The 144,179-nt window shown below is 38.0% G+C and overlaps 2 protein-coding genes across 3 annotated transcripts; both read left to right on the top strand.

Moving 5' to 3' along the window:
- The first annotated feature begins 5,776 nt into the window (after positions 1-5,776).
- Positions 5,777-44,995, top strand: cpeb4b (cytoplasmic polyadenylation element binding protein 4b). 2 transcript variants are annotated; one of them, XM_073824093.1, is made up of 11 exons: positions 5,777-6,178; positions 6,811-7,977; positions 21,776-21,866; positions 32,050-32,100; positions 33,202-33,225; positions 34,714-34,884; positions 35,018-35,107; positions 36,121-36,239; positions 36,401-36,515; positions 36,860-37,041; positions 41,075-44,995. In XM_073824093.1, exons 2-11 carry the CDS (start codon positions 6,865-6,867, stop codon positions 41,300-41,302), a joined length of 2,184 nt encoding a protein of 727 aa, XP_073680194.1. In that variant the 5' UTR covers positions 5,777-6,178; positions 6,811-6,864; the 3' UTR covers positions 41,303-44,995. The 2 variants fall into 2 exon arrangements, with proteins under 2 accessions (XP_073680194.1, XP_073680195.1); XM_073824094.1 differs by lacking the exon at positions 33,202-33,225.
- Positions 44,996-49,261: 4,266 nt separating this feature from the next.
- On the top strand, positions 49,262-101,882 carry nsg2 (neuronal vesicle trafficking associated 2). Its single transcript, XM_073824931.1, has 5 exons — positions 49,262-49,454; positions 49,917-50,075; positions 54,219-54,338; positions 96,343-96,453; positions 100,735-101,882. The coding sequence occupies exons 2-5, from the start codon at positions 49,947-49,949 to the stop codon at positions 100,921-100,923; spliced, it is 549 nt and encodes a 182-aa protein (XP_073681032.1). The 5' UTR covers positions 49,262-49,454; positions 49,917-49,946; the 3' UTR covers positions 100,924-101,882.
- The last annotated feature ends 42,297 nt before the right edge of the window (positions 101,883-144,179 follow it).

Raw genomic sequence — 144,179 nt, forward strand, 5'->3', positions numbered from 1 at the left:
GGCATCTTCATTCCACATTAAAAGAGAAGTGTAGATGTCAAACAGACTGCCCGCTTCCACTCTGAGTCGTCAGAATGAACAGCAGAACACCTGAGACTGTGCTGGAGAGGAAATCGGAGATTGAGGGGTTATACAGCGACAGCATGAATAGGCAATTTCACTGGGACTGCTATTAAACTTTCCTAATTAATGTTAGATGAGTGGATAACGAAGTTTAACGAAGAGAATCGTCTACTGGTATTTAATTAGATGCCAAACAAAATATTTCGGTTGATGTTTGACCCAAGTGAAAATTAGGTCTCTGGAAAGAAATTATACAGAGGTTTGTCTTTTATTTATAAAATCAGACTGTTAGAAAAAAGCAAATGCTATAAATAGATTTAGAGTCTACAGTGATGCAGAGATTTTGTGGGCCAATTCTAAAGTTAGCATCACCCTGGTTCCCTAGACCAAAACCCAATAGGACTTTTACATTGGCATTTGGATTATAGCAGAAAATAAGATTCAGGTTTTGTTTATCACGATAATCTTTGCAGATGAACACAACTTGAATGAATTCTGACACTTAAACACAATTAACCTTTCTCAAAAACCCACCCTCTTTAGTTACTGTTGCTATGTCTGACAAACAATGCCGCTCTCGCACTACAAATCATGTTCTCACACAGTGAAAAATTCATTGCGGAGCAAAGAGAAAACTGACAACATGCCGACAGACAAGACAGAGCAGGTTACTTCTGTTATAAAACAAGGTCTCAGCTTTAAAATGTTGTAATTTTTTAAGAAACTCAAGCAATAAATACCATTTTACCACAGATCACTGTATTGCCTTATTAGAGCAATCAACATGTGAATCAATTGTCTATTCTTCTTTACTGAAAGGGGTCATCGGATGCCCATTTTCCACAAGTTCAAATAATTCTTTAGGGTCTTAATGAAAAGGCTTTAATATACTTTGGTTAAAAATTATTAGTATTATTTTTTTTTTTAAATAGTGTAAAAAAACACCCTTTTACCTTGTCAAAATCAGCTCTGCAAAAAATCTACTCATTTTATTGCATGGTCCTTTAAATGCAAATGAGCTCTGCTCGTCCCGCCCCTCTCTGCTGTGGGATTATGAGCCGTAATGTTTACTTTAGCCGCATTTAACCGCGTTTAGTGGCGAAACTTGCCAACAAGCACATTATTAAGAAAGGCTGTTTGCAAAGATGCATAAAAAACCCTTATACTCACTTCTGCTGTGGGTGAAGCTGCATCACGAATGATTTGCATGAACATAGATTCATATGTAGATCGGGATCAGTGCTTTCCTTTTAAAAACGAAAGTAACGTTATCCTCTGCATCTTCAGCGGCTCAGATGTCGGGAGTAAATGACGACTGGATTACATCCAACAACAGATCACCTCAATCGCTCAATCTGAGACATTCTTGTCTTCTGACTAGTCAGCAGATGAGTACATGTTTAGCATGATGACATTCATTGTTCCTGACAACCTCTGTGTCAGGATTCTTGTCTGTTCTGTCATGTTTTTCCTAGTGTTCCTCCCCCCCCCCCCCCCATGTTTCCCATGAAATGGTTTAGTCCTTGTTTTCCCCTCTAGTTTTGTTTCCATTTGGTTCAGTAATGCCCATATTTGTATTTCCCCCTTGTTATCTCGTTTGTAACCACGCCCTGTCTTCAATGTATTTAAGTCTGTGTCTGCTCACTCCCCATTGTCCGTCGATATACGTTACTTCTGGTTTGTTTGCTCCCTGTTCTACGTTTCTTTTATTTAATAAATATCAGTGTTATTTTACTCCAGGTCCTGCCTCATCATCTACACTCCTCATCCTGCAATATTGTGACACTCTGTTGGTTTAGCTACATTTAGCCACATATTAATGATTGCTGTTTAATAAGTAAACGTTTTTAAAAGAGCACAGTGAGATATTACTGTTGTATTTTATGTTGTATAAAACGTGAAAATACAGTTGAGGTCAAAAGTTTATACACCTTGCAGAATCTGCAAAATGTTAAATGTTAAATGTTAAGATACAATTTTTTATTTAGTACTGACCTGAATAAGATATTTTATATAAAAGATGAAGAACAGCAGGCAGTTTAACTGTTCAGGACAAACAAAGGACTCATGAACAACTATCAGTAAAAAAATAAAATAAATAAAAACAAAGCTGTGGATCATTCAGGTAACAACACAGTATTAAGAATCAAGTGTATGTAAACTTTGGAACAGTGTCAATTTTATATATTCAGCTTTTATTTTCTCTTGTGAACTATATGTACTGTAAACATCTTTTATGTGAAATATCAGGTCAATACTAAATAAAAAATAACATGCATTTTCTATGATCCCTGCTATTTTGGTAATATAATTAACATTTTGCAGATTCTGCAAGGTGTATGTGACCTCAACTGTATATATAGGCATTTAACTGAAAACCCATTTAACACTGACCTTATAGGATAAAGTGCTAAAACTTGTTTTGGTCTACATAAAGCTCTTTATTCTTCCATCATTTTTAATTTGATTATGTCATTTGCAGTGTTTCATGGGGTTGTAGTTTTTCCCCCTTTTTAAAGCTCTCAAGTAGTGTTGTACTTTTTGTCTGTAATGTTGTGATTCACCTCTGGTTGGTGTATAGGCTGCGTCCGAAATCGCATATTCTCTTAAGTACTTTTTTTAACATGCAAAAGAGTATGTACTATATAGTATGAATGTAATCTGGACATACTATTTATGCCATATTGTCATTATCATGTGACCTACCAGCGTCAGTTGCCGCATGCCACTACCATTTAGGCCCCGTTTACACGAAGGGAAGACGCAGATATTTCCCTGTGGTTTGGCCTCTCATTTACACGAAAACCCCGTTTTTTTTAATCACAGAAAACTATTATTTCTAAAAACTCCGGCCAAAGTGAATAAATTTGAAAACGCCGTTTTCACGTTGTAGTGTGGACTGTGAAAACGGAGGCTTTTGAAAACGATGACGCATATTTATAGTCATGTGATGCATATTGTACCAATATATATCTACCAGTAATTGTGCCTGTGCAGCCTGTGCTATTCACTGTCACACTGCTGCTAAAGAGATTTACCTTGTACACTCTTCAAATTACAGTCCTAAAATGATGACAGAAAATTTACTCACAGTTGCTGTCCTGCAAAACATGACGACAACTGCTTTTCAGATAAAATATGAATGAGCGCGATATTGACGCAGCAGTGGATGATGAGATATTTCCGCAAATTATCCCGCCAGAAGAATTGTGTGAAAACTTATTACGTCTGTATAATTTTGGAGGCTTTACGCATGCGCAGTAAGGCGAATTTGATGTTTTCCTACGTTTCAGTGTGGGTGAGAAACTTTTGGAAAACGCTTGGAAATGCTAGTGTGGACGGAGAGCGTTTTAAAATGAAAACTCTTTTTTCAAATGTATCCGGATTAATGTAAACGTAGCCTTATAAATCCTCTCCCGTGGCCTCATGGAATAGTAAAGTGTGTGTTGTATACACACTTCAGAATCACACCAGAAATAGAAGGTCATCTGGGTACTTTTTGCCTACTTTTTTATAAATTGTGAATTCAGACATACTTCTTTTGTCACATACTGTTTTTCACCTACTTAATAGTGGGAAAGTATGCAATTTCGGATGCAGCCATATCCATCTTTTCCTTCAAAGTGGAAGTAAGCCAATGGGTGAGACTTCCGGTGCATTAGCTGCTATAGGGAAATAATGAGAAGAATGTGCGGTAAATAGTAACTAGGGGACGCGGATAAGACTGGAAGCCAGACCCATACAATTTGCAAACGGCTGTGCCTGTTCTTACGGGAAGAAAAAGGTGGATACTCTTGCCCAGCTGGATTTTGAACCAGTTAGATTTGAGTGTGGGTGGGGCTAGTGTGGCTCAACAGATATAAAACATTTGCTAATTTCCTGTGACAGCTGGGCAAAAACTTGTTGCTTTGTTGTGATGTGAATAGTCAAATAGTGTTCAAGTATTTACGCTACTTTTGTTATTTATTGGCAATCGCCACTATTGCTACTGTATATTCTCTGGACCGTTCTCATTGGTCAAATATTTTAGTATAATAACTGATTTCTTTTCTTGTCTATCCTATCCTATCAATCCATTGGATTTTTCTTCGAACATAATAAAATAATTTCAGTTCATACATCAATATTTTATGCCTATTTTATTATGTATTTATAGTCGTGTTATAATAATATATAATGTATAAACATTTTGTCTCGTACCTCATGTCTTCCACAGAAGCTGGTTTTTACAATCTGGCTTCATTGTTGGAAGACCTAGTGTTAAGAGAGGTCCTAGAGACCAAATGATGATGGTGAAGGAGCTCCGTTATGGAGTGAAAACAGTAGCAATGTCAGCAGCAGGCCTTAATGAGACCTCTGTCTAAGGGCATAGCTGTCATATTCAGAGCCAGTCTTTTCCCCGCTCTCTGACCCATTCATTTGCAGGAACACTGGTAATGAGATTGATCTCGGTTGCTTAAAACAGGGAAGAAGGGCACAAGCAGGTGTCATCACAACTGAGAAGAGCCAACCCCTGCTGATTCCAATTCCTTCCAGCGTCTTAAGAAAGGACACACATTTGCACATGCCACAGAAGTCTGTCACCAGGGGACAGGAGAAATCTCAGGAAAATTGCATGAGTGTATATACATTTAAACATGTTGCATAGCATTTTGTGGTGCTGCATATAGCCTATATCCCATTGAGACTCCTACTTTGAACATTAATCGCGCTTACACTATTTTGTGTGACTATAAAAGTAAGATATACTTTAACTATAAAAGTAAGAAAAAATAATATAGTGATCATATGTGACCCTGGACCACAAAACCAGTCTTAAGGGTATTTTTTTTTAAAATTGAGATTTATATATCATTTAAAAACAACTATACAACTATTTAAAAATCTGGAATCATCAATGATTTTGGGCGTAAAAAAAACAGATTATTTTGACCCGTACAATGTATTTTTGCCTATTGCTACAAATATACCTGTGCTACTTAAGACTGGTTTTGTGGTCCAGGGTCACACGGACCACATCCTACCATACATATATCTAAACTTAATTTTTAATTAGTAATATGCATTGCTAAGAACTTCATTTAGACAACTTTAAATAAGATTTTCTCAATATTTAGATTTTTTCACCCTCATATCCTAGATTTTCAAATATTGTCCTATCCTAACAAACAATACATCAATGGGAAGCTTTTTTATTTGGCTTTCAGATAAAAAAGGAGTAAAAAAAATCGACCCTTATGACTGGTTTTGTGGTCAAGGGTCACATATATAAAACATGCAAAAAATGCAATAATTCAAATAAATGTGACACAATTTACAGTATAGATAAGATTTGCTTAAATAAATGATTGTGCTGATTCACATGGCTACACTTGTTGTTACATATTAACAAATGCTAAATATTTTAAAGCCTTGTTGACCTTACAGGGAGGAGATTTGAAGACGTAAAGGGTAAAGGCGGAACTTTGTTACTCAAATGACCTTAAAGGGCAGACACATATTTATGAATCACATCCAAATTAGGAAAAAGTGGGCGGGGATACCTTGCGCTCTGACCAATTAAAGCCTATATCCTCAACCAGCGTGGGAGGAACAGCCGCCTAGTGAGGTTCCCATGGGCGTGGTCTGACGCGGCAGGGGCGGAGCTTTAGCCGGAAGTGTGTGTGGACTGGGTCTCCTTGTCATTTGGCTTCAGTAGATTGTGCCGTGGAGAGGAGAAGGACAGAAGCGGCAGCGCAGCGAAGGGAGCAGCAGTGCGCTGGTGAAAAAAAAAGACAAGAGAAGCGAAAATCTAACAATGAAAAGGACGCATGAACGCATTGCAGTTCATCAGTAACTAAAGTAGTATTTTTATATTGAAGTCAATGACGTAGAATCGTCTAAGCAAGTGATTTAAAGGTTAGCAGCTGGCTAAAGCGAGACAGGGCTGTGTCATTGAGAAGGCAGGACACGTCAAGACGAGGAAGGAAGAAAAAATAGACACTCCTGTCGGATTAAAGATCCCCACTTTGTAATATCAGATCACCAGTTTATTCGATCTTCTGTGTTAGTTTGCGTTGTGATAATATCTGGAACGAGTGTCTGCCCTCAGTCATCGCTTGGATCAGCCACTAAGGTGAAAAGTAAAATTATTTATTCATTTTTCTCTCGTATTTATGCTAAATCCCTTATATTAGATGTGTATTATGCTTTAATGTGTGTTAAATCGTGCAGTATTGCGAGTATTGTAGAGCGAGAGCAGAAGACGTCATCATTTTTCAGATCAAGAATTCGTTCGTTGAAAAGGAAAGGCAATACTAAGGATAATTTTCCCTTAGATGGTATTTAAATTACAACAACAGCGGTACTTTATCGTGTAAGATATCGAACTGTATTATTTCTGCGTCAGAAAAACACGGCCTTTCGCTTGATATGAAGCCTTTTAGCAGTTCCTGTTGAATAAGCCGGTAGCCTGTTAGCTGTTAGCTGAAGAGACGTCACGAATCTATAATTAGAGCCTGAAAGACCTTTTTAACTTGTGTTATAGCCAATATGGTATACGACATGACAACATAAACATGTCCTATCATACATTTTCTGGCGATGTTGAACACATTTATCTGTCCTGTCAGTATTTGTGACGTCTGGTGGCATAGTGCCACATAGTCTCTCACCAAAGGGTGTCCTCAGTGTTTCCAGTATGTCATGAATTATGTTGTGCAACTGCGTCATGGAGTATTTTAACCATGGATATGCGTTCTTTTTCAGGGCTTAGGAAGCAAGAATAACTGTGTTGGAGCCAGGTTGAACTGGAGAACATAAATGGGGGATTACGGGTTTGGAGTCTTAGTGCAGAACAACACTGGCAACAAGTCTGCTTTCCCAGTACGAATCCACCCTCACCTGCAACCGCCACACCACCACCAGAATGCGACCGCCAGCCCCGCCGCTTTCATAAACAGCAGCCCGGCTGGAAATGGCAGCAGCAGCGGTTCGACCTGGCTGTTCCCGGCGGCCGGCGCTCACAGCAACATGCAAGATGAAATTCTGGGCTCTGAGAAGCCCAAAGCCCAGCAGCAGGAGCTGCAGGACAACCAAGACAAGCAACAGCAGCAGCAGCTCTCCCCGGGACACCAGGAGAGCGGCATCATCTCCGAGCTGGAGAAGGCTCGTGCCGAAGAGAGTAAAGTGGAGAGCGGGTCATCCGACGGGACCAACGGCAAGGAGAAGCTGCGTTTGGAGTCCCCCGTGCTGACGCCCTTTGACTATCAGGAGCCTTCGGGACTGGGTACGGCTGCCCAATCCAGCACCTCCTCCTCCCTGACCAGCTTCAACAACTGGTCGGCTGCTATCCCCGCCACCCCCTCCACCATAATCAACGAGGACATCAGCTTCTTCAACCCGGCCGCCTCGGCTAACAACGGCCCTCTGCTGTTCCAGAATTTCTCCCACCACGTCAGCCCAGGCTTCGGGGCCAACTTCTCGCCTCAGATTGGTCCCATTTCCCAGCACCACCCACCTCACCCCCACTTCCAGCACCCTCACAGTCAGCACCAGCAGCATCGTCGCTCTCCGGCCAGTCCCCATCCGCCGCCGTTCCCCCACCGCAGCGCCCCCTTCGGCCAGCTGCCGCATCTCTCCAACAACCTGAGCAAGCCTCCCTCACCCTGGGGCAGCTACCAGAGCCCCTCTCCCTCTCCTTCTTCCACTTCGTGGAGCCCAGGTGGGGGTTACGGCAGTTGGGGTGGCTCTCAGGGCCGCGAATACCGCCGTGGTTTGAATGGTGGCATGACGCCTCTCAACTCCATCTCCCCGCTGAAGAAGACCTTCCCCAACAACCACATGCCCCAGCAGAAGTACTCCCGCGCTAGCCCCGGCTTCAACCCCAAGTCCTGGATGGATGACAGCAGGAGCGAGAACATCTTCCCTTTCCAGGTGTGTATATTATGACACAACCAGTGACTGACCAAAGTTGGCCAGGCCAATAGAGGCCCGATCACACCAAGGATGATAATTAAATATATAATGTCTTAAAGAAGTTATTAAAAAAAGGGCTTTTATTAAAACTTGGCTGTCTATGCAGTAGAAAGGTGTTTTTTTCCCACCATATGTCTGGACAAAAAGGGCTGTGGTGTTGTTCTCTTTTGCCAAAAATGCAGGAAAACCTGAACACCTATAATGCACGGTGCTCGATCTGACTTTTTTTGTGAGCAAGGTTATAAAAATGCATGAGTTTAATATGAGATTTTCACAAAATGCCTGAAGCTGTCTAATAAACGGGAAAATCTTGGTGAATGCAACATCCCGCTACCAGTTTAGTTAATTTTAAACAAATTTCACCTAAATTGTGTGTGTGAAAACATCCCATGAGCAAAATCTGTGTGGGGAAATATTTTATCACGTTTCTGCAGATTACTATTGGAATGACTAGGTTTCGCACTCAAAAGTTTGCAGAGCAATTGTGAATGTGACCACACCTTTACGAGAATACAGAAATCCACATCAAAACTGTAACTATAATGAGAAATCACTTTCAGAACCTTTTTTGTCCAACTAATGAATGAAAAAATCATTGGCAGCCAATCAGAATCCACCTGACTTTAAAGAGCTTTAAGCATTTAAAGCTGCAGGCAACATAACAGTGCTTATAATAAACAGAGTGTTATTGACTTGGTGTGGATGCTAATATTGTTATCACTGTGGTTTTGATTATAGCTATCATTCTTGGTGTGAACAGGCTTAAGGTGTTTCAAAATCTATGCTATTTTAAATCTTGGTTAGTAAGACTATTAATAATACGGTAGATAAAATTGTGAGAATAAGAGTTTAATCTAATTTAATGAAAACTTGAGTCTCGGCAGTGTAATTCTTTTTGCTGGTTTGAAATATATCAATTTAATTACAGCTATATAACACATGTAACTAGATAATGCACTGCCCCCCTTGCTCTTTATATAAAGGTGTCGTATGTCTCTGTGCATTTCCATTGGTAGTCACCTCAACGTGTCACTGCTCATTTGCTTTTAACTGAATTTTCTCACATCGTCAACGGTATCTTTTGGCTTTTGTCATCAGAAACCCCCAATTTACATTGAAAATGATTGAATCCCGGCGGCTTTGATGCTGCAGTCGTTGTCAGTGTGAACCTTGTAACATGTGGATCATTGTTCTGTGCATTTGCACAGCTCTAATTTGCCTGTTTCAGCTGTCTCATGGCACATTCTGACAAATTCTGTTTGAGTTGGGCCCAAAGCAACATGTGCCAGAGGCTTGGATGACTAACTTTGCCCTGCCTGTTTTGTTTTCCAAACAGCTCTGTGAGATTTTAGGAGCTGACAGTTGCCTACCGTCTGGGATGGTTTGATGGTAATCTTACGAAGCGAATAATTGTAATGTAGACATTGTCTTTTTGACCCATTTGATTACATTTACATAAGCAATTACATTAATCATAGGAGCACAGGTTTTAAAATGTCGGCCAACCTGTTTTATTTCTGGTAGTATATTTTTGGCCTTGTCATACTTAACCGGAGCTAGACAGATTAATGGGATCTTTAGGTCTGTTAAGGTGGTATACAGTACATAAATATCAAATTAATTTACACTAGCAGCAGTAGTATGACACAGTCGTAAGTGTTTATAAGCGGTACTAGAAGCGGTCTTGTTTGTTTAGAGCGTGTGTCTGTGTACATGTGATGGAGGGGTGGAGTAATGATAGTGAAAAGATATTTGGTAGTATGTTAGTGTTTCTTTCTAGATTAATTTTTTTTTGTATTTAGCAATAAGGTAAAGGGTGTTGCTAGGCATGACACAGTGCAGTGCCTTATTTTCTTTTATAAAAAGGTAACCACATAATTAAAATGTTAAGGTCGCAATTTAGCTATAATATTTCTTTCCTTTCTTTTCAAAAACATTATTTTATCAAGCAAATTGAGATTAATATAAAATCTAGACCCTGTCACAGGTCCTGTTCACCTCTCTTCTTGTCACTCTGTCTTTATTAGACTCTCCTGTCTAATAAAGCCACATTTATTAATAAAAGAAGAGATCAAGTGCTATGGGTACTCCAGTCAGTGTAAAAATATGTGTATTTTTAATACTATAATACTTTAATACTATAATAATACTATAATTTGCTACCGTAGAAACTGTTAATTGCTTAATGACAAATTCCCTTGCCATATATGGTAAAAACTGTAATCAAAACATTTTTGCTCGACATTTTTACAGAATAATTTAACAGTAACATACTGTTGATGTACATACTTTGGAAATAAAAACGATCAGTCATTTTATGATTATCTTATAATCTTATCATTTACAGTAAATGTAAACTGATATTCTCATAATTTCCTGTGTGGTATTTAGTTTGAACAGTTCTTATTAGTTTATCTTATCAGTTAAATACATTTGGGTTTATGTTACAGCTTATGTTCTTTAATTAACATTTATTGCACTATTTACATGTCTTGCGTTACCATGATGGTGTTTTGGATTTGGTGTATTTTGTCCCCAATTTAATATTAACATTATTAGATATGCACCGAATGTTTGGCAGTCGAAATTGTATTATAATAAATAATAAATTATACCGAACAATGAGTGACACTATCAAATAGAGGTGCGCACTAATGCAGCAAACATGTCGGCAGTGTGGAAGCATACAAAACTGTCTGAGAAAGACGCAAAAATCATTACAAGCACCGACAGTGAGAGACTGAGACTGAGGAAAAAGGGGTGGTTGTTGCTGGTTACTTTAAGATGACTGAAATCGTGAAATGGCCTTAAAACATTAGTAAATAAATTACAGAATGTCTGTTGTCTAAATAAGACAGAAATAATGATAACAATCATTACAACAGCTCTATTAATACATTTATTATAACATTCTCCTTTGCTCAGCAAGGCTGCATTTATTTGTATATAAAAAAACGCATGCCTGAGTCAAGAAGGGGGTCTTAAAAATGCCCAAAGAATATTATTTTACTAACTTATTCATTTTAAGTTAAATTGTGCTTTGTTGGTAGGCTATAATGTCTACTTGAATGTTAAAAATGTTCAGTGTTAAATAATTGTGTTGTCAGAGCTGTTACTATATTGTGAATTTTAGCACTGGTGCACGATCTATGGTTTTTATATTTTAGGAATGAAGAAGACCAAAGACCATTCTCTACATAAAGAATGAGCATCAGCTGTGCTTTTGCATTTTTATGGTTTTATTTAATTTATGAAGGTGCTATAAATGCAATTGTTTTGTTATGGTGGTTTATCAGTATATTATACAGGTACAAAACAGTATTTTGGTGTATTTTGTCCCCAATTTAATATTAACATTATTAGATATGCACCGAAATGAAAATTCTTGGCCGAAGCCAAACAAAATTAAACACTGGGCCGAAGGCCGATTACCGAACATGGTTTTTCGTGTTCCACCCCCCCCCCCACATGTATTTTGTCAATTTTTTTCAACATTGCATAGATTAAATAGCCAAAATGTTATAATGCCTTTTTATATCATTTTGTCTTGCTTTTCAAAAAAAAAAAAATCCATTACAAAACAGCAATTAAATAGTATTTACTTTTAACATTTTTAACATTCTAGTAGACTTTATAGCCTACCAACAAAGCACAATTTAACTTAAAATTAATAAGTTAGTAAAATAATATTCTTCGGCCATTTTCAAGACCCCCTTCTTAAATCAGGCATGTGTTTTTCACATTTGGAAACATTCGGTGCATCCCTAATTTTAATTTCAACAAATTTTGCACTAGTATAGAAACTGCATCTGTTTTTTTTTTGCTGAAGCACTCCAGTTTAGAAATTCTAATTCAGAACCCATTACAGTGTGCATCATGTGCATTTAACTCATAAATGCAATATTTCCAATATGACTTGAGTGCACCATTGCCTTTTGAAGATTTTGTCCTAATACAAGTACATTGCTATTGTCCTCCTTTTTGTTTTTTAGAAGAATCAAATATCTGTTTGTACTTGCTGGAGTTTAATTGCTAAACATGACCTGTTAGCTTTAAATTTAGTGCTGTAGTAAGCAGTGTCAATTCTGTGGGCCATCAGCCCTCATTTGTGTCAGTGTATCTCCCTTTCAGCTTGATTCGAGTGAACAGGTGCTTTCCAGATCCTCTTATCAAGCCGTTTGCGCGCAGAGGTCATCATCTGGTATAGGAACTTGGGTCAGCCTTCGGTTTTGTGATCTAGATGTGTTCTGTTCTTTGTAAAAACCAACAAACTAAAGGTATTTGATAGCGCACGGAACCTGTGGCTTCCACCGCTGAGAACAGGCAGCTCTTATTCGCAGCTATTTGCTCCAGCTGGTTGAATACGTGATGTGATTCCCAGCACTGCATAATGTCGCTGGAAGTTTCCACAGGCTCTGTGTACTCTCAGCCAAGAATATCTGATGTTTGGTGTGAAAGCAAAGGCTGTCTCCGGAGGGGGGGCAGGACACACACATATATACACACACACACACATTGACAGACTCACACATGAACAGGCGCTGCCGAGATGTGTAATTAAGCAGTTGCTCAGAGAGAAAATGAGAAATGGGACACGCAATTCATGATGGTGAAGATGGTTCTCATGACAAGGTTAGATGATTGAAGACACTGTAAAGAAAACAGAAAAACAAATATGGCTGTTGGGAAGGGCCTTTTTTTTTTATACTCGGTTGGGCTGTTATATGCCCAAGGCTCAATTAGCGATCAAGCTGACATGGAGACGATTTAAAGCTGTTTGTTTTATTTCCAAGGCCAGCTTTTGTTTGGCTATTGTCACGGGGCGCAGGTGCCCACAGCAAATCGTCATCTGTTGCTCGGCTTTATCGTAAAGAACAGAGGGTTAGCCAAGGATTTGACTGCGCAGTTGCCTAATATGACACACTTTACATGTTTCATTTTGCACCGCATGCAAATCATCCTCACTCTTTTTTTAATTTCGTTGATGCCAGATTCATTCTGTAATACAAGATCCACACTTTTGTTTCGTAATGAGCATGGTGTGTTTTTAGTATGCTAAGTTCTCGGTCAGCCAGGTCTTTTGCTTTGTAAATTCTAGCCATCATCTTAACCCTCTATAATCTTCTGTAAGTCTCCTATGATTGCGTGTGCTTCAGGCTGCCTCAGCACAGAGATTCACCCAAGAGTGCATTAAACTGCCTCTGTTCTTAGGGATCTTTATGTTGTGAAACAAAGAAAAATGATCTTTTCGGTGTCTGAAAATGAAAGGACGTTCATGCAGAACATGTTTTTGCATTTCACTGCATTGCTTTTCCTTTTCTATGTAAACTTGCGCAAGGTGGATGTCTTTGACCATTGGGTTCAAATTTGCCATCTTTTGCAGAGGAGAGACTTTACAAAAGATGTTTTGCAGTGTGTAACAGTTGCTTTTTTCCATGCAAAAAAAGTAAACCGGGATGGACAGAATCAATCTTCAAAAAATTATGGAAAAGCAATAAATGTATATTGTGCTGTATTCCCTGGTCACTGTATGTGACATGGCAATTACTTTTTGCAGTCAGTTGAAGAAATGCAGTTTTATGGGTTCAACACAAAGCTATATACTGTATAAGTAGGGATGTAACAATATCAAAATCTCACGATACGATAATATCACCGTGAAGTCCATGATACAGTATTTATTACGATAATTAATAAAAAAAGACAAATGAAGATGGAAGAAAATGCAAATTTTGTAGATTTTAAAGTTAATTGATTCTATTTTATGGACTTTTAGAGTTCAAAATTAAGAGCTCCAACCCATGCTCTTAACTAAAAAAACTTAAATCAGAAAAAAGTCTTGATGAAAAAGTCTCATGAGAGTAATATCCATATATTGTAAAACAGTTATAAAATAAATATTTTATAGATGTTTTATTTTTGCTTGACACTACAGTAGGAAAGTTACAATTCTTATTTCCTAATTTCTACACTTAAAAGAGATATTTTGAATTTGGACTGCAGTAACGTTACCGGTTTAAACTGCTAGTTGTCAGCAATTCATACTGCACTTTAATGCCTTTATTTTGATGGAAACTGCATTAGAGCTTTTATTTTGACAGAAAACTTCAGCTTCAGTCAAAACAAACTCGTCTCACTGCGATTCTTATTCAAACCTGCGCTCAACTCGTCACAGCACATGCAATAAACGACTTCACTGCATTCACTGGAGCCGTTTGAGAAGCGGAAAACATCGGATCACGAGCTGATCGCCTGAATGAAGTGTGCGCTTCACTTTGAAGCAGCGAAAACGGGCTTGATGTAGGGATTAAGCAATATTTTGCTGTCGTACGTTTGACAGATACTGTGCCAAAATATAATGGCCTAAAACACAACTTTAAAGACCTATAATGTTAGAATATTTTAAAAACCTAAATTTGGAAGACCGGTATTGTTTCATATCGTCATGTGACCACGGTAATATCAAGATAGTTTTGCTATCACGATACCACCATATTGATAATATTGTTAAATCACTATAATATAAGCATAAATTGGCATATAATTTGATCATTTGATTAGTCAGGTAGTATTGCATAAATTTTTGAGGAAATGGGTTACATGGCGTATGTTAAAATCATTTTTTCAGTACAAATAATTATGCTTGTGTTCAGTTCTTTGTTTTTAGATCTACCTGCTTTAATGTTTTGTATTAACAGTTAATTCTGAGGTTGAGTTTTTTTCTTTTGTAATGATACTGTAGTGTTTACTCTGCATCAAGAAAGTCACCCTAGCTGCTTTCCATTTGCTTATTGCATTGTATTGTGGACTCAGTTTCAAATAGTACACTTAGCTCAGGTATCTTGATTCCGTGCTGTCTGGAGATAAATAGACCCTTCAATGTCCTTCAGTTGTCAATTGGAAACCGCATACCTTTTCAATGTTATTTTGTCACATCGAAAGTTCTCCAATGAGAACAGGTCTGCAATATAGGCATGGCGGTCATGGTCATTTTATGCCGTCTATCTGACCGAGAGCTCTTTTTACACTTTAATTACTTTATCAGCAGAGTCAGTTGCGCTCCCCTGTGGAAAGTTTCCATACCCCCTGCCTCCCCAACCGTGTGGAAAGGCCGGATTAATAGGCTTTAGAGTGATTTGATGTGGAAGGCTTTGAAATACCTTGCGCTGCGACAAAAAACACAATGTCAAGCCTCTGCCTCCCATTCTCCCCCGTCCCCCTTTTCATTAGTTTAGCCATGACATTTCAGATTAATGTCGTTCCAGAAACACCCGTAACATGCCACACTTGATCACTCACATCAGGGTGTTCCATCAAGGTCCCTTTCTGAAAAGCGCACAGCAGACTTTTTCCATATCGCTTGAACTATGGTGACCTGAAAGCATGCCCCTGGTGGGTAAAGGCCTTTGAGTCAGCAAGCCCTGCGCGCAGTCTAATTATAGTTAAGCCCGAAATAGCTCTCGCGTTAATGACCGGGAAATGCTTATTAACACCTTTTTAATAAGACGTGGTGTATAGAATGCAGCTTGTTCAGTTTTGTCAATGATGGCTTCAGTCTTTGTGGAGTTGGGTATTCATCAAAGGGCTCTCAGCGGAGTGTACTGTGCAGTAATTCTGAAGACGTCCTTTGGCCCGCTCTCGTGTTCTGAATCAGCGAGCCAGCCCTGTGCTGTGGCATAAGTGCCCTGCGTGAGCACACGGCCTCTCTAAGCTGAGGGGGATGAGTGGTGCTCTGAAGATCCCAGCAGATGCCAGATCGTGACTGAGCACGAGCAGATTGTACCGTTAATCACGGCACCATCCAGTTCAGATGGAAGCTGCGTTATGTTGGAGCTCAGGTACACCACGTTAGTTATTTATATAAATAGCCAGATGGACCCGGCTGCACCGTGAATGTAGCAGTAAGCAATTTACTTCACAAACTGTGTGGTTGTGTTATTCCTTGGGAGGCCTTTTGTTTAAAACATTCAAAAAGGTGGCATATTTGGTGTTAAAGGATTAGTTCTCTGCAGAATTAAAACTTCCTGATAATTTGCTCACCCCAGTGTCATCCTAGATGTTCATTTCTTTCTTCAGTTGAAAAGAAATTAAGGTTTTTGAGGAAAGCATTTCAGGATTTTTCTCCATATAATGGACTTAATTGAGGATCAGCGGTAGAGCCCTGCACGGGCCTTAAATCTAAGCCCTAGCCTGGCCCTGGCCCGAGACGCACAGGCTGTAGCCCGGCCCGTCTCCGACAGCTTATCAAAAATTTTGGCCCGAGTCCGACCCGAAGCCCGTCTTTTTTTCCGCCAAACAGCTTATACTGTTACAGCCATTAAAATAGACCAGATTTGTATTTAATAGAAAGTTTGTTTTTTCGTTTCGTTTTTTTTTTTTTTTATCAGAAAAATTTAGATAAATGTTTGTTTGTTTTTTAAATGTAAGTTTTAGTTTTTTTTTTAAGTGACATCAATATCCAAGCAATCAATTTAACCTGTATATCAAATCAACACTTGACTAGTCTACAATACAGTCCACAGATATAAAACAAACATCAATATATCACAATGTTAGATTTAAAGTTTATTATCACCATCTCAGAACAAAGGCATTTCAAACAAAAATAGAGAGCAGGGCAGGTAGCTCTGCTGCGCAGAACCGGAACATGCAAAGTCGCAGTGGTAAAGTAAATGAACAATGAACAATATATAAAGAATAAATAATAATATAGAAAACTTCAAAAACACAACTTTACCACGTGGCTGGAAATCTCTGTGCGGCGCAGAGTATGTGAGCGGAGTGGAGTGGCAACAATTTCCCCTCCGCGCTCTGCTCCGCTCCCGCTCCACTTCTCGCTCACTGATATCAGAAACGCCGATCCGCGTCAAAAAAAAAAATTCAGTATGTTTGAAATGTAACAGTCCTGTTCATAAAATATAAAATAAAATAACAGGAGAGTTTCAAACACTAGTGTGCAATCTTTGTTCCTACCACATGCCAAGCTAATAATTGTCAGCATTAAAAGAGTATAATTACTGCTTTTTGCAGTGCAAAGTTTGTAATGAAAATAACAATACATTTTCGTCAGTTATTTTACCTACGGATCGCTGCATTTCTTATAGATTTCTGCTAATTCAAAATCGGATACAATTTCATTTGTTTTAATGCATTATTGACGGAGCGACTGCGTGTGAATAAGTGCTGTACCTGTTTAAATCATGCATTCACCTGAAAATATTCAGTATCTAGAACGAACAAACAAACTAATGCCTTGTGAACTATAATTTACTGTCATGTCCATTGCCGTCATCATAGCCTTGACATTCTTTTTTTATTTGATTGATCCATCTCTATCAAGCTAGCTAAACATGTTTAACATATGAATTCCTGCTTAATATGCAGTTATATTACGGACCGTTGGCATGAACTGTACTCATGATGGAGCGGTGGCGGAGTGCTCTTGGAGTGAGTGAAAACCATGACGCGCCGACTTTTAAAAAAAATAAAAATCACACCTGCCCGCTCCGCTCACATACTCTGCTATGCGCGAGTTAGGCATCACTGGCGCTTCCGGACCGCATGCATTAGATCTCATTAAACTTTTTTCAAAGTTTTTTCTAAAGCAGGCCTGAAGCCTGATATGCATGCAAGCTATGACATGAAATGCTCAAATGCAGGGCTCTAATCAGCGGGTAGAAGGTCCAAATTGCAGTTTCAGTACAGCTTCAAAGGGCTTTGCATGAACCTAGCTGAGGAATAAGGGTCTTTTCTACAAAAACAATTTGTCATTTTCTAAAAAGAAAAATAATTTATATACTTTTTAACCACAAATGCTTGTCTTGCAATAGCTCTGTGATGTGTGTGTACGTAATCACATTGAAAACTTCACTAACAGTTTTTTTTTTTTATTTGTGTACTCCTCCAACTTCAAAATTGGCCAACCTTGTTGTTTCACCTTTTTTTTGCGAAGTGGGTTTTACTTTCTTTGCACGTTAACTTTGTGAACACTGTGTCAGTACTTCAACTTACGTCATGCGTGACCTTTTCAACGTGACTACGTAATACGTGATGTCATGGATGCGGAGCTAGTGCAAGACAAGCATTTGTAGTTCAAAAGTGTATACATTTTTATTTATTTATTATTTTAGAAAATGGCCACATTGTTTTGTTAGACAAGACCTTTATTCCTCGACTGGGATTGTGTAGAGCACTTTGAAGCTGCAATGAAACTGCAATTTGGACCTTCAACCCGTTGATCCCCATCGAAGTTCGATATATGGAGAAAAATCATGAAATGTTTTACTTTAATTTGTTTTCGACTGAAGGTAGATGACATTGGGGTGAGTAAATTATCAGGAATTCTGAATTGGATTTTAATTCTGGAGTGAACTAATCCTATAATGTCAATAATGTTGGTTCAGACTTGGGATGCTCCGATTAGAATTTTTGCAGCTTTATCTCTGGCCGATTGATCGGAGCATCCCTAGTTCAGACTACACTATTTTTTTTTGTCTATTACGATAGTCACTGTGTCAGATTATGCCATTTTGACTCCTAAAATTTTGTTGTACCACGAATAAGAACATTGTCAGACTACTGCTACCTGACCATTCTTAGCTTTCTGTTTTTTATTGACGTGTGTGCTGTCTTTGATAGTGTGAGATTGAGTGTAAACGAACAATGGCTAGCAAACAGCGTGTTTTGCTTGGTCTTGTCGTCAGAAAAGCGCAAAAATTAAAGAGAACCTGAGAGCTGACACAAATTTGGATTGCGTGAAGATGGGAGTATAAACTGTCAAAGAGAATTGATGTAATAGTTTTTATTGAAACTTTTTTCCACGCTAGTCCCTCAATTAAACATCAATAAAACATAAATGCAATCGTAAAATTCCACCTAGCAGGATCGATACCATTGTGTCTCTTACGTTTCAGCAAGTTTAAAAGCATGTATGAAGGCACTTCTGTGTCCCTATTGGCCAGTTTCACAAATGTGATAACTCGACCGAAAAGAAAAATTACCATTAATATGGTAGTCTTTCTGTGGTGACGTCATGAAGTGTTGCAGATGTGGCATCGGTTGTCGTTCACTATGGCGATTGAATCTTGCGTCCCGGCACCCATTGTCGTTTACGAATCCCTAGGACACCCTTCGTTAAGCAGATTGTGCCAAAATCAGGCTAAAATCATCGGATTTAACTAGGGTTGTGCCGATAGACGATAGTATTGTGTATCGACGATAGTCAAAGATATCGCCTGTTGCTGATGCCTTTGACGATAGTAAGACGATTATTATTATTATTATGCATCAAATAGGCACCTAACTTTAGCGATGCAGTGCGGAGAGTCGGTTCTAGGATGCCTCAGAAACTTGCCGCGGTATAAACGTGCAGTGAAAATGGGTAAGAGATTTATTCATCATACAGTGTACATAGATTAAGTGTAGACAGTCATTAGGATAACAGAGGTAGTAAAATGTGGTTTAGGCTGAATTAAATACGATATATGAGAATCTGTCTGTATATAGTAAACATAAACATTCACCTCAGTAACATCTGTATGCGTTAACTAGAATTACGATGCGCTAAACATATGCACGTAAATTACACGAGCACCATTTCTCCACAATCAATATGAACTGAACTACAACATGAACTGATGACAAAGATACGACATACAGCGGTAACATTATCGCAATATGACGGGTATAGAAAGATACATTCATTTACATTCACGCACACACATTTACCGCTCCCTGAAGATAGCAGAGAATGAAACCGAAAGTAAACTTAAACCTATCCAACAGAACTACCGTCAGCGCTCTGTACACGCACAACTTAGTCACATGCACTACCCTTGCAAAACGAATAAGGAATTTATATTGACATATTTACATGTCATTAAATAAATTAGCACGATAGTATGGTGTATCGGCGATCTCACAGGCTGACGATAGGACGATATGAAAATTGTGCATATCGCCCAACACTAGATTTAACAGTAGTTATGAAAAACCTGATTAGTCTAAGAATTAAGATTAACCAGGCTAACTGAATGGGGATAAAGTGCACACATAATTCTGGCAGGAAATGTGTACCAATGCAATACCTAACACATTCTCAGCAGTGTTACAAGGGCTGCTATACTAGATGTGGAAACATGTACTAGATGGATGTGTTTCACTCCCCTGCATCTCACATTCTCTGTGTACACTACTCATTTAAAGCGCTAGTTCACCCAAAAATTAAATTTCTGTTATAATTTACTTGTACGTGGTGCAGCTGTTTCAAAAAGAACAGTTTTGGACCCAATTGAACTCGTTGACTTTGATTGAAAGGACAAAATCTGTTCTTCAAAAGAACATTTATGAAAACATTCTTCAATGTGCCTTTTGTGTTTCACCCAAGAATGCAAGTCACGCAGATTTAGAGCTACACAAGAAAGAGGTTCTTCATTTTGTAGTGAGCTATCCCTGTATTGGTGCAGACTTTTAAAGGTAACTCTATCGCCCCCCTGAAGTGCTGAGGTTTGTTACCGTCATGGTATCGCAAGAGCGCACATCAAGTATGCACAATAGGATTGCACTCTTGTAATGCTTTGGCCAAGCATTTGCGTCTGTGTTGACGTACTTGCATAGAATGTCTTTCTGACCTTCAAAAAACAGGAAGACCTAGATTCTGTTATTGTTTGCTTTTGGTGGACAATAGAATGAAGAGTCTTGAGTCTGAGGTGTGTGTTTAATGGCAAGTCTCAGTTTTGAGATCAGATGACCTCTGGTCCAGTTCAAACACACGATTGCGCTGAATCATCAGGTAAAGGGGAATATCCTAATCCATTTAAAGTATGAATGCTCTTTATCATTTATCAGCCTTGTTGTCCAATAGGTATCTCCTGCAGGCTATATACAATTTTTTTTCTCACTTATATACACTTAAAAATAAAGGTGATTAAAAAGGTACTTCACAGTGGTGCCATAGAAGAACCGTTTTTGGTTCAACAAAGAACCATTTAGTCAAAGATTTTTAAAGAACCATCTCTCTTTCTTTTTTATATTCTGAAGAACCTTCTTTCACCACAAAGAACCTTTTGCGAAACTAAAAGGTTCTTCAGATGTTAAAGATTCTTCATGGAACCATTTAGACAAAAAAGGTTCTTCTATGGCATTTTGAAGAGTATTAGTAATGCCAAAACCATAAATTTGGTTCTCAAGGGTTCACACACACTCAAAGTCATATTGGCTAATGGCAAATGTTTTTTTTTTTTTTTTTTTAGGTTCTGTATGAGCCATTTGTGATGCAAATAGTTAAAAACATGGGTTTTCAGCCTTTTGAAAAGTGACGGAAAAACCCTTCAGTCACATGGTTTGAGTTAACATTATTTCTTAGTCATTGGTTTGTATTGTTGGGTTACATCATTATCAAGTTGAATCTGCATTGCAAGTGTATTTCATCAAGCCGGTGCGTTCTCTGCCAGTATTTCTACCTTTGGTTTTATAAATCACGTCAATCATTAGACTTGTCACATTAGACATCCTCATGATCCAGAGGTCAAGTGATAAGCCAGCACCAAAGTGGATTTTTATTTTGATCTAGAGTCTCTGTTGAGCCTTTCATTTGTGACTTCCTTTCAACAGGATATAGTTTTTGAGAGGAACAAAAGCACAACAGCTTGAACTCTATTGTAGATGAAAGGGATACTCCCGCAGAGCTGAGGGATATGAGAAATGCCATCATAGTTGTTTTTTCTTGATACCCATCCTCTTTTTCACCCTTTTACAGGATCGTCCCCGTTCATTCGATGGCTTCAACATGCATTCTCTGGAGAACTCTTTGATTGACATCATGAGGGCCGAGCAAGACACTCTGAAAGGTAAGATAAGAGTCCACGAAGGGAGATTGTGTGTCAAAGTACCATATTGACGGTCAAAAACCTTTGTCCCGTCAGCAGTTAGATTCATGCTGATGCTCACGTGGTTTAAGTTGCATTGCTCTCTCTGTAATCAAATGAAAGCTGGCTTGTACTCTAGTAAGGGGTCGTTCACACAGAGCATGTTTTTATCTCTACTGCAATGTTTTTCAATTGGTGTTTTTTGTAAACATGCGCTAAACAGACTTGTTTGACCATTGCATTTGCGTCTTGTTTCTTTAGCAAAATTGTACGTTTAAAAATGTAGTGCATTTTTCAAATTTTGCAAAATAAATGTGTTCTGTGAAAATGGCTCTTTAATAATACCATCATGGTTTGTTGATTTGACAGAGCTCCTGTTCTGTGGCCGGTGTCCCATTTTCTTGAAAGTTGGTTGGTTGTTGCATCACTTCTATATTCCTCTTTTGAGGCAGCTGACAACTGATCGCAAGGCACGGTCCTAGAGGCCTCACCTTTGATAGCAGTTGTAAATGCATGCAAATGACAATCAATGAGCACATGACGTTATTCCAAGCGTTTATTAGAGCATGTTCTGGAGCAGACAGTAGATCTAATCTTTTTTATGGTCACTGCTGCTGGCTATGGCCGCCTGCTATTTCCCAGTTGAGAACAGAATTATATTGAAAAAAAAGTGAACGGGTATTAAAACATTTCCTTTTTTACTTTGTGTACTCTAGTGGCATTTTACAACCTGTGTTTTCATGCATACTTTATAGATTTCTTTAACATTAGATGTGGTGTTAAATTTTTGGTGCGAGAGTGAGCAGCTGTAAAAAGCTGCCCATTAGCGCTGAATCATTGCACACCCACGTACACACACACATACACACAAACAGAGCAAGAAGAGAGATAAAGCTCTGTGTTGACCTACAAATAGCTGTGTCTGTGCAGCAGAGCTTAACCAGAGCTCCTTCCACAGCAGTACCTCTGAAGCTGCTCTAGTCTTTGCAAACACATCAGCCAGTCTGGTTTTGTGAGATTGTTGACTTTCATTATGCAAGCTCTCTCAAATATGTAATTTGCAGCACAGATCAATACGTGTTTAAGTGGAAACTGTTCTATTTTGGTTTATTTATTGTATTTATTTGTCATAAATGGTAATAAGAACTAGGGGTCGACCGATGTGTTTTTCAGGGCCGATGTCGATACCGATTATTACAGATCAAATGCACCGATAAACGATATTTTGAACCGATATGTGTCTAGTGTAAAAATGAAAATTTGTCATAATTAATAATAACAAGAGCTCTGACAAGAACTTTCTTTGAATGTTTTCCAGCATATCTTTAATTCTGAGAACTGTTAATAATAACAATATTAAATAAACATCAATATTAATAATAACAATAATGACATCATAAAGTGCAGGGAGCCCCCAGCAGAATTCTGTAAACAATTGTAAAACTTAAATAAGTAAACAGCAAGTAGCAACAAATAACAGAAAATAAATGTAATAGCTCCCTGAAGTTTTATAAGCTAATAAAGAAGTCCATTTTTTTTCGTTTCTGAAACATGCATCTTTAATTTTAATTAATTTTAACCAATGGTTTTTCATATCATTGGTTCAAAAAGATTCAAAAATATGAAGAAAAATATGACGATTCGTTAAGGCTCTTTTATTTGAGAGACCATGTCTTTATTTATCATGCACTTTTTTGATTAACAACTTTGCAAACTGCTTACATTGAAGGATAGCTGTGTTACAAACTGCAAAAATATATATTTTTCGAAATCCCATATGACCTGCTCTTTAAAAGTTTGGAATTACAAAAGGATAAATGAATAATGACAGAATTTTCATTTTGAGGTGAACTCTCCCTTAAAATTTAAAGATAGACGGCGTTGAAAGTTCAGTAAGTGAGTCAGATATTGATTTAGGAACTGCTATGATGGGTTTATTATGTTTATTTGTCAGACTGATTGAAACCAGTAACTTTTAAACCAGAGTTTGCGGGTGCTTTTGAAAGATTAACAATAAAAAAACGGTTCAGAAAATCTCATCACATTCATTTCAGGCTATAAGCTCAAACTTGGCTAAAATATAACTTATTTGCCATAGCACTGCAGTTTAATTTTTACTTTAAATAGAAGCATTTTATGTCACCTGCTACACTTTTATGTTTTAGTTTTCCACACATTTGGACCATGATTAATGCAACCCCAAAATGCAGTCAACTTATTGTTGCTTTTTAATAAGTAACACAATGAAGTCTCTGTTGGATGGTTTCTTGATTCAAAGCTGCTCACCCCCATATACATTGCCATAATTTAACAACCAAATTAGAACAACACTCAGGGTCAGCTTCTTTCTAGCAGAGCATAACTTCGCCACTAGAACCAGAAGGGGTGACCCTGCAAACACCACCCCAGTGTGACAGAGATGACCAAACAAGAGACGGGGGAAGAGAAGTAGTCCAGTGTACAAGTTGCTTTGAATAGCTTCCAGCATTGTCTTTGCCTGTAAAAGAGCTCTCTGTTCTCGCTAAAGCAACAAAATGGTGTGCTGGCCCTGGCCACCAGACTGCTCTCGGAGTGAACAGTAGAAGGAGGGGGCTGCCAGAGCCATGTTAACACTACATGGAGAAACAGTCCATACCAGCCGTGCTGGTTGTACTTGATGTTTCCTCTCATTCTTCTACTAGATGCGGAATGAGGCAGAGTTGAGCATGAGAATGAAAGTGATCTGTTTCCGGGAGAGTATTATGATTCTGATGTGTAGTAGGTGGTCATTCAAAAAAATGGACTTTGGATGACTGTTTATTAAAGTGTTTGTTTACCCAAAAATGAAAATTAGCTTATTTACTCATCGCCCAGGCATCCTGGGTGTATATGACTTCCTTTTTTCAGGCGAATCTAATTGGAGTTATATTAAAAATTATCCTGGCACTTCCAAGCTCTATTATGGAAATGAGTGGGTGTTTCTTGTCCACAGTCCAAAACAAGTCCAATAAAGTGCATCCATTCATAATAAAAAGTGGCTCACATGGCTCCAAGGGGTGAATAAAGTGTCCTGTAGTGAATCGATGCGTTTTTGTAAGAATAGTATTTGTATATAAAACATAACAATCACTTTGCTCTAATGGTAAACATTTTGAGTTTACTTGCTTCATTTGCGTGTGAAATTCACTTCACAACAGACGCAAATTTGCGTCTTGGCAGGGGCTTTTGCCACTCGTCAGCGGGAAAGTAGTTGTAAAATATGGCGAATAAGCTCAATTTGCCAGCTTGTAGTCTCAATATGTGTGTATGTGTGTGTATATATATATATCAAATTGAGTAAAGAGCGTTTTTTACAAATTAACAGGTTGTCCGACCTCCTCATTAACTTTCTTCCAAGCAAGATTCTTTTTATTCCTGTTTCTATAAAAGTACAAAGATGTATCGTACAGCTCCTGAGTATCCACATACAGCATCGATGATTTTGTCCTTTATTGTTGTTTCGGATTTTTGCCGCCTCTCGCTACGTCGTAATCACGTCACTACTAGAGCAAGCGCTTGATTGGTTAACACGTTCAGGTTTTTCAACTTGCGCAAATCACACGTTATGCGCGTCAAATGCCCGAAACGCTCAATTCCCGCCACAGGATGTCTATGGCATCTTTGCATTGACTTAACATGTAAATCACTCGCGCTTAACACTTCATGCGCGTCTGGTGTGAACGCACCTTAAGTCATCCACCCGGGATGGCTTACTTATACAACAGTTAGCACAAGCTAGAGAAAAGTGATTATTATGTTTTAAATATGGATATTTTTCTTACAAAAACTAGGCATTCACCGAAATGAAAATTCTTGGCCAAAACCGAAAAAAGAGGAAACCAAGGCCGAAAACCGAAACACCGAAAGAATTATGCCAATTATTAGTACCATTGCATTTATGGCTATGACTGTGCACTAATCTTGCTAAAATCAAGGCATTGCAATTGCATAAATTAATATTAAAATTTCAAAAAATAAATCAATGATATTAATTTAAACAATTATCAATCAAGTATTATATTACTTAACATATGCATATATTTTACTGCCTTTGTTTAAATAGTTTAATAGTTTAAATTTTTATAACACATTATCTTGTGGATCGATCAGTTCACATTTACAACTCTACGCGTTTCTCTTCCAGCAGGAGGCGCTGTCAGAATGGTAGACAAAGCAGAGCAGCAAATGACTTTGAAACGTGCAGCGCTCATATTTATTCAATGGATAGCCTTTTGAAGTTTCATCGCAATTCTTGTCTTTGTCCCCACATTTAAGACCACCTCAAAAATCATAAGACTTTCTTTACCCCTAATAACACTGCAGTCATCAATTAAAATTAAGAGCTTTATTTCAAGAACCGACTTTCAAAAACTAACCTTTTTTTTAATTATTTTTTTTATTTTTTTCCCCACCATGTTCAGGGCACAAGAAAACTATTAGGGGACTAAATTAATATCAGCATATAAAGTATAATCGCCTCTCATTGTCTCTGAGAGAATGGACGTCAGATGCTGAAAGCATTGTCAGCTTTTACTTTCACTTTAACATATTGCGCAGTTTTCCCGTTGCTTGTGTGCTATCCATTGGCTCACCTCCATCGGTTTAAAACATAAATATTTTTAAAAATACAGTATATAGAAAATACATATCTTTAAAATATTGCAACGTAACACCAACGTAAAGCCATTGTTTTTCACTCACTGAAAGCTACATCGGTCTCGATCTCTGGCTGCACGCACGACTAGGGCTGTCGCGGTTAAGGAATTTCCCTTGCGGTAATTTTGAGTGGCTCAGTAGCGCGATATGCGGTATTACCACCATATATATGATTGTTTGTGTAGGCTGTTACAATGTAAGGTCATATTCAGAAATCAATAAACCGAAACCAAATTGCGTTGATACATGAAGTGAAATAAACAGTACTTACATAGAATCCTAGCTAGAAAGAAATGCACATTTTAAAGAAAAATGTCAGACATACTTAGAGGCTTTGCATCTGAACTCTTCGTGTACATATATATCCTCGAATCTGACTGGACAAGAGACTTTTTCTGTCAGTATTTCACCTGCGTGTTCTAGGCGAGCTGTCAGTCAGTGCAGTTTCATTGTTACGCCACAAGATGGAGGCAAGGGACTGTCTTTGAGTAAGTCTTTAAACCGTTCATTCAACTACACGTTCAAAAACGCTTATTTATTCAAAGAGAGACGTAATGAAACACGATGTTGAAATAATTTTAACTTTAATCGCCACTTTTAAAGGCTCAGCTAACCAGCAGAGCGTCGATGCTAAGACGGAGATTTCACTTTCCTTGGACATGACAAGCTAGTTTCACATATATACCTGACTCGATCTGAAAGACAGACGCAGGTAATCGCACAAGCTCAGTCGATCTCTCTCTCTCATTCGCTGTTTGTTTAGGCTTGTTAAGTGCATATCTACTGAGCCTCATAATAAACATATTAAGTTATCATTACTAATTTAATATTCAGCACACAGGTATTAAGTGAGAAGGGCAAAACCTTAGGAAAAAAGAAAACAGGCAAATATCGCGGTTGTTGCATTCCTCTGCGGTTAATCACGTCAATAGCGCGGTATTGCGATATTGCGGTTATCGCGACAGCCCTACGCATGACTGCAGACACACCCCTTCTTGAAATTTTGGCATTACAAGTTTACAAGTTACAAGTTTTGCAAATCGCTATCCGTGGGTCTTTCTCAGATATACTGAAATACGTCCACACCGCAGACGTGTTGCTTCAGACAAACACGTGCAGGCTGCGGTTTCTGTTTGTGTCAACATACTGTTTCGGTCGTGTTGTTTCGGTGATAAAAATCTTTCGGCCGAAAACCGAAAATGCACTTTTGGGCAATTTTCAGCCGAAATTCTTCGGTGGCCGAATATTCGGTGCATCCCTAACAAAAACGCATTGTTTCACTAAAGGAGACCTTTATTCACCCCCAGGAGCCGTGCACTTTTTTTTTTTTTTTTTGTTATGGATAGATGGATGGATGCACTTTATTGGACTTGTTTTGGACGGTTTGTCAGCAAACACCCGGCCATTGCAGTAATAGAGCTTGGAAGTGCCAGTATAATTTTTTATTTAACTTTGATTGGATTCGTCTAAAAGTAGGAAGTCATATACACCTAGGATGCCTTGAGGGTGAGTGAATTATGCTAACTTTCATTTATGGGTGAACTAAACCTTTAACACTCAAAACCCTATCAACACAATTTCTGATGACGGTTTTGTCATCAGCCGGTCCTTGGAGGAGTAGCATGGCGTTTTTAAGAATGTGCAAAATTCAACAGTGAACACGGAGCAAGTCTTGGTGTCCTTGTCTATGAACAAATGACTCTTGTGAACCAGTTTGTATCAAACAACCTCAAATCCGCTTGTGAGTTGGTGATTTGAATCAGACTCCTTCCATCAGTGAGATGTTACTGAGTTCACAACTAGGGCTGTGCGATTAATTGAAATCGATCGAAATCGCGATGTGAACATGCACGATTTCTAAATCGCGTTACGGCACGATTTTTTGCACGCACTCGACTGATACTTTTCCCGCAGCATGCTATTTGAACCGATCACAACACAGCGCGCCTAAACAGAGAGCAAGAACATGCCAACGTTCATGCTTGAACCCAGAAATGGTCGTGCTGGTTTTCTTAGCAGAAAGCAGCTAGACTCTGCCAGTGTTCTAATTGTTTTTATGTGGGACACTGTGGTCTGGGTTGTTGTTTTTTCAAACACACGCACGCACATACGCACACACATACTTACTTTTTGCCATAGGTCTGTTCTAAATACATTTTGTTCTACCTTTACTAGGCAGGGCTCGAAGTTGTGAACGTTTTGGTCGCATATGCTCCCAAAATTTATCTGCGTGATTTATATAAATTATATTTGGGATCATTCGTGCGAGTGCGAGAAACTGTTGTGGTCCGACTTGGTTTCATTTCTTTACAAAACTTTCGCTTGCCTAACCACTGCACAGACTGCTGTGAGCTGATACAGTGACAGGTTCGCCATTCTCTCTTTTGATTGTGAAAAATAAAAGGTCTCCACTAGGGCTGTGCAATATGGACAAAATAATCATATTGCGATTTTTTGAACGAATATTGCGATTGCGATTTTATTTGCGATTTTTTTTTTTTTTTTTTTTTTGCTTTTTCAAACAAGCTACATACATACATTCTAAATGTATTCAGTGCACAAGAAGTGCATAACAAAACATTTCACCATGAAATAACATAGTATTAAGTTTAATAAACAAAACAGTAGTAAAATTGTCTTTAAAACAGACAACATAAAATAAATAAGCCATTTTACTTTTTTCCCGGTACTTTAGCCTACTTTGTGCAATAACGAATAGATTCATTTCAGTGGAAAAATAAGTCCAAAACTCTAAACTTTAACATTTTGCGGGTTCTAAAAATTTTTTTTTTTTTTTTTTTTTTTAGAAATTCTTATGTTTTAATTTTTCTGATAATGAAAAAGCATAAACATTTATTTATTTTTAATCAAATGAAAAATAAACCCTTTTAATTTTTGTCAAACAAACAGAAATTTACTGTTAAAATCTATGCGTGGAAGAAAAATTATAGTCAGTTTAAAACGTTTAAATAATAATTAAGTGGTTAATCTTGTTGTAATATTTTTTTTATCATATATATTGTTTTATGTAAATTATTTAAATAGGAATATATAAACACCTACATTATACTGTACAAAAGTAATACAAGACTAATATTGTTCTGTTACATGTTAAACCGTACTTTTATTTTGACAGGTTGCAGTGAAGTTTCTATGTGTATCTGATGCTAGTTTTCTCAAATGAAACGGTAAAAGTGAAACTCACAGCAGCGATTTGGCGATTGAGTTTATCTGTTCATGTGAGATGCAAGTGCCAAAAATTAGCGGGAGCGTCACGCGTGCTTCAGTCTGCATGTAGTAAAGAAATAAAACGCGTCTCTACCATTCATACATACAGAAGCAAAAGGAACATGCAGGATTCATATTAAAACGGTCTTTTTGCATTTCAGTTTTCACAGACACTAGTCCATATCGCGATTTGAATTAAGTGACAGACCAACTTTTGATTTATTAATCCAAAAATCGACGAATTACGTGGCATTCCGCGCTATAGTAAATTGGGTTTTTATGAATGGAGTCCGCGATCCAGTCCGTGTTTTCTTGGAGGAGACATTGTAATCACGCGACCATGAAGAGACAGAAATGACATGCCTTAGTGTAAATAAGATAAATAACATAAGGCAATTTAGTATGTTTAATAAAAGAACTATGTATAGACCTGTTCTATAGGAAAGATAACCTTAAATGACTTCTATTGTGATCTGGCGCTATATCGAAAATAAAATGGACTTGACGTTCAAGGGGGGCGGGGGTGCTGTTGGGGGGATAGATAAAATCGCAGCCTTGTGCGGTTTAGAAATCGCATGTGCTTAAATCGCGATTTTTTTGAGATTGCGATTAATTGCACAGCCCTAGTCTCCACAAACCGCTTTTGAAGAAATATAATATATTTCGTGCTATAGCGTACATTCTGTCAGATACAATTCTGGCACCTCCGTGTTCATATACTGTACAATGCGGCATTCATTCACATCAAATGATAACTCAGCGGCAGAGTTCCACTCACACAGGGGTGTAATTTCCACTGGGGACATGCTTTTCAAAATCCTGTTTGTGTCCTCCCATATTTCAAATGGTTTTGTTAAAATAATCTCTTTTATTGTAGAATGCACGCTCAGCGCCGTTGAGAGTCTCGCACGATCGTTAAAACAAAACCAAAAGTAAAACGCGCACGCGCATTCCAAAGCAATTTTAATATCCCGCGTTTAGAGGGCGACTCCTAAATGCGTGCAAATTAGGCTACATAAAATATCTAGGCAGTTATTAGTATGTGGGCTTTAATAAGTTGTGTAGTTGTCTATAGTTCTGTATCATGCTTGAAAAATTCGGTCTCCATTTGCACTTTGAATTTTGAAAGAGTAGCCTACTTTGATCATGTGCTTGTAAAACATCTGCAGTCAGAATCAGCCATGAAAAATCAAGATCAGTGCATTACTAAAAAGAAATTGGGTGCGCCTACATTTTTTTTGGTGCTCCTAACTTTTTTTCACCTGTTAGGTGTTTTTTTCCCCGCCTTCTGTTTTAGAGACATGTTGCAGGTATTTGATTTAATTGTTTTCCTTTAAAAAAAAATGTTTTAGATTCACACTGTAAAACATGTCTGTGTCAAAATCGTGATTAAAATCGAAATCGCAATACTGTTCAAGAAAATCGTGATAGGTTTCTTTTGTCCATATCGCACAGCCCTATTCACAACTGACTTCCTTACTAAACCACACAACATTTTTTTTAATATCTGGGAACTTTGATGTGGACTGTAGATTCACGAGACTTACATTAGTCTATTTACTGAGAACTTTCTGTGAGTGATACGTTTCTGACTTTTTTGACTTCCAAACAACCATTTTTATTGAATGATTTAAAGGGATATTTCACCCAAAAATGAAAATTCTGTCAGTAATTACTCACTCTCATGTCGTTCCAAAGCCATAAGACCGTTGGTTCATCTTCAGAAACACAAATTAAAATATTTTTGATGATATCTGAGAGCTTTCTTACCCTGTTGATAAAATAGTCCATGTGACATCAGTGGTTCAACCGTAAGTTTATGAAGCCACAAAAATACTTTGTGTGCAACAAAAAAAGAAAAAAGTGCCTTATTGGACAATTTTACTTTAACAGTGTACTTACTACCTTTCTAGGTTTTGAACGTGGTAGTTTCATTGCTGTCTGTGCAGGGTTAGAAAGCTCTTAGATTTCATCAATAATATCTTAATTTGTGTTCAAAAGATAAACAACGGTCTTGTGGGTTTGGAAAGACATGAGGGTCAGGAAAGAATGACAGAATTTTCATTTTTAGGTGAACTATCCCTTTAACTGCAATTTGTCCAAATAGAAAACTGAAAATATAATGTACATTCAAGTGGCTGCATAATCTTTGAAACTGCAGACCTGTTACTCTACTGTGTATTAACACAAACCACGTGTGGATACAAATGTGCTGTATGTCGTTCCAACCATCCAGCTGATTTATATCCTCTCTCTCTCAAAGGTCGCCTTGGATTCACCCATACAGGAGGAGACAGCCCCTTGCCCATAAATGGTACGCACGTGCATTTTATTGGTTTAATGTGCTAGTAGTTCAAGAAGGATAGCTGTTGTGTGTTGAATTAGTCAGCAAGATTTGTCTCACTGGTTCCTTTTAGCTGTGACATTCTTTTTTTTTAATGGATTTGAAACATGATTTAATGCAAATATATATTTATATGTATGTATACAATTATAGATATTAGTTAATGTATAGTTATTTAGATTTATAGTTATATTTTGTCATAGGTGTGCAAAATCCTAAAAAATACATGAGGATGTACAGTATGTACAAAACCCACAGTTTCTGAGCCAAAGGGTGACGAAAAAAATGTCCATGTTTTCCTAGCATGTTTTCATGTTTCAGCGATTTTCACTTACTATTTTTAGCCCTGGTAACTGATATCTTGTGTAATATGAGATACAATTGTAGCTACATAGCCATGAACTGTTTAATTCAAGAAGTAAAATGCAGATAAAATGTCAATAAAAATAGTAAGGGCATGTTTTCAAAGGTGCTATTTTCATGCACCAATATAACATGTATATATTATATAGTAATAAACAACACTGTTTATCTTCAGAATATTTTTACAGAAACAAAATGCCACCCTGAGATTTGTTCAACTGACACAGCTTGAACGATTTTAGTTGAACTTGAATCAGATACATATGCTAATACTCATTTTTATTGTTATAGCAGTGAAATATATCTTTGAAATTGTAGTTTGTGTGGTATCATGTTTCCGGTGAGTAAACATTTGATATCGGCAAGGGTTATTAATGAATGTGCTCAGAATTAAGACACGTTTGGACAGGTAGGTTGAATCACACAAGAGTGTCCTTAAAAATACTTTCCACCAATCGAGTCACTGAGCCATGAAAATCTAGATAGTTTAGTTGCACAGTTTAGTTTGAGACTTGAGTTCAACAAACCAAGGTAATTGATGTGTAAACTGCACTTTTTGCAAGATTTTTTTCAACACATCTGATTAAAATGTCATGTTTGGCATAAAAAGCTTAGCTCTACTAATTCATTTATATAGTTTAGTCAGAGAATTCAAATTTTCATTGGGGATGTGTTACTTTATATGTGATCATCTTATTTTACATGCAGCAAGGAATTATGGGAGGCGACGAGGTAAAGACAACTTCTAACAAATCCAAATGAGAAAAATGAAAGATTTTCCAATTATCATAATTACTGTTGGAATAATCCAGCATCTGCATGATCATGATATGTTTTGGGGCATTGGTAATTGTTTGCATGTACATGTGCAAATTTCATTTCCATTTGTGTATCGATTGTGTGCCTCTTTCCTGCTGTACTCCAGAGATTTTTTTTTTTTTTTTTTTTGGGTGAAGAGTAAATTTGATTGGGGCTTTTCTGTGGTCAGGGCAACCACACACACACACACACACACACACACACACACACACACACACACACACACAGAGACACGTAAACGTACATCCAGGCCACAGTTGTGACTAACTCCCTTACATAAAGTCTTATAAAGCAGCTCAGGCCTGTGTTCTGTCACGTCAGGAGGAAATTTGCTGGAGTGGCTTGAGCCAGAGGACTAATATTACATCCCCCAGCCTTCGCTCTGTGTTATTACTGAAGCTTTAGTGCAGAGCTACGTGACCATGTGCTGGACATTAACACTTAACATTAACAGATATTATGACAAAATATTCTCTTATATAACCTAATTGCAGAAATGAGTTTTGTAAGCTCAACACAAAGCAGAGTGCCTAAAACCCCATTAAAATCTGCAACACACAGCTTATTGCTTAAGTACAAATTCGGCCAATGAACATCCCATCCTACATTTACACAGATATTTGGTAAGAGTTTTTAGTTTAGGAATCTAGATGTTCAAATGTGCATTGTATTGTAGATGTAAATTTAGCCTGTAACTTTAATTGGATGTAATTTTGTGTATTTAACAATAAGTTGTTATGAAGTAAATATAAACTACTGCTTGGAAGATTGGGCTCAGTAAGATTTTTAGCATACATGCATTAAATTGATCGTTTCTATTCATCAAATGCTTTTCTTCTGAGTATAATCATGTAATAATCGGATGTTTTTGAGCATAAAATCAGCATATTACAAATAATTCTGAAGGATAATGTGACACTGAAGACTTGAATAATGATGCTAAAATTTAGCTTTGCATTACAGGAATAAATTATATTTTAAAATATAATAAAATAGTAAATAGTTCTTTTAAATTAAAATAATATATCAGAATTGTTTTATTTTTATTGTATTTTTGACTTCTTTTTTAAAAAACATTTTAAAATCTTACAGATCCCAATCATTTGAACAGTAGTGTACACATCCATGCTTCAGCACAACTTCCTGTGTAGAATATGAAAATTGCCTGTTTTATCATTGGGCCAAAACTGTGGGCTATGATTTGTTTGATTACAGGACCACAGTAGCCGTAATTGAGAAATTCCTATGCTTTCGAAATTGCACAAGCAAGATGATGCAATTGTCTGTCTTAGTATTTCCTGGGCTCAGAATAATCCATCAGCGTAATTAATTTTATCCTGTGGTGCAGGACTATAGTATAAACACTGAGATAATAATTCCTGCCTCCTCCTCCTCCTTCAGGACACTCATCCCTGTTCCCGATGGAAGATGGCTTCCCAGACGAGGAGAGAGGCGATCAGAGCCTGCCTGGCCTCGGTTCCCCCCACTGCTTTCCTCACCAGAACGGAGAGAGGGTGGAGCGCTATTCTCGCAAAGTCTTTGTGGGTGGCCTCCCCCCTGATATAGACGAAGGTATTACATGCGTTTAGGGTGACTTCTACGCTTCTGCTTATAAAAACAAAAACAAGTTTCAAGGTTCATTGTTGGCTTTGGAACGGTTTCAACAATAGCTGCTTACTCTTATCTGCATTATTATCTTTCCTAGATGAGATAACCGCTAGTTTTCGCCGCTTTGGCCACCTGTTTGTGGACTGGCCTCACAAAGCAGAGAGCAAGTCATACTTCCCCCCGAAAGGTGAGCTAAGAGTTCAGAGTATTAGTTGACCATTTTAAAGGCTATTTTAAACCGTAAACAGTTCTTAATTTGGACATACCAATATGTGACCCTGGACCACAAAACCAGCCGCACAGGTATATTTGTAGCAATAGGCAAAAATGCATCGTATGGGTCAAAATGATTTTCTTTTATGCCAAAAATCAATAAGATATTAAACAAAGATCATGTTCCATAAAGATATTTTGTTAATATATCAAAACGTAATATGCATTGCTAAGAACTTAATTTGTACAACTTTAAAGCGATTTTCTCAATATTTAGTTTTTTGTGCACCCTTAGATTCCAGATTTTCAAATAGTTGTATCTCGGCCAAATATTTTCCGATCCTAACAAACCATACATCAATAGAAAACTTATTTATTTAGCTTTTAGAATATATATAAGTCTCAATTTCAAATGACAATTTCTTATGACTGGTTTTGTGGTCCAGGGTCACATATTTTAGTTCTGGTTGGTTGAGTACTGAATTAAAAGGATAGTTCACCCAAAAATGGCAATTCTGTCATTATTTACTCATCCTCATGTCATTACATACCCATAAGACTTTTGTTCATCTTCAAAAAGGAAGTGAAGAAGGAAACCTGAGAGATTTTCCTCTTTTTTGAAAGTCCATTCCACTTGTAAAAGCAATCCCTGTGAATCATTAATTTATGTCTGTTATACTTCAACAGTAAATGAATTATATGTAAATAAAAGCCTAAATTAAATTTTCAAATTTCTTAAGTTTCATCAAATATACTTTTATTTGTGTTTTGAAGATGAAAGTCTTGTGGGTTTGGAACGACATAAAAGGTGAGTAAATGATTCAAAGAATTTCCATTTTTAGGAGAACTATCCCTTAAGGTTGGTACTAACGATTATGATTGAAGAGTTGTTTTAGTATGTGTCTGTTTTATTTATTATTTTAATGTAAAATTTAGTACGTCTGCCATTTCCACTGCTTACTAACTCTAAAATTCATTTTTCCAAAGGTTACGCTTTCCTCTTGTTTCAAGATGAGAGCTCTGTTCAAGCCCTTATCGATGCATGCATCGAGGAGGATGGAAAGCTCTACTTATGTGTTTCCAGCCCCACCATTAAAGACAAACCTGTAAGGATAAATTACACTGCTGCATTTCTTTCTTTTTGGTCTTTTTTTTTTGTCCTTATTTGTTCTGTGCTTTTTTTAATTTGTCAGCAGATTTGGACTTTGAAAAAATCTGTTGTGGATTATTTTTTCATTCATTTTGTTGACGTGTGGTTTTGTAACAGGTCCAGATTCGCCCGTGGAATCTTAATGATAGTGATTTTGTGATGGATGGATCACAGCCCCTGGACCCGAGGAAGACCATATTTGTGGGTGGGGTGCCACGCCCGCTTCGTGCAGGTATGGAGGGTTTTTTGCTCAGAAATAGTGTCGTTTTTGGGTAAGATTAAATAGATGATCTCTTTTTTTTTTTTTTACATTCATAAGTCATTATTAAGATACCAATAAGTAACTTGTTGTAACATATTTAAGAAGTACTGCTCTTTAAGTAACTTGAACTGTAGCTACTTGGTCAGAAGGGTAGTGAAACTGTTGCCTGACAAACTATTTTCAAAGTAGCTTTTCAAAGCAAAACTTCTTATGTATTGGGTGTTGCTGTTTTATTTTATTATGAAAGAGGTAGAAAGAATTATGCAGTCTGTTTTGTATGTTTTTAAGCATTAAATATATTGTCTTTCTGACAGTTGAGCTGGCGATGATCATGGACAGGCTGTATGGTGGCGTGTGCTACGCAGGCATCGACACAGACCCGGAGCTGAAGTACCCCAAGGGAGCAGGGCGGGTCGCATTCTCTAATCAGCAGAGCTACATTGCTGCTATCAGTGCTCGTTTTGTACAACTGCAGCATGGAGAAATCGATAAACGGGTCAGTGCTGACTTCCACAAAAACATACACACGCACACTCCCCTTCCATGACATGGCATTGATCCAGCAAGCTTCAAAAACAGTGAAAAAGCAGTTTTGGACTATGCTCTAACCCTAGTTGTGACATTACAGCGTGTTTTTGGCTGATGAGCAAACGCATGTTTTGCATAGTTTCAGTTACAATTTAAATATGCTTCTTTAATGTAGGACTAAAAAAGATGGGTTTTTAGAGGCCAAAATGTTCAGGTTATGTCTTATTTTTGTTTTTGGTGTTATTTTTATGACCTTTTCCCTTAATTTTCAATACAATTTCTCAGTTTTGCTTTTGGTTACGTATTTAAACTTTAAACTTTTAAATTGCCGTTTTACTTTTTACTGGCATGACAGTTAATATTGTGAAAAATAGCTGCAAGCAGTAATTAAGGGGCCAAGCACAACAGAGGCTAAATGAGGAGCTAAGCATGGCATAGAGCGTCGAACTAACTGCAACAATGAGTAATTAAAGCCATTTTAGGATGATTTTAGTCTAAATGGCTGAGAAATCATAAATACAACCTTTAGTAATATGATTTCATGGGTAGTCACTTTTAAGCAATAGGTGGCATTATTAAGTCGATATGGTATTTTTTTGGCACACACAATGTTTGGTGTCAGTATGTCAAAGCTTTGCAGAGATAAAGCCTCAGATACAGTTTGGTGTCATGCCTCAAATTTGTTGCGGCACTATACAAAAACGGTCTGAAGATGATCTGACTTGATTTTGGTAAAAAAACAGACTAACTGTATAGGATGAGTTCAAAAAAGTAAGTTTTCAACTTAAATCAAAATGGCGGACAGGAAGTTGGGCTGACTATGGCAAAATTGGTATCTATGTTCTCGGCATGACTCAAGGAATATTTTGAGACCAGTTTAATTACAATAGGCCCATTGAATCAAACGTTATTAGCATTTATTTAAAATTTTATTATAACTTATGACCCTGAAACTGTTTGAGTACTGTCAGAGCATGGTGCTGAAGAAATTTGGTATGCTTCAGCTTTGCATGATGGCCCGAATATAATGAGACCAGTTTTGTGATTTTTGTACAAACCATTCAAAAGTCACAAAAGTATCAATTTTTCATGTGAACTGTGCAGGTAGCCTGAGGTCATGCTTGTTATAACAAACACCAAGTTTGCTCTCAATATGCCAAATTGTTGTCACATCCATTTTTGCATGTTCTTCACCAAATTCGTTCACGCGTTATTGGAGAACGGTTTAACTAATCAACTTGAATTCCATAACTTTTTGCCAGCAAGGTCTAAAGATGATCTGAGCCTATTTTAGTGAAAATCAGACAAATCATCTAGGACGAGTTTGAAAAAGTAAAAAGAAAAATGGCTAAAAAAGAAAAATAGCTAGAATTTAAAATTTTGGTGTCCATTTGTTTCACAATTATTAGCATAAACATGAGTGAAACTTTGGACAAGTGGTGACACTGGAGAGTTTGAGTTAGAGATTCTAAACTTGCTATGGTTAATGTTGACACTGTCCTCTATCTGTGTGGCAAATTTCATAACTTTCTCGCAAGCGGTTCTATGGGCTACCATAGACTTGATCGGATAAAACGGAAGAAAAATATAAACAATAATAAGATACTAGTCATAACTTAAGTGGAGACTGTCCATACTTGTGGGAAAAAAATAAAAATAAAATAAAATGTACTGCACACATACACATACATGTGGGCATCTTAACGTCTTTGACCCGTCAAAAGAAATTTACAAGTGATTTTGGCCATAGAAAGCACATTAAATGTAAGTAAAGTATCTACTTTTAAGATTTCAAATAAGTTTTTGGAGAATAAAATGTCAAAATTTGGTTGAAAGGTTGAAATAATGCTACACTGTCATTGAGCGTAACACAATAACACAAAAAATTCAAACAACATGCTTATTCTGATTGTACATATTAAAATAAATAAAATAATAAGGGAGCATATTAAATGTTGTTGTGTTTTAAATGAGTAAAACAAATCTTACTGACCAATAGGCAAAACCTAGAATTGTGGCAAATTTAAAAAATGTAGAATTACAACTAATTCGTATTTGGGGTTAATTTGTCTTTTAATATGTCATAAATAGATTTTTGTTGTAAATATGCCTGACAAGATTGTTACACTGAATGACATTTTAGTGGGAAATTAGGGGAAAATGTATGATATTTAATTATTTTTGCTCAAAAAAACTAAATCAAAATGCAATTAAATTAAACTGAAAAATTTAAAGCAGTATTACACTTACTGTCTTTATGCTTTAACCCTTTTTCGTCTTTGACCCACATACAGGTCCTTTTCAAAAAAATTAGCATATTGTGATAAAGTTCATTATTTTCTGTAATGTACTGATAAACATTAGACTTTCATATATTTTAGATTCATTACTACACAACTGAAGTAGTTCAAGCCTTTTATTGTTTTATTATTGATGATTTTGGCATACAGCTCATGAAAACCCAAAATTCCTATCTCAAAAAATTAGCATATTTCATCCAAACCAATAAAAGAAAAGTGTTTTTAATACAAAAAAAGTCAACCTTCAAATAATTATGTTCAGTTATGCACTCAATACTTGGTCGGGAATCCTTTTGCAGAAATGACTGTTTCAATGCGGCGTGGCATGGAGGCAATCAGCATGTGGCACTGCTGAGGTGTTATGGAGGCCCAGGATGCTTCGATAGCAGCCTTAAGCTCATCCAGAGTGTTGGGTCTTGCGTCTCTCAACTTTCTCTTCACAATCTCCCACAGATTCTCTATGGGGTTCAGGTCAGGAGAGTTGGCAGGCCAATTGAGCACAGTAATACCATGGTCAGTAAACCATTTACCAGTGGTTTTGGCACTGTGAGCAGGTGCCAGGTCATGCTGAAAAATGAAATCTTCATCTCCATAAAGCTTTTCAGCAGATGGAAGCATGAAGTGCTCCAAAATCTCCTGATAGCTAGCTGCATTGACCCTGCCCTTGATAAAACACAGTGGACCAACACCAGCAGCTGACATGGCACCCCAGACCATCACTGACTGTGGGTACTTGACACTGGACTTCAGGCATTTTGGCATTTCCCTCTCCCCAGTCTTCCTCCAGACTCTGGCACCTTGATTTCCGAATGACATGCAAAATTTGCTTTCATCCGAAAAAAGTACTTTGGACCACTGAGCAACAGTCCAGTGCTGCTTCTCTGTAGCCCAGGTCAGGCGCTTCTGCCGCTGTTTCTGGTTCAAAAGTGGCTTGACCTGGTGCCTGTACACGGTGGCTCTGGATGTTTCTACTCCAGACTCAGTCCACTGTTTCCGCAGGTCCCCCAAGGTCTGGAATCGGTCCTTCTCCACAATCTTCCTCAGGGTCCGGTCACCTCTTCTCGTTGTGCAGCGTTTTCTGCCACATTTTTTCCTTCCCACAGACTTCCCACTGAGGTGCCTTGATACAGCACTCTGGGAACAGCCTATTCGTTCAGAAATTTCTTTCTGTGTCTTACCCTCTTGCTTGATGGTGTCAATGATGGCCTTCTGGACAGCAGTCAGGTCGGCAGTCTTACCCATGATTGCGGTTTTGAGTAATGAACCAGGCTGGGAGTTTTTAAAAGCCTCAGGAATCTTTTGCAGGTGTTTAGAGTTAATTAGTTGATTCAGATGATTAGGTTAATAGCTCGTTTAGAGAACCTTTATATGCTAATTTTTTGAGATAGGAATTTTGGGTTTTCATGAGCTGTATGCCAAAATCATCAATATTAAAACAATAAAAGGCTTGAACTACTTCAGTTGTGTGTAATGAATCTAAAATATATGAAAGTCTAATGTTTATCAGTACATTACAGAAAATAATGAACTTTATCACAATATGCAAATTTTTTGAAAAGGACCTGTATATATTAAATTTACACACAGTTTGTTAATTATTTTGGGGTTAAATGTGATTTTTGAGATGTCTATCTGTTTTAAAGACAATTCTTGTTAACACACAACACACGTGTAACAGTCTGCTGATCTTTCTCGTTCCAGGTGGAAGTGAAGCCATACGTCCTGGATGACCAGCTGTGCGATGAATGTCAGGGGACTCGCTGCGGAGGCAAGTTCGCTCCTTTCTTCTGCGCTAACGTGACCTGTCTCCAGTATTACTGTGAATACTGCTGGGCGGCCATCCACTCACGCGCCGGCCGGGAGTTCCACAAGCCTCTGGTCAAGGAAGGCGGCGACAGACCTCGCCACATCTCCTTCCGCTGGAACTAAAGCCGGTAGGCCAGGAGAAGACGGAGAGAAAGAGAGGAGGCGGAGAGTAGGCTAGGAGGAGTCGCAAAATCATCATCTAAATAAATGCACTTTTCTGTTGCTGGTTCCTTTTTAGTTTAATTTAAAAAAGACAGACAAAAAATATGATTTTAATTTGTCATTTAATATATTTAAAAAAAAGAAAAACATGGATGTGTATCCAAAAAGAGATTCAGGAAGAAAAAGAAAATGTCTAATCCATCTCTCTATTTTTTTATAACTCCATTATATTTCATTTTCAAGTGCACAGAGATGTGAATATATTGAGTATTAGTATACTTTGTCAGTAAGTATCTGCATGACTTTAGAATTGGCTTTTTGTTAACATTGCGATTGGAAGTATTACGTCCTATTTTTAATTTAATCGAAAAGGCGAAGGAGCAAACCTGAAAAGAAAAGGTGCGGGAAGAGTGCACTTATTTCTTTGCTACCCAGAGTGCAGATGTGTGGTCTGAGATCTCAGTTGTTAACCAAAGCTTGGGATTTGAGAACAGAACGCTCTGTTTCTTTTGGTATACTTTGTACTTCTAAGACCATGCTAATCTTTAATGTTTCTTGATGACAACAACTGATTCCACAACAGCTGTCTGGATTTGATCTCCATTGTGACATGCAAGAAAACTAATACCTCAAGCTTAGCTGCTAGTTTAAGTCGAATATATATATTTAAAGAAAAAAAAGAAGAAGAAAAAATCAAGCTGGTCTCTCACACCCTTTCCCCCAGGACCACAGAAAAAGGAAATGACATCAGCAAACGGCACATTGAGAAAATCTGCTCTGTCACTTCCTGCTTTGAATTGGAGATTCAGCATCCTAGTGGGGAATGTATGTTGTTAAAGTTGCAGTAGTCTGCCTGCGAGCTGGTTCAAGCGCAAGGAACTCGATTTCGTTTTTCTGGCCCAGCTTCGCAAGAAGCAGCCGCCGTTCTCTCAGGCTGTTAGCGGCAAGCCTTGGCTTTCAGTTTTAACTCGCAATATGTGTCTCCCGAGCCTTTCCCCAGCCCCCAAAAGCCCTGAAAAAGAGGTGTACGTACAAGCAGTTAGAAAGGAGGAAGAACGATCGAACAATGTACCTCCTGTCCTGCAACAGCCGTGCCCGCTCAGCCTGAGTGTGAAGCATAACTGAAGGTAGTCCATGCATCTCTCCGCTCGGCCCCTTCCCCCAACGCTCACCTGAAACATAAGAGGTTTTGCTTTCAGACATTAGGGAACCAAAGATGGCTGTGTAGTAGCTAGCGAATCCACCGACGTTTCCTTTCTTTTGCCCTGCAGATTTCTTTTCGACTGATTATTTGCGCCCCCCCCCCAACCCAACCCAACCCGACCCGACCCAGTCCTCATCCCATTCGATATAAAGACCAGACGGGCTCCAGCAAACCAAAGATTGGCCTTGAATCGATCAGCATGCAGTTAAAGTCCTAGTAACACTAGTGAAAACCACTGAACCTTTTTCGCAAGTCTACCCGCTTTCCAACGGTCAACCGCGAGAGGCGCGTCGAGGCATCAGGACATCCAATTTGCGGCATTTAAACAAACGACTAGCGCAAAAGTCAGGGAGTTAGTGATCAATTAAGACTTGATACACTAGTGAGAAATTTATCCTCGTGACGGCTACTTGAGCTGGTGGGTGGGAGTTAAACACTTTTTGAAGAATTTGCTGTAAACTAGATGGCAAAAAAAAAAGATGATTATTTTATACATGGCCTGCTGATTTTTGGTACAGTGTTTTCTAGCTAAATTATTTTGTCATGCACATATAAACATTTATTATGCACTACTTTTCTAAATACTTTTTTTTTTTTCAACAGTCATTTTAGGCACATTTTTCACAAAATGGAAAAACTCCTTTTTGCAATACCTCAATTTTTCACATTGTGAAAGGTAGCTTTTGTACTTTTGTTACTGAGAGATCTGCATATATGGAAATTTTGATTTTAAGAGTAAAAAAAAAACGTTGAGTGAATTTAATATATATTATTTTCAATTATGCTTTTTATACATTTCAGTGCTGAGGAATCTTTACAACTGAGCACGCACTTGTGTTGACGCGACAAATCTGCAGAGGAGAGATCAAAGTGTGTATCGTACGCTAGATTTTAACGGCAACCCTAGATTCGGTCATGATCCGACAGCAGCATGGTAAGAAGACGTTGTCGTTCATGTTAATATTTGCGCAAAACGGCTAAAAGATAACCTTGCCTTTTTGGTTTCCTCTCCATAGCTGGAAATATAAACTATAATATAAGGAGAATGCTAAATCTGGTTCATGTTTAGGCTGATCCTCGTATCACAAGAATGGATGTTTGATGTTTAGATATTTTAACATTTGAAAATATATATTCTTGAACTGCCAACTAGTTCCTATTGTAATCCTTAGCATGCATGATGATGATGAGAAAAAACAGGAAAAGAAAAAAAAAGACGTACATGAATTAGCTATTATTGAAATTAATTGTTGTGGTTGTGCACCAGATGTTTCTAAACCTTTCGTTTAAGGCCACCCCACGCCCTGCAACCCCTTGTTATTCTCTACGCCTTCCCCATAATCCAGTATCGATAGGATGCAGAGAGGAAGAAAATAGTGATAAACACACACACACACAAACATATATACACTCTCACGCACACGTGAAAAGAGAACTCTAAATGTCATCGGGTGAATTTGCAGTGCAGGACGAAAGCATCTTCTTTAGTACGCTGTTAAAAAGACTTGAGAACTTCATCCCCGCTTGTCAGTTCGAAGTAAATGGAAACCCGTTTGGAGGAAGGGGAACTTAAGACTTGAATGTGGTAAATGTTGCAAGTTAACTTGGAGTTGTTATGTGCAATACTTTTTTTTGAACTTTTTCCAGATAAAGACTCTTTGCAATGTAATTCTTTAATGCCATTTTTAATTGCCGACATTTAAAGAAGATGTTAATATGTTTTTCACAGTCATTTTCTACTGTTATTGTAATCCTTTTCATGCTGGTGTTTGTAAAAAAGAAAAAGAAATCAAACTATTTGTACTAATATAAATAATTGAAGTTATTTTTAAAACATTAAAGGTTTTGTGCTCATTTGCTTATTTTGTTTATTTCAAGCTACTGTGATTGATTGCATTGTAATTATTAGGTCAACAATGTATCTAGCTGTTTATTGGTATATTTTTAATTGGAATGTATAATTAATTTTTATAATTTTGATCAGATTTTTGTTATATTTTTGAGGTGAAGCTTTTAATATGTTAAAGTGTCTAGTTTTTACTAATTGCTATATTGTGCTCCACAATATATGGTTCACATTTTCTGAAGGAAAATAAATATTTAAATATCTGTCTGTTAACGATGTTACTTAATGGCAAAATTTCAATAGTTTTTAACTGTGTATGGGAAGGTTGTTGTATTTATTAATAGCATTTTTTTACTTAAGATATCACCTTAATTTTTATTGTCATTTCACTTTATAAGTTCCTATTTTTGTATTTTTCTTTCTAATTAAGTTATGTTATACGAAATGTCCATATTCTAGGAGTTGGTCTGTAAGTGCTAGTGAAACAAAAAGAAAAATCTAATGTTATTTAATTGTTTGCAGCCAACTATTTATAACAATATGCATAATTTTTAAATATTTGTAATGTGAAATGTTGAATGAATAAAACTTAACTGTGACAAGACGCTTGCGTTTCTCCTCTGTTTCTTCCGTCGGATTTTAGAAGAGTTTCGTTCTCTGTGCTCATCACTTGTAGATTCTGGCAGATGCTACTCTGAATTCATAAAAAAAAAAAAATTCTGTGGCTCGCAGCTCAAATTAATCATAATGACCAATAGGAATCCTGTTGTAAAATTCTTCAGCCAGATGTCTGTTACAGTTTTACACTGCGGAAATCTAAAGACTTAAAAATAAACATTTTATGAATGCATATTCCCTTCTAAATACATAAGCAAGCTATTTCTTTTGTTTTTATGTCATGAGGTGTTATGTTCTCATTTATTGTGTTCTCAGTGGCACCATCTGCTGTCTCTGAATGCTTCTATTGGAAATGTAGTTCTTTGTTTCTTGATAAGCGCTTGTTCTTTGTCCAAGTCATTTTTGTTGGAAATCCATTTTCTTAGCACTTCTGTTCATATTTGACACTCATGTGGATTTTGAATTTTGCAGTGTCTTGTTTTCAATTGTCAATTTTACATCTAGATCATCTAGATAAGACAAAAATGTAATAAATACATTTAACATGGTTAGAGAGAAATCAAAAGCAACTGTGAGAATTGTACAAATATATACAGTTGATTTGCACAATTTTTGGGATGCCAGCCAACACAAATCCGATTTTTTCATTAACCCCTAATTCAATTCTTAGCTTCTTTCAGCTGATCCACTCCACCTCCGCAGGAGATCAGCAATTTCTTTGCTTTATAATTTAACTGGTGATGTTTCCATCAGCTGTAATAGATCAGGGTGGCACTGTTTCAGTGAAACTTCTTTGTCTAGATTTCACAGTGGTCGATGCCATCTAGCTGAGGTAATGAAGATGATCCACCCTAATAAAACAGGGAACATGCCTCAGTTGTTCCCTTATATTTCTCTCCAGCTACAGGATCTCTAGAATAATAGAAGAGTCAGATGAGATCATCCTCATCTCTGACTCTGGAAACAAAAGGTTGAGTACTGTGTGTAGTCGGGTCACAGTCTAATTATTTATTTCCCATGAGACTGGGACAGGAAATGTAGATCACGGTGGTTCACTGGTGAGAGGTTTCAATCACAGAACTCATTTGGAATCATTTGAATGATAAACAGATTGATTATCAGTTGAAGCTGTGCATGACGTGTGACATCAGTGCCACACCCTTTAGTAAGAATTGCATGATGAATAAGCCTGCATATTTTTTGCTGGAGCACACTTCAGCATACTTTTGAAAAGAAAATGTATTAGCATGGAAATAACATACTTTGTTGAGCTACTTAAATGAACTGAATTATGTTTTCATTTACTTAATTGCTTGTTATTAGCATTTAAATGACAATGTATTGTATTTTACATTTATATTAAATGGAAATAGCTGCAATTGAAAGATCTGAAGTACACTACAAAGACATTCAATTCAGTTGCAAGTGCAAATACAAATACAAATACAAGTGCACTTCTTTGTCACAATGAATAGTGTGTGTAGTTCATGTAGCTGCAATACAACAAATGTTTGTGTAAAATAATTGTTGGTGTTTTACACCCCATCCACCTTCAATATTTTTAAGGATTTATGCCTTCAGTGCTATGACCAAATGTATAATCATTAGTTCAATGGCAGGCATTATAAATGTATAGTACTTCACGCCCCCTCGTGGCTAGAGATGAAATTGACATGGTATGTATGCAAAATTACTTTACGAAGAACTAAAATCTCTTTTGTAAGCTATCTGTTAGTACAGTATTTAAGAGGTAGAAAGAGTAAAAGGCAGTTGCTTTGCTGGTGCATAAAGCCTAGTGCGCGGATTTTAATTGCCACTGGCCATGAATCAAACAGCTAAAACCAGCCTAGGCTGGTTGGCTGGTTTTAGCTGGTCAGCAGGCTGGTTTTGGAGGGGTTTTGGACACTTTTCCAGCCAGGCTGGTCAGGCTGGAAAAACCACCAGCTAAAACCAGCCTGGCCAGGCTGGGAGACCAGCTAAAACCAGCTACTTCCAGCTTAAACCAGCTATGACCAGCCAACCAGCCTAGGCTGGTTTTAGCTGTTTTTTTTTTTTCAGCAGGGAGGATATATAATTCTGTTCTTTTATTTGCATTTAGGCTACTATTTAGGCCTAAACTGTTATGTAAAACTATAAATATATACGTAATTATGCTAAAACTATAAATACGTTTATATTTGTTAGTTTAAATCAATGCGCTTGCACATGTGAGCAAATACTAGTTTAAGAGTGTCTCTAAAATCTGATTGGATAATTAGCGACACATCAGTGTGGTTTTGTATTAACACACTAATTTTGCTTGGCAACAGTAGGCAACCTAAAAATTCTACAGGGTTCCAATAAGCAAATTGTTCTAATTAGAATTTCTGTCATAAATTTGGAACCATTCTAATAAGACTCCATCTTTTTCTTAAACACTGAAGTAAGCCTATGGGCGAGACTTCTGGTTCATCATCCACTATAGGGAAATAAGGAGAAGAATGAACATGCAGTAAACGAACTGTTTAGAACTGTTTGCACTACAAAGCAGTGTGTTAATAATTAAGATAAGACATTAAAATAATATGGAAAGACACACCAATCTGCAATATCAAGCAGCAAAACTAGCTGTTTTGTACAGCTAAAAATAGCTGGACACAGATGCGACCGGATGTCAGACCCATACAATTTACAAATGGTTGCGCCCACTATTACAGGAAGAAAAGGGTTGATAGGGAAATAACGATAAGAATAACTATGTGCAGTAAACTGTAAAACTGTTTGCATTACAAATAAGTGTGCTCAAAATTAAGATAATACATTAAAATAATATGGTAAGACAATCTGCAATATCAAGCAGCAAAACGAGTTTGGACGCAGATGAGACCAACAGTCAGACCCATATAATTTACAAATGGCCTCACCCATTCAAGAAAAAGACCAATGAACTAGGCTATTTTTCTTGGCGGATTAAATTGGTATGATATTATTGCTAAGACATGCAAATATTTAAATAGCATTGGTGTCTTTAATCGTAATGATGTTGCCTCATAAATACCCCTAAATAATAATAATAATAAAATTGTTGTTGGTGGTGGTGTTAAAGCGGTTTTATTTAAAGAAATTTAAAGTTATGGTAGTTTCAAGCCTAAGTCACAAATAAGTCACTTAAATAAGTCCCAGCCGGCACATGATCGACCTTCAACGTTGAAATTTGGTTGAAATAAAGTCATTTGTTCTTTTAACGGTGAAACAACGTTGATATAACATTGAATGCTAAATGGTTGAAGATCAGTCTACACATGACCGAAATTCAGCGTTGAAATTTGTTTGAAATTAGGCCAGTTGTTGTTTCAACGGTGAAACAACGTTGATATAACGTTGAATGCTAAACAGTTATGTATACCTTTGTATACCTTCAAAAGCAAGTGTTTAAAAAAAACTCTGATAATAATAATAATGATGATAATAATAATACTAATATATAAAATAAAAATGTGCCCCTTTAAGGGTATTCAATAGTCTTTGGGATATTTCAGAAAAATAGAAATCACTCAGCCTGCAAACCAATGTTAAAATGTGGTTGAAAAAATGTCAACTGTTGTTTCACAGTTAAAACAAAATGTTGAAAAATTTTTAATGCTAAATGATTGAAAATGTTTAACAGGGTAACTTATAAATCAACATGTTTTATTTTTTTTATAAGATCCATAACTTAAAGGAGTCACAAAAACAAAACAAAAAACAGTCCAAAACTTCCTTAATCATGTTAAAATCACTGTAATTGTCAGACACCAGTGGGTATGTTTATATAAATATAGAAGAAAATGTTTTATTTATTTGCTATTCCAGTACATAATAATTTATCATCCAGTAAGCTGTTTGTGGTCGCCAAGCAACACTGGAACATTAATAATAATAATAATAATAATAATAATAATAATAATAATAATAATAATAATAATAATAAAACAGTCTGGTTTACAGTCTGTTTACAATCATTTTATTCGTTTGATCAAAAATAAGAACCGGATCTAAAGCCTAATTGCGTGTTATAAAGACTGTTCTTGTTATACTGTTTTTTTTGACAAATAAAAAGGTTGATATGGGCCTACCCTAAATGAAAATGCTACTGCACTTCTCTCAGTTTTTCACTAGATGGCAAACAAGTCAGCTGGTGAGGGTAGGTATTGAGCTTCAGGGTTTGTAAGGGTCGGGCAAACAAATGTAGGGTTTCTTTTAGATCCCCCCTAGTGGCTTGAGTGTAAGTGAGGGTTTGGATGCTGCGTGAGGCCGTCAGTATCTGCATCTCTCGCATCAGCGCCACGCACACATACACACACACACACACACGCACGCACGCACACATCCAGCATCTCCATCTCGACGCTCCACCTGTCCTCATCAACAAGCCGAATTTGAACTGTCTTTGAGCCCGTTTAAAGCCTCAAAGTTGACCGCGTTCGGTGAGTACGTGTTTAAAAACATCTTTTCATCCGGCGCGTGTTGTGTTTGGGTGGGAGATAAATTGTTGTGACTGGTAAACCAGCCATAAAAGGGGCGCGGATGCTTTATTTGCTCCGTGGCTGATGTTTCGGCACCTGGATTTCAGACAGCATAGTTAAACAGCGCTGTGTTTTTTCTTTTTCATCTTAAAGATCAACGCACAATCCTTTAATTTTATTTACAAGCGCAACGTTTGTGTGTTTTAAAGCTTTTGGGTTGACATCAGACAGACATGCGTGAGGTGTTTACCAAACGCTGTGATTTATAAGGTGTGATGTAGTTCTGCATGGTTTATTGATGTGCCTGAGGTGTATAGATTTTTTGTTTTATTATTAAAGGTGGTCGATATCTGACTTGGAGCCAGGCTGGAATATTTTGAAAAGCTATTTTACAAGTGTTTTTAAACCCCTCTACATTTATAGGCTGGTGAAAAGTGAAATAATCGTTTAAAGATGGTTAAACTGGGGAGTAATCTACAAGACAAAGGAGCAAAAGCTGTTAGCGTTGAGGACGGCTTTCAGAACGTCCCCCTCATCACGCCCTTGGATGTTACTAATCTTCAGTACCAAGCCCCAGACAAGGTAAGGAACATTGTTCTTCAGCACTTATATAAAAGGACATGAGACATTGTCTCTTGTCAGTTCAGAAAAAATATAACCTACACCTATTGTCATAGCAAAATATCAAACGGTACTAGAAAGCATACTGATGTATGTGTTAACTAAATTCTCAGGCTGTTGCTTTTTTGGCCAATCCTTTGATTTTATCTTTGGTGTTTGTGCTTTTACTGTTTTCCCCAAACATGTCGGTACAATCCTCGGCTTTTAAGCTTGGGTTGCCAACCAGTGTGCCTAAGGGTGCGAGCTGTGTCACTTTCTGTGAGTGGTGCTTCAGCCCTCATTTGGGATTCTGCTGAGGAAGGCGCAATCATTTTTTGCACCTGCTAACTGAAGTGGCCTGTCTCTCTGCCCAAACCTGTGCACAAGCGAACGCTGTCATATTTTAAGGAGAGCGCAACCCTCCACGCAAGTCTAAGCCCCCCATGCCCGCCCCCTCCCAAATCCTTTGGGACTCTGCTGCTTTATTGGCCTGCATGACAAAAAGAAAAAGCCAGTTTATCTTTTATCTCCATTGTCATATGGAGGCTGCATCCTCAGTTTAATGCCAGCTCTGAGGTGAAGAGGATGTGTTGGATTATTAACATGTCTATGTCGCCTGGTGAGCCTTTTTTGTTTTCTTGTGAAATCTAGTGGCTCTTGGAGAGTATGCATAAGGAAACAGACAAACATTTGTGGTTTTATGTGTACTAGATCCCTATTGTGGACAAAAAATGTCATGCATAATGAAAACATTATATAAAAATAATATAATATTTATATATTTTTTTACAGCTTTGTTTTTAGCTACAATTGTGAGTGGTAGGCAAGAAGTACTATATGTGAACCTGGACCACAAAACCAGTCTTAAGTAGCACAGGTATATTTGTAGCAATAGTCAAAAATACATTGTATCGGTCAATTTATTTTTTATTTTTCCTCAGTCATCTTTTTGTCAGTTATTTGACACCACAAATGAAGAATAAAAAATATAGATTTAATTTTTTTTAAATTTGAGATATGTGACCCTGTACCACAAAACCAGTTTTAAGTAGCACAGGTATGTTTGTACCATTAGCCAAAAATACGTTGTGTGGGTCAAAATTATCGATTTTTCTTTTATGCCAAAAATCATTAGGATATTAAGTAAAGATCATGTTCCATGAAGATATTTTATAAATATCCTACCGTAAATATATCAAAACTTAATTTTTTTATTAGTAATATGCATTGCTTAGAACTTAATTTGGAAAAGTTTAAAGATGATTTTTTTAGCATTTTGATTTTTTTTGCACCCTCAGATTCCAGATTTTCTAATGGTTGTATTTTGGCCAAGTATTGTCCTATCCTAAGAAACCATACATAAATGAAAAGCTTATTTATCAGCTTTCAGATGACGTATAAATCTCAATTTCAAAAAATGTACCCTTATGACTGGTTTTGTTGTCCAGGGTCACATATGAAGAGAATAAAAGCCAGACCACAATATTTCCAAAGGTTGATGTAGAGGTCTTGGATGGTCAGTTAATGTTTATTTCTAAAGATGTGTGCTCTAGGGCCTTGCAGGACAACGATCCCTTCCTGCTTACATGACGTCATACTTTAATATAGTTCATATTTAATTAACAAAAATGAGATTGTAATTATGAAATTTTCTAATAAATAAGATGAAAGAGCATGGTAATTGAACAGAATAATGGCCCTCAGTCAGAAAGATGACTGAATTTGTCTGTACAAATTATTTGAAAGCATTTTGTTTAATTACACTCAATTATATTTTGAAAAGAACATCACTAATCATAGCTTCTTGTGTAATGTCAGTCAGTAGTTCAAGAGTATACAAATGCAAATAACCATTTTTTTTTTAAATTTAACTAAGTAATAATGGTAAAGCCAATGTGGTACGCTACTTAAATGGTCAATGTAATACTTCTGAGATTGTAGGAATCAAAAGTAAAAACTGAATAATTTGTTTGGAAGGTCGAAGGCAAGTGTGAATTATTTTAAGCTGAAAATCATAGCATCTGAAGTTGCTGTAATGCATGCACTTGATGCAGTTCTGTCACCTAAACTTGGACAATGTAAAACCCATTAATTTTTCATGCTGACATTTAAGCAGGACAAGGATCAGCCCTGCGGGAAATCATTATCTTTCTCTAGAGGTCTGCAGATAGCTGTCAGGCAGTAATGGCCGCAAATTATTTGAAAGCTGTCTTAGCATTATTTATTTTACACGAGCCAAGTTAAGAACACGCTCTTTGACGAATTAAGCTTATTTACTGCAATGAGGTGGGTAGATTCAATAAATGGTTATAATAGTGAGTTTTTGTCAGTTATTTGACACCACAACTAAGAACAAAAAATATATATTTCATTTTTTTAAATTTGAGATATGTGACCTGGACCACAAAACCAGTAAATTTGTACCATTAGCCAAAAATATGTTGTGTGGGTCAAAATTATCTATTTTCTTTTATGCCAAAAATCATTAGGATATTAAATAAAAATCATGTTCCATGAAGATATTTAATAAATTTCCTACCATAAATATGTTAAAACTTAATTTTTGATTAGTAATATGCATTGCTAAGAACTTCATTTGGACAACTTCAAAGGCAATTTTCTCAATATTTAGATTTTTTAAACCCTCAGATTCCAGATTTTCAGGTAGTTGTACCTCGGCCAAATATTGCAAATATTGTCCTATCCGAACAAACCATACATCACACAAAAATTGACCCTTATGACTGGTTTTGTGGTCCAGGGTCACATATAAGGTTTCAAGGATTGTGTTTTAGGTTTGGGACAGCTGCAGATGCTTTTTTCATTTTTAGCTTTAAAAACTCTTTTCCAAGGACACTTACATATGATAACATTTAGCCAGGTTGTCTTGTTGTTATCCAGAATCTCGAAACCACTCCATTATTATCAGACTACCAAATTCATCATCTGCTAATTGCATGCAAATGACAAGCTGCATGTCATCACCATCTCATCATTATTCAAAGCATTTTTCAATCAAGTAGGTTGTCATATCAGCATATCAGTACAACACTTATATTGGAGAGGATCAATCCAGTCAGATCCGAAGTAGTCCCTGGTGTTGACATTATCGATGGCTTGAATCAGCAGCAAAAAAGACAATGCGCAACCTTGCCTGGAGGCAGAGGTTGCATTCTGGGGGAGTGCAAAAATGGAATAACAATCCCGGCGATAACAGAGTGCCTCACATAGCTCTGGAGAAGGAGAGAGAAATGGAAGCAGACAAGATGGTTATTCAGGGGGAAAATGAAATGTCAGAGAGTTTGGGAAGGAGACAGATAAGCAGTAATTGCAGAGTTCATGACAAGTGGTTGAGCTTCATCCAGTGGTCCAGGGGCGCCGCTCGCAATTTTGGGCCCTATGACAAAATATGAGGTTAGGCCCCCCCTACCACACAAAAGCAGATCTCTGTGGGCCCCTAAAAGGCGTGGGCCCTTAGAATTGTCCTAACTTACCCCCCCTTAGCGGCGCCCCTGCAGTGGTCCACAGGGCATTAGAACTGATCAACCTCAGACTTTCTAGAAAGTAAGGTGGCATGAACCGAGGTCAACGTTGAGACATAATCATCTAGAGATGTCATTCCTCCATCTGTCACCATACATCTCACCCTCAGTGAGGGATGGGCAAAATTCTTAGTTTTGAATTTGTTTCCTCCCTCTCAGTTCATGAGTTGGCATATTTTACTCAAATCTGCTTGAATTTTTTTATAAACCCTATCTAAACCACATGCTCATGTGGTTTGAAACCAGATTAAAATTTGATTTTTTTAACAGTTTGGATGAAGTAGTTTTTCATCATCTGGGATGCAATGCGATCTACCCAGTCTGGTTTTGTTGTGGGAATAGGCTTTGTTTTTGGTAAGGCGAATTATGACAACGTTACTGGAAGTCCTGGTTACCTCAGAGTGTCTCAGTGATTAATTTAAAAAACCAGCATGAAGTTTTATCATGAGGAAGGCCTAACATGATTATGGTCATTATCGATCGGAAGTTACTGGCTTTATGGTACAGTCATCAAATCATAAGGGAATTTACTGTTTACATTCAGTCAAACTGTTTTTTTGATGGATAAACGCTCTCTTCACAGGTGGTGGTGAAGACACGAACTGAGTATCAGACGGAACAGAAGAACAAGGCCAAGCTGAAGGTTCCGAAGGTGGAGGAGTTCACCATCAGTGTGACAGATGGAGTTTCTGAAAGGCTGAAGGTATGGCTGGGTTTCCTTTGTATGGAATTCATAGAAAAAATAATGAACGTGGAACAGTCGGTGTACAATGATATGTTTGCCATCCGTTCTGTGAGTTCTTTTAAAAGAGTAGTTCACTTCCAGAATAAAAATTCCCTGATTATTTACTCACCCCATGTCATCCAAGTCAAAAGGAAATTAAGTTTTTTTTTTCTCCATATAGTAGACTTCAGTGGGGTTGCATTTTTTTAATTTTTAAGATTTATTTTTGCCTTTTTTTGTTATAGAATAGTGTAGATGTGACAGGAAGTGAAGTGGGAGAAATAAAAGAGGAGACGGGATTAGGAAAGGTCCTCAAGCCGGGATTCGAACTCGGGACGCTGAAGCACAAAAAAAAATATTTTCCCCTCCAACTTTAAAATCATTCCACATTGTTGTTTTACCTTTTTTTGTAAAGGCCTTTTGACTTTCTTTACACGTTTGCTTTGTAAACACTGGGTTGGTACTTGTGCCTACGTCATGCATGACCTTTATAACATGAGTACGTAATGCATGAAGTCGAGCTAGCACAAGATGAGCATTTGTGGCTAAAAAGTATAGTTTTTTTTTTTTTTTTTTTTTTTTTTTTAGAAAATGATAAATCGTTTCACTAGATAAGACCCATATTCCTCAGCTGGAATCGTGTAGAGCCTGTTGAAGCTGCATTGAAACTGCAATTTGGACCTTCAACCCATTGATATCTCCACTATATGGAGAAAAATCCTGGAATGTTTTCCTCAAAAAACATTTTTTTGACTAAATAAAGAAAGACTAGAACATGCTTTTTATTCTGGAAAAGAGAACTAATCCTTTAAATTTTAATTTACACTCACTCTCTTGTTGAAAAATCTTAAATGGCTCGTCAGCAAATGTTATGGGTGCTGGAAAACCATGTTTATCAGTAGGACCACACTGTAGAACCTGTAAAACCAGTTCAGAAACTAGACAACATGGATATTCATGCTGGTCTAAGAACTTTTTTTTAGCGTTTGGTATGGTAATACAATAATGTTTCTATTCCTTTGAAGTGTCATACATGCGGTCACAAAAAGAAAACATGCAGTCTTTGCTTCAGCTATTTGAATTAAATCCTGGAAGCAGTTCTAGAGGCAGTTGGGTGATAGAGAGTTGTTGGCAGTGTGAACTGTTTTCATTAATGCAGAGCTGGAGAGTCTAGAGGGACGTTTTACTGTAGCAGTGAAGGTCATTGGAGAGGCAGGTGAAGAAGACAGCAAACATTGGTATAAAGATTGACTTCCTTCTTATATGACTCTAAATGAACCTGGCAGCTGCCTTGGAATCACTACGCACTATGAAAACAATAATACATTTGACATACACAAAATATTTCCACAGACACAATCAAGATGTTGTAGTCTGAGATCATCCTTCAACTTTCTGCTTGTTATTTTTTGAGCTACTGAAAGAAACATACAAGTGCGTTCTTGTTGCGGGAAACTCTTCTCGAGGATGTTGTCTAGAGCGAGTACAGAAAGCTAACTGCAGGGTTATCTCTGCTGTGCAAAGCCTCCCAGTTGGATTTTTATCATATTCCCTGCTGTAGCTCCACCAGCAAGTAAAGAAGGAATGTTCCCCCTCATTAAATGTTCAAAACAAAAGAGAGTTGTGGTCTCTTGGTGTCTCATGCAGCCAAGTGGAACATATTAACATATCATGTTAAAATAAATGTGGTATTTCGACAACTTAATTAAGCGGGGAGGAGGTCTTATGATTTCTGTTTGTTATTAGTGCAGTTGGATGGGAGGTTTGGCAGAGAAAATTTGGGGAAAAGGGCAAGTTTGGCTCAGATTTCTCAATTATACAGTGCAACATATATTTACTAAAACATTACTGTGTATTTTATTGATGTTCAAAAGTAATGACAATTACTAATCTTAGATTTGTTGCACTGTTAGTTTTATGTTATATCATTGTTAGATAGCGAATCAGAGAGTATTAAGTGGGAAATAAGGTAGGATGGGACATGATGTTATCCAGTAGGATTTGAATGGAAAGTGAGAATAGGCTGTGATAGTTGTTTTTAGAGCTTGCTTTTAGAGGGTTCCATCCAAAGTTGCGAATTTAACTCAGGGCTCGCAAAATTTCAAAATCTCTGGTAGCCCTTCGGGCAGGTACTCTTCAGATTTTGGTAGCCCGAAAATAATTTAACTAGCCCAAATAAAAAAAAATATACATATATTTTTTCTTTTTAATATAGAAAATCAGATAGGAGTCTAAGGCCCGGGTTTTTAGATGGGGTTTAGCCTAAACCAGGATTAGGACATTTAAGTAATTTTTATAACCGTGACTTAGAAAAGAAAGGCCTACTGGTGTGCATCTGGAGACAAAACAAAGGCACTGATATATTTTAAGATCAGTCAGTCCAAGTTTCTTTCAGTTGAAACAGCTCAGATTTACATTTAATCTAGGACTAGTTTTAAGCCTTGTCTGTGAAACTGGGGTTAAATGTCAAAAAAAAAAAATGAAAAATGTTTTCAATACACAAATACAAACAAATATATAGGAATGAATTTTATTTCACTATTTAGTGTATCTGCAGAATTTTTAAATATCAATTTAAGGCAATTTATTACCCATTTTAAGAGCTGCACAAGTAAAATGAACAGTATGAGTAGGATTGGAATCAATTTTTCGGATTAGCAAAAAACAAACAAAACCAAAAAAGTTTGTTTTTTAATAATTACTGAATGCTTTAAGTACTTCTAATCCACAGCAAAAACTACTAGCTGAACTAATAAAGTCACAAAACAACAATTACACAAATGACAAGTGTAGATGAATACAGCATAAAGTTACTAATAAAATCAATAACACTAGTATTCAGGTGCAGACATTTAATAATTTATTGCAAAATAACTAGTGCTTCTCAATGCAGGTATTTATAGGATGCTGTCTCTTTAAGGCCAAATGCACGAACCGAATACTGGCACGCATCTCTTTCTCAGCTGTTTCGGTTCACTGAAGACATAACCGACTGTGTTTACCAGAATACCAAAACGGGTATTTAAACATCTCTTTGAATGGAAACACGCATAACAAAGTTAAGTTAAAGAGGAATCAATCTGTGAATCGTCTGAATTGCGCCTCTCTCTCTCTCTCTCTCTCTCTCTCTCTCTCTCTCTCTCTCTGTGCGCGTGCTCGCCTCAGGTGTGTGCGGCAGCGGTAAAAACAAACAAACAAAAAACAGCGTCCGCGTTCTCTTTTACTGCAATGGTCTTAGTCCTGTGCAATGGACAGTCGGTTCCCCTCAGATAAATTCATATAAAGAAATCAGTCCGCGTTTTGCCATTGAAACGTGCAGCGTGCATATTTAATGACATCATTGCCTTTTGAAGTTTAATCCAGCCCTATCGCGATTCTCGTCTTTCCGTCCCCAAATGTAAGACCTCATAAATTATAATTAAGAATTTTCTTATACTATTTAACATATTTAAAACTTTTTATGGCCTTAAATTTGGTACAACTAAATTGAGGGGTTTTTAAGGACATGCAGGAGCCGTCAACTTTATGATAGCCCGTCGGGCAGCCCAGTGACACATTTTGGTAGCCCGACTGGAAAACCCAATAGCCCCGGGACGTCGGGCTAGCGATTTTGCGAGCCCTGTAACTTTAAAATTGAAATATCACATACAACATTTGCGAATAAAGCACAAAGATTAAAAGAGAACAAATTTGTCACTTCCTGATGAACTGGCTCTAAATTTCCCTAATAAAAATTGGATAAGCCACTGAATGTAATTTTCATATATAATAAATTACAAAGAGAGCAGATGAAACACAATAAATGTGGTCATTGTTTTCAGAAGTCAATACCTGCTGTTTGGGAACGCAGTCATGTAAGACTGGGAGTTCTGGGAGGCAATTATACAGAAAGTACTTTGATGACAGACTTTGTATTGTCATTTCAGAATGACAATAACAACATTTCAGATGCTGTGCAATGAGATCGGTCCACTGGTTAGTCAGGATATGCTATTGCATTGCACAGTCACATGACTTTTTTTAAAAGCATATGGAAGAATTTATAAGGCAAATGCATTTCTGTCTCCCATTATTCACATTAACCCTTTTTCGCACAAGTCAAAAACCACCTCAAATGAGTGGGAAAAATTCAGTTTAGCATTTCCATCACTCGTTTCAGATGTGATAGTTCAAAATGCACATAAAAACAGGGTGATGGAAACATAGCTAGTAGCTGCATTTCCATTACCCTTCAAATTGTGCAAATTTACATGTGAATTGAAAATACGCCTAAGAGAAACAGGTCAATTTTGCAAAAACTTATATATATATTTCAAAAAAGTTTTTTGCTGATATGAGGCGGATTTCCAGGCAATTCTAAAAAGGAGTATATCGAAAAACTGCAATGGAAAGGTGACTTAATTCTGGGTATTTAATTTTTTAAGAATACTTAAAGATTTTAACATGCTAAACATTAGTTTAACACAATAAAACTCAAAATCAAAATCAAAATCACATTCAAAGAAGAAACCAAACTGTTTTTAGTGACTTTCCTTGGCTCTTTTAGCTTGGGGCAATAGGCAACCACCTAGGCTCCTAACAACTGAATTGCAACTGCAAGCACAAGATAGCAACAACAGCAACACAAATCTTTCTAGTTAATATTATTTTTCCATGTCCGTGTAGCACTGGTTGCAAAATCTGAAATGCTGTTTTAGAAATTTATTGTTTTTACATTCAGAGGAGGTTCAAAATTATGCTTTTCTTTCTTTAGAATAATGTTTGCTGATGAATTATGCTCAATAAGCTTTTAAAAGACTGGTGTGCTTTCTACTACACACACACACACACACACACACACACACACACACACACACACACACACACACACACACACACACACACACACACACACACACACACACACACACACACACACACACACACAGACACACACACACACACACACACACACACACACACACACACACATTCATAGAATAGATAACTTGTCAAACTCCAGGAATTCATCCCTGCAGAACCTTCAGGCAGTGCTGCAAACCAATTAATAATCTGCCTGAAAATAATAACGCTTCCTAATGGAGTGCGTCTGCATACACTAAGGCACACAAATTCTAATGCGCAGTGCAAAACAGATACACAGCTAATCCTTAGACGTAGCTGCACAATCCTCAGTTCAGACACACATCCCAGAGCTGAATGGATGTCAAGCCGACAGCAGACATGAGGGACGGGAAGAGAGAGATAGAAAAATAGAGGACATTGAGCTGAAATGCTGCCCCGTCAGTCTCGGCATCTCTGGGAGAGCAGTAGAATAAGAATGAAGGAGAGGGGTTGGGTGAGCGGCAGACGTGCTCGCTTGAAGGACCACTCACATCCTGGCACACCCACACTGCACTGCCTAGGCCCTTCGGCTCTTGTTTAGCCTACCATTTTAACATCTCCAGAGAGAAAATGGGTGCAAATAAGAAATAAAAAAGAGGGGGAAAAAGACGACTTCACCGGAGGCAGCGAGTCAGACCGAGAGAAAGAAAAAAAAAAACACTTTTAATACACAGTTAAGCTTTTACAAGACCAGAAATAGAGTGGAAATATTTTAAATTGTGCAGTTTCCACTGTGTGCGATAGACTGTACATTTCAAATAAAACTGTACATCTTGCATCTTTCTGCAGTTTTAACAACAGTTGTGCATGTTCTCATTAAAAAAGCGCACATACAGTCAAACCAAAATTTATTCAGACACCTTCTAAATTTTTCACATTATTACAGTTTATTCACTATAGTTTTAAAAATGGCAATATAATATGACAAGAGCTCAGAGTTAAACTGTGTCAGAACAAATTCATCCTGATAATGTCAGATGACTTTGATTTAAAGGTATCTGATGGATTACAATCAACCAAAAATGCAGACAATTGTTAGTATGACAATATTTACACAACTATCAATACTTTATGATCTGTTACCAAGCAATGCTTAATTTTGTTCAGTCCGTGGTGTAAAAAGGTCTCATTAGCAATTAAAGAAAAAAACACTTAAGCAAGACATGGTCACGTCAAAGTGTCTGAAAAGTTTTCAGTCCCAAATGTTTATCAATTTTGCTAGTAGTGTGTATAATTATAAAGAATGTTTGGGTATAACATGTCACAGTTTACTTTATTTTGCTATCCCCACTTACATAAATGAACTATAGTGTCCTGCATCCAATATCAAACATCTGGTGTCTGAATAGTTTTTGGTTTGACTGTATGTATGTACAGTCGTGGCCAAAAGTTTTGAGAATGACACAAATATTAGTTTTCACAAAGTTTGCTGCTAAACTGCTTTTAGATCTTTGTTTCAGTTGTTTCTGTGATGTACTGAAATATAATTACAAGCACTTCATTCGTTTCAAAGGCTTTTATCGACAATTACATGACATTTATGCAAAGAGTCAGTATTTGCAGTGTTGGCCCTTCTTTTTCATGACCTCTGCAATTCGACTGGGCATGCTCTCAATCAACTTCTGGGCCAAATCCTGACTGATAGCAACCCATTCTTTCATAATCACTTCTTGGAGTTTGTCAGAATTAGTGGGTTTTTTGTTTGTCCACCTGCTTCTTGAGGATTGACCACAAGTTTTAAGATCTGGGGAGTTTCCAGGCCATGGACCCAAAATGTCAATGTTTTGGTCCCCGAGCCACTTAGTTATCACTTTTTCCTTATGGCACGGTGCTCCATCGTGCTGGAAAATGCATTGTTCTTCACCAAACTGTTGTTGGATTGTTGGAAGAAGTTGCTGTTGGAGGGTGTTTTGGTACCATTCTTTATTCATGCCTGTGTTTTTGGGCAAAATTGTGAGTGAGCCCACTCCCTTGGATGAGAAGCAACCCCACACATGAATGGTCTCAGGATGCTTTACTGTTGGCATGACACAGGACTGATGGTAGCGCTCACCTTTTCTTCTCCGGACAAGCCTTTTTCCAGATGCCCCAAACAATCGGAAAGAGGCTTCATCAGAGAATATGACTTTGCTCCAGTCCTCAGCAGTCCATTCGCCATACTTTTTGCAGAAGATCAATCTGTCCCTGAAGTTTTTTTTGGAGAGAAGTGGCTTCTTTGCTGCCCTTCTTGACACCAGGCCATCTTCCAAAAGTCTTGGCCTCACTGTGCGTGTAGATGCACTCACACCTGCCTGCTGCCATTCCTGAGCAAGCTCTGCACTGGTGGCACTCCGATCCCGCAGCTGAATCCTCTTTAGGAGACCATCCTGGCGCTTGCTGGACTTTCTTGGACGCCCTGAAGCCTTCTTAACAATGCAGTGGAAAGTTTTTTTTCGGGATTAAGTTAATTTTCATGGCAAAGAAGTACTATGCAATTCATCTGATCACTCTTCATAACATTCTGGAGTATATGCAAATTGCTATTATAAAAACTTAAGCAGCAACTTTTCCAATTTCCAATATTTATGTAATTCTCAAAACTTTTGGCCATGACTGTGTATATAATATATAGGCCTATTTTAAATTGCACATACAACTTTTTGATTTGATATTTACCATGGTAATTAAGGCTTACCATATCCATGTACCCTGGCATTTATGCTACTCCAAGGTAGGTAAAGGAATACTATGGTACTGTGTTGGTGAAAAGCCAATAGATTTTTATATTCATGTACCAGTGTATTTACATGGTAATGCCATGATGCAAAGTAAAAAAATATGGTAATACAATGATATTTGCATGGCAATCCAAATATAATTCAAATAATACTGATTTTACCATAATACATGCCTAAAAGTCAATAGTAATTGTACCATGGTACATTTTGTTAATTTTTGATAAAAAAGGTTTGTAAAAAAAGGTTAATTATCACATTTACAGTGGACATCAAAATTAGATAACAATCTAAAAATACTTTTTTTTTCTGAAATATAATCTTCATCATTAAAAATTTTAAGGAATATGAGCTGTAGGTATACCACTGTTTTATAAACATGATTAACAAAATTTCCAAGACATTATTTTGTGGAAAACACAACATTAGAGAACAGTAACAACTGTAGAATGAAAGAAGATTACAACTATAATTTCTGAGGGTTACAGGTGATAGAAATGAGTAGGAAGTGTAGAGGCCCTTGCTTTGAATGACTTCAGCACATCTACAGCCGCAGGACAGCACTAGTTTCTCACACCGCGCTGGTGTGATCTTGCTCTACTCTTCTTTATAGTTTAGTAACTGAGGTGGGTTTCTTAGCCATAACTTTCCGCCAAGGAACTTTCAGAGATTTTCACTTGGGTTTAGATCACGACTCTGGGCCAGCCACTTAATTATTCCATTGCTCTTAGCTTCAAGGAACTGCTTAACCTGACATTACCCTATTCAGTGCTGAACTCCAGCAATTCCAGCTGCAGTGTTGAACCAATTACCCATTGAGAGTCTCTGCATTATCCTGTCTACTCATGCATTTGTCTTAGCATTTGTCTTACAAGGCCGACCAGCCTTTTTGGGGGAATGAATTAGTGGCCTTCATCTGGACAACCTGTTGCAGGCTTTCAGTCACCTTAGACTGAAATGGCGGCCCGCCGTCTTGCAATCTCAGTGAAAATTGGAGCAATGCTGCCATTTAAATAGGATTTGTCATGTAATTAAGGCAGTTAGCACCACGTGACAGATACAAACCAATAACTTTGAGGTATCTGTAAGTGTTCTCAGAGTTCTTTTTCAAATATCTCATTTAAGTTTTTTTTTATACTGTGCTTCAGAATGCATTTGATTTATCAAATATGATCTTCTACTCCTGTTAGGATAACTTCAAATAGGACTAAGTCGTGACTTTGAAATTTAGGAAATTATAGGTCTAATTTCGATCTCCACTGTATGTACCACGCTAGTCTATTAAAGGGTTAGTTCACCCAAAAATTTTTTCAGAAGAATGCAATCAGAGTTATATAAAAAAAAATGATCCTGGCACTTCCAAGCTTTTAGAACGGCATGGGTGGCGTTTCTCTTCATCAGTCCAAAACAAGTCCAACAAAGTGCATCCATCCATAATAAAAAAGTGCCTCACATGGCTCCAGGGGGTGAATAAAGGCCTCCTGTAGTGAATTGATTCATTTTTGTAAGAAAAATATCCATATTTAAAATGTAATAATCACTTTAATCTAGTTTGCGGCAACTAATCGTACACGGAAGCAGCTCCGGGTGGATGACGCATTATGTCAGTGTTACGCATTCACCGCGCTGAAGTGATGAACGTGAATGTGCCGTGAAGAGAGGTAAACACAGAATCGGTCACAAATTATTACATTTTAAATATGGATTTTTTTTTTTTTTTTTGAAAAATGCATTGATTCACTACAGGAGGCCTTCATTTACCCACCAGAACCGTGTGAGTCACTTTTTGATATGGATGGATGCACTTTATTAGACTTCTTTTGGACTGATGAAGAGGAACACCCACCCATGCCGTGCTAAAGCTTGGGAGTGCCAGGATAATTTTTAATATAATTCCGATTGCATTCGTCTGAAAGAAGGAATATACACATAGGATGACTGGAGGGTGAGTAAATAATGGGCCAATTTTCATTTTTGGGTGAACTATCCCTTTAATACCATGTGTGAAAAGGTAATATTTATTGGAATATTTTTTCAAATCATTGATTTCCTTAAAGAACATTTAGCCAATGTCTTCTGTCACTTCAAAGGACTTTTTATGTGAAAGTCTGTAGGCGTTCAAGCTGAAATGGCTTTGTTGGTGCAACGTAACTCATTCTGTCATTGACAGAAAGGAGACCGCCATGCAGAGAGATGCATTTGAGGGCACACAATCCACTTTTGTATAACGCTGCCAATCCATTCTCCCTAGTCACGCAGTAAATTGTCACTGGCCGTTCGCTCGATGACAATATAAAGTACCCAATCATGTGGGAGTGCCAGGAAACAGAGACGATTGTCACCCACCCTGAAGTCAGGAGACCATGCTCTGCTGCAGTTTTGCTGAATTGCTCATAGCATCCCCCTACAGATGATGGCCATTCATTGAATTTGACAAATCGTTTGCTTGGGCAAAACCATATGTTGTCAAGCAGTGACCCTGGGTAATGCAGGGGGCAGTCACTGTCAGAGTGATTGATCGTGTTGAGTGATGATGATTATAGTCTCCAAAGGCATACTGGAAACACTCAGCCCCCAGTTTTTACATGTTGTCTCCACTATAGTGCCATCCAAAAGATATGTAGAATGTTACTAAATATTCAATTTAAAAATTTTTAAATAATTTTATGGAACTCACGTTCCTTTGTTCCATTTTTGTTAATCTGTAGCACACAAAAGAAAGCTGTTTTTTAACAGTAACAAATAATGGGGTTCACAGTTTTGAATTATCCATTTAAGATTGTGTCATTAAAAACACATATTGATTTTAGATTTCTCTGCATCAACCGGTATATGTCATAAACTGGCCAGTATTTCATCACACTTATATCTTGTATCTGCCGTTGTCATATTCTACGAAGTCAGAGATGTCATTAGAGTTGAATAAAAAGCTTAGGCAATTTACTAGAGTCATTTGTCACGTAAAAATGCGACAGTGTATTTGTACTCTGGGACGCGCTGTTCTCTGTTCACTACGACAGAGATGATTTATGACACCAGATGGCTTTTCGTCAGTTTGAACCCTGATTAATCTCACCTTCCACCACTGCTGGAGAATCACATTCATCTTTTTTGTCTATAGCTTTGCAGATAGAAATATCACCCACTTATTGACGTAGACAGTTAGCACGTTTACATGCCCGGCCTAATAAGTCAGCATCATGTAAGGTCACATATGCCTTGGTTTTGTTTTAACAGACTATGAGGTTATAAATGTCTACACCAAAAACTGTTTGGCACACCTAGATATTTTGTCCATTACCCTGATTTTGCTTGGCATGTAAGCCGTAAATCTTTTTCCGTGTGCTGATTAATTTTTCAGTGTGTGCATGTTGTGATGTGTTTAAACTGGGCAAAAATCTGATGTTTAAATTTTAATCAGTTTTGCGGTACATTGTCAGGTTTTTAGACTAACCTGCTTTTGACACTTGTCAGTGTATTGTTTTGTATTTGAGCTGGTAGAAAGTTTTTTTTGGCCTATGGTGCCTGTTGTCAGGAGCTGGTTAAAGGAATAGTTCACTCAAAAATGAAAATGCTGTCATTAATTACTCACCCTCATGTCGTTTGTAGTTTTCTTTGCTCACAAAAAGTATTCACATAGCTCCATAACATTATGGTTGAACCACTGATATCACCTGGACTATTTTATCAATGTCCTTACTACTTTTTGGCCCTTGGACGTGTCAGTTGTGTTGCTGTCTATGCAGGGTTAGAAAGCTTGGATTTAATAAATTAAATATGGATCTTTTTCTTACAAAAATGCATTGATTCACTACAGAAGGCTTTATTTACCCACCAGAACCGTGTGAGGCACTTTTTTGTTATGGATGGATGCACTTTAGTGGACTTTAAACACCCACCCATGCCGTTCTAAAGCTTGGGAGTGCCAGAATAATTTTTAATATAATTTCGATTGCATTTGTCTGAAAGAAAGAAGGCAAATACACATAGGATGACTGGAGGGTGAGTAAATAATGGGCTAATTTTCATTTTTGGGTAAACTATCCCTTTAATACCATGATAGTACATGTGTGAAAATAGTTATTAGAATATTTTTTCAAATCAGTGATTTCCTTAAAGAACATTTAGCCAATGTCTTCTGTCCCTTCAAAGGACTTTTTATTTGAAAGTCTGTAGGCGTTCAAGCTGAAATGGCTTTGTTGGTGCAACGTAACTCATTCTGTACTTTTTGGCCCTTGGACGTGTCAGTTGCGTTGCTGTCTATGCAGTGTTAGAAAGCTCTTGGATTTAATAAAAAAAGCTTAATTTTCTTTAAGAAGATGAACAAAGGTCTTACGAGTTTGGTACAATTCTCATTTTTAAGTTAATTATCCCTTTAAGGTTGGACAAGGTTTCAGCACCCAATAGGAATTCATTAAACTTTAAATTTTACTTTAGAGCATTTTTTCTATTTAAATATAAGCTGTTTCAGTGTCTACATGCCTACCATTATAGTATATATTTTATTACTTTTTTAAGTGATGCCTGTTTTGATATAAATTGTTGTTCTAGACATGGAAAAATTAAATGTAGCTCCACTTTTTGCAATGGCTTCAAGTCTTTTGTTCAAAACTGTACAATTTTGATATATTTACTATATCTCTAAAGATGAACTGCAGAGTAGTATTAAAAAAAATGATGATATGATATTGGTACTTGAGTTTGAAGTTTTGCTTCTCATTTGCTGTGGTTCCTGTTATAGAACAACAATATTTTTCCCTCCCAGCTCTTATCTGTAGTCCACTCTTCGGTCCAAGGATATCACAAAATAAAATGCATGCAAATGCAGCCTGCTGCTCATTTTTGATTTATTAAAAAAACCAACAAACAAACAAAAAAACCATATTGCACTTCAGCAACTGAGTTTTGCTCACCAGATGAGCAAGTTCAGCATAATGTTAACACATTGTGAGCTTGCATAGAGCTATGACTAATGAATTTGGATTGTGTCCACACTACAGTGTGATCTAATGCAAAATGCAAATTACTTTCTCTTGAGTCACACACTTCCTGTGTGTTGTCCTAATGGAATTCAGGCCATACCCAGATAAAAAAATGCATCTGAATACCAGACATTTTACTAATAAACCTGCACTGATAATATGGACAAAAGGATGAATCACATTGAAACATTCAAGAACATGTCCTTGTCATATTCACTCTGAAATCAAAAGAAAGTTGATTTTAAAACATTAAAATGAAACGATTTTTGTATTGACTTTTTATTTAACTATTTTTACTTAATAAGGATATTATATTATAATTCTAATTTAATTCTAGCAAAATAACAAAAAAAAACATTAGGTGTAGTTCACTTTCAGAACAAAAATTTACAGATAATGTACTCACCCCATTGTCATCCAAGATGTTCATATCTTTCTTTCTTCAGTCGTAAAGAAATTATGTTTTTGAGGAAAACATTTCAGGATTTCTCTCCATATAATGGACTTCTATGGTGCCCCCGAGTTTAAACTTCCAAAATGCAGCTTCAAAGAGCTCTAAATGATCATAGCCGAGGAAAGAAGGGTCTTATCTAGCAAAACTACATAAGCTAGATAAGACCCTTCTTCCTCAGCTGGGATTATTTAGAGCCCTTTGAAGCTGCATTTAAACTGCATTTTGGAAGTTCAAACTCAGGGGCACCATAGAAATCCATTATTTGGAGAGAAATCCTGAAACGTTTTCCTCAAAAAACATAATTTCTTTACGACTGAAGAAAGAAAGACATGAACATCTTGGATGAAAAGGGGGTGAGTACAATATCTGTAAATTTTTGTTCTGAAAGTGAACTACTCTTTAAAGGAAAACATCCAGGCACTTTTGCAATTTTATGCATAATAAACTATATTTTTTGAGACCATATGACATCATATATTTTGAGAGCCTTCATTTTTTTTTCATCATGATACAACTTTACAGGACATGTCCAAAAAATTTGCCAATGCTGGTAAAAAATGTCCAGAAAAATGGCAAAATGCGCATTTCCCTCAATCTGACTACACAGCAAAATGAGTTCACGTTATTCTCTGACACTGTTGCCTCTCTTGAGCAAAAGCCTCTTACCTATGCACCTATAGGGTGCTTGGGGAGCAATTAGTAGCATGGAGCCGCTCTCCCTGCTGCACAGTTCCTCTCAGTCTTTCTCTGTCTTTCAGCACACACTGTTAGCAGGGCTAATGGCCAAAATGCCCACAGGCTCACTGGTGTGAGAGACACGGCCCTGGAGAGGCAGTCTTGTTATTCTGCCATATTGTTGATTACCCCCTACAGAAGCCTTCTAGCTCTACAGTGGATCTGAGAAGCAGTTAGCACATCGCAAGCAGACTACACTTGAGAGGAAGTTAGATTAACACTGCAGTATTACTGACAGCTACAACTTTCTGTTGAGAAAAAAAAAGACATTTCGAAATTTTTGATGCCCAGGGCATTCAAAATGGCTCTTTCAGTGACAGCATTTTTTTTTTAAGTTGCCAGCCACAGCCAGCATTTTTGACAATTTTTACAAAATTTCCATGGCCCCCATATTTTGTTGTATGAATATCTGAACATGTTATATGTCAAAAAAATAAGTTTTATTCTAGCTTCATGCATTATTTTTGAGACTCTCTGAAACCAAATGAAAATTAGTGCTCAGTTGATACTCTGAAAGGCAAATAGTATGATTTTTTTTTCTCTAATGCAGTTTTTAAAATTTCTTAGAGCTTTTTCCTCTGTCGCAGTTAAAAAAACGTCTTTAGAATTCTGCGATAAAAGGGTAGTTCAAAGAGCTCTGGGATTTTTTTCTTCCCCTCAGCAGCTCTCTTTTCTTTTGCCTTAAACATTCTGAAGGATTCTCCGATAAATAGTGTTTGTCTTTTAGATTGTTCTTTTGTCCCCTTCAATTTGGGTATCTCCAAAGAGACCCAGCCTAATTGGCTCATATTAAGATACAGTAATTGGAGCTGAACATGACATTTCTGTCCTACCCCTGAGGAGAATTCTTTCATTCGTGTCACTTCTCCTATTATGAAATGGAAAGGGATTTCTAGCCGTGTAGAGTGCCACACTGCCAAACAGTGTTTCTGTGTTAGTAGTTGCCAAGAGTGTTTTGGCTTATTCAAAAACATTTGTTATGAATAAGTAATATTCAAAGTAATTAGGCCATAATTAGTTTGAAAAATTACCTTCACGGGCCAAAGCATGTTTTTAGTGTGCACAGAATTGAATGCGCTCTAAAGAAAATTTTCTGCAGTAAACACTAGACTAGATGCTGATTGAAAATTATGGTAAAGCAAACATATATACTAAAGCACATGTGAAGTAATTGATTTAATTTAAACTTGATTGTGTTATTCAGTATTACATTTAAAGTTAATATGTGAACCTGTACCACAAAACCAGGCTTAAGTAGCAATACATTGTTTGGGTCAAAAGTATTGATTTTTCTTTTATGCCAAAATCATTAGGATATTAAGTATAGATTATGTTCCATGAATATGTTTTGTACATTTCCTACCGTAAATATATTAAAACTTAATTTTTGATTAGTAATATGCATTGCTAGGAACTTCATTTGAACAACTTTAAAGGCGATTTTCTCAATATTTAGATTTTTTTTCACCCTCAGAAACCCTTAAATATTGGATGTAATTTATGCACTGCATTCTGACATTGCCTTCTCTGTGAAGGACATGTGATTCTGCCTTTACATTTTTAAAACAAGCTATCTTATGCTGTCTAATTTATGGAACAACATTCGCCTCAGGTGTGTCCTTAAGATACTGCCTTAGGCAGTGAACTGAGCAAGGCCGTTTTTCTTCTGAGAGAATAGACTGGCATTGGTATATTACAAATACTGAATAAACACCGTAGTCTTTTCTGTTCCCTTGACGTCTAATGCGTCACCGTGATGTTCCCCAGCCTCTCCTCACCCTGTTTCACTGCTGTGTGTCTGTAAGAAATGCTTAGGAACAGGTGAAGCTTAAGATTACAAATCCCACACCGTTTTTTTTTTTTTTTTTTTCAAAATGTCTGTGATCTTTTTCTCAGTTAATCTTAGACACTCACAAATACAATGCGGGAGGAGAAGGTAATTTGGAAAGCAGATGTCTGAGGTATTACTTATCTAATAAAAATAAAAGCTGGATATCTTTTCTAATGCTCTGTGGTTAGTCTTGGCACACATCTCATAACAGAGTTACTCTGGGAAAATGAGTCTTCCTCTGTCTGAAGCTCAGGGATGCATTGATTTACTTATTGACTGGCATCACACTGCTTTGTGGGAACTGTTGTTATGCGGCAAGAGTAGATGAAACTGAGAATCTCGGAGCCCCTGAGGAAATTGTGACGGATGGGCTGCTCACACATATGGAGTGGAAAGTGGTCTGGCTGTGTTTGTAAGCGATTGTTGCAGTTGCAGAGGCAGCAGGACAGTGCCAGGAACAAGGGAGTCTCATTGAGCCACAACTACAGTATCCCAGAATCCTCATAATGAAAGCACTGGGATTCCTTTTATACTGACTGCAAACAAAAATGATTAATGAGAATTTTTCTTTTACTAGACTGCATTGACAGTTGGGAGCAAGTGGCATCTTTTTGCGTAAGTTTTCTAGTCTGTACATTTTTGAGCTGAGAAAAAGTTCTGATGTTACACCCATGGACAGTAGATACAAGGAAAAAAAGGCAAAAAGTATTAGCAAAATAATAGCGCTTTTCCACTACACAGTACCAGCTCGCCTCGGCTCAACTCGACTCGGCTCGACTCGGCTCTGTTTGGTTTTCCACTGTAAATTGTACCTATACCTCCACAATAGTACCTGGAGCGACGCTGCAAGAAACTGCCGTGACGTAATCTTCTACGCGACACACACCCGCTGTCTGCACCTCCTCGTTTGACCACGGCGTATTCTTCCGAGTTGCCATAATATATAATGGATTGGATATGTCACGCAATCTCTGGCCAAACTTTTTAAAAATGACGGGGTTATTCTGGATACTATTGCTGGCGCGTGCAATGATGACGCAGTGAATAGTGACGTTTCTCTCTGACCAATCAGCAGTCTGCTGTGTTTTCACGTCACATTTAGTATCGCCTCAGCTCGCCTCAGCTCGCTTGGAACCTCGCCGGAGGTGGTACGAAAAAAAGTACCTGGAAGCCGGTACAGGTACAACTTTTACACAGTGGAAAACCAAACAGAGCCGAGTCGAGTCGAGCCGAGGCGAGCTGGTACTGTGTAGTGGAAAAGCGCCATAAGATGCAAAATGTGCAGTGAAAGCTATTTGATTTCTAGTAAGTGAGAAATAATTGCATTGTTCAGATCAACCACTATAGAGAACCAGTGAATGTATTTTACAGGATTCATAGTTTTTTTCCCTTTTGAAAAAGAAGTGTACTTGATTGTATTAAATTAGCATTTGTAGTGTACTTTAAATCTTAAAAAAGTTTTAGGGCTATGTAAATACCTGGTCTCTTGAGATGGGAAGAAGAGTATACATTGTCTGAATCATGTGTAGAAACTTGCTAAATTCTACTGGCAGATAGCAGTAGTTTTTTTTTAGTTTTTTATTATTAAACATCAGAGTACAAGTACATCAAGTACAACTTTTTGTGTACAAAACAGTAACAATCACGCCAGGGGAGAAGACAACTAGAATAACATACAATAAAAGGAGAAAATAAAAATACATAAATCATACAAATGCATTGTAAAGCAAAAACATTGTATATGACCTAACAGCTTTCTTATTCGTAGAGCAGGAAATGGAGGAGATGTATTGTTTTACATTAACAGAAAGTTCAATAAAGGTAGGTTTCTTATTCTGGAATTTCGATTTATGAATGTAAAACTTGGTCAAAATAATTATTAGATTAATTAGATAAAACTCAGAGGTAAAGTTCTTGTCATGGGTAACAAAACCAAACAGTACATTTTCCCATTTCAGCATAAAGTCAGGATAAATATGGTCAGCAATATATTTACTTAGTTTACTCCAAAGCAGCCTAGTATGAGGACACATCCAAAATAAGTGCACAAGTGTTCCCCTTCAGTCGAATCACTTCGACGTTACATGGGGAATTCGCTTAGAATCCAATCATATCTGAGCCTTATACAAAAGGCCAATGAAAATTGGCGAGTGGCATTTGCATGATGCGCCACGCCCCGTACATACGGGTATAAAAGGCGACGTCATGCGCCAGTCAGACAGCTTCTTCGCTTCAGATCCGTCTGAATGTTGAGCCTGCTTTCTCTGCTAAGAGTCTACAATCTTCAAAAGAGTTCTTCCAGAGTTCCTGCTCTCTCTCCTGACGTGCTGCAACTAAAAGAGCTTATCCTTCTGCAGCCGTCAGCGATCTCCCGCGGGCTGCCGTTTTCACGGCCACTACAGCCGCTCTGCTTTCCAGCGAGAGAGTCCCGTTGAGTGCACAGCCGCCCCGCGGCTTTTTCCCTGGGCAGACCGGGAGCTAAAAGAGCAATTTCTCGCGGCCGTAAGACGTTCTTTTCAGAATGGCTTTTCGGCCGTGCGCTTCAGGATGCGGTAGTTTCCTCCCTCCTGCGGACGGACATGATCACTGCCTCACGTGTTTGGGGAGTGAGCACGCTGAGGCAGCGTTCATGGATGGTGAATGCATTCATTGCGAATGCATGACCATGAGCACGCTGAAGTCCCGCCGCTCGTTCGCGAGGCGGCTCCCCCCGTCTTCCTCTCGCGGTCCGTCGTTAAGCCGTCAATGCTTTTCGGCCACCGCGGCGAGACGCGGGGGGGACTTAACTGTCACCGTGCAGAACGCACCGCCGGCCCAGAAAGCCCTGCGGTCTTCTGTCACACAGCGTGGTCCCGTCGAGTTCCCGGAGCAGTACGCTTCCCCGCCCAGCGGGCTGAGCGTCTCCTTCGGTGCTCCTGCGGAGGATGAGATGTCGACCGCAGCATCAGAGGGAGAGTCGGTCGGCGAGGCGGACGCTTCGGCGGCGCGGCCCCCTCTAGAGGTGGCCGCTCCGTCTGAGGTGGACGTTGAGCTATCGACTATGCTCCTCCGGGCCGCCAGGGGGATCGGTCTGGAGGTGCCCCAGGCGCCCCCGGCCGATCCTTCTAGGCTGGATGATTGGTTCCTGGGGAGGGCCCCCGCGGCTCCACCTCGCCCCCCCTCGGTCCCATTCTTCCCGGAGGTGCACGAGGAGCTGACGAGATCCTGGCGGGCCCCCTTCTCATCACGGCCCCGCCCCAGCTCCTCTCCCCTCACCACCCTCGATGGCGGGGCGGCCAGGGGGTATGCAGCGATTCCCCGGGTCGAGCGCGCTGTGGCGGTGCATTTGTGCCCACGCGGCGCTGCCACCTGGAGGGATCGTCCGCATCTCCCGTCCAGGGCGTGCGAGCGCTCGTCCGCCCTTGCGGGCCGCGTTTACCACGCCGCTGGACAGGCCGCCACCGCCCTGCATGCTATGGCGATCCTACAAGTTTATCAGGCCCAGGCCCTGAAACAGCTGCACGAGGGTGGTCCCGACCAGGGGGTTATGGAAGAACTCCGCGCCGCCACCGACTTCGCCCTACGGGCGACGAAGGTCACGGCGCGTTCCCTTGGTCAGGTGATGTCCACAGCCGTGGTCCAGGAGCGACACCTATGGCTCACTCTGGCCCAGATGGCAGACGTCGACAAAGCTCGCTTTCTTGACGCTCCTATCTCCCAGAGTGGCCTATTCGGCGACACTGTCGAGGACTTTGCCCAGCAGTTCTCGGCAGTCCAGAAGCAGAGGGAGGCCATTCAACACATCCTGCCCCGCCGCGAGTCCAAACCCATCCCGCCGCCGGTGGCTCAGCCTCCCCCCGCTCGTCGCCGAGGGCGCCCCCCCGCGGCCCCCACCAAACCTGCTCCGTCGCCTGCTGAACCCAAGAAGGAGACGGCCCGACGTCGAGCTGGCCGCGGGGGTGCGGCGCCGCCCGCCTCTCAGGGACCTGCAAAGAACACCCGCAAGAGAGCCGCGAAACGTCCCTGACGCGGGCAACCCGGAGGTGGAGAAGTTTGTTCTTCAGGGGACGAGAACATCTGCGTCCCCGCTCCCGCTGGAGGGCCGGGGGTTGTTGTGCACTTTAACGCTGCCGCCGGCCCACGGGTCGGCGGTACCCACAACTTCAATAAAAGAGCAATTTCCTTCACCTCCGGGGCCTCGGCCCCGTGTTCCCGTTCCGGGCGGCACCAGGATGCCCTCTCGGAGCCGGACTCGGAGCTGTCTTTCGCCAGCGCGGGAACCTGGGAAGAAGGTAGGCCCTGCTCAGAGCAGCTTGTCTCCCCTTCCTGTTCCCCCCCTAGGCTGCCCCACCACGGTCACGTCGGTCAACGTTCCCTTGACACCCCTGTCGAGGCGCTTGGGGGCCTGGCTTCAGCTCCCCAGCCCCTCGCGGTGGTTGATACGGACGGTACGTCTCGGCTATGCGATTCAGTTCGCCAAAGCTCCGCCCAGGTACAGAGGTGTCCTTCACACTCGTGTCCACTCAGACACCCACGCCGCTGTCCTGCGTGCAGAGGTCGCAGTCCTACTGGCGAAGGATGCGATCGAGCTTGTCCCTCCAGCCGAGATGAGGTCAGGGTTTTACAGTCCCTACTTCATCGTGCCCAAAAAGAGTGGTGGGTTAAGACCCATCCTGGATCTCAGAGTCCTGAATCGGTCCCTTCTCAGGCTGCCGTTCAAGATGCTCACGACGAAGCGCATGCTCTCATGCATTCGTCCCCAGGATTGGTTTGCAGCCATCGACCTGAAGGACGCGTACTTCCATGTCTCGATTCTTCCTCGCCACAGGCCCTTTCTTCGGTTTGCGTTCGAGGGTCGAGCATACCAGTACAAAGTTCTCCCATTCGGCCTGTCCCTCTCTCCTCGCGTTTTCACCAAGGTTGCGGAAGCGGCCCTGGCCCCTCTTTGGCTGTCAGGTTTCCGCATCCTCAACTATCTCGACGACTGGCTTCTGATAGCCCACTCTCGAGAGGTGCTTTGCGACCAGAGGGACCTGGTGCTTCAGCACCTCAGCCGCCTGGGCCTTCAGGTCAACCGAGAAAAGAGCAAACTCTCCCCAGTGCAGAGGATCTCTTTTCTCGGCGTGGAGCTGGACTCGGTCTCCATGACAGCCCGTCTCACCAACGAGCGCGCTCAGTCGGTGCTGAGATGTCTAGATTTATTCAGGCACAAGACAGCGGTTCCTCTAAAAACTTTTCAGAGGCTCCTGGGGCATATGGCAGCTGCGGCCGCGGTAACGCCGCTGGGCTTGCTTCATATGAGACCGCTTCAGCACTGGCTACACGACCGAGTCCCGAGACGGGCATGGCACCGTGGCACACTCCGGATTGGCGTTTCCCCGCAGTGTCGCCGCCTGTTCAGCCCGTGGTCAGACCCTGCCTTTCTCCAGGCCGGAGTACCCCTGGGGCAGGTGTCCAGGCACATCGTGGTTTACACGGATGCCTCCACCACGGGTTGGGGTGCTGTGTGCAACGGGCAAGCAGCTTCGGGCTCCTGGACAGGACCTCGACTGCAGTGGCACATCAATTGCCTCGAGTTGTTGGCTGTGCTTCTGGCCCTTCGTCGCTTCCGACCGACGTTGCGTCAGAAGCACGTACTTGTGCGTACCGACAGCACTGCGACTGTGGCTTATATCAACCGCCAGGGCGGCCTCCGCTCCCGTCGCATGTCACAACTCGCCCGCCGTCTGCTCCTCTGGAGTCAAACGTGGCTAAAATCGCTACGTGCCATTCACATTCCGGGGGAACTCAACCGTGCAGCCGATCAGCTCTCACGGCAGTCCACCCTCCCTGGAGAATGGCGACTCCACCCCGAGACAGTCCAGCTGATTTGGAGGCATTTCGGGGAGGCCCAGATAGATCTGTTTGCCTCCCCCGAATCCTCCCACTGCCAGCAGTTCTTCTCCCTCAACGAGGTATCCCTCGGCAGGGACGCTCTGGCCCACAGCTGGCCTCCGGGGCCCAAGTACGCCTTTCCCCCAGTGAGCCTCCTTGCACAGACCCTGTGCAAGATCAGGGAGGACGAGGAGCAGGTTCTCCTGGTCGCCCCATACTGGCCTGCCAGGACCTGGTTCCCAGAACTCATTTCCCTCGCGGCAGCCCCTCCCTGGAAAATCCCCTTGAGGAAGGACCTTCTTTCTCAGGGGATGGGCACTATTTGGCACCCACGTCCCGATCTATGGAACTTGCACGTCTGGCTCCTGGACGGGACGCTTCAGACCTCGCCGGCCTTCCACAGGCCGTGGTAGAAACCATCACTCAGTCCCGAGCCCCCTCTACAAGGCAGGCGTACGCACTGAGGTGGGGTCTATTCGTCGACTGGTGTTCCTCACGCAAACAGGACCCACAGAGATGCACGATTGCAGTAGTGCTTTCCTTCCTGCAAGAGAAGTTGGAGCGCAGGCTGTCCCCTTCGACTCTCAAAGTGTATGTCGCCGCTATTGCCGCACATCACGATGCAGTGGATGGATCATCCCTAGGTAAGCACCCTCTGGTCGTGAGATTCCTCAGAGGCGCTAGGAGGATCAATCCTCCCAGACCGCGCCTCGTACCCTCTTGGGACCTCTCCGTCGCCCTCCAGGGCCTGCGGGGACCTCCCTTCGAGCCCCTCGCCTCAGTTGAGCTTAAGTTTCTGTCATTGAAGACAGCGCTCCTGACTGCGTTGGCCTCCATCAAGAGGGTGGGGGATCTGCAAGCTTTCTCTGTCGACGAAGCGTGCCTGGAGTTCGGGCCCGGCGATTCTCACGTCATCCTGAGACCCCGGCCCGGCTATGTGCCCAAGGTTCCCACCACGCCTTTCCGCGATCAGGTGGTGAACCTGCAAGCTCTGCCCTTGGAGGAGGCAGACCCAGCTATAGCATCGTTGTGTCCAGTCCGTGCTCTGCGCACTTACGTAGACCGCACTCGGCACTTCAGACGCACTGAGCAGCTCTTTGTCTGCTTCGGAGGTCAGCAGAAAGGGAATGCTGTCTCCAAACAGAGGTTGGCGCATTGGGTGGTAGAAGCCATCTCCCTGTCTTACTTGTATCAGGGAGAGCCTTGCCCCTTAGGCTTGCATGCCCACTCCACACGGAGTGTTGCATCTTCCTACGCGTTGGCACATGGCGCCTCATTAGCGGACATCTGCAGAGCTGCCGGCTGGGCGACACCAAATACCTTTGCCAGGTTTTACAACCTTCGCTTAGAGGCCGTGTCCTCCCGAGTTCTGACAGGTGACCGGGAGGACGGCTAGTGTCGGCTTGCTGCGCCATTCCCACGTGGATCCGTGCGCTATCTCCCAGTCTGTTCCCTCCGGCGAACCTGGGTCCTCCATGCCCCTCAGTCCGGGCTAGACGCGGAGTAGCTCTTGACTGTGCTCCTGCCGGGTCTCCTTCGCCCCGCAGGTTGTGGCTATTTTTCTCTATATTTTTTCCAGGGGTCAACCAGAAGGCCTCTGTTTCCCTCGTATATCCCTAAAACCCCCTTATGGATATATTGAATTTCTTATTTTCACATGGACAGAATTCATGTCTCCCCCCCCCCAACCCCTGCTTCAGTTTCTGGCATCCCTGGGGACCCCCCTTCTCGGGCCCCAGGGCGTTGGGAAGGTTACGTTAACGTCCGCCTGTTGACACGTCCGCCTGCCGGCACGTGGTCGTTGCGTAACGCGGCGCAGGGACGTGGCTTGTTCCATAGGGTCAGTTCCCATGTAACGTCGAAGTGATTCGACTGAAGGGGAACGTCTAGGTTACGTAGGTAACCCTCGTTCCCTGAAGGAGGGAACGGAGACGTTACATCCCCTGCCACGTCCCTGTCGTCGCGCTGACGCCGGCTCAACCCGGCTCCTCAGCGAAGAACCTGTCTGACTGGCGCATGACGTCGCCTTTTATACCCGTATGTACGGGGCGTGGCGCATCATGCAAATGCCACTCGCCAATTTTCATTGGCCTTTTGTATAAGGCTCAGATATGATTGGATTCTAAGCGAATTCCCCATGTAACGTCTCCGTTCCCTCCTTCAGGGAACGAGGGTTACCTACGTAACCTAGACGTTTCTCTTTGATCTCCACAAAAGGAGCAATTAACATCAACATCTTTTTTAAGCTTCTGTAGGTAATGGTTAGTTGGGTAAAACCTATGAAGCATCTTAAAAGAAATTTCTTTTACTTTATTGGTTAAAAAAAACTTATGCGGCAGCAGCCATACTTTATTCCAACACAAATCACCAACAAAATTAGACCAATATGACACTGATGATGGTACAGTGATAATTTCTTGCTGGAAAAATCGGCGAATGCTTTTATTTACACTTTTACTCTGAAATGAAAAACAGCTTTTACCAACATGGGTCTCCAAAACATTCCCTAACACAGGGGGAATGTCATTTCCCATAACGCCTCGAAATAACGATATTACACCTGTAGGGATGGCATCAAAGACAACTGAAAAATCTTTTGGGGTGACAGGGATGCCAAATGTAGTGAGAAATTCAGAGTAAGAATAAAGTCGACCATCTTGATTAAACAACTGGCTAACCAAAACAATATTGCTTTCAAACCATTGTTTGAAAAAATAAAAAAAGTGATTTGTTTTTAAATAAAATATGCTTATTGTTCCCAAGGCCGTAAACAGGGTTTGAAAATTAGTGAGGTCCGAAGTAAGGTGTTAAGAATTGTGCTATAATAACACCCACAAATGCACTACATATAGCCTAAACTTCAAAATAGACAGACATGTAGATGATTGTGAAAGATTTTTTATTCAGTATAATGTTTTACATGGAAAGTTCGTTGTTGTTTTTTTTTAGCTGAGGGAATTTTTATTTTATAACAAGTTATAAAAATAACGTTAGAATAATGACACTGGCATAAAACTAACGTTCAACTTTCCACTTTATAAACGTCCCAAAGTGTCACACTAAATTGGACAAACGAGTCAAAAAACACGTATAATAGGTGGATCTGGCAACAAACGGAGGCTGCTGCACCCGCGCTCTCACTCAATGCGTTCTCAAGCCCTGTTCACTGCGCTAGCTTCTCGCAGCAACATGAATTGCAAACACTTATGTGATATGAGGTGGTTTAAACGGCTAAATAATCATTCAAAGAGCTTGACATTTTATTTTTGAATATAAAAATTGACCGAGGTCCGGACCTCGGTGACCTCATAGCTGGCTACGACCGCGATTGTTCCATATGTAAAATCTATGAGGACTAAAATTGTGTTTGTAAATCATTGACCATGCTAGAAGCATTTGTTTGTGGAAAGAAGCAAGTTTGATTGGAATCTTGTCAATATTATAGTTGCACAATAAAACAAAATTGAGACCACCGAGTGATGTGAAAATTTGGTGTGGGATAAAGTTCCACAGAGATGTTGGACACCGAAGAAAACGACTAATCCAATTTATTTTAAAAGTGTGATTCAGTGTGGAGAAATCTAAAAAATTAAGGCCACCCTTGCAGTACTCATTCATTAAAACTGACTTTCTCACATAATGGGTGCGGTTTTTCCATACAAAGTCATACAGAATCTTGTCTATAGCTTTGCATGTCTGTGTATCTACACTTAACGAGGCAGATAGCAGTAGTGTTGCTTTCGTCAACGAAAATTATGACTAAATATCGTCGTCAACGAACCTTTATCACGTGACGAAAACGAGACGAGACGAAACGAAAATGCTGGTCATGTGACGATAACTATAATAAAATGTATAATACAATATCGTTGACGAATAAAAACGAGACTAAATGTGGTTTATAAAATAAAAACTATGCTAAAATGTCTCTTCATTTTCGGCGACGAAAACTAGACGAAACGAAATGTTATAACGTTAGTATGTCTCGTGCCCAGTAGCCAGAGCTAGAAGGGATTAGCCTAAACCGCAGACGACGTCACTCCCTCAACCCACACTCGCGGCATTACTAGAAGACGAATACAAACAAAGTTAAGTCTGACACAGAGAAAGGGAGCGATGGCCGGTCAGCTTTGGTTCGTCTTTGGGAGAAAAAGAAGAAAGGACACATACATTTTTTCCTACTCTTTAGTAGTGATAGGAAAATTAACCTTTTTAAAGCAAGCTTTTCAACACGTTGTACTCTAATGACATCTTGTGGTCAAAGGTGGAAAACGTTTGTTTTGCGTCCCAGATGTCAAAGCGATTTTTGGACAGTTTCATAAAATGAATCAATTTGTGCAACGAAAACCCTAAGAAATATTTTACTTACACAAATTAATTAATCTGCAAATAAACGTATAAAAGTACAAGCATGATTTGTGTAGCCATAGATGATCAAAGTAAATTAAGAATATTGTTAAATTGACTAATATTATTATTAATTAGAAGTGCTTTTGAAGCGGGAATTACTACTAAATAAACATGCACAAAACTACACGTACATATTTATTCGTATTATGATTTATTCTTAATAAACAAGTGAATGACACTTGAAACCTGCGCAAGGGGTTCGTGTTTGAATCAGAATACGAAGCAGTCACGTTTGTTAAACTTGAATGTATAATTTTTTTTTTTCCTGGCATTGTCATGTGATGCTATTTTATTTTATTTTATTTTATTTTATTTTATTTTATTTATTGTTTTTATTTATTTTATTTCAATTTATGTGTGTGTTATTCTAACATGTTTTGGTAGGTAAAATAAATGTTTTAATTTCTAATTAGAGCATCTTCCATGTCTGGAATGGATGTATTCTTGAGCTTATAAGGTAGCCTAACAATAATATAATAAGATGGGTTTGGCTAAAAGAAAACTTTGGTTTCGTCTATACTACTAGGTAGTTATACTATATTGACTGGGTTAAATAAAATTGCAGTACTAAATATAGACTAAAATACAAATTTCACTGACTAAAAATTGACTAAATGTCATCAGTTTTCATCGACTAAAACTAGACTAAAATGTCATCAGTTTTCGTCGACTAAAACTAGACGAAAATAGTCATGGGTAATTCTGACTAAAATAAGACTAAAATGCTCAGACTTTTAATCGACTAAAACTTGACTAGACTAAAAAGAGTATGAACGTGACTAAAACTAATAAAAAACTAAAATGACAGCTTCACACAAAGACTAGACTAAAACTAAAATTAAAATCGGCTGCCAAAAACAACACTAGATAGCAGTCCTATGATATAGGTATAGAAGGGTGTCTGCCTGACTTCATTGTCTGAAGTTGATGTTTAGGCATGCCTGAAGCATAGCAAAGCGACACAGCATCTCATTTCCATTTCAGGGGAATCAGGTTTAATACATAACCCAAAGACGCTCCCTTTCAAGAGAACTTCAGGTAACACTTTAGTATATTATTATTTAGTATATTATTAGTATGCCTATCTATTATTAGTACTTATAAAGCACATATTGTGCATGACCATATTCTACATCCCTAATCATACTCAATACCTAAACTTAACAACTACTTTACTAACTATTAATAAGCAGCAAATTATGAGTTTATTGACACAAAAGTTATTGTTAATGGTTTGTTAATGGCGAGAACTGGACCTTAAAATGAAGTGTGCACAAACTTCAGTACTGGAAAATTTAGAGAAGTCAGTGTGGATACAACAACTGCATTTATGGTAAATATTGAGGAAAAGTTCAATGCAATGAGCCAGGATACTGTAAAGGTGAGCAATTTTCCCAAGCCTGCCAATGATGTACACTGTTGAATGTTTTTGTAAAATCAGTGAAGTTGACCGATAGTTTCTTTTAGGGGTGGGCGGTACACCGGTGTCATAGTCATCACCGGTGTGAGATTGCGCCACGACATGGATTTTCTAATACCGTCAATACCGGTATATTTAAAACATTACATTTTCTTCAAACGTTCAGTTGTGGTCTGAATACCTGTCCTTATACTATCTTGTTGTAAATAAAAAAGTAAAACATATTCGTATCAGCTTTGCAGGTGGTAGATAAAAGGGGAGTGGCCATTAAACAACTGGTGAAACATCGTGAAGAAAGGTCGGCCCTGTAGCCTATACCAGGGGCGGAGTGGCAATCGGGACGACTGGGACTTTTCCCGGTCGGCCGGCCAAAGGATTTACACAGCGGATCACAAATTGAGCGGGCGCGAGGCGAACGCGACCGGCCTGTTTAGGCTACTTTTACTTTCGATTTTGCGATAACTCACACTCTGTGTAAAGGGAGCAGCACATCTTATAATAGATATTTGTCAGTGAGCACAAGATTGCAACAAATCCTCCAGTCTATTTTTGTCATCTCTCTTTACTTTCGACCCGTGATCATTCAAATCTAAAGGTCATTGTACACTGAGTCCGATTTTCGTATGCGTTTTTTTTTTTTAGTTTTCTCATATTCGCCATCCTTATCATAATGCTTATGGATGCGAAAATGCAGAAAATCAAACACGATCTGAATTTTTTTATGACGGACTAAAGTTTCAGAGGCAGTGTGTAAACTCGATTAACATAACCTGTATTTTTTGTGCAAAAATGTCGGACGAAAATTTCGTACTCGTGTGTGCAAAGACATTAACTCCAGCAGCTCGTGTTGGATGCAGCGTTGCCAAGTCCGCGTTTTTCCCCCACAGAATTGGTCTACTTTTAAACTGTTGCCATGGGTTGATTTCCCCCAGTTATTTAAAGGTTTTAAATATTGCAGAAATTAAATTTCAATAAAAAAATAATTTTAGTTTTGTTGTACACTGTTAAGTAAGATCTTTAGGTTTTTTGCAAAATAAATATGTTGAGAATGCATAAAACTCTCCCATGTCTCTTTTTGATAAGGATACCTACCATTTCCTTATTATATTATGAAAATATTAACTTTATTCACATACTAAAGGGCTACTCCTCCCAAAATGTACCAAAAAAAAGTAATACCGTGATATTATACCGTCACCGTTCAAAAGATGAAAGATACCGTGATATTAATTTTAGGTCATATTGCCCACCCCTAGTTTCTTTTTTAGTTCATCACTTTGATTGGTACTTGTTCTTAAAACAAATATTTGCTCTGAGCAGGATTAGCCATTTCTGAATCTGGCCTGTTCTTCCCGTGGCCACTCATTAATAGAACATCGCAGCCTCCAGAGGATGACCATGATAAAAACTTTTCTGGGAACCGATAATAAGGTTTTTCCGTAGTAAGGTTATAATAAAGTAATTTATACTTAAATTACACAACACTACATTCTATCTCATGAGATTAATTATTCCTCATGGCCACTATTGCTTATCACCCCCAGCTGTGCTTAAGGGCGAGTGACCAAAAAGAGCTAATGGTTCACATCTCACTGTGACAAGCAGCTGCCATGGAAAGGTTGTTCCTCAGCAGTGCTTAAATGCTAAGACAACAGCATTGCTCTGTACTAGAAAAGATAGCAGGTCGCCTTATCTCACCATCACTTCCCGCTCTCCCTATAAGATCAGTGCCTTCTCTGGGCTTAAGCCCCTGCAATTTCATATTTCTAATCATTAATGTTTGGAGATAGAAGGAGACTGGACACTGTGTGTTATATACTTCTAGTACCGCTTCTCCACTGGGGCTGGTGCCGAAGCTGAAGCCGGTGCTTGGCCAGGAGTGACACTCGTTCTAAACCAGGCTTTTGTTTCCACTGGCAGGAAACAGAACCCTCACCAACCTGAGACTGGAATCGCTTGTCATCTCATGACCCACTAGGAATTACCCATTGAGTCTGCCATGAGTGACTAACTGTTTCTCACATGACCAAGCTAAATTCAACCTGGATGTAGTTCATAACCCTCTCGTATACAGGGCTGGCAAAGGAAGTGAACTCGCTGATATTTTCTTCATCCACTCCCAATACTAGCTCTTCAGAGCTAGATGCAGCCAGCACCATGTGATTCCCATGATTAATGCTGTCATGCTACCTCTGCAGACGCAGGGTCTAAATAAGTGGGGTGCAGATGTTTTACCCCATCCTTCAAGAAGAAGGCCAAGAGGAAACTGAGCTTCTTGGCTGCAGACTTGTCACAGATTGTGTGCATCATCCGACATAACGAAACACAAAAAAGACACCGCACACTTTCTGAAATATTTGCTGAGATCCATTTTACTTTCATGCACTACAAACAAAATGGTCTTCTAAAGTCAAAAATCTGTAGTGACCCTATTAAATGCACAGGTGCTCCATGTGATATCTTAGGACAGTACGCAGTATCGTAGTTCCCTCAAAATGGAACTGTACTTATATAAATCATATAATATTAAATACATAGCCAATTCAGTATACATAAAAAGAGTGTGCTTTCATGACTGTACTTTTTAAAGAGATAGTTCACCCAAAAATTAAAATTTGCTGTTCATTTTCTCACCCTCAGGCCATCCAAGATGTAGGTGACTTTTTTCTTCAGTAGAACAATAAGAAAGACTTTTAGCTGAACCCATGGTCCTTGGTGATTCATGACAAAGCAAGTCAGCTGCTACCTGTTTTGGGAATAGAAAATCATATCGAAGAACACAAAATTAATACCCCTGACTCTTGACAATATATATTGAGGTCTTATAAAGTGAAACAATCAGTCTGTGCAAGAAACTGAATATTATTTACAACATTATTACCTGTAATCCAGAACCTCAGGCAAAATGTCCAGAGTAATGACAAATCATTCTTTTAAACCATTTTTTTTTTTTTTTTTTGAGCCAGTTCACCAAATCTAACTGAACTATCTGAAACTTTTTGCTGGTCAACCAGCACAAATCTATTCACATAATCAAAACTCACTTTCCGCTTGATTGTCACGATTGACTCGAAATGAGCCAAAATGCTGGTGTATTTGATCCTGTGATGTCGGGTTTTGTCAACTCAATCAAAGCTCCAGTTCTTCCAACAGTCACTGAACTGAGAAAACAGTTCTAACTCCAAATGCCCATGAACTGGTGACATGCGCATATGTGAGCCGAGTATGAAAAATGAAGGTGCGAAATTAAAGATTTTATGGTTTTTCATTGTTTATGTAAAAAGGTGAGCTTTACATTTAAATAACTAACAATGACATCACTATGAATTAAACTTTTTTTTTTTTAAATTATGACCATCTGAGGAGGTGTTGATTGTTAGTCAGCCATTATGCAGATGATTGATTATTTGGTTCCACTGTCTAGTAGGGCTGGGCGATTCTTTAGATTTTTTCTATTAATTTGAATTTACGTTTTAAGACAATTTAATTTTTTATTAAATCGAGGTATCGCGATTTTTTTATAAAAATATTAGATACATTGTAATTGCACCAATGGCAGAATAATTAAGAGGCAATATTGTCCCACCACATGATGGCACGGAAAACAAATAACGCGTTTCTGGTAAAATAATGCGAGTCACTAAGGGGACATGATTAGCTGCTTGCTAGCAAGTTAGCCTGTTACATTACAGTACACACAATTTCACTTACCACATAAACAGAGTAGAGAGATGATTGAAGACAGTGGTGAATTATTTGCATATCAGGGCTCTAGATGGTGCGACTGGTGCGACCAGCAGTTCAAGGGCAAAAAAAAAAAAAAACTAGTGTGTACAACTATGAAAAAATATTTAGGAGCACCATGTGTGACTGACCCAGCATATTTGTGTTTGCGCTGAGTGGAGCTTCAAAGGTTTCTATGTGTTTTGCATGTTGACTAATGTATCTCAAGTGTAGAGAGTGTAAATAAGAGACTGAATGGGCAGTAGCTTCATTTATTATAATAGAGCTTTGTGATATTGCGAACTAAGATGAGTGACAGCTTTTAATCATTTATAAGGGAGTTTGTAAACGAGATATTGATTTATTATAACAGTTAAATAAACAGCGGTGTTTCATTTATGAATGAACGTGCGTTTTTAAACGAATCTAGTGAAATGATTCAATTTCCCATTCATAAAGAGTCACTTGCTTTATTCCTGAATGAACCATCCGCTCGAACGAATCAAATGAATGATATGATTCAGTAATTAAATCAGTGTCTTACCACCACCTGCTGGCAGATCGTTGCAGTTATTTAAAGTGCCCCTATTATGCCTTTTCAAATATGATATTTCATGTAGTGTGTCATGTAGCTGTATGTGAACATAAACTATCTGCAAAGTTGTGACGCCGACAGTGCACTATAAATAAAGTTTTTGTCTAACAAAAAAAAGAGTCGGCTCACATTCGCCTAAACGAGTCGTCAGCAATTCGAATCTTTTTTCTGTAACGGCCACACGTCACGAGCTACACATTTGCGTAATGTCCGCCCACATTCAATTTCGCGAACAACTTGCCCGCCCACAAACAGTAGGCCTACCATTTTCAAGTGGATTATATCATGTCAAGAAGACGCCCTGCGCTGTGAGAGTGAATTTGTTTTATATGCCCTTCCGAAAGATGAAACTACCAAGAATGAGTGGTTAACATTAATTTTTTCAACACCTCAGCAGTCCAATGCCAATCTTGTGTTGTGTTCGCGTCATTTTACTGATGACTGCTTTTCCAATCTTGGGGAGTAACGTTACAACGCGAGATTCACCAAACGATTGGTTTTAAAAAATGGATCAGTGCCCAGTTTATTTGGACCGGCTTGCTCCTCTGAACTTCTACCTGTAAGTATGATTAATAATTGTATTTTCTAGCGATCGTTCAAAATACGTCTTTGTGTATGTTATGGTGTGTAACAACCCCGCACATGTCTTGGTAACCGGCTAACTTGCGTTTCTGTAGTTCTGTTGTTCAGCTGTGAGTGCAATGTAGTCTAAAAAGTCTTGTGATTGATGCAGCTTGACTGTCTGTCTGTCTTATTAGTTTAAGTAATGATAATGATAAACGATGGCTTAACGCAGTGTTATGGATTGTACAGTGTTGAAGTTCACAACGTAGAGATGTGTCCGGTTCGCTTACAAAAGCAAATTGTAACATATGACACCCACTGAGAAACGTCCTGCTCCGGTCGTGCTTGCAAAACAGTTTCTTGTCGATGTGACACTTCAACAGTTTCATCGTCAGACTCCGGCTCGAATTGATAGGGTAAAATCGAGGCTATCTTTTCTATGCATTAACAGGTCTCTGCAGCTGTCGTTCAGTTATGCCAATGGGCGTTTCGTTTTGCGCTGAAGCGGTAGACCAATCCAGAAGGACTGCACCATCTGACCAATCACAGCGGTGAGGGCTCACTGAAAGGAGGGGTTTAGAGAGACTGATTCTTCTAACTGCTTCAAACGAGTCGTTTACGAATCATTTAGAAACAGGGTAAAAATAAATCTAATTTTGGAGAAAACTAAAGTGTTTTTTTAACTTGCATACATGTAAACCTGTTTTAAGAGACTATTACAACAATATTAACTACCTTTAAAATGGCATAATAGGGGCACTTTAAATCATTTAATATTTCTGTGTTCAAAATTGTATATTTTTGTATACGATATAAGTGCAAGAGATTTTCCTCCCATCTCATATTTATTTGTCAAACAAACATTTATTGTGTCTGGTATGATAAGAATTGGGCCTGGTGGAAAGCGATCACTGATGCAGTTGCCATGTATATTGCAAAATATATGGTGCCCATATACAGTTGCTGAGAGACTGCAGTACTTTACAAATGTTTTTTGCTCTTTCTGAAGATCCAGGACTAAATTGCATCTACAACAGTTTTCTGCCATACAGTATTAAAAGTGATAATGTCAATATATAATGTATTGTTTTTGAGTTATAGGATGTTTTTCATAACACAGCTATGTCAGAATTATTCAACCCCTATTCAACATTGCTGTTTTAAGACAGTTATTTTTATGGTAAGGATGGAATTAGCTTGGGGTGTTACACATAGTATACTCTTAGCCCATGCATGTGCTGAAGATGAGTAGCAAATATAGTAAAGTCAACAAAGCTCACACAAAATCAATAGAGAAGAAATAGTTTGCTATATTAGAAAGTCTAAAACTACATGAAGATTTCTAAGACATTACAAGTCCCTAGAGACACAGCTGGCAGCCGTATTCCTTAGATTAAAGTGTGTTGAACCAGAAAACCTTTGAGGTTGTTGAGCAAAAAAGCACAATATCACAAAATGTTTGATCAGATCAACTGAGAAAAACTTGCAATGTACAGCTAAAGACTTGCAAGATGACCCGACGAAAGGAGGATAAATATTTCGATGCTGTGTACAAGAGGAACACTAGACAAGTGTAGTCTTCATGTTGAGGAATCTTGCTGAATACCATTCTTAACCAAGAAGAACAAAAAGGCTGACTTGAACATGCTAAAATTCATTTGGATAGACCTGTGGAGTTCTGGAAGATTGTTTTATGGAGTGATGTGTCCAAACTGGAACTTTTTGGATGTATGGATCAGCAGTATGTCTAGTGCAAAAAAGACAAAGCTTACAAGCAGAAGAACACTATCTCCATCGTCAAACATGCCAGTTTGGGCCAGTCCTGTTATGGGGTTGTTTTACTGTAGCAGGAAGTGGAAAACATGACCATACAAAAGGTATCATTGATTTATTAAAGTATCAGACCATTTTGGCAAACATTGTGATGCCTTTTGTGCAAAGTCTGAAGCTAATAATCAATGGACTTTCCTGCAGGACAATCATCCCAAAGTATACGTTCAAATCTACCTACGCTTGGTTCAGGAATCAGTCATAGAATGTTTTTGAGTGGCCTGTTCAGTTTCCAGATTTAATTCTCATTGAAAATACATGGTTGAATTTGAAGCAAGCAGTGGCAAAGTAAAAACCAAAGATTATCGGGGATTTGAAAGCTTTTTCAGGGAGGAATGGCCCAAGATTGCAGCAGAAAGGTGACAGAAGCATCTAAGCACTTCCAGGCAGTGTTTATTGGTGGTTTTAAAGAATAAAAGATTCTACACCAAATTTACTTTCAGGGGTTGAATAATTTTGAACATAAATGTTTAGAGCCAATTTGATTTTTTTTTTCATTATTCATCAACTTACGTTCTCAGAATTACTCAAATGTGTATTAATAAACTTTCTTAAATAGTTTACTGATGCCTTTGTTGAATTGTTTTCACAAAATGTTGTTCTCTGCAGCAAAATGTCTTGCAGGTCAAGGGGGTTGAATAATTTTGATTGCAACTGAATATTGTGGAAAAGCTTGGGTTTCTTTACATGCTAAAAGTAGAAGGGGGGAAATATTGATTTAAATCGTAAATCTGATTTTTTGTGAAAAAATCTGGAATTTTATTTTTAGGCCATATCGCCCAGCCCTACTGTCTAACATAGGCTATTTGTGGACCTAGACAAACAGCCGTCCATTGTGTAGCAAGATAATGGACCTTAATGACCAGAACCTTCCTGGTAGTAAGTCCAAGAGTAGACAGATTTGTCCTTTCAGCTTGAAAATATGGGAGTGTTAGATGTTGTTCTTCTCCCTTTGACAAATGAAGAGTATGTTCTCAAAAATGTAATACTCCCAAGAAGTCAATATGACATGGCTACAGCATAGAATGATGTGGCTGCAATAAAAATGTTCCAAATCTCTTCCAAGTCTCTTCCACAAAAAAAAAAAATATATATATATATATATTAATTTTTAACCAGTAAATACGAAAATTGAGCAGCAGCTGTGTAAAGGCCTGGGTATACTTCTCTTTGTAAAAAAGTTTCACTTAGAAGTTCACTTGAGTTCATCTAAACTCATTTTGAGCTCTGCAAGAAACACGTCCTTAATGACGTTATTTAGAAAGTCCTTGAAACACTCCAGTTAAGCTCTTTATATACAGCCATGGCTTATTTAGTTAGCAAAGCTAGTAAACAAGTGCCAGACATATTATAAACTGAAGAAAAAAAATCAGTCCTGGCCTTGTGTATCAGAATACAGAGCCTAATAGACAAGAAGTAAATTGAATTGTGCCATAATTATGGTAATTATAAATGCATCTTGGGGGAACAATCAAAACCATTAGCAAGGTTCAAACAAGCAAAAATCTCTTTCAAACATGGACTCACAGAGGCTGGCAAACTGACCTGAACTGGAGAACATTCAGGTGGCAGAAGGCCATGCAGCATTTATTAAAAGGCAGTGGAAAGGCGGGGGAGTATTGTAGTGCGAGTATGACAGGAATACAATAGAAAAGAGAAAGTATGAAAGAGACAGAATCGACAGAAAAATAACAAAATGCAACAGCACTACATTGTGGAGTTCTTGATGTCTGGAGAGAAGAGTAAATAAGATCTATTTTTTGGACATGGTGCATGATATCAAGTTTTTTGGGAATGTAACATGGTGCTATCACAGCATTTATTGAAGTTCTTTGGATTACAGTGTATACCATAGGAACATTACCTACATTGTTGTATTGTTGTACAGTTGTGTTGTGTAATTTCTGTCATTAAATTATGAAATAAAGTGAATGAAGCAAGCAAAATTGCACTTAAAATCCTCAGCAAAACTCTCTGCTATTATTAGTCAAACTGGACAACGCTGGTTACAACAGTGTCACTTTGTCGGTCTGCTTGTTGCTGCTTAGATATGTTTCTGTAATTTAAAAGGATAGTTCACCCAAAAAGTAAAAATCTGTCATTAATTACCCTTATGTCGTTCCAAGCCCGTAAGACATTTGTTCATCTTCGGAACACAAATTAAGATATTTTTGATAAAAATGCGAGAGCTTTCTGACCCTGCATAGACAGCAACACAACTACTATGCTCAAGGCCCAGAAAGATAGTAAGGACATTGATAAAATTAAATATTAATTAAATAATTTTATGAAGCTATGAGAATACTTTGGACTAGACCTTAACATTCCAGTTTATTCATGCCAAAAAAAAACTTTTTTTTTTTACGTGCCATTTTGGGTGGGTTTATCTAATGCTATTATACTTTAATTAATGTTCATTTATTATATTATTTAGACAGCATTTAGACAACATTATCAGATTTTTGTCCATCCAAAACTATTAAGAACACACTTTTTCCTCAGTCATAACATTTATAGAAAACAAAGAGGAATATAGACTTTTGGTTGCGTCTAATTCGGTACTGAAAGCATTAAATTGAATGTTTTTTAAATGTTGAGCCTTCAACCTGGTAAACAGTGGTGCAACCTGGAATTTCATCCTCAAGAGTACACATTGTGTAATATCAACCTGATACAACACAACCTTGTTTTCAGGCAGACTTATTTAAAATTATAAAACGGTTAGTTCCATTCCTCAATTCTGATTGCTCAGCAGCTGTGTCGTATTCATGATACGGCACTGCTATGAGCGCTTTACTCAACGGTTTTGTGTATCATTGAACCCCCTTAGCAACCGCCCTTAGCAACCTTAGCCCTTAGGGACTACTTTTTACAGCGGAAGGCAGTTAATGATTTTACTTTATGAAAACGTACAACTTAATATATATTAATTAATATATATTTTTGATTTTAATATTTTTATTGTGTGGTAACCGTTTTATAAAAGCAATAAGGTACTTGAGGCCGTGCTGTATCATGAATAAATCACGGCTGAAGATTTATTCACGATACAGCACGGCCTCTCGTACCTTATTGCTTAATCGTAATGTATCTTTGCTCTCAAAAAAATTTGTCAGCCAATTAGATTTGAGCTTGCCAGAGAAAGTACGTAGGTTAGGTTAGCCACTATAGAACATGCAGAATCAGCATGAAGCATTAATACTCCCAGCACTCCAGAGAAGATGAGCTATTGAATAAATCCACCATGGGGATTATGGTTTTCTGAACATGGATTAATCTGACCCCAAAAAAACAACACTGGCGACCGAGAAAACAACAGCAAAACACCCTGCAACCTTGAGGCTCATTGCTAGGGCACAATAATGATTAATAAACTTTGTGGGGGTGACAAACAGGAAAGCAGATGGTGGTATGTCGCGTGTGCCACAAACACATTGACATTTGAGTCAGAATGACCTCATTTTATTCCGATTCTGTCCTCTGTCTGGATTTGATTTGCCAGAATGAGGTTTATTTATGGCATTCCATTTTTGTTGTTGTTGTTCTGGATGGGGATAAAAAAAATATTTTAATGTCTATGAAGACAGTTTAACAATAATCATATGCATAAAATTACGAATAATTATTAATTAATTTATCCTGCAAACAGATTGAAGCAGAAAAGACAGCTCAAGACTTTCTCCATCAAATCATAGCCAAAAATTGAATGCAGGATTTCCAAAAAACATAACTATTTTCAAAATGTCCCATCAGGGGATGGCTTAAAACACTAAAGTGGTTCAAATCTAGATGCTACCCAGAGCGTGAAAGGCACCCAGCCATTTTGGCGCTAGTCCCACCGCTTAGCAACATGGTACAAATGGGGCCAATTTTGGCCAAGGACACCCGGCTGTACACTTGTTTAATCTGTGATAAGAGAATGAAGGGAGAGAAAAAAACAGATAGCAGTCATATGATTCTAAAATGAATCCAGCTGATATTGTGTTTTGCATTTTACCTCACTTGTCGTTTCTATCAGGCATCGCTAGTAGTGAACTAGTATATTCTGAACTAGTTATCTATTTAACTATGTGCTTCCATATTCTAAAACGAAATAGACCCTTAAGTAACAGATCTGAAATGCCCTCAATAGGCCACACATATAGTGCTTATGTAAATTCAGTAGGGTTTGACATTGGCATGTTGCTAAAATATCAACATGATAATCTAATAATGTGACAAAACACAAATATGTGATGATGTACAGTGGTGGCTAAAATTATTAGAACGCTAGTATTTTCCATTTTTAAAATGGTTTTAAGTCAGTTATTTCTATCGTTTGCTGTAGTGTGTCAGTAGGAAATATCAGTTTACATTTCCAAACATTCATTTTGCAATTAGTTGTAATAATCCAGTGAGATTTTTGTTTGCACAAGGAGTCTGACAACAACCAGTGCTTCACACAGAGATCTGGGCCCATATTCTTAAAGCTTCTAAGAATCCTCTCAGAAAACTAATTTAGCTTAACAATTCCTACGTAGGAGTCTTAGCTTAAGAGTGATTCAGGACCAATCTAAGAGCAACTCTGAGCGAAGAAAGACAAAAAACTTTTTAATATCTTAGTGTGGATGTGGGCTTGACAGCCTTTTGAAGACTGTGATTGGTTGGTTATCCAAGAAGGAAATAAAAAATAGCCTTCACTTTGAAATTTTAGGCGTAATTTTTCTTGTTTTACCACACATACACATATTAATATATATTTATATATTTTTTATTTGCCATGCTGTTAATGTGTAATTATTTAATGTATTTGATAGGAAATGAACAGCATCACGTTAAGGTTCTGAAAGTGCTGTAATTGTGTGTGCATAGTTGTATTGTTTCCAGTTGCCAGAAATGTTAATGTAAAAAATGTAGTAATTACTTCCATGTCTTGCACTGTGGCATTTCTGCACTATTTTGGAGATGTTAGCTAAAAAAAAATAATATGTCACACCCATTATCCCTGCACAATCTCATGTGTAGCATCTTATTAACTCACTGTCATGCATTTTGTGCAAAATATTTCTTTGCTCTCCTCATGTTTTGTCAATTTTCTCCACTGCTAAAAAAAACTCTTAAGCCTCTTAAAAGTCCTCGTCCATACTCCTAACAATTTTGGACCTTAAAACCTCTTTTAAGGGTCAAGATGCTTACTTTTTTCTTTACTATGTTATTTTCTTTAATTTTAAGAGGAAACACCCACATTTCTAAGAATTTTCTTAGAATTTTGTCACTAGGAGCGACTCTTTGCACTAAGATGTTTTATGAATACGGGCCCAGATCTCATTATCATCAGTCTGTCTGGAATAACATTAAGAAACAAACAAACTAAAACAGACTAAATCCAGAAGAACTGTGGCAATCTCTAAGATGCTTCAAGAAACCTACCTGCAAAGCTACAGTACTGTTAAAAGTTTTAGGCACTTGTGTAAAAATGCTGTAAAATGAGGATGCTGTCAAAAATAATGTCATAAATAGATTGTCTTTATCAATTAACTTCCTTCAACTAAATGAAATCCACATTTGGTGTGACCATCCTTTGCGTTTAAAGCCTAGGTGAACTTGTGCATATGTTTTCAGGTAGTTTAGTAAGTAGGTCTCTTGAAGCTTCTTGGAGATGTTGCCACAGTTCTCATGGATTTAAGGCCATTGCACAATTTTCGTTCCGAAATTTTTGCACATTAAAAAATAAATACTACCTCACGTTTTGTCAATCGAGTTTACAAACTGCCTCCGAAATTTTCGTCCGTCATAAAAAATTTGGATCAGGTTCAATTTTCTGCGTTTTCGCATTCCAAAACAGGCATTTTAATAGGGTGACGAATATAAAAAAAAAAAAAAACTGAAAAAAAAAACAAAAAAAAAAAACGTGTGCAATGACCTTTGGTCTTTCTCAGTTTGTTCTGTTTCTTCATGTCATTCCAGACAGACTGGATGATGATCAGATCTATGTGTGGAGCACTGGCTGTTGTCAGACTCCTTGGCAAACAAAAATCTCACTGGATTATTACAATTAATGGCAAAATGAATGTTTGGAAATGTAAACTGATATTTCCTACTGACAAGCTACAGCAAAAGATAGAAACAGCTGACCTGGCTGGGGAAAATAGTAGTGTTCAAATAATTTTGGCCACCACTGTATTTTTGTAAGCCAAACTGTAAGTTACCAACACCCTGGTTCCCTCAATAACAACCTAATAGGATTTTTCAGTTGACTTTTGGATTACTGCAGAAAATAAGGTCTGTGACCCACAAACGTTTATGATTCTTAGATGTTTTGTACATCATGACTGAATGTCTTCACAAATGAACATAACTTTTATGAATTTTGAATCCTAAATATATCTCCAGAAGTAAAATGCTAAAGGTTTCATTTAGATAACTTTATAACTTTATAATTATATCGTTTTATCTATTGTTTTCAGTACCTAATGAAATGTTTCAATCAGTGTTTATTTCGGATGGTTATTGTAGTTCATTCAACATCATATTATTTTGTATCCTAGTTCCCAATTTCTTGAAAATGTATTTTGTCTTCTGGCTATGGCTGATTTTTTTTCACTATTTTTTTCTTAAAAGTAGTGAAAAACAAATTTGCCAGTGCTAGAACACAAATTACTCTTGGCTGTTTTGCTGCTGAGGTGAATTTATGATTAATATATGGGTTGCTGTCTAGTTTGGAACAATCTTTGCATCTGGTGAATACTTATGATGCTGCCCGAGTCATAAGTATGATATGTAGAAGAAATTCTGTTCATATAATATTCACTTACAAACATCCAGTACAGTTACACTATTAAAAATAAAGGTGCTTTTTGTCTAAATGGTTCCATAAAGAACTTTTAACATCTGAAAAACCTTTCTGTTTCACAAAAGGTTCTTTGTGACAAATACTGTACTTCAAATTATAAAAAAAAGGTTCTTCTTTAAAGAACCTTTGACTGAATGGTTCTTTGTGGAACCAAAAATGGTTCTTCTATGTCATCGCTTGAAGAACCTTTCGAAGCAATTTTATTTTTAAGAAGGGTATACACCCTCTGGAAAGCTGTGAAATATTCAGTCAACTGGCTTTCTCTCATTTGTCTTTCATTTTCATTTGCATAATTCTAATTAGTCAGTCCTCCAAAACCTCCATTTGCTGTTCCTGGGACTAAAAAAAGCTGAAAGTGGCCTGAATTTTTACAGAACTAATCGCCCCTGACAAATTAGTCTGGTCTGGTCAGGAATTGCCTTCTTTAAGCCTCGGATTTCTAGCTTGGACATCATAGCTTTATTGTATGAGCTGCTTTGTCGAGACAAATGTAGTGTGACAGATTGAACTGCATCCTGTGAGGTGAATGTACTTGAAGATGACAGTGATGTGAAAAAATTAGCGCTGATGGGAAAAAAACACAACAGAGATGCGATCACACTGTTGTCTCCATCGGACCGTTTAGCCCCAATTTTGTCTTTGTCTTTGCAGAGGTTTAGAGAACAAAAGCTCAAGAGCTCGAAATTGAAAGCTGTTTTGCATTTGATTTGATGTATAGCACACTTTTGAACCCATTTATAATAATTTGTGAGAACAATATAAATGTATATTTCATGACTGTATTATGCAAAGAAATAAATATATTGAAACAAATATTGGACATTGAACAGTTACTAAATTCTGTCTTATTTTGTATGATTCTCATGATTCCCTTTTCAATTAGGACCTTTTTGCAAATTCAGCTGTAGTTCCTAATGTCGTTGACCATTTGATCTTATATTTAGATGTATGCATTTGGCAGACGCTTTATTACAAAGCAACTTACATTGCATTCAAGGATCACTTTTGTATGTAATCGGTTTCTTGCCTTCTGGGAATTGAACTCATGACCTTGGCATACTCTACTGTTTGAGCTACAGGAAACTGTCAATCTTAAAGACTTGTGGAATTGCTAGAAGGGCACAGTAATGAACTTTGTGTCTTTTTACACATACAGGTGACCATCCTTATCGTACTGGCCTTGGCCTTTCTGGCCTGCATAGTGTTTCTGGTGGTGTACAAAGCCTTTACCTATGACCACACCTGCCCTGATGGCTTCGTGTATAAGGTAAGTAGATGAACACAAAACTTCTTTATTTCTTAATGTTCTTCATTTATTAAATTACAACATGTCAGCGCTAAATAGAACAACTGTGCAACAAATATTTTTAGAAAACATTTTTACAGTCATTAGCCAATTATACACTCATTATTAACGGTTTAAGCAATGAATTAAATTAAATACCATCTGTAATGGTTGTTTAATTTGAGCAAACTTCTAATTCATGAAAAAAGGGCTAACTAATTCATTTATAACTGTCAAATGTTACAAAAACAGCAATTACTTATAAATACTCCAAACATTTACTGCTGTAAAATAAATATAGTTTTTAAAATAATACCCCTTTGTTTTCAGACAAAATCATTGTTCTTGATTATTGTTTTAACATTTAAATTTATTACATTTACATATATTTTTTTAAATGTGCTAAATTTCAACTTCATCTTTACAGATTTTTTTCAATAGAAATAACACTAAAGTATATTTTTGTTTACCACAAATGTAGTACATTTCAACCAATTATGGAATTACATATAAAGATACCTAATATTATAGAGCCCCACACATGACATACAGGAAAAAAAAGTAAGTTGTGCACACAATTTACTAATTTGTTCCCCCATTTTAAATAAATAGTGCTCACAAGAAGAATTATCAGTTCCCACATTTTAAGTAAATCATGCACACAACATAATAATTTGTTCCTTCCTTTTAAGTTAACCATGAGAACAAAATAACTTGTTCCCTCGTTTTAAATAAATAATATTTTGTTGTACTACTTGTCTCATAAACGGATGTAGTTGCCTCTCACTTAAAACAACGCTGCAATGCTTTTGGGAATGTCTCTATAACTCATTCCCAACTCAATATAAAATCCAATTAAAGTGTCTCTGTCCATAACACAACAGCAGCAACAGGTTTATGAGAATGCGGACAGGAAGTAAAACAAGGGCACAAATTATTATTTTGTGCGCTCAGTATAATAATTTGTTCCCTATTGTCTCTAGGGCACAAATTACTATTTTGTGTGCATGATTTACACATTTTAGTAAACTGAGGGAACGAATTAGTAAATTGTACGCACAATAGAGTAAACCAGGGGAACAAATTAGTAAATTGTGTGCATGATTGAGTAAACTGAGGGAACGAATTAGTAAAACATGTGCATGATTAAGTAAACTGAGGGAATAAATTAGTAAATTGCGAGCACAATTAAGAAGACCAAGGGAACTAATTACTAAATTGTGAGCACGATTGAGTAAACAAAGGGAACAAATTAGTAAATTGTGTGAACAATTGAGTAAACTGAATGAACAAATTAGTAAATCATGCCCCTGATTTAGTAAAATGAGGGAATGAATTAGAAAATCATGCCCAGAATTAAGTAAATCAAGGGGAACAAATCACGCACACAATTGAGTAAACCGAGGGAACTAATTAGTAAACCGTGTGTGTTATTTAGTAAAACGAGGGAACAATTTGTTAAATCGTGCCCACAATTGATCAATTCAAGAGAAATGGATTAGTAAATTGTGTGCATGTTTGAGTAAGCCAAGGGAACAAATTAGTAAATTGTGCGCACGATTGAGTAAACCGAGGGAACGAATCAGTAAATGATGCACATGATTAAGTAAACAAAAGGAACAAATCAGTAAATTGAACGCACGATTGAATAAACCGAGGAAATGAATTAGTAAATTATGCGCAAAGTTTAGTAAACCGAGGTAACAAGTTAGTAAATAGTATGCACAACTGAGTAAACTGAAGGAACAAATCAATAAATTGTGTGCACGATTTAGTAAATCGAGGGAACAAATTAGTAAATCGTGTGCATGATTTAGTAAAATGTGAGAACCAATTAGTAAATCAGTCGCACGATTAAGTAAGCTGAGGGAACAAATCAGTAAATGGTGCGCACGATTAAGTAAACTGAGGGAACAAATTAGTAAATGGTGCGCACGATTAAGTAAACTGAGGGAACAAATTAGTAAATGGTGCGCACGATTAAGTAAACTGAGGGAACAAATCAGTAAATGGTGCGCACGATTAAGTAAACAAAAGGAACAAATTAGTAAATTGTGTGCCGGATTGAGTAAACCGAGGGAACGAATTAGTAAATTGCACGCACGACTGAATAAACCGTGGAAATTAATTAGTAAATTGTGCTCAAAATTTAGTAAACCGAGGTAACAAATTAGTAAATAGTACGCACAATTGAGTAAACCGAAGGAACAAATTAATAAATTGTGAGCACGATTTAGTAAACTGAGGGAACAAATTAGTAAATGGTGTGCAGGATTGAGTAACGCGAGGGAACTAATTAGTAAATGGTGCGCACGATTGAGTAAACTGAGGGAACGAATCAGTAAATGGTGTGCATGATTAAGTAAACCGAGGAAACAAATTAATAAATTGCATGCACGATTGAGTAAACTGAGGGAACTAATTAGTAAATTGTGTGCAAAATTTAGTAAACCGAGGTAAAAAATTAGTAAATAGTATGCACAATTGAGTAAACCGAGGGAACAAATCAATAAATTGTGCGCACGATTTAGTAAACCGAGGGAACAAATTAGTAAATCGTGTTCAAGATTGAGCAAACTGAGGGAACGAATCAGTAAATGGTGTGCATGATTGAGTAAACCGAGGGGACAAATTAGTAAATCAGTCGCATGATTAAGTAAACCGAGGGAACGATCAGTAAATGGTGCGCACGATTGAGTAAACTGAGGGAACGAATCAGTAAATTGTGCGCACGATTTAGTAAACCGAGGGAACAAATTAGTAAATCGTGTGCACGATTTAGTAAACCGTGAGAACCAATTAGTAAATCAGTCGCACGTTTAAGTAAACAGAGGGAATGAATTAGTAAATGGTGCGCACGATTGAGTAAACTGGGGGAACAAATCAGTAAATTGTGTGCCGGATTGAGTAAACCGAGGGAACGAATTAGTAAATTGCACGCACGACTGAATAAACCATGGGAATTAATTAGTAAACTGTGTGCAAAATTTAGTTAACCGAGGTAACAAATTAGTAAATAGTACGCACAATTGAGTAGACCGAAGGAACAAATTAATAAATTGTGCGCACGATTAAGTAAACCGAGGGAACAAATTAGTAAATGGTGTGCACGATTAAGTAAACCGAGGGAACAAATTAGTAAATGGTGTGCACGATTTAGTAAACCGTGAGAACAAATTAGTAAATCAGTCGCACGATTAAGTAAACCGAGGGAACGAATTAGTAAATGGTGCGCACAATTGAGTAAACTAAGGGAACGAATCAGTTAATGGTGTGCATGACTGAGTAAACCGAGGGAACAAAGTAGTAAATGGTGCACACGATTAAGTAAACCAAAGGAACAAACTAGTAAATTGTGTGCCGGATTGAGTAAACCGAGGGAACAAATTAGTAAATTGCACGCACGATTGAATAAACCGTGGGAATTAATTAGTAAATTGTGCGCAGATTTTAGTAAACCGAGGTAACAAATTAGCAAATAGTACGCACAGTTGAGTAAACCAAAGGAACAAATCAATAAGTTGTGTGCACAATTTAGTAAACCGAGGGAATGAAGTAGTAATTCATGCATACAATTTAGTAAACTGAGGGAATGAATTAGCAAATCGTGTGCACAATTTACTCTTTTTTCCCCCCCTGAGAGGCTCTGTATAATATACCTTCAAATGGCTTTACATGATCCCATACAAGGAATAAGGGTTTTTATGTTAAATGATCTGTCATTTTCTAAAAAATGAAAGTGTATTACTTTTAACCAGAAATGCTCATCTTGCACTACCTCTGTGTCCATGACTTACGCATTACGTAGTCACGTTGGAAACGTAGGTGGACATACCGACCAGTGTGTTTACGAAGCGAACATGCAAAGAAAGTCAAATGCCCTTTACAAGAGAAGGTAAAAGGTCTAACCATGCGTGACCTTTTTTCAACGTGATTACGTAATGCATGATCAACATTTTTTTTTAGAAACTGACTGATCCTTTCACTAGATAAGACCCTTATTCCTCAGCTGGAATCGTGTAGAGCTGCATTGAACCTGCAGTTTGGACCTCTAACCCGATGATTCCAATTAAAATCCAGTATGGAGAAAAATCTTGGAATGTTTACCTAAAATTTTTTTATTTATTTTCGACTGAAGTCAAATCAGGAGTGAACTAATACTTTAAATAATTAGTACAGTCATCTATGAAGAAGATATAATAATAGCAATGTGTGTGTGATGCACATTTGTCTAATGTTACATATTCACAACTTTTCCGACAGCACAAGCGCTGCATCCCTGCATCACTGGAGGCCTACTACACCGCCCAGGACGCCAGCAGCCGTGGCCGCTTTTACACCGTCATCAGCCACTACAGCATGGCCAAGCAGACCACCTCCCGCTCCGTTTCTCCATGGCTCCCTGCTGGAAGTGCCCATGATGTGAAGCCACCCAACACAGACAGCCAATGAGATTTTCCTCGCTGCTTTTTAAAGAATTGTCATCATGTCACCCTACATCACGCAATTCCCTAATCCCCCAATATTTCCACCGGCTCATTTGTTTCTTTTATGCCTAGTGTTTAATTTCTTAGCTGCATAGTTTTAATCATACATTCATTTTTTATTATTATTATTTATTAATATTTATTTTTGTTGTACTTTTTTGTATTTAATACTCAACTATTGTTTGTACAAAGGCATGACTCTGCAATCTTGTCAAGCGGTTTCCCCACAATGTCTGTGTGTGTCAATGACCCATTATGGAAGCAGAATACCCATAAGCCCCTTATGTAGTTACAGTAGGTAACAATCTTGAAAGGCATGATAAAACAGGGAGTTTTGTGCTTTTATTTCTGAAACAGCAGAAAATATACATACATGCTCTCACATTAGAATACGGAAAAAAACCCTACTTGTTAGACTCATTTTTATGTATGACCTATTACAACATATTAATGAAATATTGGTATAGGCCAACAATAAAATGGCAAAAGAACATATTGTACTTGTACAGAATGTTATGGTTCCTACTTTGAACCTCGATGTAAATAACTCATGAGAGCAATTACCCATGGTGTGTATGTTCGTCAGACACATTGTAATATTCTCACTGTTTCTCAATGAATGGAGGTGTTTAGAGCTTTGCGACTTGCTTTAGCTGGTGTCTATGCTTGCATTTAACCAGAGGCAAACCTTGGACACTTGAGATGATTTGGTCAAATGTCTCATCTGAATTCCTGCCAAAGCTTGATTTTCTGCTATGTTTGGTCACAAGTCTGCTCTTTTTCCATTTTTATATTTGTTGTCAGAAAAAAAAAATGGATTTTTGAAATCTTGTGCTGTTGTTAGTTGAGATGTAGCAAAGCTTTTAGTATTTTTGATTGTGTATCCTTTAGGTTCAAAGTAATAAAGATATACAAGGTGTTCAATTGCTGTGTCATTTGGCTCTTGTTGAGTAGTGAATTAAAATACAAGTACGGCAATGCCAGTACATTTTAACCTTGTAGGGACATTTTTTAGGTCCCCAAGCTTTTAAATCACACAGAGTGAAGTGTTTATAAAATCTAAAAATGCAGAAAGTTTGCTGTAAGGAGTAGGATTGGGGAATAGAAAATACAGTTTGTACAGTAGAAAAATGGAACATCCCCATAAAACATGGGAACCAGTATGTATGTGTGTTTGTGTTCTGGTATGGTTTATGAGGACACAAATGTGTATAATGAAATGAGTACTACAATGTAAACATATACAGGTGCATCTAAAAAAAACTTTCATGTATTCTAGATTTATTACATGAAAAGTAAAATATTTCTAAAGTTTTCTTTTTTTTTTAATTTTGATGATTAGAGTTTACACCTCATGAAAGTCAAAAATCCAGTATCTCAAAATATTAGAATATTTCTTAAGAGCAATCAAAAAACGAATTTGCAAAACAGAAAAGTTCAAGTTCTTTAAAGTATGTTCATTTATGCACTCAATACTTGTTCGGCAGCACATATTACAGCAAATTACTTGCTTCTAGCACATATTACAGCATTAGTGAAGAGTGGCATGGAAGTGATAAGCCTGTGGCACTGCTGAGGCACTATTGAACCTTCAGATCATCTGTATATTGTTGGATTGACTGTTTCTCATCTTTCTCTTAAAAATATCCCATAGATTCTCAATGGGGTTCAGGTCAGGCATGTTGGCGGGCTAATAAAGCACAGGAATATCATGGTCAGCAAACCACTTGGAAGTGGTTTTTGCACTGTGGGCAGGTGCTAAAGTCCTGCTGGAAAAGGAAATTAGCATCTCCATAAAGCTTGTCAGCAGATGGAAGCATAAGTGCTCCAAAATCTCCTGGTAGACAGCTGCATTGACTTTGGATTTGATAAAACACAATGGAACAATGCCAGCAGATGTCACAGCACTCCAAATCATCACAGACTGTGGAAACTTCACACTAGACTTCAAGCAGCTTGGATTCTGTGTCTCTCCAGTCTTCCTCCAGACTCTGGGACCATGATTTCAACATGAAATGCAAAATTTGCTTTTATCTGAAAAGAGGACTTTGGATCACTGAGAAACAGTCCAGTTCTTTTCTCCTTAGCCCAGGTAAGATGCTTCTGACGTTGTTTCTGTTTCAGAAGTGGCTTGGTAGGCCTTTTCCTGAAGTCTAAGCATGGTGACTCTTGATGTGGCTTCATTCTACTCCTTGTGAAGCTCTCCCAAGTGTTTGAATCAGCTTTACTTGACAGTATTCTCAAGCTTGTGGTCATCCCAGTCAACTTTGCATGCAATATGCTTTGATACAGCACTCAAACTGCCACCCCATCCAGTAATGACCTTCAGTGGGGGGTGTCAGTGGTCCAGGTGTCTTCTGGACCATTGCCTTAAAGAACAAGAGATACCCAGAATTTAAACTGTAGGGATGGTCAGTCAATGAAACTTAAATGTAAACATTCTAATATTTTGAGATACTGGATTTTTTACTTTCATGAGCTGTCTGCTCTAATCATCAAAATTAAAAAAAAAAAAAAAAAAAAACTTTTGAAATGTTTTGCTTTACATGTAATGAATCTAGAATATATGAAAGTTTAATATTTTTTAAACAATAAAAAATTAACTTTTTCACGTTATTCTAATTGTTTGAGGCGCACCTGTACACTTCCTGTCCCACCGTAAACCAAATGGTTTAAAAACATACTAAACTGTTTTTTTTTTTTATTAAAAAATTGCCAGTTTTCTGTAAACGCTAGGTTTAATAGTTGGGGTAGGGCAATAGAAAATACAGTTTGTACCATTACACTCATGGAATGTCCCCATAAACTACATGCACATGAATGTGTGTGTGTTAAAGTGTAATAAAACCATTTTCAGACAAACATCAACACACATCTTATAGATAAGGAAAATCACATTTGACATCTCTTCGATATTTCAATTGTTTCTCTTTGTTCTGGTAAACACTATTGAAATTAATTGGAATGCAAACCTACATTTCAAATTTTTTCATTATAAAAAGACCCACTCTTTTGAAAGAGTGCTTAATTGTATTGAATGTGCACTTCTAGTTCACATCAAATTTTAAAAGTACAGTCGTGGCCAAAAGTTTTGAGAATTACATAAATATTGGAAATTGGAAAAGTTGCTGCTTAAGTTTTTATAATAGCAATTTGCATATACTCCAGAATGTTATGAAGAGTGATCAGATGAATTGCATAGTCCTTCTTTGCCATGAAAATTAACTTAATCCCGAAAAAACTTTCCACTGCATTGTTAAGAAGGCTTCAGGGCATCCAAGAAAGTCCAGCAAGCGCCAGGATCGTCTCCTAAAGAGGATTCAGCTGCGGGATCGGAGTGCCACCAGTGCAGAGCTTGCTCAGGAATGGCAGCAGGCAGGTGTGAGCGCATCTGCACGCACAGTGAGGCCAAGACTTTTGGAAGATGGCCTGGTGTCAAGAAGGGCAGCAAAGAAGCCACTTCTCTCCAAAAAAACCATCAGGGACAGATTGATCTTCTGCAGAAAGTATGGCAAATGGACTGCTGAAGACTGGGGCAAAGTCATATTCTCCGATGAAGCCTCTTTCCGATTGTTTGGGGCATCTGGAAAAAGGCTTGTCCGGAGAAGAAAAGGTGAGCGCTACCATCAGTCCTGTGTCATGCCAACAGTAAAGCATCCTGAGACCATTCATGTGTGGGGTTGCTTCTCATCCAAGGGAGTGGGCTCACTCACAATTTTGCCCAAAAACACAGCCATGAATAAAGACTGGTACCAAAACACCCTCCAACAGCAACTTCTTCCAACAATCCAACAACAGTTTGGTGAAGAACAATGCATTTTCCAGCACGATGGAGCACCGTGCCAAAAGGAAAAAGTGATAACTAAGTGGCTCGGGGACCAAAACGTTAACATTTTGGGTCCATGACCTGGAAACTCCCCAGATCTTAATCCCATTGAGAACTTGTGGTCAATCCTCAAGAGGCAGTTGGACAAACAAAAACCCACTAATTCTGACAAACTCCAAGAAGTGATTATGAAAGAATGGGTTGCTATCAGTCAGGATTTGGCCCAGAAGTTGATTGAGAGCATGCCCAGTCGAATTGCAGAGGTCCTGAAAAAGAAGGGCCAACACTGCAAATACTGACTATTTGCATAAATGCCATATAATTGTCGATAAAAGCCTTTGAAACGTATGAAGTGCTTGTAATTATATTTCAGTACATCACAGAAACAACTGAAACAAAGATCTAAAAGCAGTTTAGCAGCAAACTTTGTGAAAACTAATATTTGTGTCATTCTCAAAACTTTTGGCCACGACTGTATATTAAAAACTCTATTTGCAGATAATGTAATATTAGTGAATTTGAAAGTCACTTAAGTATATTTAAAGAGGGTACACTTTCATGACTGTAAGTACACTTAATGTCTAAAACATTTACTTTAAAGTGCATTGTGGTTTAATGATCATTCTTTGAAGAAGTAGTTATGGAAGTACTTTTGAAGATTGAAAATAAGTCCTTCTTAAGTGGGTCAAACTTTATTTAATATACATTTAACCTATAATACATTTTATTTAATTGCATTAAATTAATGTGGAAATAAGTGTCCAAAATCAGTTTTCTTTACAAGGGCAAGTCATCAAAGCAATTTTAGGAAAAACACCTGAGAGGAAGTTAAAACAGCAAAAAGAAAGAAAGAAAGAAAGAAAGAAAGAAAGAAAGAAAGAAAGAAAGAAAGAAAGAAAGAAAGAAAGAAAGAAAGAAAGAAAGAAAGAAATGGTCTATTCGACTCTTTAAGGATTAGTACTTTTCTGAATTAAAATTTCCTGGTAATTTACTCACCCCCATGTCATCCAAGATGTTCATGTCTTTCTTTCTTCATTCGAAAAGAAATTAAGATTTTTGAGGAAAACATTCAGGATTTTTTCTCCATATAATGGACTTCAATGGGTTTCAGTGGGTTGAAGGACCAAATTGCAGTTTCAATGCAGCTTCAAAGGACATGATCCCAGCCAAGGAATAAGGGTCTATTAAATTATCTAATAAAATGATCAGTCATTTTCTAAAAAAGAAAAATAAATATGTATATACTTTTTAACCACAAATGGTTGTCTTGCACTATAGCTCTGCGATGGGCATCTGCGACTTTGCGTAATCACGTTGGTAAGGTCACGCATGTTTGGTTATTCATCTGTGTACTTCAGTTCAAAATGGTAGGGTAGGGTGTAAAACGTGAAAAATTGTTTGCTAGATAAGACCTTTATTTTTCGGCTGAGATCATGTAAAGCCCTTTGAAGCTGCACTGAAACTGCAATTTGGACCTTCAACCCGTTGGCCACTATTAGAGGCCATTATATGGATAACAATCCTGGAATGTTTTCCTCAAAAATCTTAATTTCTTTTTGACTGATCAAAAAAAGAAAGACATCTTGGAAGACATATGTTGAGTAAATTATCAATCATCATTTTTTTATTCTGGAAATGATCTAATTCTTTCAGAAGACTTGGAAAATAGAGCATACTATAGTAGTTCAGAAGTCCATTACTGTGATAGTCCTATATTTTATTCACTTTTATTGCATGTAAAGGAACAACATGGCTGATTATTAGCTGATTATTATGTGGGTGGGTGTTTCATATGAGTGAAGCACAGCAGTCGCAGATTAGACTGACAGCTGGTTTATTTCTGCTTGGCTAATTAGCAGCCCTGTTCATCTCATCTGTTCCTAGCTCTCCTTCACCTCACATTCTCTCGTGCTGAGAAGACTGAGCCACATCCTGAATGTCAAGATACAGATCGAAAACAACTGCCATGGATGCACTGACTCTGTAATCAGTTGACTACAGATGCTGAATGAGTATAAAAAGAGAAGACTCTTACAATGGTATTCAACTAAATACAGAGCATTTGAAAAAAAAAAATAAAGTGAATATTATTATTAAGAAACAGAAGATGTTTTTTTGTTTCTCCTAGACAACAATATTAAAAGGCTTAAATTTAACACGAAACATAATTTAAAAGAAATTTAATTCCCTTGTGAAATAAGCAATAACAATAACATTTTCTGGGTTTATCCGTGCAGAGTCTTAATTCAAAAGCCTATAGTGAACGGCACTGTATTTGACAAGAACAAGATCTGTGAGACTGGTGTTCAAAAGATCCTTTGAACTTGTTTTATCATTGATTGGATACGACACTTAAGGACATTTGCAAATCCTTCTGAGGTTTTAGATTTAAGAGGATTTTCTCAAAGTATAAGGTAGATCAAGCCATATCTGGGCTGGTGGAAAAAAAAAAAAAAAAAATTCAGTCAAAGACAAAAAAAAAAATCCCACAAAGAGCGGTGTGCTCATAGGATCACATAACTTGTTTAAAACAGCTTGTGGTGGTTTGCTAGTGTGACTGCTTGGTCTCCCAGCTTGGCTAAACTGACAAATACCTCTAAACCTTCTAAAACCCATCAGAACAGACTGGGCTTATAGCGGGCTGGCTTTCAGGGAGAGCATCATATTCTTAAGAAGAAATCACAGATTTGCTAACACACAGGTCAGTCTTCATTTGCCATGTTAGATGGTGTCCCTCAGGAGTAGAAATTAACTTTAAACAACAATAAATTGTTTTATTAAAAAAAAATAATAATAAAAAAATAAAGAAGTTGTACGAATGAGATGCCTCTAAACCTACCCGTCAATGGGGTCTACACAAATCGCACATAATCAAGTAAGGTCGTATGAATTTGTATGAATTAGACACCTTATAAAACTTTTGCTAAATTGTAAATATTTTACGTGTTCCCCAACTGTACAAATTACCTACCCCTAACTTGCCCCTAAACCTACCCATCACTGGGGTTTAGACAAATCGTACACACTCGTAATAATGAGGAAGTACGAATTTGTAGGAATTAGCCACCTCATAATTTTTTTTTGCTAAACCGTAAATGTTTTACGAGTTCCCCAATTGTACATACCCCTAACCTTGTCCTTAAACCAACCTATCACTGGGGTCTAGACAAATTGCACACAATCGTATGAGTGAGGTTGTATAAATTCGTACGAATTAGCTAAACCTCATTTTGCTGAATCGTACATATTTTATGAGCTCCCCAATCGTATGAATGACTAACCCTAACCCTGCCCCTTATCCTACCTGTCACTGGGGTCTAGACAAATCATGCAAAATTGTACGAGTGAGGTTGTATAAATTTGTAGGAATTAGCAACCTTGTAAAATTTTTGCTAAATCGTATGTATTTTACAAGCTCCCCAATCGTATAAATGACTAACCCTAACCCCACCCCTTATCCTACCTGTCACTGGGGTCTAGACAAATCATACAAAATCGTATGAGTATGGTTGTAGATATTCGTACAAATTAGCCTCATAAAATTTTTGATAAATCGTATGTATTTTACAAGCTCCCCAATCGTATAAATGACTAACCCTAACCCCACCCCTTATCCTACCTGTCACTGGGGTCTAGACAAATCATACAAAATCGTATGAGTATGGTTGTAGATATTCGTACAAATTAGCCTCATAAAATCTTTGATAAATCGTATGTATTTTACAAGCTCCCCAATCGTATAAATGACTAACCCTAACCCCACCCCTTATCCTACCTGTCACTGGGGTCTAGACAAATCATAAAAAAATCATATGAGTATGGTTGTAGATATTCGTACAAATTAGCCACCTCATAAAATTTTTGCTAAATTGTACATATTTTATGAGCTCCGCCGGCGTTCGTATTGACTAACCCTAACCCCGCCCCTTAACCTACCTGTCATTGGGGTCTAGACAAATTGTACAAAAATCATATGAGTGAGGTCGTAGAGATCGTAAAAAAATAGCCCAAACCATACCTACCTGTCGCTGGGGTCCAGACAAATCGTGCAAAATCATATTAGTATCAAATTGTAATCATACAAAATCGAATTAGCCACCTTGTAAAATTTTTGCTAAATCATATGTATTTTACGAGTTCCCCAATCAGACGAATGACCTACCCCAAACCTAGCCCCTAAACCCACCCGTCACTGGGGTCTAGACAAATTGCACAGAATCGTATGGGTGAGGTTGTACAATTTTGTATGAATTAGCCACCTCATAAAATTTTTGCTAAATCGTAAATATTTTATGAGTTTCCAAATCGTCGATTGACCTACCCTTAACCCTGCCCCTAAACCTACTCGTTACTGGACTCTAGACAAATCGCACACAATTGTATAAGTGAGGTCGTACAAATTGGTACGAATTAGCCAGAATTAGAAATACGAATTAGAATTGTATAATTCCATTAATAATATATTATCTGCAAGTAGTTCTGCAAGTTTTCTTAAAAACAAACTTTAAGATTTAAAGTACACTACAAGAGCACATTCAGTACAATTAGTGCAATTCTTTTTCACAAAGGACAAAATAATAAATGTAAAAATAGTTAATGTTTTAGCAGGTAACTAATGGAAATACTACAAACCTATAAAAATATGCATACTACAGCATTTCCAAACCCTTAAACAGAACACAGTAATCACACTCAGGGAAAACACAAGAGCATGGAAGTGCCTGGGAGAAACAGGTCCAGTTAAATTAAGGTTTAGCCAATTGTGATGTTTCACTGTTGCTATGGAGGCAGCTGAAGCATCGAGCTTCCGTGTCTCAGCACAACCTGTGGCAATGCACTTGTGACGCATGTGCTGAAAAGCAAAGTGGAAAACAACACGTCAGTATTTGTAAGTATAATTTATTTGAACACTAAGTGACGAACCAAAATGCAATCTAAGTACCTCAGTGTAAGTCAGTCTAGTGGCATTAAAAGCAGTGTAGGATTGAGATATGTCTTCTTCAGTGATGCCCTAAATGAGTGTTTAAAGACTATTTCACAGTGATGCTTGTAATTTGTAGCATCAAAAAGTAGGACTAATGCTGTCCCTCTGGTTTTCATACATACTTAAGTACTGTGACAGATCCTGTTGGACTTATTCATCTCTTTTAGTCAGATTGAGCCTTACAAACATGTATGTCATGATAAACGTCTCTTTCATCTGAATAAGAAGATGAATGTGACATACTATGACTGCAGAGCCTATGGCTTAGGAAATGGATTGGCTCCCTCAAGAGGTTACTGCAAATTTCTCTGTGTGTGTGTGTGTGTGTGTGTGTGTGTGTGTGTGTGTGTGTGTGTGTGTGTGTGTATGCATGTGTCCTGCTGTGCTCCTGTCACCCAAAAGCTGTTGTCTGGCCACAGGGAGGGAGGTAGCAGGTCACCCGTCATGACTAAGTAAAGCAAGCAAGGTTAAAACAAAATCACAGAACACCACAAACTTACTGAAAGCGAAGCTCTACGACACCCCGTTTTGTTTTTACACAGATGACTCATCTCAACAGGAAGCTCTCCCACTGTGCTGATGCCGACGACCCCCTCTAACAGGGTCCCAACAGATTTCTGATTGTGACATCTGTCACCTCATTTTAGGCGAGAGCGTAGTTTGGTGAACGTAGATGTTTCATTTTACATAGTCAGAACTTGACAAATGCCACAGGCATTTCATGCACAGACGTCTACATGAAGTGGCATTCACAGTGTAAAACTTGTACTGTATTTCAGCATTAAACAGAATACCAATAGGGGGAAAAATACGATGAGACTTCCCTTGTGAAAAAGAAGTGTGCTTCACTGGATTGTGTGATGAGTATGAGTATGAGTACTAGCAGTGTACTTCAAATCTTCGAATCATGACTATGTTTACTAAGCTTATGTAGACTTAAATGTATATACATGTATATATATATATATATTGTTGTGCTTTAAAGAAGTAGACTTATTTTGATGCATTGACTAACATATTAAAGCACATGTGCTTGATTATAATTTTACTTGATCATAATTTTAACTATAATGTGTTATTTGATTATATTTGACATGTACTAAATTGCAACTACATCATTACAAATGAATTCCCAGGTGAAAAAAAACAGCATATGCTGGTTAGGTAGTTTTGATGCTGATGTAAGCTGGTCCAGCATAAACCAGCAAAGACCAGCATAAACCAACTAAGGACCAGCATAAACCAGCAAAGGACCAGCTTAAACCAGCATCAAAACCTACCTAAACAACATCCCAGCATCAAAACCAGCAGTTTGAAGCAGTTGTAAAAGCTTCAAGATTTAAAGTTTAGATAGATTCAATATATGTTGATAGCATGTTATTAGCATGATTAAAATATCCCTTGCATGATTAGAATCAGTACCGCCGCTCCCTATACGCAGAGTACGCAGTCTGCGTAGGGCATCAACTCCCAGGGGGGCACCATCCCAGCTGCTCAAAAAAATCGTTTTTATATATTATAATAATAAATTAATATTAATAATATACATATACAAATTAACAAAAATATAAAAATATAAACGTATATATTGCATTTTACGGTGAGCGCAGAGTAGGCTAGTAAGCACACGTGATGACCCGCAGCATCTGCGCCGCGAAGCGCCCTCACCTCTGTTTACGGCTGCCTATTTGGCCAAAAATGATGATAATAATTGATGAACAATATGCCTGGTCCTGGAAAGAGACATTAACAGTCCGGCGCCGAGAAACGAAAGAAAAAAAAAAGCCCAAGATGAAGCCCGTGCATCACTTTCAGGTGCGTTCATAATCCTGTGAAACTTTATTTTATTCTGTCAACGTTAATAATGTGTTTTAATGTCGGTAATAATTTCACGACTTAAGGTGCGTTCACACCGGACGCGACTTGCGCGGAAAAAACGCGCTATTCGCGCGTAGTTGACCGCTTGAACATTTGAGTTTACTCGCGCTATTCGCGCGGTAAAATTCGCGTCATTCGCGCGTGCAAACAACTTCACAACAGACGCGAATTCGCGTCATGGGAGGGGCTTCTGCTGCCTGGCCGCCAGTCTGTTCGTTGCAAAATGGCTGACATGGATTTCGTTGAGAGAGTAGCTGCGCTTTATTTGTTGTGGAAGGCTGAAAAACGTCGTAAAGTTGTTCGGCGTCGTTTCTGGGTCCATCAGATCCTTCAGAGGCGTACCCAGCTTGGTGAGTTTCACCGACTCCTCCAAGAGCTGCGCCTGGATGACGGCCGGTTTCAGCGGTACTTCCGATTGAGCCGGTCCCAGTTTGATGACCTGCTGTCCCGTGTCGGTGGGAGGATTTCCCTCCAAGACACCAACTACAGGCGCTCTATTCCACCTGCAGAGCGCCTGTCCATCTGCCTCCGGTAAGTGAATAAATTTTATACATATATATAGTCTACTGAACACGCAGTTAACAATACAGCACATAAATAAAATGACAACTTGTGTGTGTAATATTATTGAATATTATAATATTTAGTAATAGTCTGTTTTTGCAATGTAGCTTAGCTAACAGGGCAAATGGTAAATAAAGGTAAAATATTATCAAAGAATGATGTCACAAACATTAGTATTATACATATTTATAATTAATAATTTTAATTATAAATATGAATAACTTTTATTCATATATAGTCTACTGAACACGCAGTTAACAATACAGCACTTCAATGAAATGACAGCTAGTGTGTGTGTGTGTGTTTGTGTATATATATTTATATATATATATATATATATAATATATATATATATGTGTGTGTGTGTGTGTGTGTGTGAAATATTATTGAATATTATAATATTCAGAAATAGTCTGTTTTTGCAATGTAGCTTGGCTAAAAAACAGGGCAAATGGTAAATAAAGGTAAAATATTATCAAGGAATGATGTTACAAACAGTAGTATTATACATATTTATAATTAATAATTTTAATTTTCTGTCTCTTATAAGATATCTTGCCACTGGAGACTCCTTCCGGACCATCGCCAGCAGCTTCCGTGTTGGTGTCTCCACAGTGTGCAAGATTGTCCCAGATGTGGTGACTGCAATCTGGGACTGCTTAGTGGAGGAGTTCATGGCTGTGCCCTCCGCTGATGAATGGAGGACCATCGCAGAGGGCTTTGAGGAGAGGTGGAACTTCCCGCTCTGCTGTGGAGCACTGGACGGCAAGCACGTCCTCATAAAGGCACCACTCAACACCGGATCCCAGTTCTTCAACTACAAGGGAACTTTTTCCTTAGTTCTCCTTGCTGTTGTGGACGCTGAATATTGCTTCCGGGTGATTGATGTTGGGGGATACGGGCGGACGAGTGATGGCGGGACTCTGGCCAACTCAGCCTTTGGTCAGGCACTCAGGGATGGTACCCTCCATCTGCCACCTGACCGTCCTCTTCCTGGTGCTGACCACAGAGGACCCCTGCCCTATGTCTTTGTGGCAGATGAGGCCTTTCCCCTCCGGAAAAACCTCATGAGGCCGTTTCCTGGACGCACACTTCCAAGAGAGAAACGGGTGTTTAATTACCGTCTCTCCAGAGCCCGGCTAGTGGTGGAGAACGCGTTCGGGATCCTGTCTTCACAGTGGAGGATGTATCGTCGCCTCATAGAAGTTCAGCCTGATGTTCTGGAGAGGTGTGTGAAGGCGACGTGTGTCCTCCACAACTTCATGAGGAGATCTGCGGAGGCACCTGCTGTGAGGGGAACGGCTCAAGGGTCAGAGGACTCGCTGCAATGTCTCGGTCGGGTTGCAGCCAATAATTCTGCACGAGAGGCCCTCCGAGTCAGGGAGAATTTCATGGCTCACTTTTCTGAGGAAGGAGCAGTCCCATGGCAACCGACCGAGTAATTGTTTTTGTATTTTGTTTATTATTGTTTTTGTTTATTATATCCTGTGTTGTTTTATGTCTTTTATGTTTATCTCTTGTAAATATGCATTACACGTTGTTTGCCCTGAAGATAGCCTTTTGTTGCTGACATGGCAATAAATAATACCATACCATACCCTTTATTGTAAATATTCTTTTTTTTTTTTATGTAATCTGTCTCATTGTTGCATTTCCATGAACATTACACAAAACACTGGTCCAATCACAAATAAATAATTTTTGACTATACTACTCTGACTATCCTCATCCCCCCTCTCCATATTCCCGCTTGTTTCACGGGGAGAAACGAAGGGGTCGAGGAAAGACAGGACCGCAGAGTACCGCCACTTTTTTCCTGACCCTGCTGCTGACCCACTCCTCTTCTCCATCTCCTTTCTCCTCTCCTTTAAATAAGTGTCCCTCAAACACTTCCACTTTTTCCTGCATACTTCCTCTGAATAAACACATTGACTAGTGAGCTGGAAATTAGTTGAAAATACGGCGATATGCCGGCTTTAGCTAACCTGTAGTCTCAATATGCATAATGAGTAAAGAACTTTTTTATAACTTACCAGTTTCTCCGACCTCTTCACTCACTTTCTTCCAAGCAAGATCCTTTTTATTCCTGTTTCTATAAAAATACGAGGTTGTGTCGTACAATTCCGGGTGTCCGCACACAGCAACAATAATCTTCTCCTCCATCTTTGTTAAAAAATTTAGCCTCCGCTCACTGATCACGTCACTACTACAGCGAGCTCCTGATTGGTTACCGCGGCGCGGAATTCCGCCGAAGTTCAGATTTTTGAACTCGCGCGATTCGCGCGGCAATCGCTTGAAACGCTCAATGCGCGCCGCGCCATTCGCGCTATTCGCGCGTTTCGCGCCGCCTCATTCGCGCGTTTCGCGCCGCAGGATGGCTATTCGCGTCTTTGCATTGACTTAACATGTAAATCACTCGCGCTTGCCGCTTCATTCGCGTCCGGTGTGAACGCACCTTTACGCATCTTTCTTAATATGAATACAAGCAGATCTAAGTAAACACAGTGACTTAAAATTCATTATATTAAAACACAGAGGCAATTATGATTATTGATTAATAATGACCATATGGTGTCATTAAATAACAGTGTTAAAATACATAATCTAATACAAAATTAACAGTTTACATTACAATTTTAATAGAAATGCCTGAAAAGGGCACCAAATGCAGTTGTTACACTTACATGATGATCAAATTCCTTGTTTAATATTGACCAAACGTTTAAAATATCCACATAATCTTTCTTATCATTTCCTCAACAAAAATATGTGGACATCATAACCCTTGTCTGCTTTATTGTCAAAGTCTGCTTTATTGTAAATTTTGAACTTTGGAAAGCTCCAGCAGATGACAGTGTTGATTTTATTTCAGTTTATTATTGTTTATTTTATTAAGATTTCACATTTTTAAAAGTTTTATTTAAAGTGTAATTTTAGTTTTTTTTTTTTTTTTTTTTTGCTGTAGAGATACAATTGTAATTTATAAATGATACAATTTAATTGTGTAATTACTTTTATTTGAATAAAGTTCTATTTTGGCCCCTATAGTAGGTGTTTTTTTTATTATTTTATTTTATTTTTACTTCCGTAATATTTGGGGGAGGGGGCACAAAAGTACATTTTTGCTTAGGGCACCCATTTGGCCAGCAGCGGCCCTGATTAGAATGTTGCTATATATATATATATTGCTATATATATGTTGCTTAATGTAATTAACGTTGCTAGCATGTTTTATCATGATCAGCATGTTGCTAGCATGCTTTTAACACAAAGCCTGTTAATCATGTTTCTAACATGTTAGTATGTTTTAAAGGGGTCATCGGATGCCCATTTTCCACAAGTTCATATGATTCTTTAAGGTATTAATGAAAAGTCTCTAATATACTTTGGTTAAAAATTCTCAATAGTATTGTAAAAAACACCCTTTTACCTTGTCAAAATCAGCTCTGCGAAATATCAGCTCATTTTATCGCATGGGTTCTTTAAATGCAAATGAGCTCCGCTTGCCTCGCCACTCTCTGCTGAGGGATTACGAGCTGTAATGTTTACTTTAGCCGCATTTAGTTGTATTTAGCCACGTTTATCTGCGAAACTTGCCAACAAGCACATTATTAAGAAAGGCTGTTTGCAAAGATGCATAAAAACCCTTATACTCATTTCTGCTGTGGGTGAAGCTGCATCACGAATGATTCACACGAACATAGATGCATATGTAGATCAAGATTGGCACTTTCCTTTTTAAAATGAAAGTAACGTTGTCCTCTGCCTCTTAAGCGGCTCAGATGTCAGGAGTATATGACTACTGCTTTGTTCATTATTACATCCAACAACAGAACACCTCAATCGCTCAATTAGAGTCTTCCTCTGCACCTGAGTCACACAGTGGCAATCGTATTCGGACTGTTTCAGCTTGGTGAGGGCGGGTCTAAGGTAAGGCGCTCATGTCAATCAACTGTGTTTCGTCACAATGACAAGAAGCTGAGAATGACCCGGTTTTAAAAAGGGGATATTACTTTCAAAAATGTAAAAAATACCACTGGGTGGATTTTTATCATTGTAGGGTGGTTGTGTACACAAACTGCCAACACACATTATTGTTCAAACAACATGTAAAAGTTAGTTTTGCATCCGATGACGCCTTTAACATAATTAGCATTTTGCTACCACGTTTTTAGCATGATTAGCATGGTGCTAACATGTTTCTAGCAGAAACGTTTTTAGCATGATTAGCATGTTGCTAGCTTGTTTCTAACACGATTATCATCTTGTTTGCATGTTGTGAGTATGATTAGTGTGTTACTAGCATGTTTTTAGCATGATTAACATGTTGGTAGTGCATTTCTAACATCATTAACATGTTGCTAGCATGCTTTAGCATTATTAACATGTTGCTAGCACGTTTTTAACACGATTTGCATGTGCTAAGCATGTTGCCAATCATGTTTCTAACATATTGTTAGTATGTTTTCTAATGGTGTGTTCAAGTCATGTCGGATATATTGTATTTACGAGTCAAATGCACATGAACACCATCACAAAGTTGTTTTTATGAGTGGGAAACTCAAAATTTTCTTTAAGTGTCAGATACAATGGACTTTAGATATACTGCCAAAAACTATAGATATACAGCGTCTGTATTGACAGTAAATTTGTTGAAATACATTTTTTTATTTTTTGTATTGTACAAAATACAAATTATTATATTATTGTATAATTACCATAACATATATAATGATTCAATTTAGAATATCTTCATAAATTGAATAAAAACAGAAAAAAGCAAAAACACAAAGATGAGTTTAAAAAAATCATTTAATTTAATGTAGAAAAGTTAAATCGCCATCATATTCTGACCATAGTGAATTGAACTTACCTGATGTTCTAATTACCATTTGTCAGCTTGTAAGTATGAATGTCCCAGGAGGACTTGAACGCAGCATAACATAATTATCATGTTACTAGCATGCTTTTAGCATGATTAGCATGGTAATAGCATGTTTCTAGCATGATTAGCTTGTTGTTAGTTTGTTTTTAACATGATTATCATCTTGCTAGCATGCTGTTAGCATGTTGTTAGTATGATTAGTGTGTTTCTAGCATGTTTTAACATGAACATGTTGCTAGTATATGTATAACACAACTAATGTCACTAGCATGTTGTTTCTAACGTTGTTAGTATGTTTCTAAGAAAATTTGCATGTTTCTGTCATGTTTTTAGCATGATCAGCATGTTGCTAGCTTGTTTTTATCATGATAAATATGTTGCTAGAATGTTGTTAATCATGTTTCTAGCATGTTGTTAGCATGATTAGCATGTTACTATCATGTGCATGTTTTTAATATGATTACCACATTTCTAGAATGATTAGCTTGTTGCCAGCTTGCTAACATGATGTGGTCACAACACTCATTTCAAAACATCCGCTTTTCAAAATACACATGCAAGTTCTTGACACAATCGCGAACAGCAGTGCAAATTTGATTCTGTGCTTGATCTAAAATTTGATGTTTTTAAAAATGTAGATTTAAATAGCAAATGGGAATCACTAAAATATATCTTCAATATATTTTGAGACATACTATATTCATATTATATTATACTTAATGATTTTCAGTTTTGTTTAAGATAATTAAAGCAACGGTTTTTAAATAATGAAAGAATATGTAAAAGTATGGTATTTGGGGTAAAAAGCACCCTGCTGTTGAAGCTAAAAGGCACAATAATTAACATGATAATTAATAAAAGGATGACTTTTCTATTTGTTGACATGACATTGTTAGATTCTGATGGTAAATATCATATTTTATGTTGGGTGTCCAGCGTAAAGAAAATCACCATGTTTAGAATGAAACCATTATATATAAAAAACATTGTCGGCGCCAATAGCCTTGTGGGCAGCGCGTCGACATAAAGCACCATTGCGTTGCGTTGTGTTCGAATCCCGACTCGAGGACCTTTCCCGATCCTGCCCCCCATCTCTCTCCCACTTTGCTTCCTGTCATGTCTGATCTGTCCTATCATAATAAAGGCAAAAATGCCAAAAAATAAATTAAAAACAAAACATGATATTAATCATATCAAATCGTCGCCTTAGAATTATAAGGTTCTATCTGACATTTTTGTCAAAATTTAGTTATTCACGTATTCTTATTCTGTGACAACTTATTTACATTATGTGATGTTTTTTTTTTAAAGTTGTGTACATTTTAGGACTTTTTATTTAGAAAAGAAAAAGGTTCTATCTACAAAGTCGAACTATAACTTGGTTCTATAAGGTTCTATCTGTGAGCCAATCAGCACTGCAAAAAAAGAGGACCAATCAGGATCAACTTTCTTTGTCATGTCGCCGGACTGCTTCATAACAGCAGGAAAGATTTGCTGCGTCCGAAATCGCATACTGCTTCAGTAGGTACTACATTTAAATTCAAACGTACTTGACCGTTAAAACAGTACATTCTATATAGTATGAATATGGGTAGTATGAATGGAATTCGGACATACTACATCCGCCGCGTCTCCACTTTCCGCCATTTTTTCGAATAACGACTCCTCTCCTGGAGCCTGAAGTGTCCATCAACATGCTGCCAATTGATGGTCACATATTTGTGAATAGTGTTTTTTTTTTCGACCTAAGGCCAGAAATGTTTATTAGGAGACTAAATGAGGTCAATTATGATTAAAAGTCTGCTAAATATACACTAATGAAGCTTTCTATTACCGTACAGATGTTCAGATAAAACACACTAGCTAAGGTTTATAACTGTAGCAGGTATAACTTTCTAAAAAAATCTATCCTCACACTACTTGTCCTTGAGAAAATTTTTTCTTCAAATATGTCTGGTTCTTCCCACCTTTTGAGCAATTCTTGGCTCACTATTTTGTCTTTAGGGATCCCAGCAGGGCACACTCATGGCTTGTGTGTAATTTTGGCGTGGCCTACTTTTCCAGGGATGTTTAATTGCTTGCCTGTCCGTCTTCATACCCATAGGCATTGTGTTCACCAGTAGCACTTGGGACTACCATTAAGTCCTTATGCATGCATTATTCAAAATCAGAGGATGGTTTATTTATATACATTATGCTTATTTTTAAAGAATGGGTTGTTTTTAAAGACTTAAATCTGCATTTAGTCAGAATGCTTTTAAAAAGGGGCAGTGGAACAAAAATCTATTTATATATATTTATGTTCGGTGGTTTAATAGAACCTAATAAAAGTATTGCATTAATATAAAATATCCATTGAGTTTCTAAGCATTCTACTGTAAAGGCCCATTCACATGTTTCTATGTGAGTTTGTCGTGTTCACAACAACTTGGAAATCTGGCATTATGTGACCTTCAATCATTTTTTGTCCATGTTTGTTGTCCACACTAACATGTCTGGAAATGTTTTAATTACCTTGCTTGTACCTCGTTTTCAAATACCTCCATTTTCACATTCCACACGAAAACAGCTTCTCTCCAGCTGAACAGATTTCTGCCAAATTATATCACAAAGTTTTAATGGCAGTTTGGTGCCAATGTGTGAATGTTAGTTTATTGCTCAACTACATAAAGCCATGGCATGTGTGAATGGCAAATGTGGTACATTAATGTGTGAAAGTGTCTCATGACAGCACACAGCAATGCAACTCAGTAGGCTTTATACTTTCCTAACCTCTACTGCCTTATCAGAGCCTAGGAGGGCTATTAAACCAAATCTAGTGGGAGAACAATCACCAGTACAGCTCTTTACACTGAATCTATTCTGAGACACCGGTTTCTCTCACTGTCTGAACTGCTGCTGTCTTTGTGTCAGCTCTTCATAGTCCTGCTCCATTCTCATTAATTAGCACAGTCGATTAGCAATTAAAACGACTGTTAATGAAACCTTCTCCTTTTCTCCCACCTCTGGGCGTATCAAGTCTGAGTTAGGAGAACAGTACAGCGTTCCTGCCAAATTCAATAGAGATGCTGGAAAGTGAGCTATAAAATACTCTTTCATTGAGATGTGAACAAAGAGGCTATTTTATTATGAAAATGGGTTATTGTCTGTATGCATCAGTGTTGCATAGTGCACACTTTTTAATCTCAGTTTCAAACGTGAATAAAGGATTTTTTTTTTTCGTAATTTTCCAATTTAATATGTTAATTACATGTAATTTGTTCTTCATCCCAGGCAAACTTGACTCTGCATCGCTCACATTCTCTGGTCTGAAACAGACACGCAGAGAGATACACTTTTGTATACATGTTGACCAAGGCCAAGGACTTTTTGTTATTTTGGGCTGTTTTAGTCTCACACTGTTTTTTTTAACGGCTTTACTCATTGTAAAGGTCATACACTGGACTTGGTTATTGCAAATGATTCATTGGTGTCAAAGTTTTCATCTGTGGGTGTCTTTTTTAACCTAGAAGTAATACATCTTAGTAGACATTCACTAGGTAATTGGCACATGCACATCGGCCTATCCCTCACTCTCTGCATTATTTGAAACTAAGATCTTCATATTCTCCTCAGATTACGATTACTGAAAATAACCAAAGCAATTCTAGATAGCTTTATTGCAATATTAATAGGCTACTTAAAGTCGATGCTGCTAGCACTTTATCTGCCACAGTTTAGTATTGATTTTCTATTTCTCTCTTTTTTTTAGTTCTAAAATTTGTAGCACTTTATTTTACAGTAATGTACACACTATGCACTATATATAGTAATTACGATAACTTAAATAGTCAATTGATCTAGCTTTTCTGGTACTTTTATTTCCCAATTTTTCTTGCTAGATCTTGAGTCACTTTGTAGACTGCTGTTGTGTACAAAGCCTTCACTTGCATACTCAAACCTTTGCCTTCAAGGGTATTTAAATCTTGTTTTTTTGCTCCTTGTGTCAACCTGTCAACGACTGTCAACTGGTGCTGTGTCAGCATCATTTAAAACTTTTGCTGCAACTCTAGTTAAAAAAAAACAACAACAACACTGATTTGAACTAATCTCTCATTTGACTACAAGCGACTATAGGTGTATTGTTACTTCACAAATACTTTATGATCGCAGTGAGTTTGTAACTTTTTCGCGATCACAAATCCTATGGTTGGGCCTGTTCATACTGGTGTCCCGCAGGGCTCAGTTCTTGGCTCTTTACTTTTTAGCATGTATATTTTCCACTTGGTCAGCTACCATGATCACTTGGGCTTAAAGTGCATATTGCAGGTTAAAAAAAAATCGAGAGAAACATATATTCGTGAATGAAAATACTATACGAACCGTCAATGCACTATTTGAAAATATTTTACAAGACCTAAGGGCACAAATTTAGAAGACAAAGTGACGGTTTCCTTGACCGCTCTCAAAAACAACTTTTTTTTCCACACCGCGTCATATGACGTCACGAGAGGGAGTCGTTCGCCAAGCTCTGTTGCTATTCAGTAGGAGCAGTCGTGAGTTAGTGTGTTTTCGGTAGTTATTTTTAATTTCAATTGATCATCATCATGGTAAATTATTGTGTTTATGGAGGCTGCACAAACTCCAGCCTGTCAGGACATCGTGTCCACGGGTTTACTTACAATAAAAAGAACGGTGCTATCTTCCGTATATGGGTGCGTTTGTGCGGATGAAGTGACGGGCCTATACTAATGCATCTGCTTCGAAAAACGCGTTCACTTTACACTGGAGGATTATCATCCCGGCGATATGATGCAGTTCAACATGAGATGCTGAAGCAAAAACCAAGTGAGGCTCAGAGCCGGTGCAGTTCCTTCGGTGCACACAGCAGCTTCATCGGGTCCGCTGTCAGACTGTGGTTCGTCCGAAGCCGTCAGAGATGCAGCTCGACGAAAACGTGAACTGCACCGTAGGTCTTGTTTTTCTTCTCACAACTTCTCATAAATACCAAATCCGTGAACATATTTATTTAAATAATGAGACAACGAGATGTGTATAAGTTTTTGTAAAGCACCGTAGCTAGCTTGTAAGCATTAGCAATATCGTTTTAAGAACCGTGTAAAAACGGTACCATAGGAGAAGGCATTACTGGTCAGTTATCCTCAGTTTGTTAATATTTTAATCATCAAGTCTAGTTACAGCTTGTTCACATTGTTTGCACAGCTAATTTGTAATTTATTGTCATGTGTTGTGTTTATAGGGCTTTGGGAGACATTGCAAGACATGAGGCTGTGTGAAGATCTGAAGCAGTGGAGCCAGCTGTTATTAACCACCTCTAATATAACACATTAGTGTGATACCCACACTGAAAATATTTTTCTTTCAGTAGTATATGTTTGGTACATCTACATGTATATATTAACAGTTGCAATGTTGTGTTTTAAATTGGGTATTAACAGTACTATGAAATAATATTTATGATTTATTGCTGTATAAATTAAACTGAATTGAATTAGCCATAAATGCAGATCTGCTTGATATACATGTTGTAAACTTCATAAAAAATTTATACAGTAAGACAATTTGTGATTGTGATTATTTTTTATTGTTTGTCACCAAAATGGGGCCATTCAAAACCTTTATAAAGTAATCCTTCCTCTGTAAACTGTCTAATAGCTGACACAACACATGCAGGTAAGGGCTTCCTGATGAATACCAGCGCGCACAACTTGACTGTATGCTGTCAATATTAATTGTCTTATACCAATGGCATCAAAAAGTTTTACTTTACATGTATTTGTCACCTAAATATAGTCAAGCTGTAATTGAGATTAAATTTTACTGTTTATTTGTACGTTTTTTATTTGTAAGTATTTAGCTCAGAGTAATAAATGATCTCTACCATAAACTTACTCATGTTTGCTGGCCTGGAGATGTCTATGCCCCTGCCTAAAATGCATATAAGCTATATGTAGAACCTATTTTGATTTCAGACAGCAAGCCTCAAAGCCTGGGTGCAGAGTCAGAGACAGCACATCAAGTTTGGGGGTATTTCCCATATAAGCATATAATAAAACAAAAAGGTGTTTATCTCTCTCGCGCGCGCGGTAATAAAAACCCGCTATATCACGTAACGTTTGCGTCGGAAATTAATGAGTATGACACGCTTGATCAACGATCATTCGTTTGTGTTACTGGTAAGTAGAATCAATACTTCTAGATGACAAATGCTATGATTTTGCCCGATTAGATATCGTCAGCTAACACTGATCTCTCACAGACAACTGCCCTGTTCTCCTCACACCACAACTTAATTTGTCTCCTCTGACCGTTGTTCTGTTTAATCCTGGCATGTCCCTGCCCTCTTGGCCACATAGCAGGCTCATATTTGTGTCTGTGGTTCGTCATACAAGTGTAAATAAACATTTTAAATGTTCTCTGCGTCCGAACAGTCATTGCGATCCATTGTTTTCCTATGGTTTACATTGACCGCTCTCCCTCTCGTTACGTCACTACCGGTTTGCCAGTTTTTCAGATGCGGAAGTAAAATTCTCTCACAAAAACGACTCTAGAAGCCTTAATAGCGTATTTTGAAGTATATTTTAAAGAAAATCTGGTTCCTACATTATTTTTCTATACATCAATTCACCAGAGTCTCTAACCTGCAATATGCACTTTAAAGGGGTCATATGACGTTGATTTCTTTGTGTATTTGGTATAAAGTTCACATCATTTAAGGTTCAAAAAACACATTATTTTCCACATATCTTACATCATTGTTGTTCCTTATTGCCCCGCCTTTCTGAAATGTGTCGATTTTTACAAAGCTCAACATTCTTAAAAGCGTGGTGTGCTCTGATTGGCCAGCTATCCTGTGCATTGTGATAGGCCGAATACCTCTAGCGTGTGACAAAAATGTTACACCCCTTACCATATTTGAAATAACAGCTTCCAAAGATATACTGACAGGTGATTATGTCATTGTTACTACCTTAACAATTCAAGCCCAAAGCTGATTGATCATCTATGCAAGCGTGCCTTGAGCAGAATGTAACAGATTGCTCAGGGTTTTATTTTAAAATAAACCATTATGTTCAATTATTTTACCTTTCATAAACAATATAAAATATTATAAAGATTTGTCTTCACTGTATTGACTCTATGTCATAAAACTGTAATAAAATGCCTAGTGAAGTTGAAAATGTATTCTGGATCAGAAATCAGTCCTCTGTAAAATGTGTTACACACACTTGAATATTTGGGTTGTACTGTTCTGGAACAGTGTTGTAAATACAACTTAACCACTGATTTCTAGTTGTGTCCTCTTTTGGAAGGCTAAACTAACGAGTCTTGTTTTTACAGCGAAACACACAACATATATATATGGGCGGTGTTATACAAATATTCCCACACTGTGACGTAGATTTTTGATGGCATGTTTAAAATGAGGCGTTTTTGATTATAATATTTCCTGTACACTCCAAAAACAAAGGAAAACATGAAATTGCTTCAAATGACTTCAAATGACAAATGATTTTTGAACCAATACGATACCGATTATTTGCATATTTATGTGCCCGATAACCGATATGTGGAACCAAAATTTATTTACTGTTAGAAGGGAAAAAATGAAGTAAGTCCATACTTCACTTTGATTTTTCCTTCTTTCAATCTTTAAAAAAGTGTCGAAAATTTGCATTTACTTTTTTTAAAATGTAGAAAATAAATAAAGAACAAAATGAATTTTAAACTAATTACATCTAAGCAAGTGTTTTACCTATGCATGCCGTTGTTGTTGTCTCGTCTCCCCTCAGACGTGCAGCAATGGTGGTCCTGCCCGGCATTTATCGGTGAATCCGATATTACAAAACCGATATCCGATTATAGCAAAATGCTTAAATATTGGGGAAAATATTGATAAACTGATATATCGGTTATCTACTAATGACACACAGATTATTCATAAAGAGTAATCTTTGATGCCAGCCTAAGCTCCATGTGCAGAACATTGTTAAGACTTCCTTTTTTAACTTCAGAAATATTGCAAGCTTATGGTCTATTCTATCCATTTCTTTTGCTAAAAGGCTGTAATGCAGTATGAGTACTGTAATGCACTCCTTGCTGGAGTTTCTAAACTCTCTCTAAACAAATGACAATACCAGGAAATTTTGGCAGCTAGAATCTTGACTGATCCAGGGCTGGTGATCAGATTACCCATATTTTGGAGGTTTTGCACTGGCTTCCTGCCAGGTACTGACATATAAAGTGTTGCACAATCTAGCTCTGCAGTACTTGCCTGAGCTCCTAACACCATACACATCAAGTTGTAAACATGTGTTCTTCTCAAAGTTGTCTCTTAGTTGTTACCCATACATGGCATCACTACATGTGTGACAGTTATATTTCATCCTATGCTCTGAAATGTTGTAACTCTCCTGGCTGACAGTAGGGAAGCACAATTGTTAGGTACTATTTCAAGATAGCTTTTACTTGACTACTGGTTTGTTTGTTTATTTATGTGTTGGCTTGTTTCTTTTTGCTGCATTTTGTCTTTGTAAAGCACTTTGAGAAGGCAAATTTTAAAAAGGTGCTGTAAAAAGTATTTAACTATTATTAATTAAAAGTGTATTATACTTTATACTGAACACAATTAATTGAACTTAAGAGGGGTTTTTGACCCACTTAAGTAGGACTTAATTACATCTTTATATGTACTCATTAATTATACTCTGAATACTCTGTTTACATCTTTATATGTGTACTGTTGAATACGTGGACAAAAGTTTATGGTCGAAGAAAACGTGTTGCACATTTTATTGGTGCAGATATAAAACTATATGTATTTAGTAAGTTTGCACCACAAATAAATTGTCATACATAGGGACTACTGTATTAAACAGAAAAACTTTATTTATATTTAAACAACACTATGCTGCAATTGTGTCCCATTGGATAATCAAAAGTTCTACAAACACTTCAAATACAGGAAATACGCCATGTAGCCTAAGCAGGCAAGTGGTCAAGGGCAAAGACCACAAGTGTGGATACTGGGACAGGTCCATAGTCATGAAAGGTTGCTCTCTTTAAGTGGACTTCTTTTTCACAAGGGTAGAGTAGGGCAGCGGTAGGTCATGACCGTCTGGAGGCTTAATGTGTGTGTCTGATTCAGCAGGGTCAGTGAGCTTGAGAACGAGCATTGTGCCTTGTCCATCTGTTAGAGTTTTTCCTTCAACATGAATAGATTAAAATACTAGATAAAGAGTACAACTTTTATGTCTCTCTTTCTTCCTGTTTCTTTAGTCTACTGTGGCATGTCAAATGCTCAAACATTTACTTATGCACAAATTCAGTTAACACCCTGTTTGTCTCCAGCACACAACATTTTCATCAGTGAGTTCTGACATGGTGACATGTCTGTCACTTTTATCTAACAGAGAGGGCAGACATGACTGGCAGAGCATGTGGAAAACATAGAGTCATTCATGAGTAATTTTGAAAATTAATATTAATGTGACAAAGGTTGTGTAAATACTAAAAAACAGTATTGAAGTTTGATATTTGAAGTTAAAGTTTATTTTAAGAGCGCAGTGATAATTTAGAGGTGGACTATGGATGATTTGTTATTATAAATCAATTATTGAGCAAGGACGTAAAATATATCAGTGTTCAAAACTGTCTTGTCTTAACCAGTGGTTAGCTTATAATAAAGGTTTGTAATTTGAAGTATCAGGTCGAATTTTAGTTGAAATGATCAGGTCATTCATATTTGCGTGGTTACGTCACATCTCTAAATAAAGAGAAAAAGATCCAGCTATTACAGTGCATGTGTGAGTACTTCTGACAGCTTGTAATTAATAACACAATGGATCGCACAAAAAGATCATGCAACTCATACCAATATTGGGCTTTTCAGAGAATTCGGAGACTTCAAAAAATTTGAAATCGACAGCCTTTTTCTTGCCTATATAAACAGTACATTAGGTTGTTTCTTTTTGTAAGGGGTGAGTTTTTTTACACTGTCAAGGGCCTTGATGCTGATAAAATGACAGGTTTGTGGTTCTACATCTATGCTGAAGAACTAAACAAAAGTCACATATATATATATATATATATATATATATATATATATATATATATATATATACAGGTGCATCTCAATAAATTAGAATGTTGTGGAAAAGTTAATATATTACAGTAATTCAACTTAAATTGTGAAACTTGTGTATTAAATTAATTCAATGCACCAAGACTGAAGTAGTTTAAGTCTATTAAATAAATTCAATGCACACAGTTTGAGTGTTTGGTTCTTTTAATTGTAATGATTTGGCTCACATTTAACAAAAACCCACCAATTCACTATCTCAACAAATTAGAATACTTCATAAGACCAATAAAAAACATCTTTAGTGAATTGTTGGCCTTCTGGAAAGTATGTTCATTTACTGTATATGTATTCAAAACTTGGTAGGGGCTCCTTTTGGTTTAATTACTGCCTCAATTTTGCATGGCATGGAAGTGATCAGTCTGTGGCACTGCTGAGGTGGTATGGAAGCCCAAGTTTTTTTGGCAGTGGCCTTCAGCTCATCTGCATTTTTTGGTCTCTTGTTTTTCATTTTTCTCTTGACAATACCCCATAGATTCTCCATAGGCTTCAGGTCTGGTGAGTTTGCTGGCCAGTCAAGCACACCAACACCATGGTAATTTAACCAACTTTTGGTGCTTTTGGCAGTGTGGGCAGAAAATACTTTTTCATTGAGATGTGAACAAAGAGGCTATTTTATTATGGAAATTGGTTATTGTCTGTATGCATCAGTGTTGCATAGTGAACACTTTTTTTTTTATCTCAGTTTCAAACATGAATCACATATAATTAACAAACTCGACTCTGCATCACTCACATACTCTGGTCTGAAACAGAGACCAGAGATACACTTCAGTATACATATTGACCAAGGCCAAGGACTTTTTGTTATTTTGGGCTGTTTTAGTCTCACACATTTTTTTTTTTTTTTTAACGGCTTTACTCATTGTAAAGGTCATACACTGGAACTGGTCATTGCAAAATTCATTGGTTTCAAAGTTTTCATCTGTGGGTGTCTCCTGTAACCTAGAAATAATACATCTTAGTAGACATTCACTAGGTAATGCACATGCACATCGGCCTTTCCCTCACTCTCTGCATTAATTGAAACTGCAAGATCTTCATATTCTCCTCAGATTACGATTACTGAAAATAACCAAAGCAATTCTAGATAGCTCTTTCGCAATATTAATAGGCTACTTAAAGTCGATGCTGCTAGCACTTTATCTGCTTCAGCTTAGTATTGATTTTCTATTTCTCTCTTATTTTTAGTTCTAAAATTGGTACTAGCACTTTATTTTACAGTACTGTTACTCATGTACACACTATGCAATTAATATAGTAATTACGATAACTATACTAACCCTGAATTTACCCCTAACTCTACCACTGAAATAGTTTAAATCTTTAGTTATTTTAATTGTGATGATTTGGCTCACATTTAACAAAAACACACCAATTCACTCTCACCAAATTAGAATATGGTGACATGGCAATCAGCTAATCGACTCAAAACACATACAAAGGTTTCCTGAGCTTTCAAAATAGTCTTTCAGTTTGATTCAGTAGGCTACACAATCACAGGGAAGACTGCTGACCTGACAGCTGTCCAGAAGACAATCACTGACACCCTTCACAAGGAGGGTAAGCCACAAACATTCGAGAAAAATCGATTCAAGAATTTGGGTGAACTTCACAGGGAATGCACTGAGGCTGGGGTCAAGGCATCAAGAGCCACCACACACAGACGTGTCAAGGAATTTGGCTACAGTTGTCGTATTCCTCTTGTTAAGCCACTCCTGAGCCACAGACAACGTCAGAGGCGTCTTACCTGGGCTAATGAGAAGAAGAAATGGGCTGTTGCCCATTCAGATGAGAGCAAGTTTTGTATTTAATTTGGAAACCAAGGACCTAGAGTCTGAAGTAAGGGTGAAGAAGCTCATAGCCCAAGTTGCTTGAAGTCCAGTGTTACTGTAAGTTTCTACAGTCTGTGATGATTTGGGCAATGTCATCTGCTGGTGTTGTTCTACTGTGTTTTTTGACCAAAGTCACTGCAACCGTTTACTAATAAATTTTAGAGCACTTCATACTTACTTCTGCTGACCAGCTTTGTAAAGATGCTGATTTCATTTTTCCAGCAGGATTTAGCTCCTGCCCACACTGCCAAAAGCACCAAAAGTTGGTTAAATGACCATGGTGTTGGTGTGCTTGACTGGCCAGCAGGGCCGTGCAGAGACCTTTAAAGGGGCAGGTGCTCAAAGTATAAAAAGGGCACCTGAAACAAGGCATTAAAGAGCCCCTCGGGTCCATCGCCTCATTGTAGGCATCCAGTTACTTACGTAACAATGTCATTAATAAGACAAATAATGCATTATTCGAAGTTTTAATTGCATTTATGTTTAGTTCAGGACTCAAACAATAGAATTAGTAATATTTTTATCACTATAAAAGGGGCTCCCTAAATAGGGCTGTGCTCAAAACATCAGAACAGCAATACTGTACTGTATATTGTGACACATTCCTTGCTGATATACGTATTATTACAGAGGCTTCTAGCAGCCAATGCTGTGAAGCAGTTTTGAGAAAGAAACGGAACATAAAAGACCATTTTAATGTTTAAAAGATTAAACATATTTTCTTTGGACCTATTAATTTTGATTAAAAAATTGTTGTGTATTAAATTGTCAAACCTAAAGATTTTCTTCTCTCTGTTAAACACAATAATAAAGAACAGCTGTTATATTAAACTCTGTGTGGTCACTATTGAAAATATATGTTGCCCCTGATGTATCGTATTGTAAGATTGTGGACGGTAGAATATTAAGGCATACAATGGCATGATTTATAATTCAGATACAGGTTCACACAAAAACTAAATATCTTATACAATGGAATTTCAGCCTTTATACCATTAAAAGGGATAAATCGAGTTCATTTATCATTTATTATATTTATTTAAAACAAATATTACTGTCTTAATTGTTTAGATTTTTAGAAGGCACATTAACATCTTTCACATTTACAACTCTATGTGTTTGCTGCATAAAAACATAGGTCGATAATTGCAATAATTTGACTATAGAGCTGAAAAAATGTGGAAATAAAAATTCATTCTCTGTCATGAAGGGGCGCTTTAGGAGCGCTGAAATAATACGGTTTCCCTAATAACGGCTGTACACAAAGCAGCATTAACGCTGTTTTATCAGGCATTAAATGAAAATGCCAAAGACACGTGAGGACAGTCGGTTCCCTTCAGATACATTCAATATAAAGACATCAGTGCCGCGTTTTGACTTTGAAACTTGCAGCGTGCATATTTATTCATTGACATCATTGCCTTTTGAAGTTTAATCCAGCCCTATCGCGATTCTCGTCTTTCCGTCCCCAACTGTAAGACCTCCTAAATTATAATTAAATCATTTCTTATACTATTTAACATATATAAAACTTTTTATGGCCTTAAATTTGATACAACATAATTGAGGAGTTTTTAAGGACCTGTAGGAGCCCTCTACATTAAGATAGCCCGTCGGGCAGCCCAGTTAACTATTTTGGTAGCCCGACTGAAAAACACAGTAGCCCCAGGACGTCAGGCTAGCGATTTTGCGAGCCCTGCATTACATAAAAAAAAAAAAAAAAACTAGACTAGACCCAAGATGCCCATGACGTCCTTTTCTCCCCCAAAATGCAAGAACGATTCAGGAAGTGAAAATGCACATTTGTTTACAGTACATGACGACATTAACATTATCGGCAGCTATTTCAGAGCAGACTACACATGCACAAGCTATAAATAAAAGTAAAAAACACTTGTGCATAATCTCTTTTCTTCACGTCATTCTTATAATAAGTAACGTTAAATCTGGTGAAAACACCACTTACCAGCAGCCACGAACGGTGTCTATACTTGGCGTTATAAACGTGATCGATCGTCCTGAACTTCCGGGTGGGGTCGTCACGTGAAAGGTCATCATGAGGGTCATTCTATTTACAGCTAAAACATTATTAATTAATTTTACTAATAGTTCGATTGGGCAGGCTGTCGCGAATTCATTATTTTTTAAATATTATTTTTTTTATTATTACAAAAAAAAAAAAATCTTAACAAAAGGGCACTTTGATCACTAGAGGCCAAAAGCCCCCCCCCCCCTCTCCCTGAATCCTATAGAGAATCTATGGGGTATTGTCAAGAGGAAAATGAGAAACAAGAGACCAAAAAATGCAGATGAGCTGAAGGCCACTGTCAAAAAACCTGGGCTTCCATACCACCTTAGCAGTGCCACAGATTGATCACCTCCATGCCACACCAAATTGAGGCAGTAATTAAAGCAAAAGGACCCCCTACCAAGTATTGAGTACATATACAGTAAAATTAACATACTTTCCAGAAGGCCAACAATTCACTAAAAATGTTTTATTTTATTTTTTTATTATACAGTTGCAATCAAAATTATTCAACCCCCTTGACCTGCAAGACATTTTGCTGCAGAGAACAAAATTTTGTAAAAGCAACTCAACAAAGGCATCAGTACACTATTAGAGAAATGTATAAAAACACATTTGAGTCATTCTGAAAACGGAAGCTGATGAATAATAAAAAAAAAATAAAAAAAATCAAGTTGGCTCTAAATGTTCATGTTCAAAATTATTAAACCCCTAAAAGTCAAATTTGGTGCAGAATCTTTTATTCTTTAAAACCGCCAATAAACGCTGCCTGTAAGCTTCTGTCACCTCTCTACTGCAATCTTGGTCCATTCCTCGCCTGAAAAAGCTTTCAGATCACTCACAATCTTTAGTTTTCACTTTGCCACTTCTTTCTTCAAATTCAACCAAATATTTTCAACGAGAATTAAACCTGGAGACTGAACAGGCCACTCAAGTACATTCAATGTCTGATCCTTGAACCAAGCATACATTTTTGGATGTATATTTTGGGATGATGGCCCTTCAGAAAAGTCCACTGATCATCAGCTTTAGTCTTTGCACCAAAGGCATCACAATTCTTGCCAAAATGGCCTGATACTTCAAAGAATCCATGTTGTCCTTCATACGGTCATGGTTTCCACTTACTGCTACAATAAAACACCCCTCTAACAGGACTGGTCCACCTCAAAGTCTGACGATGAAGATGGTATTCTTCTGCTCATAAGCTCTGCCTTTTTTGCACCAGACATACCACTGATCCATAGGTCCAAAAAGTTCCAGTTTGGTCAGATCACTCTATAAAACATTCTTGCAGAACTCCACATGTCTATCTAAATTAATTTTAACATGTTCACCTCTGCCTTTTTGTTCTTCTTGGTCAAGAGTGGTATTCGGCCAGATGTCTCAACATGAAGGCCATAATTGTCTAGTGTTCTTCTTATACACTGCATTGAAATGTTTTTCCTCCTTTCATTGGGTCATCTTACAAGTCTTTGGTTGTACATTGCAGGTTTTTCCTCAGTTGTTCTGATTAAACATTTTATGATATTGTGCTTTTTTGTTCAACACCTTCAAAGGTTTTCTGGTACAACACATTTTAAACTAAGGAAAAAGGCTGCCAGCTGTGTCTCTGGGAACCTTTAATGCCTTGGAAATCTTCATATAGCCTTAGACTTTCTAAAGTAATACAATTATTTATTCTCTGTAGCGTCTCTATAGCTTTTGTGAGAGCTGTGTTGACTTTGTCATATTAGCTACTAAAACTTCAGCACATGCATGGGCTAACTGTATGTATGTGTAACAGCTCAAGCTAATTTTGTTTTCTAATAGAGTTTCTAAAGGCTTAATTATGTTTTAAGACAATTTTGTTCCCCACCATACAAATAAGTGACTAAAAAAACAGCAATGTTAAACAGGGGTTGAACAATTATGACTTAGCTGTGTTATTAAAAAATCCTAGAACTCAAAAATATTGCATTATATGTTGACATTATCACTTTTAATATGCCAGTAATTGGTTATAGATGCAATTTTTTAAAGTCCTGGATCTTCAGAAAGGCTTGTATTTGTAAACTACTGCAGTCTCTGGAGGGTTGAATAATTTTGATTGCAACTGTAATTATAAAGTATTCTAATTTGTTGAGATAGTGAATTGGTGGGTTTTTGTTAAATGTGAGCCAAATCAGCACAATTAAAAGAACCAAAGACTTAAATTACTTCAGTCTGTGTGCATTGAATTTATTTAATACATGAGTTTCACAATTTAAATGAACTTTTTCAAGACATTCTAATTTATTGAGATGTACCTGTATTATAATTTTTAATTTAACATTGGCATTTCTTAGGTCAAGGGTAAACTACACCCAGGCTACTACACCCTCATTAAAAAGCCTTTTCAACGGTGTGGAATGTTGCTACATGATTTGCTTAATCTGTAAAAAAAGTACACAAACACATTACAAGCTTTATTACGGGAAACAGAAAGTGTCTGAATTCATGTCCCTATTTTCAAATTCTTCCCAGACTGCAAGTGTCAAATATTGCTGATCAGGTAAATCCAGCCATAGCTGGAGTTAAAGACACCTGTTTTCCTCTCATTCAACAGTATCTCATGTTCATTGAAAGGATGCACTCAATGTATGAAAGCTTTCTAAAGATGTACCCCTGTGTATAGTATCTAATAGTTTTTTGCAAGTCTATTTGTTGAAAAAGATGTGTGCATTCTACAACCACCTTAAATAAGCATAATACAATAAAACCACATGTAAATGTAAACAGTGTTGTGCCTGAACGAGTTCATTGAACGATCGTTCATGAACTCGTTCATATTCTGGGTGAACGTGAACTGAACGTGCTGTATATCTGCCTGATGAACGTGAACGTGAACGCGCTCATTCTGGCGTTTATGAACGTCGTTCTCTCGTAGTTCAATTTTGTTCTAGAGAGTGCCAGATTTCCATGAAGCCAGGCAAAATCCCGGCTATAACCACTGACTGTACAATATCTAGGCTACAACCGCTACAACACAATATAAAACGGGCATTATTATATAGGGGAAAAGACAGATCTGGCAACACCAGCCACCACAGAGTCGCACCGCGCATGCGTCATCAAATTGCACAGCGAGCGCAACTGTTGTTATGAATGTATGAATAAATGGAGGCAAAATCCGATGAAGGCAGCGGCACTACTTCTATCTCGATGAATGAAACTTCACATGTCCACCTAAAAGAATTTTTTGAAAAAGTCAGTGATGATCCAGGTGGAAAAAATCTTACCTTTTTGTGTAAACTGTGCCCGCCGGGTCTCAAGAAGCAACTCCGCACATCAACAACGTCAACAGCAAACTTGAAACGGCATATTGAAATAAAGCACCCGTCTAATCTTTTAAGGTATGTGCAGGTCACTAAAAAATCAAAAGACACGGCTACGGCGTGCCAAAACAGATCCCGTTCTACCACCCAAAACCAAATAACGGCGTACAGTAACGGCAGCTCCGTTATCTCCCAGTCGCAGCTGGACAACCTGATTTTGCAGTATATTGTTGGAGATCTGCAGCCTTTGAGGAAAGTGGAAAGCCCAGCTTTCATAAACTTAATAAAGGGGTTGCAGCCATCCAAAAAGGTGACATCAAGAAAAAAAGTACAAACACTGCTGAACAAGAAATTTGAAGAAAACATATGTGAACTTAAAACTAAACTCTCTGCGATCGATGCTGTGTGCACAACAGCAGATTGCTGGTCAGCTGTGAACAAAGCATTTATGGGCATCACTATCCACTGGCTGAACAAAAATGATGTTTCTAAGAGACATTCTGCAGTCCTGGCATGTCGGCGTATTAAAGGAGCACATACACATGATGTGTTGGCAAAATTATTGTCAGATGTCAACAAAGAATTCAAAATCCACAACAAGGTTGTGTGTACAGTTACAGACAACGCTTCAAATTTTGTCAAGGCGTTCAATTGTTTTGGGATGGATGTTGCTATTGATACTGAAGAGCCAGAGACAGTGGTCCACTTTGATGAAACTAAAAGTGAAGATGACAGTGAACCAGAGTCAGCCTTTGCTGCTGCCAGTGAGAACTCAGATGAAGATGACCAGATGGAGCCTCATTCTCTCTCAGGTCTGGATCATCCCTCTCTCCCCCCTCATAGAAGGTGCATAGCTCACACCTTGAATCTAGTGGCCAAAGATACAGAAAAAGTAACTGAATCACGTTACAAAACAATGTCGAGAGCTGTTTTTGCAAAAGCTTCTGCTTTGTGGAACCGAGTTAAGCGAAGTCCAAAGGCTTCTGATACTGTGGAGGAAAAGCTTGGGATTAGCTTTATTGCTCCAAATGATACAAGATGGAACTCTGTATTTCTTGCCATGGAGAGACTGTCTCGCATAGCAACATTAACTACCAGGGCAGAAATAAATGTGGCTGAGGTCCCCCCTGCAAATGATGCCACTCCCCTACATGACGAGCTGATTCTGCACACTGTGAGTGATGAGTTTGGCTTTCGCAGATTCTCTCCACATGAAGTCAACTTCATTCACAAATTTGTGGACGTGATGAGGCCTTTAGCACTTGCATTAAACATCCTCCAAGCAGAGAAAAACATCTTTCTTGGCTACCTGGCTCCAACCATCGTGCAACTGCAATGCCTTATGAATGACCTGTTGGATGAGAGCATGAAGCCCACTGCTGCAGAGGGACTCATTACATGCCGTCCCCTTATAGAGAGCATCTTGCAGTCACTGAGTACAAGGTTGGCAGATCTTCTGGAGAAGAGGGAGCACATACTCTCAGCTATGCTGATGCCAAGATTCAAGCTAGACTGGGTCCAAGATGAGGAAAAACGTGTGCTGTACAGATTGATGCTGAAAAGAGAATTTCAAACCCTCAGCTCTGATGACTCAGCTGCAAGAGACTTAGGTCAACCCCAGTCCAGTGGTGAAATGGAGAAGAAAGATTCTGCAGCTTCATTCTTCAGATTTAACAGAAAACCTCCGGTTTCTCAAAAAACTGAAGTGGACACCTATTTGGATGCTCCAACCACAGATGGGTTTGGTGAATACATGCAGTTTTCAAAGCTCAAAAGGCTGTTCATAAAACACAACACTGCACTGCCCTCAAGCGCTCCAGTAGAGAGGCTCTTCAGCATCGGTGGTCTAATATTCAGGTATGGACAAACTGTGATTATATTCCATAATTAATATGCTTTGGTCAGTAAAAAAGTACAGTAAATACCTACCCTCAATCATAGTTATGTCTTGGTGATATTATTTTAATGCTGCTTATGTAGCTAATAGTAATTGTGGTTTTCAATATAAAATTTGGTCAAATTATTTCAGTGATTGCCTCAGTACACAATTCCTTTTAATACAGATTACTGTTACTATTTTATGCACAATAATCATGATGTTAAAATTTCTTGTTTCCTCTCATTCAGGCCCAGGAGAAACCGACTGGGAGATGCCAACTTTGAGAAGCAGCTGATCTTGAATGCCAACAAAAAGATCTGAAGGTATCTTAAATATTGTTCTGACCTATTTATTGGGCTATAGAAGTACAATGGAGATGAGTGTGTGGGTGTGCAGAGGTGAGCTGCATAAAAATAACAGAGCATATCTTGTTTTTACAGGAAGCAAGACACAGCAGATCTAGCAGGGAGAGACCACTGGGACCAGTGACAGAGGATCTTCATTCAGATAAGGTGTTTTCAAGCTGGATAGAAAGTAACACTGTCCTTGGCCCAGCACGTTTTGGACTTATTTTTTCCCCATTGATGATGATTATTATTATTTGAGTTATTTATGTCCATGGCCTTGGACTCTGATTGACTATTTTTAAGTTATTGAGGGTTTTTTGTTTAGTTTTTTCTCATTCATTTGGACTAAATATTTCACTTTTATTACCCAAGTTCTAGATCTGTTCTTTTTCTTTGGGCAAACAACTCCAACAACAAAATACGTTCACAAAAAATTGAAAAGTGACTTACTGAGAAGAAAATCAGTGTTTAAATGTTTTGCGCTTTGAGGTACATCCTTGTTTCCTACCTCAGCCTGGTTCCTACCTCAGATTGTTTCTTAATTCCTCATTAAAAAAAACATTCAAGCAGCACGTTCTTTTTCATGTTTCTGAGAATATACTGTAGGGTGAAAGCTGCAGCTGGATACGAGTGTGGACTGAATGGGGGGCAACAGCTGGAAAATGCCGGTATTCTTAGGGTAACAGCTTGCAGCAACATACTGGAAAAAATAAAAGAACTATGAACTAGTTCTTTTTGGAACCTGCGAACTTAGTTCAAAAAATTTTAATTATGAACTATGAACTGAACTAGTTCATTTTAAAATGTGTGAACTGAACTTTGAACTAGTTCATGTAGAAAATGAACTTTCCCAACACTGAATGTAAACTAGTACATGCTGTGAAATCTGCAGCTATTCATGGAAAAACCTGATCGCAAGTTGTCACCTTCCGCTCATCACCTAACGCTCCTCAGCAGTGCATCTCACCTCCATGTCTACTTCACACACTCACACTGCAGTCTTTTTATATCCCACAGCCGCTGGTGAATAAAGAGTCAGACAACTCTGGAAAAGATGTCCTCTAAATCCTCGCCATCTGTTCGGTGCAAATGATGTTGAGATGAATATTTATCCATGCGTTCTGTCGTTTCTTTTTAATGGCCATGTTTGACTAAAACCAAATATGTTCATATTAAAAATAGAAAATATATGTTCACATATAGTTGAATCATGACAACTCTGCGAATACTGTAGTTTTAGCGCAATATGACAGTGTTAATGTATTTGGTCTTGACAGATTACATATGCTATGCACGCATTGCTGCAGATGTTGCAGATGAAGTCAACCAAGACCAAATACATTAACATTGTCATACCATGATAAAACTATTCAGCAAATTGTCATGACTGAACTATACATGAACAATTATTTTCTATTTTCAGAGCAATTGCTGCAAAATAGATACACAGACCTGCCGCTGTGAGCTTGCAGAATAGGCATATATCATTTGAGTAGACAAGTGGAGCTGGGGGAGGTGGAGGGTTTCAGAAGAGCTCTGATAATGACGTGATAGTTTGTACTGTGTAGTAAATTTGATTGCTAACAGATTGCATATAAAGAATCTACACGCCTGTGATCTATAGTTTCATGACTGAGCTATATATTTATTTGCCGTCATGTGTATATATAATGTGAAAATGACCAGATTTACCAGATATGGCATGGTCATAAATTTAGTTATCCAAATCCAGAGGAACACAAGTACAAGAAGCTACATGCAATAGGGAGCTAGCAATATGTATTGCATAAAGTAAGTGTCTGACCTAAGTTATTGAACCTATATTCCCTTAATATGTTATATTAAATAAGATAAGTTGCTGCTCTGCCCTATACTTATGGCAGGTAGTCATTTTGATGTATGTGAAATGGATAGCATCCCCCTCAGGAAAGCAAATCCAAGGGCAATGTTTTCTTGGCAATGCAAGCATGCTCAATTAGAGGACATTAAATGGTAAGAGCTCTCGCCTCATGAAAAGGCCAGCAGTTAGACCTTGGCAAAATGTCAGCCTTGTAACTAGCGCAGGCCAGAAGATCCTTGGCCTGAACAAGCAAGGAGTTCATGAGAGATCTCTTTCAAGGAATGACTGACAAAGTAAATGTGGTAATGGTGAAACCGGGGCCTTGAAACATGTAGGAAGAAATTCCAAGGACATAGATAGATGCGTCTCATACAAGCACTTTCCTTCTAGTTGTGGGTCTAAAAGCAGTGAAATATTATATCAATAAGTTGCACAAAATTTGACCGGATTCAACTGCATGACAATACAAAAATAAATCCTTGAGGTTACAATGAATGTTCTACTGCACCCTGTATTACGCTGTAATTTTAAGGTCAGGCTCAACAAATCCTCCAGAAATGGCAAATGGTGGGGGATTAAGGCTATTGTTGATGCAGTCGGAGAACTAGCACTTTTCATGCCGTATCAGCAGAGCAGCTCAGTGTGTTTGATATATTCCAAATACAACGACAGCTGACCTTTGCAATCTATTAAACAGTCCTGTTCAGCTCAGTAAATGTTATTTGTGCAATTTTGTGTATTAGCAGACGTTGAATTCCAAGACAAGTCATTTCCCTGCTGTAAAAAACAGCATATGCTGGTTTTAGCTGGTTTATGCTGGTCCTTAGCTGGTTAATGCGGTTGTTGCATTGATATCTGTGATTACTTTTGAGAGAAAGACTCACGGAAAAGTACAGCGGACAAAACCTTATGAAATAATGATGGTATTACACTGTGCCCTAACCAGACTGGACACAAAGTCATGTAGAAGTGAATTTAGACCAATCAGATTTAAACTAGTTGATTTCATGATGAAAACGTACTTATGGGAGTGTTTTCGTACATATATACAGTATATTAAGTACATATATACAGTCAAGCCTGAAATTATTCATACCCCTGGCAAATTCTGACTTAAAGTTACTTTTATTCAACCATCAAGTTTTTTTTTTTGTTTTTTTTTTCTGACCGGAAATGACACAGGCTTCTCCCAAAAGATAATAAGACAGCAGAGAGTTTCTGTTTTTAACCTGTTAAATTGATTAAAACAGCTGCTCCCAATGAATCAGGGTAATTAGGATGGACTATTTGGAATGGTATAGAACTTTAGATTTTCCCATAGACTGTGACAGTTTGCAAAGGGTATGAATAATTTTGGACATGCTACTTTTTGTTCAAATGTAAATAAAAGCTGAGAAATATTTTTTTCCCACAATGATGCCTCTTGTACATCATCTTATTATCTTTTGGGAGAAGCCTGTGTCATTTCCGGTCAAAAAAAAAAACTTGCTGGTTGAATAAAAGTAACTTTAAGTCAGAATTTGCCAGGGGTATAAATAATTTCAGGCTTGACTGTATATCACTGCAGTTTCTAACAGGAATGAACAATAAAGGCAGTAAAACAGCATGCACTTGTAATCGTTCTTGTACACAATTATGTTTATTTCCGGACATAACAAGATTGCTCAGTAGCTCAGCTGGCACAGAATTGGACGTAGGATGCAGAATCCTTAGGTACGAATCCTGTGAAAAACCATGACTCACGACAAAAGAGCTGAAAGATGAGAGATAAAAAAAGCATGATAAACATCATGTTTGTGATTGCATTTTTATGTCACATGTTCGCCTTTGTTCATACTATCAAGTAGGTTTAGGTCTAGTGCAGATGGTACGTTATATTAAAAAGTCACGGAGCATTAAAGTGATAGCACCACTCAACGGACGTTTCATGTCAGAAGAACAGTGACACATACAAAATGCAGTGATATGTACTTATTGTTATGTATTTCGTGTCTTGTGAAAACTGTGGGCCATAACTAAAAATATATGATTGTTCTGCAAAACGCTATTTAGGATACCATGCTACACATATTTAGCACTTTTTGGTTACAATTTTTGTTACAGTAATTAATGACAATTTTCATTTTGGTCAAGCTAACCCTTAAAATATCTGATTTAAATGTACTCACTGAGCTCTATGGATTCTTTTCTTTGTGAAAAGTCTAGCTATTTTATTTGTGTGTATGTAAACTCTTTAATGCCACTCTGCATTTGGACAGTTGAGACACGCCTTCCATCTCTGACAGCTATGACAGATACAACACTTAGGAAAGTGAAACACACATGGCAGGTTTGTCCCTCCACTGACCATTTGTGCTGTTTTCTGGCTGAAATGTGATCACATACAGTGACGTGAAATTTTGAAATTTCTTGCAGAATCTGTACAAATGTGAATAATTTTAACAAAATAAGAAAGACCATACAAAATGCTTTTTTTTTATTTAGTGTCCTAAGTAAGATATTTTACATAAAAGATGTTTACCTGTAGTCCACAAGACAAAAAAACAGCTATGACTGTTTTTTTTTTTGTTTGTTTTTGTGATGGTTGCTCATGAGTCCTTTGTTTGTTCTGAACAGTTAAACTGAGCACTGTTCTTCAGAAAAATCCTCCAGGTCCTGCAGATTCTTCAGTTTTCCAGCATCTTTTGCATATTTGAACCCTTTCCAGCAGTGACTGTACAGTATAATGTTGAGATCCATTTTTTCACCCTGAGGACTTTTTGAGTACTTGACCTTATTTGAGATTTCAGTGTTTGTATACATTTAAGAGGCTATTGTGTCAACCTTGATTCATTGCAATATTGAGTTGTTCAGAAAATGAACATAGCATTTCTCTTAGGTGTTGAAGACTAGTGCATCTTTGAGCCTACATTCTGTATGAGTAAAATACTTAAATACTGTTAAAATCAAATACTCTAACTTTTATTCAAGTCATTATTGAAATTAGTGACTTATAATGGAGTCATTTTTGCTGTAAGATATCTGTACTTTTACTCAAGTAGAGTTTTCAGGTACTCTTTACACCTCCAGAGCCTGAGTGGGAAAGTTATACAGATTCGAAATGACATAAGGGTGAGTAAATGACTCATTTTCATTTTGTGTGAACTATACCTTTAAGGCCCATATGAATGGTACCTGGTGTACATGAAGACATTAAGTCATTTTGTTAGTAATGAAGTTTCAATCTGTATCTTGAATGCCTTTCATACTGACACCATCCTTTCTACAGACACTTCTGCTTTACCTAACAATAATGAGTTCCCATCAGGAGCAGCCCAGCAAATCTGAAGGACTCATGCTGTCCCTTCTGCTGTCAGCATGTTATAATCTCTGTTACTACTGATGTGGGATGAATGACAAGAAGATGAAGGGCAGGTCTTTGATAATAAAGACTAAAATGCTGGCATACGTTTGGATGGATGCCTCAGGTTTTGAATATGAGATATGTTGAATGGTAATCGTGTCTGCAATATTGTTTAGCGGAGAATGCATGTGAATTAAAATGCTCTGCATTGAACGTAAGCTTTATGTGTGCGTGTTTGTCTCAGAAGACTGGTCAGCAAGAGATTTCAGCAGGAAGCTTCTTTCAAAGCTGCAAATGACATGCACAGCGGCAAACATGCTTGCAGTGCCATTTACCGACAGAGAGAAAGACAAAGTGAAAATAAGAAGGAGAGGTGGCCATAATTACCTCAGAGCCTCAGCGAGTCTCTCATAATGGGTTAGACTCATAAAGCTTGCATTAAGCCTCTCTATGGAGCAAATTGAACAGCTCTCCTTTTTCCTCATGTTCTCAACCCCTGTAGATTTGTGAATGTAACCTTTTGGTGAATATAGCTCATAACGTTGGGCTTCAGTTATAAGTAAAGCATGGTCCATCTGTTGGACTGCCAATAGTGTGTCCCATGAGCCTGTAGCGCACTTTTCCTGGCTTGGCAGGATCACTGATGACTCATAATGTAATTTATTTAACAGTTAGTTCCAGTCCTCAAATTTGATTGGCTGGGCAACATTGCAGGAATGTTTTTTCAGTCACTCTTTATGCAGGTTAAATAGTAATGTTAGCAGGTGGCAACATGTTACCATTTAAACCACTGAATCATTTACTCAACTGATTCATTCAAAAACGTGATTTGAGACTCCCAATGGCTCACTTACTGTATGTGGTGGCTTTGTTTGGAATAAAATTTTGTTGGCAGAGCCAAAAATAGACAAAGTAACTCTAAAATATTGTGAGGAGAAGTAATTTACTAGATATTAAAGGGATAGTTCACCCAAAAATTAAAATTACCCCATGAATTACTCACCCTCAGGCCATCCTAGGTGTATACAATTTTCTACTTGTAGACAAATACAATCTGAGTTATATTAAATAAATCTCCTGGTTCTTCCAAGCTTTATAATGGCAGTCAATTGCTGTTGATATTCAATAATCCATTCAACAGTCCATTTAATAGCATGTTTGACTATAGAAGATATAGATTACAAAGTTTTAGAAATTGTTTTTTTTTTTTTTTTTACAAAAATGCACCCCCCCCCCTTTAATCAACACCCATTCTCTGCCATTATAAAGCTTTATAAAGTTTTTTTTTATTAAAACTCTGTTTTCAAGTCTTAAATACCTAAGATGGCTTGAGGGAGAGTAAATCATGGGGTAATTTTCATTTTTGGGTAAACGATCACTCATACATTTTAGTTTAATGAGCTCATGTAAGAGCTATTAATTGTTATTGCTTAACATCTTCCCACATTACAGCAAAGTAATATTGTAATGCAACATTATTTTAATGATCATATTTGGAAAAATCGGCTGACTTCTACGCTCATAATGAGTTAACATAAACTAGTTTGTTCATAATGGGAAATAATGCACAATACAAACTGCCTGCCATGAACACAAAACAAATATTCCTCTTTCATAAAGGGAAAAAATGTTTATAGACCCAAGCTATTTAAAACACTCACACAGAAAACTGTCATATAGATTTTCTGTCTTCATCCGTCTCAACCTTTTCTCACCAGATGGAAAAAAACCACAATACTTTTTAAGGGCACATTTATTGAAGAAAAAACAAACAAAAAAACAAGTGACATCTAACTTATTAGCAATGCAGCACATTGTCTGTTTTATTGATTACCTCTGGAGTATACTGACCTGTCAGTGTATAATTTAGATATTAAAATTGCATTATGGATCTGAATTGGTTCACCCATTAGCAGGCCAAGACAGAATTTGAACTTTCTGTGCTACACTCTTAAAATAAAGGTGCTTCATGATGCCATAGGAGAAATTTTTGTCTAAATGGTTCCATAAAGAACCTTTAACATCTGGGGAACCTTTCTGTTTCACAAAAGGTTCTTTATGACGAAAGAAGGTTCTTCAGATTTAAAAAAAAGGTATAAAAGAGATTATTCTTTAAAGAACCTTTGACTGAATGGTTCTTTGTGGAACCAAAAATGGTCCTTCTATGGCATCACTGTGAAGAACCTTTTGAAACACATTTATTTTTAAGAGTGTAATTGTGAAGGATACCCTGTTGAAAAAACAGCATAGGCTGGTTAGGTATATTTTGAGGCATGGTAGCTGGTAGCTCCTACTTAGGACCAGCTCATAACTAGCTTAAAACCATCTTGGGACCAGCTTAAACCACTTCAAACCAGCTCCCATGCTTCAAAACATA

The sequence above is a fragment of the Garra rufa genome, chromosome 19, assembly GCF_049309525.1.
Source record: "Garra rufa chromosome 19, GarRuf1.0, whole genome shotgun sequence".
NCBI lineage: Eukaryota > Metazoa > Chordata > Actinopteri > Cypriniformes > Cyprinidae > Garra > Garra rufa.

Bases quoted from the DNA above. Each gene is read 5' to 3' on its own strand.
- nsg2 (XM_073824931.1), top strand. From the start codon at position 49,947: ATGGTTAAACTGGGGAGTAATCTACAAGACAAAGGAGCAAAAGCTGTT. The intron at 54,339-96,342 runs GTATGGCTGGGT...TTACACATACAG, and splicing joins GAGTTTCTGAAAGGCTGAAG to GTGACCATCCTTATCGTACT. The intron at 96,454-100,734 runs GTAAGTAGATGA...CTTTTCCGACAG, and splicing joins CTGATGGCTTCGTGTATAAG to CACAAGCGCTGCATCCCTGC.
- cpeb4b (XM_073824093.1), top strand. From the start codon at position 6,865: ATGGGGGATTACGGGTTTGGAGTCTTAGTGCAGAACAACACTGGCAAC. The intron at 36,516-36,859 runs GTATGGAGGGTT...TCTTTCTGACAG, and splicing joins GCCACGCCCGCTTCGTGCAG to TTGAGCTGGCGATGATCATG. The intron at 37,042-41,074 runs GTCAGTGCTGAC...TTCTCGTTCCAG, and splicing joins ATGGAGAAATCGATAAACGG to GTGGAAGTGAAGCCATACGT.